The 140,116-nt window shown below is 53.4% G+C and overlaps 3 protein-coding genes and 3 long non-coding RNA genes across 14 annotated transcripts; 2 read left to right on the top strand and 4 right to left on the bottom strand.

Moving 5' to 3' along the window:
• Positions 1–16,735: 16,735 nt before the first annotated feature.
• LOC112663182 (uncharacterized) lies at positions 16,736–36,708 on the bottom strand. The gene is made up of 3 exons (XR_003139035.1): positions 36,567–36,708; positions 19,748–19,881; positions 16,736–17,471 (listed from the first exon to the last, which is right to left on the bottom strand). It is a non-coding gene; the product is annotated as an uncharacterized LOC112663182 (long non-coding RNA).
• Positions 36,709–58,171: 21,463 nt separating this feature from the next.
• LOC112663183 (uncharacterized) lies at positions 58,172–70,611 on the bottom strand. 6 transcript variants are annotated; one of them, XR_007403455.1, is made up of 4 exons: positions 69,472–70,611; positions 69,201–69,340; positions 68,489–69,045; positions 58,172–59,273 (listed from the first exon to the last, which is right to left on the bottom strand). It is a non-coding gene; the product is annotated as an uncharacterized LOC112663183 (long non-coding RNA). The 6 variants fall into 6 exon arrangements; XR_003139036.3 differs by lacking the exon at positions 58,172–59,273 and having other exon boundaries at positions 68,190–68,648; positions 68,875–69,045; XR_007403456.1 differs by lacking the exon at positions 58,172–59,273 and having other exon boundaries at positions 68,190–69,045; positions 69,472–69,576; positions 70,502–70,608.
• A 3,763-nt stretch (positions 70,612–74,374) lies between these two features.
• Positions 74,375–86,905, top strand: CCND1 (cyclin D1). Its single transcript, XM_025451759.3, has 5 exons — positions 74,375–74,750; positions 76,186–76,401; positions 76,913–77,072; positions 80,725–80,873; positions 83,609–86,905. Exons 1-5 carry the CDS (start codon positions 74,553–74,555, stop codon positions 83,771–83,773), a joined length of 888 nt encoding a protein of 295 aa, XP_025307544.1. The 5' UTR covers positions 74,375–74,552; the 3' UTR covers positions 83,774–86,905.
• Positions 86,906–95,195: 8,290 nt separating this feature from the next.
• On the bottom strand, positions 95,196–103,651 carry LTO1 (LTO1 maturation factor of ABCE1). Of its 2 annotated transcripts, XM_025451760.3 has the most exons (6): positions 103,494–103,651; positions 102,270–102,375; positions 100,179–100,249; positions 97,105–97,222; positions 96,725–96,837; positions 95,196–96,233 (listed from the first exon to the last, which is right to left on the bottom strand). In XM_025451760.3, exons 1-5 carry the CDS (start codon positions 103,541–103,543, stop codon positions 96,769–96,771), a joined length of 414 nt encoding a protein of 137 aa, XP_025307545.1. In that variant the 5' UTR covers positions 103,544–103,651; the 3' UTR covers positions 95,196–96,233; positions 96,725–96,768. The 2 variants fall into 2 exon arrangements, with proteins under 2 accessions (XP_025307545.1, XP_025307546.1); XM_025451761.3 differs by lacking the exons at positions 95,196–96,233; positions 96,725–96,837 and adding an exon at positions 98,368–98,487 and having other exon boundaries at positions 103,494–103,647.
• A 226-nt stretch (positions 103,652–103,877) lies between these two features.
• Positions 103,878–114,380, top strand: LOC112663186 (uncharacterized). 3 transcript variants are annotated; one of them, XR_007403451.1, is made up of 6 exons: positions 103,878–104,226; positions 107,786–107,834; positions 108,179–111,954; positions 112,252–112,379; positions 112,602–112,788; positions 113,119–114,370. It is a non-coding gene; the product is annotated as an uncharacterized LOC112663186 (long non-coding RNA). The 3 variants fall into 3 exon arrangements; XR_003139043.3 differs by lacking the exon at positions 108,179–111,954 and having other exon boundaries at positions 113,119–114,380; XR_003139042.3 differs by lacking the exons at positions 107,786–107,834; positions 108,179–111,954 and having other exon boundaries at positions 103,880–104,226; positions 113,119–114,380.
• Positions 114,381–115,946: 1,566 nt separating this feature from the next.
• FGF19 (fibroblast growth factor 19) lies at positions 115,947–123,335 on the bottom strand. The gene is made up of 5 exons (XM_025451677.2): positions 123,284–123,335; positions 121,305–121,370; positions 120,776–121,213; positions 120,303–120,406; positions 115,947–117,401 (listed from the first exon to the last, which is right to left on the bottom strand). The coding sequence occupies exons 1-5, from the start codon at positions 123,333–123,335 to the stop codon at positions 117,087–117,089; spliced, it is 975 nt and encodes a 324-aa protein (XP_025307462.1). The 3' UTR covers positions 115,947–117,086.
• Between the last annotated feature and the right edge of the window lie 16,781 nt (positions 123,336–140,116).

Raw genomic sequence — 140,116 nt, 5'->3', positions numbered from 1 at the left:
TTTTTGGGGAGGAGCAGCGGGGTAGAGGGCCAAGTGGGAAGGGGCCGTTCTCCCCAGCCCTGCCCAGTTCCCCCAGTCCCCCGTCTGTCCTCTGTTGTTCTGCGGCTGCCCGTCCGGAGACCCAGAGGGGCCCTCCCCCAGCACCGAGGCGGTGACCGGCTGACTTCGGTGGCAGAGTCCACATCGTCTCCTGTGTGACCATCCCCTGGCCCTGGCTCCTCCCTTTCCGGGGTCCCCGCTGGCTGGCTGGCTGGCCACGAACACTGCAGACGTCACCAGGACAAGCACGCCAGCTGCTGAGGGTGACCTTCATGTGCACGATGAAGCCTGATGACAGTGGCCATCCCGGAGAAAACCCTGGCACAGCTGCTGTGGGGGGGCCCTCGGGACTGTGGATGCTGCCGGCACTGCGTGTCCAGTTGGCCCCGGGTGCCGAGAATGAGGCTCCGGGGAGGCAGGCCCTCTCGGTGTGCTCCATAGACAGGCTAAGGGGACACCGTGTGTCCAGTTGTTTCCCGTTGTTGCTGCTCTGCTCTGCTCCTCTCTGCTTCCGAGGAGCCCTCACCACTTGCTCGGAAGCTTCGGTTTGGGGCACAGGATCTACTAGACAGGGTGTTGGAGCTATGAGGTCAAGGGGAAGGCCAGACCCCAGGAGGCAGCTGCAGCGTGGCATCTCTGGTCTGAGCACAGATGGTGCCACTGAGCTGGATGGGAGCCTGTGAGGGTACATCCATGTCCACGTTGTTGTGTCTGGTCACAGCCCAGCATCCATCCCATCCCACACTACACCTTGCACACAGCAGGTCCTCCATAAGTAAGCCACCAGGTGCCTTTGAGTGCACATCCATGGCCATAGGAACCTCTGGCCACAGAGGTGTGGACGGCTGTGAGTGCAAGCCCACTCCACTCCTGGGAGAGAGCGATCATGATGCATGAGTCCAAAATGCACCCCCAAAGGGAAGCCTTCTCCCCTGAAGGGTGGTTGAGGCCTCACCATGCTGTGAAACCCCTAGGTGTCTCCAAGTCTGGCTGGTGGGCAAACTGTCCATACTGGCCTCCACCATGTTTTTCCTGCAGTAGACCTGAAACACCAAACCTCCCTCATCAGCCAGGCTTACGAATGACCTATTTTAAGCAACTTTATTGAGATATAAATTCATATATCATAGAGTTCACTGTTTTAAAGTGTACATTTTGGGAATCCCTGGGTGGCTCGGCAGTTTAGCGCCTGCCTTCGGCCCAGGGCATGATCCTGGAGTCCTAGGATCGAGTCCCACATCAGGCTCCCTGCATGGAGCCTTCTTCTCCCTCTGCCTGTGTCTCTGCCTCTCTCTCTCTCCCCTATGTCTTTCATGAATAAATAAATAAAATCTAAAAAAAAGAAATAAAGTGTAAATTGCAACAGCTTCAGTACATCCACAGCATGGTGCACCCACCATGACAGTGAAGTTTAGGACATTTCCATTTTCCCCCCAAGAAACTTCTGCCTCTTCTTTTTTTTTTTTAATATTTTTTCTTTATTTATTTATGATAGTCATACACACACAGAGAGAGAGAGAGGCAGAGACACAGGCAGAGGGAGAAGCAGGCTCCATGCACCGGGAGCCCGACGTGGGATTCGATCCCGGGTCTCCAGGATCGCGCCCTGGGCCAAAGGCAGGAGCCAAACCGCTGCGCCACCCAGGGATCCCGAAACTTCTGCCTCTTAACCTCAGCCCTCCACCTACCCGAGCGACCCCTGCCCAGTCCCCGGCAATCACAAACCTGTCTCTACGGATTTACCTTTCTGGGCATTTTTTCTAAATGCAGTCATGTGCTATGCGGTCCTTTTATGTCTGGCTTCTACCCCTGAGCGGAATGCTTTCAAGGTTCGCCCATACAGTAGCGCGTGTCAGGACTTCATTCCTCCTACGGCCGAATACTGTTCCATTGCAGGATTATACCACATTTTGTGTATCTGCTCACCAGCTGATGGACACTCGGGGTGTTTCCTCTGACTATTGTGAATCAGGCTGCTATGGGCATTTGTGTGCAGACTTTCATAAGGACCTACTTTTTCATTTTTCTTGGGTCTGTATCTAGGAGTAGGGCAGGTGGGTCATGGAGGAACTCTGTGTTGAACTGTTTGAGGACCTGTCAGACCAATTTCTGAAGCAGCTACATCATTTTACGTTCCCACCTGCAGTGTACGAGGGCTCCGATCTCTCCACACCTCCGTCCTCCCCTCCACTTGATAGTTATCTGTCTTTGTGATCCTAGCCATCTTGGTGGGGGCAAAGTGGTGTCTTGGGCTTTTAATGCAACACACAAGTGCTCGGTCCTGGCCCTCCCTGTGTCTGAGCGAGCCGGTTACAGGTCTGAGAAATTTTGCTAAGGATGAGATGTGCGTGTTGTGAAGGAATCGAATATTCCTTGCTCTGCCAGAGTCAGGAAGGTGTTACGTGGTGCCTCGCTGCCCTTACAGGAGCACCCAAGAACCTGAGGGTAATACCAGCTGCACAACCATCTTCCCCTGCATTCTCCAGCCAGAGGTCCCTGGAGGCAGACCTCTGCACATCCATGGTTTGCCAGGTTCGGTGGTAGCGATGCAGCACCTGCTGGAACAGCCAGCTCGGCCGGTCCTGGGGAGAGATGGCCCCCACCACTGGCTCTCGGGCATCAAGTTGACCAAATGACCATTTGGTTGTGTAAATTCTGCCCTCATCAGTGGGCGCTCTGAAAGCTGGTCTCCCAACCCATTGGCCTCGGGGAGCCTAGAGGGAACCCCAGCCGAAAAGCAGAGATTTCAGGAAAGAGTACCTTGTCTCTCTCATCCTCTGCACCCACAGGGCTATCCTGGGGCAATCATTCCACAGTCGTTCAAGGGAAAAAATGAATGATTTTCCTGTTAATGAATTTTCTGGAAAACTCGGTGGAGGGTTTTGTTAGGCACTGTAATCCTGGTGTCCAGCCACTTCACCAGCTGCTCTGCCCGTTGCCACCCAGACCTTCAGGTTTTAAGCAAATCTTCTCAAGAATATTTTTTTAATTTTTTAAATTATTTTTTAATTTTTTAAATTTTTTAAATTTTTTATTTTATTTTTTATTTTTTATTTTATTTTATTTTATTATTATTATTTTTTAATTCTCAAGAATATTTTGACATGTGTGATTTAAAAGCTCCTCTTTACTTGGACTAATGTACACTCATTCTGATTATGTGTTATTGTAACAGGTACATTTAGGGGCACCTGGGTGGCTCAGTAGGTTAAGCGTCTGCCTTCTACTCAGGTCATGATCCTAGGGTCCTGGGATCGAGTCCTGCATCAGGCCCGCTGCTCAGCCAAGAGTCTGCTTCTCCCTCTCCCTCTGTACCCTCTCTTGTCTCTCTCTCTCAAAGGAATAAATAAAATCTTCTAAAAAGATACATTTAGAAGTTTGATATCTATTTTAATCAATTCTCTGAACTGTGAATAAGCTTGATGTTCTGAGCAATGAATTACTTTTCACATAAAAGATGCAAATGTATTTATTCTTGCCCTCCAACTCAAAATGCAGTTCGAACCTTTGTTTTGATGGGGGTTTTTTTCCCCAAAAACATTTAGCCTCATTTTACTCTCTTGTTTTATTTTAAAAACAACAATGCGTTTCATGAGTTTCCATTTTAAAGATTCTAGTTATTTATTTGAGAGCACGAGCAGTCAGGAGGGGCAGAGGGAGAAGGAAAAGCAGATTCCGGACACTGATCGAGGAGCTGGATGCAGGGCTCAATCCCAGGACCCTGAGATCATGACCGGACCTGAAACCAAGAGTCAGACGCTCAACCAACTGAGCCACCAGGGAGCCCTGACAGTTTCCATCTTACAGAACATGAAATGGCTCCTACACTGGGGCTTCAGCATGTCAGCAATCACACTCAGAAGAAACGCGTGTGGGTTCTGCTGACCTGACCCATAAAGAATCAGCAGCAATCAGGTGCTGCTCTGTGCAAACTCTGGCAGGAACACAGCAAGAGGCATGCATTTCTTGACTGCAAGTTCCAGAAACCTGGCTCTGGGACTTCAGGATGGCCAAGTTTGTCCTTGTCTCAAGAAGTCAGCAAGCTGGTAGAGAGATCACTAGGGAATAGGTAATTGCTGCTGGTGGTGTGACAGGTGTCACAGCCCCTTGCCCACATCTGTGCCTGGGCAGAGGAGAGGTTGGGAAAGGCTTTTCCCAAGACAGAAGCTCCAGCCTTCTGTGTCCTCACTGGAGGGGCCTTCCTGGGGGCTGAGCTCTCCTAGGTTTCTTTTGTTTTGTTTTTCTACCACTGTATTCCCAGGTACTAGAACTAGAACCAGCGTCTCTTAGATAACATGTAGATAGATGAATGAATGAATGAATGAATGAATGAATATCAGTTTGTTTCCAAAAAATGAAAAGAGGAGGAGGACCCGCTCTCCAGACAAAGGGACACAGAGGCAAAGCCCAGGCAAGATGGGAATGGGGGGCTCAGGGCCCAGGTTGGGAGCTCGGAGTGCAGGAGCAGGGCTGTGCACTCGGAGCTGGGCTCCAGGCTCAGGACACACATCCTCCCCCACGAAGCCAGGTGTTTGCAATCCTGTGTTCAGCCGAACAGTCCTCACTCAAAATCTTCCCGAGCACTATGAGCAACAAAAGAAAAAATAGATAAATCGGATTTCATCAAACTGAATGTGTCTGTGCTTTGAGAAAGTGCAAAACCAGCCCACAGAATGGGAGAAAATGTTTGCTAGTCATATACCTGGTAAGGGACGCATAGACGCACTAGGAGCTCTTACATCTCAACAATAAGAAGACAAAGGAGTTTGAAATCCCCAGAGAATCTGACAGACACTTATCAGAGATGGCCAGGGGCCGTCGAGCCTGAGGGACAATGCTCAGTGGCCCTCGGTGCATCTCCCAAACCTTGATCAAATCCAGAAAGTTCAGAGTCAGATTTGCAAGCTCAGGGCTGCAGCCTCAGCTCAGGAGAGGGCGGGGGGACAGATGTGTCTTAGCTCTGGGGCAGGTGAACACGTAAGAACCAGGGCCCTTGGGGCCTGAGCCATCCAAGACCCAGCAGATCCGGGGGATTATGTGTATCTGCCTCGATACCCCCCTTTGCCCAACATCTTGGAGATTCCAGGGGCATGGGCCCTAAGCAGTGGCCAGAAGCATGGCCGAGGGGTCTCCTGACACCCTGAAACAAGTGGGACAGCCCCCGAGCACTGGCCCCTAACAAAGGTGGAGTTGCTTTAGGTCTGGCATCAATGGGTGTCCCATCAGACGCCAGGGAGCCACAGAAGGGGGAGCAGAGGGCAATGCAGGCCACTTCCCAGTCTCCAGAACCTTCTTCAGGACTGCAGGCACCAACATCGTTGATCTGTGACTGCCTGACCTGCTCTGAGCTCCCCTGCATGACGTGAACCCTGCCAGGGAAGGGGACATGAAGGCAGCACACAGGAGGGAGGTGGGACTCCCACAGACTCGCCTTTTCCAGACATACCCTGCACTCATTCCACTTGTTTGAGGGTTCGGAGGGTCTAATATGTTTAGGAAGCACGAATACACTTTTACCCCCAAGACAGATGTTTTTGTTGCAAGGCTGCAGGTCACGCAGACACCTGACTGTGCAGAGCGGCCCCGTTTCACAGACATGCCGTAGAGAGGCCCCCGGATCTGGGTGCACCGTGAGGGGCCGTGTGCATGGAAGGCGCACTGGGAAATCTTGGCCTAGCTCCACCCCTTCTTCTTGCAGCTGGGGAGGCTGAGGCAAAGCTGTGCAGAGAGCCTGGCCTGGGACCCGGTCCCCAGGTGCCCGTCACTCCATTCCTTCCCCCCAAATTGTCACATCATTGGCAGGGCCAGGTGCAAAATGAAAACATGGGCTTCTTGTTCAAACACTTAAGAATTTCAAGATGGCAACAGCCAAGCCTCAAACCAAGGGCAGACCCTTCTGGGCACAGGGTCCTGTGTGATTCAAGCATCCCTTCCCCGTGAAGCCAGCCCCACTCTCTGCAGCCCGGAAGCGTCCCATGGACACATCCCTGAGCTTGAAGCCAGAGGACCTCACACCTGCTCTTCACTGGCCCAGGGCCTTTGGACACATCTTCCAGCCTCTTGGAGCCTCAATCTCCACTCCCTGAAAATGGGTTCATAATGACATTTTCATCAGTGCTCTGGAGCCTCGACTGCATGAGATCACAAAATGGAACTGGCTCCTGCCTGACTGACAAGAAAGGGTTGACCCTGCATGTGGAGGGGGCCAGGCCTGCCGACTTCTTGAATTCTAGAACCATGTGATCCCACCCGCTGTCGGGCTGAGAGTGGCTGCTACCAGGGGGTGCAGAGGGAGGTCACCATGACACCTCCCTGGGGATTTACTGAGCACCTGCAGGAGTCCCCCAACACCGGTTCCCAGGTGGCAGCCCACCAGTGTTGGATCCCAGTCCCCCTGCGCCAATGCCTCTGTCCCTTCCTCTGGATCAGGGTTTAATTTCCGGCCCGACTCAGTTCTCTTAGGCCCTGAATTAAATGGGGGAAATGCAGTTGTGTGCAGTGTCCGGGCACAGCTGGGCTGATCGCGGACCTGCTGTCCCTACTAGAGTCCTTTATGATTGGGTATTTATGGAGGGCACGACTCAGAAATTGCTACGTAACGTGGTATCTCTCGGTGATGTGCACATTTGCTCCGCTGCTTTCCTGTGGTAACCCTGAGCGAGTTCCAACAGCCTCGCTATGCCTCAGTTTCCCCATCTGTAAGATGTAGGTAATGCAACACCCAGCTCACAGGGTTGCCAAGCGGATTAAATTAGTTAATAGAGAAAATGCTCGGGTCTACAGCAAACACGTACTCAGTGTGAGCTGCCCTTACAGATAAAGCACCTTACTCAACTGTGCTTCCGTTCGCACACTCATTTGCTTGGCCCCCAAGGAACTCGTTGGTCCTTGGGAATTCTGGAGAGCAAGGTGGTGGCATGCTGATGTGTGGGCTCCTCTGTGGGGCCGTCACGGTGGCATGTGTGGTTTGATGTGGCCAAGAGGCACCCCGAACACCAGTTTGGCCATTTTCAGGTCGTCCTTTTGTTTCTCGGGCTCAGGACAAGCCCATGCTTTCCCCCGGACGTTCTCCCCGTCCGCTGTGTGTTCCAAGGAGTCACCTGTTCCCCAGCCCCGGGAAGCGAAGGCCACTGGGCCGCCTCCTGTCTGTCAGATGACGGGCCAACACCACAAGGCTCTTGATCTCTGCTCTCTCTTCCTGTGTCTTCTTCCCCCGTGGCCTCTCCCACTGGGACATCTGCTGTCTGCCTGTCTGTCGCATCATCTAAGCTTGGGAGGTTTTTGATGTACAGATCACATGAGGAGGAGAGAGTGTTCTAAAGCAAGGCCTGTGGGGCCGCGGAACTGAAAAACATGTCGTCTGTGCCCGCCTGCCTGCCCCGCCACATCCTGGGAGGGCCGCTGTCCCCACCGTGTCCCTCTCGGATCAGCCGAGGCCGTGGGAAGAGTCCTCCTCTCTGTGGGCGCGCCGCGTAGCGTGACAAATGGAGCAGGTGAACTTCCGCTCTCGCTCGCTGCAGTGAGGTGTCTAGATGCCAGCCCGTCAGCCCCGGGTCAGTGGGTGTTGTCGGCCAGTCTCAGGGTTCATTTTTAAGTCTGTTGATATATACGTCTGGGCAAAAACTATTAACCTGAGCAGGAAGCGGCCACGGGCAAGTGCAGAAGGCCAGATGGACACACAGCAGTGGGGTGAGGGGCCCCTTCACCCTCAGCACCGCTCACTAGAGAAAGCCCCGGGTGGGCCGGCTTAGGGCTCCCCTAAAACCAAATCCTGCTCAACAGACCTCACCCCACTTCGCATCCCTGCTCTTAGGGCTCTGCCCCCGTGCTCCCCAAAACTGCAGAAAAGAGGTTGTGTCCCCCTGCCCTGAAGAGCTTCCGTGTTTTCTTATTTCCTGTTCATACGTCCTGGCTGTTGGACTCTTCTTTTTATCATTTGGGTGAAATTCATCTAACATAAAACTAATCTCTTTTTTAAAAAAGGTTTTATTTAGTTATTTACTTGAGAGAGACAGACAGAGAGTGTGTGAGCATGAGCGGGGGCAGGGACAGGGGCAGTCGTGGGGCTCAATCCCACCACCCTGAGATCATGACCTGAGCCGAAATCAAGAGTCAGATGCTTAACTGACTGAGCCACCCAAGCGCCCCTAAAATGAACCATTTTAAAGTGAACAGCTCCCCACCTCTAAGTAGTTCCAAACACTTTCATCATCCTCGCCCCCAAACTTGGACCCCTCCCCCTCCCCTGTCACACCCCGCTCCCTCTCCCCCAGTCCCTGGTGGCCGTGAATCCACTTTCTGTGTCTACGGATTTGCCTGTTCGGGACGTTTCATACAAATGTGATCACACAATACATAGCCTTCTGCGTCCAGCCTCTTTCAAGGACCAGAATGTTTTCAAGGTCCGTCCATGTTAGCAGGTGTCAGGGCTTCGTGCTTTTCTGTGGCCGAGTAATATTCCCTTGTGTGGCAAGAGCACATTTTGTTTATCCATTCGTGTGACGACAGACAACTCGGTTATTTCCACCTTTGGCGATTGTGACTAGTGCTGCTATTGATACACATAAACAAGTTTGTATGTGATCACCTGTTTTAAATTCCTCGGGGTACACAGCTGGCTCATGGGGCAACTCTGTATTTAACTCTGTTTCCTTTTGATTTTTTTCTCTGCTTTGGCCCCAATTTCCCCAAACGTCCAGAATTTCTTTTAAGTAGGTCATCTTGATGGTGCATTCACTGGGGTCTAGCTGTGCCATTTGGACCTCTTTGGAAGGACCCTCCCCAAAGCCCAGGGATGCTGGAGACAGCATGTCTAAAAAGGAACCCCCAGGTCCTTCCTGCCTGCATGACGGGGCAGTGCGTGGGTGGGTCATCCTCCCCTTGCTCCCGTCATCTCAGGCGGTCAGGTCAGGCCCAAGGAGGGGCTCCCTCCTTACAGGACCTCTGCCAAGACAGTGGCCACTCCTGTCCACTCAGGGGCCCCCTCTGAGCCAGGAGGGGTCCAATTCACCAAGAATGTCCCCAGGGAAAGCAAGACTGCCAGTGTGTCTCTTCGGAGCGCAGTCTACTTGCTGACTTTGTTATCTGGGACACGAAGAGGACCCTGGACATCAAAAGGCCTGGAGTACGTGGGTCTGACCACATTATTCCTCCAAAGAATGGGACCTCCTCTGACAAATGAGCTCAGTTACAAAGGGAAAGAATGCAGGGCTGGCCGTGGCAGACAGGCCCTGCCCCGCACGGCGCTCAATAGCTCCCAGAGGGGCAGAGAAAGGGAAGCCGACCGAATGTCGTTCTTGGTGTCTACCTACGGACGCGCCGCTGCTGGGAAAGGGGGCTGGGCATCCCTCGTGGGCTCCGGGCTGGACATCTGGGCGATGAGCCACGCTGCACTGACGGGAGGACCGACAAGGGGGAGGCAGTGATCGGTGCTCAGAAAACAGTTCCAAAGGATAAATAAGTGGGAGAAGGCACAAAGCATGCCCTTCATCGGAAGCAAGTGTTTAAGGAGACTTTCCTCTGGGGTATGCTGTAACGTTTCCTCAAGTACCGCAGAGGCACAGGCACATGTATTATTATCCCTATTTTACAGATGAAGAAACAGGCTTGAGAGGGGTCAGTCAGCCTTTGCCCACAGCCACACAGGCCCTCATGCTCACCCAGCATGCCGCACGGCCAGCCCTTGGTCAGGGTGACCAACAGGACTCCATGACATTCAATGTGTAGTGACCGTGCTGGACAAACCCAATTCAGTCATTCACAGGGCTAGTTGGGATCGCAGATCATTGTAAAAATAGTAAAAAGAGTAAATTTCTCAGCATGTCACAAAGTCATGCTTGAAGATCAGAGGAGTCCTGGGGGATGGAGCTGCTGAAACCGGCTTGCTGAGCCCCCCAGGGTAGGTTGTGGTGAGGGTACATGTGGCTGGAAGGTACCCAGGACCTGGACCGTAGGATCTGGCCCCACGTCTTTGGGAAGGGAAACCTCCACTTCCTTCTCTGTACAAACACCTCCAAGTGTGCTGAATTGTGGCCTTCAAAAAAGAGATGTTTGTGTCCTAATCCCCGGTCCCTGTGAATGTGACCTTATTTGGAGAAAGGTCTTTGCAGATGTGATTAAGTGAAAGATCTCGAGATGAGATCATCCTGGCTTAATTAGGTGTCCTAAATCCAGTGACAAGTGTCATTACAAGAAGAGGAGAAGCACAGAGGACACGCCATGTGAAGACGGAGCAGAGATGGAGGGATGCATCTACAAGCCAAGGAACGCCAGGAATTGCTGGCGTCCACCCACAGCCCAGGGAGGAGTCCAGACCAGACTCCCTGGAGCCTCTCGAAGGGAACAGTCCTGCCAACACCTTGTTTGGGGACTTCTGGCCTCCAGACTGTTAGAGAATAAGTTTCTGTTGTGCTATGCCACCAAGTTTATGGTCATTCATCACAACAGCCAAAGGACACTAATATAGTACCCGGGGACCCAAAAACATGCACTTTGCGCCTCATACAGCACAGACACACATGGCAGCCAGTGCCTCTGAGGACAGATTGGCCCAATCACTCTATGAGACAACCTGTCAGCCTCCCCAAAAGCTTCCAAATATGCATGTCACCCCTTTGACCTAGAACCTCCTCTTCTGGGACTTCATCCTCATGAAATCAGCAGACAGATATGCACAGATGTATGTGCAAGATGACCCAACAAAGGATTGCTTCCAATATTAAAAACGAAGTGAAAACTCTTAAATGTATTGGTTAAATACGTTGGGAGGCATCCATTCAAGGAAAACTACGAAGCCTTTTAAATTGATCGGAGAGAGGAAAAAAACAAGAAAAATAAATTGATCGGAGAGATGAAAAAAAAATTGGTATGGAAGATGTTCACAGTATATTGTTCAGTGAATGTAAGATTTGAACTCTGGGACATTCTCCAAGAGGCAAAACCATGGAGACAGTAAAATGATGAGCAGTTTCCAGGGGCTCATGAGGAGGGAGGGATGAGTGGTGGAGCACGGAGGATTTTTAAGGCAGTTCAGCTACTCTGAGTGACACTGTAGTGGTGGACACAGGATCAATCTGTCAAAACCCACAGAACATACAGGGCAGAACCATGAACCTGGGGGAAGCTGTGGACCTAGTTAATAATCACGTATCAACGTTGGTTCATCATTTATAACAATGTACCACACTGATGCAAGATGTACCCAATAGAACTGGAGAGCTGCGAGGGATGTATATGCAAACTCTACTACGCCTCCAATTATTTTGTAAATTAAAAAATGTTCTAAAAATATCTATTAATTTTTTTAAAAAGAATGCAGCTTTTAAATCAGTACATATAAAATTATCCCATTTTTTAAATAGAAATAATGGTCCCCACAAGGTGAACCACCTCAGAGTGCTGGAGGTCCAGACGACTGGTCACTTTGCTCAATTTCATTTTCTGATTTTTTTTAAAGATTTTATTTATTTATTCATGAGAGACACAGAGAGAGGCAGACACATAGGCAGAGGGACAAGTAGGCTTCATGCAGGGAGCCTGAAGTGGGACTCGATCCCGGGATGCAGGATCACGCCCTGAGCTGAAGACAGATGCTAAACCACTGAGCCACCCAGGGATCCCTCATTTTCTGATTTTTTGAGACAAATAGGGATTATTTGTTATCAGTTGTGTTTTGATTGCTTTTGGAAAATATTTAAAAGTTTTCTAACTTTATCCAATTCATGCATGTGTATAATTTGATGAATCAGATGCTTTGACTACTGTCAGTTTTTTAAAAACAAAAAGTTCCGAGGCCACCCGTGTGGCCCACCAGGGGTAGTGCTCAGGCCCTTGAGTCCACAGCCCAGACCCAGTACTGTGGCCTGGGAGAGTCACTTCTAGCTGCCCTCATCCACCCCCTGTCCCCAGGCACCACAGGGCCAGTGCTACCTTTGGCAGTGCCAAGAATGTCCACCTGTCCCTGTCTGTTTAGGGGTTTCCTCCACCCTTTCCTCGAGGGCTGGTCAGTGTGCTTGGATTGCAGCCTGTTGCCCCAGCAGAGGCCCTGTGTCCTTGTGGCGGATCACATAACCACCTCTCCTCGGCCATCATGGGTCCCAGCTGGTCACCAAGTCACAAATACACCCCAGAAAGAGTGGCCCAGTGGGTGAACAGCCCTGTTGCTGACACACTTGACTTGGGACAGTGAGCTCAGGTCCCCTTGCTGAAATTTTCCCACATGGCCCCGGTGTCTGATGGTAGAGGGGTCTGCACACTGGCCAAGAGTGACCCAGAGACTCCGACAAGAGAAAACCAGGCTGCATTTGAACACCAGGGATTGATATATGTGTGAGCGTACATGATACACTGTGTATGTAAGTGTGCTCGGGTGCACCTGCGTGCATATGTGTGTGCGTGTGTGTGCGTGTGTGCGTGTGTGTGTGCGTGTGTGTGTGTGTGTGTGTTTGCATTTGGAAAAATCTTTCCAGGACGTCTGGAGCTGAATGGATGGCTGCACTCACTTCACTATGCCCAGGGTCCAACAGGGAGGGACAGGTGTGAAAACTCTCAGTAAATGACTGAGTAACACGAAATTTGGTTCATTCCTTCTGATCCTTCAGGGGGACTTCGCCCCACGGAGGAGATCTGGAAATACCTGGAGGCATTTTTGCCAGCATTGGAGAGGTGTCGCTTTGGCATCTAGCTGGTGGGGGCCAAGGATGCTGCCGCAGACTACATGCCCGGGACAGCCCAGCCACGAAGAATCTTCGTTCGGCCCAAATGTCTGCAGCACCCAGGCTGAAACCCCTGCTTCTGAGGGCTCATAATCCTAATTCCTGTGGCGGTCAAGGAGTTAGAGCACTTCTGTGCTTTAATTGTCCAACAAGACCCATACTGCCGCCCTCCAGGCTTCCTGCAAGCATCTCCTCTCAGGTTTTCCTGCATCCTTCCATCCTCATCCCAAAAAGGCAGACCTGTGAGCTGGCTGCCTTTCCAAGGCCTTGTCCTGGCCCCTTTCCCGATTTTTCCCCGTGGGAGCAACCACAAATGTGCACTTTCCTGACTCTCTTGCTTCCAGTGGCCATGGAGCTACTTCTGACCAAAGCAACAAGGCGGAAGCCATTAGTTGGGATTCCCAGAAAAGCTTTGGAAAAGGACGGAACCTTCTGGAGTGCCCCTCAGCCTTGGTCCTTACCTCTTCTTCCCTGGAGTAGGGACCCAACAGGGAGGGACAGTCACATCTTTAATCCTGAGGACACGTTGACTCCGAGATTGCTTTGCGCACTACCGAGTAGCCAAGGGCTCCCACTTTCCACCTGCATCCCAGCCCGCCTTCCCTCCTGCCTGGCCAGTGGCCCCCCTGCATGTCCCATGGATGTACCTCTCACATATAAAGCATCTGAGAAGCTTCTAGCCCCCTCAGATCTGTTCTTCCCACAGAGTCTCCTCCAACTCAGAGAGTAGCAGCATCTTTTCTCTGTTGGCTCAGGTGCAGACCCTGGAGTCACCTCGACTGCTCTCTGTCCCCCACACGCCGTGTGCGAGCTTGCCAAGCCTTAGCAAATGCCGTCTGTCCAGCACACAGCAGGAATGCAGGAAATACGTGTTGGGTGAACGAATGAATACCTGAGGAGGAAGTGCCTGGGTCCCTGATGATGCCGTGTGGCCCATGCCAGCCTCTCCTGGACGGAGAAGAAAGAGTGGGTTCACTGCAGCGGCACCATACAGGTGCTGCAGAGGTGAGGCGCAGTGTCCACGTGGAACTCAGAGTCTAGCAAGGACACGCGGACAAACAACCAGAGACTTGTGGACAGAGCGGAGCCTGTGTAAGAGGCAGGCGGAGGGTGTTACGGGCTCCTCTCCTGTCCACGCTCCACCAACATGAATCCCCACCGCCTCTCCATCCAGAACTTTCCTGGGATCCCTGTCCCTCCTCCTCTGCTTTCTCCACTCAGGCAGTCCTTTCCCTTGGGCCCACCTGTCTGCCAGGGCTTCCCTCCAGGACCCTTCCTCCGTGGCCCCAGCCTCCGGGCCTCTGCTGAACCCGGACAGCAGCTGTACCTACGGCATGACGCCTGGTGCTGGCTAACGTCCCTCAGTGTGTCTGTGGGTCTTGTCTTCAGGAGCTGTCACAAGCTACTCGAGGGGAGGGATGCCCCCACCCTAGACCCCTGCTCCAGGGCCTACAGTGCTTGGCACAGGGCTGGCACGTTCCCCCAGGACACCCCTCACTCCAAGGGACCTTCCGAGACAAACGCAGGGGACGAGAACCATGGGGCTTGGTCGCTAGACTGGCTAACAGCCCAACAGATAGACAATACGTGCTGCTCATTTCAGGTTCTGGAAGCCTGGAGAGAGAGAGCTGAAGCCTTCTGATACCAACATCTGTCAGCTCTGGGCCATGGGGTAAGGCTTTCCTGCCCCCACCGAGCACCTGCAGACAGATTCGTAGTCGGAGTGGGGAGCACACGCACAGGGCAGCCAGGGGCGCCAGCCCAGCCACCGGCCAACCCTAGGGACACGCGGCCCCACCTAGCCTTTCCGCACCTTGGCTCCTTGTCTGCAACCTGTAGATGACCTCCCCCACCCCCCCGGACTGCTGTGGTTGAACTGTGTTCCCCAAGATGTTCTGTGGAAATCCTAATCCCTGTGGCCTGCAAATGTGACCTTATCTGGGGCAGAGTCTCGGCAGATGCAATCAAGTTGAGAGGAGCTCATGCTGGATTAGGGTGGACCCTAACCCGAAGACTGGCGTCCCAATCAGCAGGGGGACGTTGGGGTGCAGACACGCAGACACACGCCATGTGCAGACAGAGAACGGAGGGACGCAGCTACAAGACAGGAATTCCAAGGACTGCCAGCAGCCCCCAGGAGCTCCCAAGAGCCAGAAGAGGCAAGGAAGGGTCCTTGTCTAGAAACTCCGGAGGGAGTACGGCCCCGCTGACAACTCGATGTGAGAATTTCTGGTCATTTGTCATTTGTTGCTACAGCCAGAGGATGATGCCCCAGCCAGCTGACACATCTTGCAGAAACTCACCCATGTGACAAGCTTTCCAGGCAGTGTGGACGCATGTTTGGCGCAGCTACGTGCTGGCCAGAGCTGGTGTGGAGGAGCCTCACCGATGGCCTGTCATGTCCCTTGGTGTATGGGACTGGCAGGAACCAAGTGTCCCCAGTTAGTGCTCTCGGCCCCACAGGAGGCAGGCTAGAAGGGCCACCCCAGGGAACCACACTTGCATGACCCGGGGTCCTGGGATTGAGTCCCGCATCGGGCTCCCCGCAGGGAGCCTCCTTCTCCCTCTGCCTGTGTCTCTGCCTCTCTTTCTGTGTCTCTCATGAATAAATAAATAAAATCTTTAAAAATAAAATAAAATAAAGGCTACCCTTTCACCTTGCAGTGTCTGCCCCTTACCAGGGGAAAAGAACAACCTCCCTGCCCCTCCTTGCCTCCAAAATAACCTGTCAGCCTTTTATCCAGGAAGGACACCCCACCCATCGCTCACTAAATCCCAGGATGACCAGGAGGCCTGTGTGCTTTCCCTTTCCTCATGAGACTCTCACTGCGGCTTCTGGAAAAACAGGAGCTCCTGTGACCATTCCTTCAAGACCAGACCTCAGGTAGCCTGTAAGCGTAAGTGTGGCACTGTTGGTGTCACAGACTTGTTTGCACAGACCCTATAGGAGTGCTCATTTTCAAGTCTACGGGCCAAAGAGCTGGTGGACGAGTCGTTTTCACCTTATAACCAGCTGAGCAGTGACTGTAGATGGTCTGCAGAAGCAGCGCTCCAGGCTCCCTGGTCCATACGTTCATGGTTCTGCAGGCGGCACAGCGGCTTTCCATCCCCCTGAGGACCCCCAAGCCTGGAATGTGGGAGCCCCACCCAGTGTGAGCACAGCCTCTACTCTGATCCAGGTCTCCTCCCCGGGGTTGTCAGCCTGGGTCTTCTGAAATAGCACCTGTCGGTCACTGTGAACTATCTGACCACTCACATGGGTGGGGAGCATGGAAAATATTTCTATTCAAGTGTGTTTCTGGGATAATGAAGTCGTTATTTCAGTGGAACCTGGCAAGCTGAGGGCTGTCCCTGCAGTCTGTCCCCAACAGCCACAGCCGGGCTGATTTTGCAAAGCTAGGCCAAAGTTCCTGTCCCTATAATCAGCTCTCAGACTTCGCTGGAGCCGAAAATTCCACAGGGAGCTCTGAAAATGCAGACTCCAGGGCCCATCCTTGAGGTTCTAATACAGAGTCTGTGCCGGGGGCCGGGAATCTGCATTTCTACCAAGTTTTTCATATGACTTTTCATATGACTCAAGTGGTCTGAGAAACACTGCTGCAGAGAAAGACGGTCTGGGAATTGCTCGCTTTGGTCATCTTTTAAAACAACAACAACAACAACATTCCGGGTCTCCTGAGTGATTTCAGTCTGCTAAGCATCTGCCTTTGGCTCAGGTCATGATCTCAGGGTCCTGGAATCAGTTCCTGCATCAGGGTCCCTGCTCAGCGGGGAACCTTCCTCTCCTTCTCCCTCTGCAGCTCATCCTGCTTGTGCGCTTGCTCTCTCTCTATCAAATAAATAAATAAATAAATAAATAAATAAATAAATAAAGTCTTTAAAAACAAAACAAGACCATATTCCCACAAGGATCTGTGCTCACGAGTGATGGAAACAGGTTCTTGATTGTATCCAGAGCATTGACCACAGGTCTGAGCCAAGGAAGCAACAAAAAACAAGCACCTTTTATTTTGCCTGATTAATCCCCCAAACCTCATAATGCTTTTGCAAACCAGATATTTGATGCTAAGGATTTTACCTGACTCTCACCGAGGAAAATTTTAAAAATGGGAATGTTGGTGGTCTCGTCCACAGACTCACGTCCAGAAAGTCCTGCCTCCATCGGAGAGGCTGTAAACAACTTCACTGGGGTAAATTTTCCATATTACATAATTCACCAGTTTCAAGGATACAATTTAATGATGCTTTAGTAAGTTTACCACGTTGTGCCACTCCCGCCGCTCCGTGAACATCTCACGCCCGCTTGCGGCTGGTTCCCCTCGAACCCCACCCCTGCCACCTCCCAAGCAGCGGTTAATCGCTGTGCTGTCTCTATGGGTTCACCTTTCCGGATGTTTTGCATGAAGGGAATCACACAGCACGAGGTCTCCTGGGAGGGGCTTCTTTCACTCAGCGGTGTTTCCAAGGGTCATCCGTGTTGTCCGTTCACCAGGTGATGGACGTGTACATTGTTTCCAACTTGTGAAGTCATTCTTTTCTAATGACACAGCCTGGCTGCTTCTCACATCAGACTCTGTATCCTGAGGGCCGGTCCACGTGGGAGGTTGGCAGTGGGCTGGTTAAAGCCCCGTGGGTTTTCCGTCATTTGGGCTCTCCTGTTCTCCAGATGCAGAGCTTGAAGAAGGGATTCTGGTGCAAGAGGTTTATTGAGGAGGAAGCCTGGGAGGGAGGGAGGGAGGGAGGGAGGGAGGGAGGGAGGGAGGGGAGTGAGGACGTGGTGCCGGGACACCTGGCACAGACCACACTGCCGAGTTGTCTCTGAGAATGGGGCAGCCTTTTGGACACCCTGTCAGTCAGTCGTTGGTGTGGGCTGCCCCCTGAGGTGGGGGAGACACAGTTTCCTGGGCGGGGTGGCATCAGCAGAAGGGGCAGCCCTGAACCACTGGCAACCGAGACTCAAGCAACTGGGGGGGGGGGGCAGGCGACCCCTCCATAAAAGGGACCTGGGCCAGCAGCATTGCCACAGCCTCACACACATCCCCACATCCTCCAAGTCAGGCCTGTCCACTGGGACCAACACCAGCTTGTCCCATCTGAGACCTGCTGGGCTCCAACCTCCTCCTGGCTGGCCAGGCCCAGCCCCACCTCAGGGCCCTTGCACACGCTGTCCTCCCTCCCCCAGAGCATGGCCTGGTGGCCCCTCCTCCCAAAGGTACATTGTGTATGTGCACACACTTGTGTGTACATGTGGCCCAGGGTGAGGGGCACAGGAAAAGTGGTGATCACTATGCCAGAAACCTCCAAGGGGCTCTGATGCCATGAGCCATCTCCAAAACTGCTCAGGTCAGCCATGCCCAGGGTGCCCGCCTCTCTGCTCCACTGCAGCCTGGCCAGGTGAGCAGGGCCAAGAAATGAGGACAACCAGAGGACTGCATGGAAAGTCCTACTGGGGATACACTGGGATGCCACATGTCACCACTGAGGGCAGTCTGGATAGTGCCTGAGGTGGATCCGGGAGGGCTTCCTGGAGGTGACAGCTCGGGGGATTCTCAGAAAGTAGAACTTGGTCCAGTTGTGAAGGGAAGCAGAGGCAAGGAGGCAAGGCGGTCTAGCTTATTTAGGGGCCCAGAATGTGCCAGAGCTGGAGCTCAGGGGTGGAGGTAAGGGTGGGCATCAGGCTCTAGGGTTTGAGTTTTACCTCAAAGTCAGTGAAAACCCTGGGGGCTGACCTGGGTACTTGGGTACTGGATATGCGGTCTGCTCTTGAACCTAATTGTTGTAACCGACTTGGCCATCACCACCCCTGCAGCTTTCACAGGTGGGGGGGCGGGGGGGCACTTATGGGGTCTATCCTTTTGTGTGATTAATTCGGAAGGAGGCAGAAAGGGCCTGGTGTTCAATGAGCTCCCCAGCCAGGGCCTCCAGCCAGGAGGGACCTTTGTGACAAACCCGAGGTTTTCCTTTGCGGTTCCACCAGCTACTCTGACATCAAACAAAGGTTCGAATCTCGTCTTTTGGCCTCTGAACACTGTGCCTTCACCAGGCCACGAGCCAGCTCTCTGTGAGCAGGGCCGGGCTGCAAGGCTCTGGGTCCCGACTGCTGGCATTTGCACTTGGAGGAAGGGAGAAAAACGATCCATATGTTTCCTACCGCCTTTGGCACGTGGTGTCACCTGCGCTGTCCGGGTCAGGGCTGCTCGCAGGCAGAGTGCATGGGATGCGCCCGCATTGCCCAGCGGCCCTGAGGGTCGTGGTTGGGGGGACGTCCTCCCCGGGCACCCTGGGGAGAACATGGGCGCTGGAAACAAGGCCTGTGGATTTAGCGGTGCTTGGAAAGAGGCAAAGGATCCTGGCAATTCGAAGGCTGGAGCGAGGAAATCATGTTGGGATGTTCCCACTGACCTCGACTCCAGAGAGAGGGTAAGAGCCCGGGGCCTCCTCTGCCAGCTCGGGGTCTTTCCTCTCCACCCAGGGGCCTTTGCTGTTGTCCCTGGGGGTGTCATCACGAGATGGGGTGCACCGTCTGTTCATTGCTCTGCATATCTTTATGTGACCTCAGGCAGAGGGAAAGCCAGGTAAGATCGGGGACAGGGCTTTGCGTGTGTCTGTAGCCCCTGGAGGGCTGGACATGGGGACAGTGGAGGTGCCACCTCCAAACCCACTGCCTGGTGGGGGCCAGGGTTCAGTGCTTTCTCATCCAAAGTCTGAAAACTTCGCTCTCCTTCCAACCTCTCCGTCTGCCCGTCTGTCCGTCCGCCTGTCTGTCCGTCCCTCCCCAGCCTGCCTCGGCTCCACACTCATCCCCTCGCCGCCGGAAGGTCCCCGAGGCATGTGGGCTGGACTCCAGCACCGCCCCGAGGGTTCTCAGGCCAGAGGGAGAGGGCAGGAATTCACGAGCGCGCCCCAGGTGCTAGTGGGCAGGAGCTACTGACTCACGCGGTGCTGGGTCTCAGGCCAGGCCTGTAGGCATCCAGGAGGCAGAAAAGGTCACTTACCTTTGCATACGGCGTGGCTTTGCCTCACCGGTGGCCCCAGGCCTGCATGGGAGGCACTGGGGGGCAGTGGCCAACCCCCGAGGACGGGCTGAACAGCTGCCTCTCCGGGGCTGGTCACCCACGAGGAACCTCATCTGCAAAGGAAGGCCTGGGCAGAAGGGCTCCAGGGACCCCTCCAGCTACAAACACCCTCCAGCTGGTCCTGAGGGCCCAGGATGGGGCCTCTGTCTGCTGCCCTTCCCCCCTGCGGGCCGGAATGCCCGGCAAGTGGCAGGTGCAGGCTGAGCAGGCCTCAGGCCCGGGCACTTGGGCCAGTGCGGTGGCCAGTCGCAGTGGCTCGACTCTGTCCCCCACCAGGCCTGGGCTGCCCCCAGTGCCCCGGGTCGGCTCGCTGGCATAGAGGCTGAGCCCCAGCGGCCCGATCAATCTCTGCCTGCTCCTCCCACTGGCTGTGACAATTGCAGTCTCAAGACACAGGTCACGGAGAATAAGGCTCAGAGCCACAGGAACGACACTGCCCAGGGTCAAATTCACTGAAACTCGCAGAGAAGTCCTTTCAAGGCCTCTCGATGCCAGGCGTGGCTCAGAACAGCCTGAGCCCCTCTTAGAATTGGTCGGCCACACTAGGAACCCCTGTGACTTTATGACCACACCTTGTTTTTGATCAGAGTGGGGTGCTCACCTGGCCTGGTAACCTGCAGCTGGCACGATAGTGACCCTACATAGACTCTACATCATCACCCGGGGTCCACCCTCAAGGTTGCACGTTCTATAGTTAGGATATATATATAATGCAGTATGTCCACCACCACAGAACCCTACAGAGCAGTTTCACCGCCCCCAAATCCTCCATGCTCCACCCGTTCATCTCTCCCTACCCCTAACTCTGGCAGCCTCTCCTCTTTCCACTATCTCCCTAGGTTTGCCTTTTCCAGAATGTCCTATGGTTGGAATCACACAGTCTGTAACCCTTCAGATTGGCTTCATTAGTAAGACACAGAGACACATTTAAGTTTCCCCCATGTCTTTTCGTAGCTTGAGAGTTTGTTTGTTGTTTGTTTGTTGTTTGTTTGTTTGTTTTGGCGCTGAGTCCTATCCCATTGTCTGGTTGGACCACCACTCGCTTATCCAAAGTGGCTGCACCACCTTGCCATCCTGCCCGCAGGGAGCGAGACTTCCCAGGGCTGCCCGTCCTTGCCAGCATCGTGGCGCATCTTTCCACACGTTTATTTGCCATCTTTATATCCTCTTTAGTGAGATTCAACTCTTGTCATGATTAACTCAGCCAAGCAGCAGAGTCTGAAGAAGCACCAGAGCAAGGCTCTCAGCTGCCCACCCAGGTTCCGTCATTTGCTAATCCTTCTGGAAGAATCTCCAAGAAGGGCTGGGTGGGATTCCAGGGACACTCCTTAAAGGGAGCTGGCTCAGCTGGGACGTGCGCCCTCCTCCCTTCCTCTCTCCGCAGCCCAGAACTTGCATGGGATGGCTGAGCTCCTGCAGCTGTTGCGGACCACGAGGTGTCTCTGAGGCGGGGAAACTGTGTGCTAGGCTGGTCGAGCAGATGGACCCAAGAAGGAACAGGGTTTCTGGCGAAGCCCCGTAGCAGCCACAGCCTGCTCACCTCCAGGCTTCTTTTAGGAGGAAAAGAAACAAACTTCTCTGCTGCATAAGATGCTTATTTTGGATTTTTATGACATGTCGTCAAACTATTTCTTTCCTATCTGAAAAACCTCACTAGCAAACATAAGCCGGGTCTCCAGTGACCCTCCAGGCCTATGAAAGTTGCCCTCAAGAGAAGCAAGGGCATTTAGCAAGTGTTTAGAACTTCCCCTGGGACCGGCCTCATGTTCCAGCCCCACAAAAGGGGTGATAAAGCGCCTGTCCCACATTGGTGGCAATGGCCCCTCCAGGGGCCAGTGGGAGCCGTCCATCTAGAGAGGGGAGGGGGACATGCTCTGGAAAACACAGAAGGAATTGCAACAGAACATGTCATCAGATGTGATCCCAAGAAAGAACCATGTATTTATGCTTCAAGACATATCAGGGCAACTGGGTAGCTCGGTGGTTAAGCATCTGCCTTTGGCTCAGGTCATGATCCCAGGGTCCTGGGATCGAGTCCCGCATCAGGCTCCCAGTGGGGAGCCTGCTTCTTCCTCTGCCTAGATCTCTGCCTCTCTCTGTGTGTCTCTCATGAATAAATAAAATCTTTTTTAAAAAAGACATCTTACGTCATGTGTAATTTTAAATATGTGTATGTGCGTGCTTGTGTGTCTGCAATGAGGCCAATAATAAAGGAGGTAGGTGTGTTAAATTCCACCTCTATCCCCAGAAGCTCATAGAGTCAAGCTCATCAAAAGGTAACCCTCCTTTAATCTTTTCCCCTTTGGGGAAAGGGAGGACCATCGCCATCCATTTGGGATCATCAGGCCCGTAAAAGAACTGTCTTGTGGGATAAGAAAAGGGACTTGCAAAGACTCGTTTGGTCAAATAAATTGTTATACTTTTATTTTTTTAATCATGTTATTCTATAGTTAGTAATATCTGAAACATTCTAATCGTGTGGATTCTAATGACATGCTAATGATACACTAATGATATGCTGGTGATGATTCTAATAGTGTTTTCTAATCAGGTGGATGTCCTGTGAAATTTGCTCCAGGTGTGAGAGGCCCTATGGAAGCATCATCGGTTGCCCTTCTCAGCCCTGGATCTTAACCTGCCCCCTGTCCCTCGTGGGTCATTCAAGGTCTTGGGTAGAGTGTCCACTCCCTGAGGCTGCTTTGACCCCATCTCAGACACTCAGACCCAGCTCCCAAGCCTTGTATTCATAACAGGTGCCCTCGGCACTGGCTGGAACCTCAGCATGATCTCTGGGCCCCTGGAGGTGGGTCACCTTTAACCAAGATAGGCCTGGCCCTGGGCAGCCTCTCCAGGGCTCCTACTCCCAGACATGAAGGAAAGGATGTCATCACACCTGGGAATCACTCTATCCTGGATCTACTGCTCCCTGACCATCAGATTCCCATTTTCATGCAGTTGTGAGATCTCGGGACTGCTGGACACCCTACAAAACCATTCCTTTTGTTAAGGCCTCCCCAGAGGAAGGCTGTGGCTTCAGTAACAACCTATGACCCATCACGCAACAATAACCAAACTTCCTAGGTGTGAAGAAAGCAAGCAAATAAGTTGTTTGTTGTTTAGATGGGGTTGTGAGTTAAACGGTGCCCCACAAAAAGATCAAGTTCTACCCACGGGTTCCTGTGAACGGGACCTTATTTGGAAACAGGCCCTTTGCAGATGTAATAAGTTCAGATGACATCATGCTGCAGTTGAGTGGACCCTGATCCGGTGACTGATGTCCTTACAAGAAGAGAAACTCACAAGGAAGAAGGCCATGGAGTCGGAGAAGGTGCTGGGGGTGGAGGGACGTGCAGGCCCAGGCTGGGAGCAGTGGAGCCCCAGAAGCTGGAAGAAGCAGGAAGGACCCTCCCCAGAGCCTCCAGAAAGAACACAGCCCTGCCCACACCTTGATTTCAGCCTTCTCCTCTCCATCAGCCTGAGAAAGCACATTTCTGCTGGTTCGTGTCCCAGGACGCCAAGACACATTGCTGAGAGGTTTCGAACAACTTGAGTGTGAATCTGGGGGGTACAGGTGATACAGAGATATAGTTAAATGTCCCTTCAGAATATTTCACTGCTTCACCTGATTACACAGAACTCACTTCGTTTGTTTTTCTTCCCATTAAAAACAGACTTTAGGTATACTTAAGTCACGGTGGTTTAACCACTTTGGAGAGCCGGGTTTCAGACTGGCACCAGAGATGAAACAACACAAAGCTTTTTTACAAAATGTCTTCCCTTCTCATTATTTTTAAATGTTTTTTGGGGTATAAGTAGAGAATTTAAGACAAGGAGCACTCCTAAAAATGGCAGATTGTAAAAGCCAGAGGTCGTCGCAAGCGGGACCGTAGACTTCACTGTACTGGAGTTGATTTAGACTTCGGAAAAGATTGTGAACAGTAACACCCTCCATCCATGGGAGACCAGTTGGCTGGCTGGAATCTGTTTGCTGGTGCTTGCAAAGCAGTGGACGAACAGTCGCGTCACCTGGTGGGCAGCTGGGAGGAGAAACTGTCTCCATCAGGAAGAGGGCCCAGCACCCACTGTGGCAGGACTAGTTCCCTGTCACCGGGCTCAGCACGACAGACGTGGTGTTAATGCTCTACTGATTGAAGTTCCCGAATCAGCACTAGTCTGGGGAGCACTGACCACCCAACCACCGTTCACGGTGAGCTGGAAAGGTGCCGTTGGCAGTGTGAGCACAAGACGTCAGCTGGCTTCAGCCATGCTTGGTGACGAGTAAGGAGAGATGGAAAAGAGGTCACAGTGTGGAAGTGACCCCACTGTGTGGAAAAAGGGTCACATGTATTGCCCTGGACATATGCGTTCCAGCTCCATTGCATACTGGCTTTTATTTTTAGCTAAAAAAGAAAAGAAAAGTTTCTTCCTACAAAACCAATGTATTTGGACTCTAGAACAGTTAGAGAATAGAGAAAAGAATGCACCACTCTCACCAACTCTTGCATGCGATTGCAGGCTTATTTCTGAGGATGCACCAACGTGTTTTCAATGTTTTAAAAGGTTATCATGTTGGGGGTGCCTGGGTAGCTCAATCGACTGAGCTCCTGACTCCTGATCTCAGCTCAGCTGTGAATCTCAAGGTTGTGAGTTTAAGCCCCACATTAGGCTCCATGCTGGGTGTGGAGCCTTCTTAAAAAGGTGGGGGGACATCATGTTGTATAAACTACTTTATTATTCGTGTCTGTATTGTGAATTATGATTAGTTGTAATCAATTGTGATTGAGCTTACATAGTGTTTTTTTTTTTAACTTAATCATTTAACTAAATTTTTGTTGAGTGCCTGCTGCCTCCCAGCCCCTGCGTTGGTGGGGAGGCCTGCACGGCCCCCTTTGGACGCCCCGCCTTCACGAGGCTGACAGCCTGCAGGGAGGCAGCAATTATTGTTCCATATTCCATAAACTGCCCGCTGCAACGAGATGAACGATACCTACGGAGTAGATCAGGAAAACGGATCCGGACCAGGGTACAGTGAACACCAGACTGAGGGGACAGGAAAGTAGCTACTCATCTTTCCATCGAGGAAAGGACCTCTGTACTGTCAATTAGGAAAAGTGGTCTCCCTCCAAGATTCCTTTATGTATTCACCTCCACTTTCCTATACTGTCTTCATGGTTGGGGTTTTTGTTTCTTTGCTTTTTCATTTAATCATTTTTTAGCCATCTGGAATTTATTTTGGTGTAAGGGATGAGTGTGGATCTATGTTTATATTTTTCCCATATACTCCCTATTGATTTGACACACAAACTATATTCAACCTATTGGGGGCGTGTTGATGAATTTTCTTTTTCATCCCATTAATTTGTAAGTCTGTTCCCATTACTGTACCATCCATACACTATCTCTACCTCCATACTGTAAAAGCTTTCATTAAGGCTTCCTTCACATTTCTCGAACATTTAGGTTTCTGGATAGCTTTTAAATTCTCTTTGTCAGCTTCTTCCAAAAATCCTAGTGGGGTTTTATTTGACTTGTGTTAAACACATAGATTATTTGGGCAGACACTTGACATCTTTGAAGTCATGGATATTCTGTCCATTAATAAAAAAGTGGTCTGTTACTCCAATCTTCTTTTATGTTCCTCAGTAAAGTTTTATAGTTCTCTTCTTTTATAGCGTTCTTTCTGCACAGTCCTTGTTTAATTTATTACTCGAGATTTTACAAACTGGGTTGCCATCGTGCGTAAGGTCTGTACTTGTTATGATAGTTCCTACTGAGCTATTACCGGCATATAAGAAAGCTGTTCATTTTTGTATAATTAGTTTTTAACTAGCTACCTTCTGAATTCTCCTACACTCATTTTTTTGTGAATGTTTCCTGATTTGTAGAAAATCATGTTTTATATATATATATAGTCTTACCAAAACTACCCTCTGTGGGGACTTTTGGAATAATATTGATGAGTAACAGCAATAACGAAGCATTCTCCCCTGTCCCATATTTAAATGGAAATGTGTCTAGTGCTCAGTCATTGAGTATAAAGGCAGCTGCTGGAAATTATCCAGATGATTATAGATTTTTCCTCCTTTTGACCTAGTAATGTGGAGAATTATGTTAGCAGATTTCCTAATATGGAGCCCCACCTTCTTTCAATAAACCTGCCCGATTATGTATGCTATCTGCTTTTAAAAATTTGGTTAGAGGGACACCTGGGTGGCTCAGTGGTTTAGCATCTGCCTTTGGCCTGGGGTCCCGGGATCGAGTCTCACATCGGGCTCCCTGCATGGAGCCTGCTTCTCCCTCTGCCTCTCTCTCTCTCTGTCTCTTGTGAATAAATAGATAAAATCTTTTTTAAAAAATTTGATTGGAACTGATTTGTCATTATTATATTTGAAATCTTACTTTACAAATAATCTATATTTATAATTTAGGTATATCTGTAGTTTTGCTTTGTGCAAATAGGAAGACTGTCCATCTTTATTTTCATTGGGAAGAGTAGTCTAAATTGTGCGGAGATGTGGGATTACTGGCGGGTTTGATGGAACTCAGTCTTTTTGGAGGACATTTCTCTGATAACTTTTCAACTTCTCCTCTAGGTATTTGTTTTCTCAGATTGTCAACCTTGTCTTCATTCAATCACTGGGTCATTCCCATTTTTCTAGGCAGCAACAGGCATCTCCCGAGCACCCATTGAGCACAAGTGACTTCTCAGCAGTGTGTCCTACATAGCCTTTTTGAGAACTATATATCATCTGCTCTGTGGCCACACCCAACACCCACTCTTCGTTGCTTCCCTCTTTGTACCTTAATAATGAAAGCATTTAATCTGTCTCAGAAAGCAGTCTTGACCTCATCCCGCAAACGTCAATATGTCTGCAATTTCAGTTTTTACTTCTGCTTTGCCCTAATTTTGACTGTTTCATTTTTATTTTTTAATTCTTTTTGTGAGTAAAATCAGAAGAGTGTTTTTTAAGACCACATGGTTGGGTTATAAATTTCTGGTTGTATTGCTTTGTAATCATAGCATGTGACTTATGTAAATATGACATAAGAGCCATAAAAATGTTCATTCCCTATTTGTAGGCTATAGAATCAGCTTGTGGATATGCCTGTACACTCACACACACCTAAAAAATGTTTAATTATAATTATATTGTATGCTCTATTTTTTGCCTATTTAATAGATTTCCTTATTATAGGCCCACAAACTTCATCCACTAGTAGACAATGATTCAGAATTCAGAATTTTTTAGTTTTGAGAAAGGTAGCATATGGTATTTTACCTAAAACTCCCACAGAAGATACCTCTTTTCAGTGAAATGCACAAACATTAGCACTAAGTGACACAGCACTGTAACAACCTCCCATCAATTCAGATCCAGTTTGGCTGCCTAACGGGCATAGGGCTGATGAAGTTCTGTCTTTCAGAGTCTTGGAGGTTCCAAATATGGAAAAGAGCTGGTGGGCCTTGGTGGGTTTCCATCCTTACATTTCTAACAATTTTACATTACATATTTTAAGGCAATAATTATCACCAAAAGGCTCGGTGACTTGTACTATTTATCAAAATAAAATTGCCTTCTTTGTTCTGCTTGTGCTTTGGCTGTCGAATTTTACTTGAGCCAATATTATTATTGTGACTCCTGTTTATTTTTACTTGCATTTTCTAGTAAAATCTGCATGAATAGGTGAATATATTCATTTATCATTTTTTTACCTTTTGAAAAGAAATGGTGCATATTTGAACTCTTTTGTTCAATTTTAGAGTCTTCCTAACAAAAGAATCTATTTTATTTATGTTTATTATTATAAGGGAGATATTCGGTCTTATTTGTTTCCTTGTTCGATTATTGTGTGCGTGTGCCTCTTGTCATCCATCGTGTTTCTGTCTTGGTGTGTAGAATCTATACGAAGTTGAATCTGATGAAATTGCCTATAGTCAGCAGTTTGGGAATTATAGATATGGACATTTTATAGAGCTCCATCTGGTAGTTGGCCATTATCTCCTGCCGATCAGTTCCCTGATTTTTCTCCCCTCTGAATTCTGCAGTAGATCATTTTCAGGAGTCTTCATATTTTAGATACTACCCCACTTGTCCTGTCTTGTCCCACATCAGTGAGTTTGTTCTTTGTTGCTTGTTTGTTAGCTTGCTTTTTTAAAAAAAAGATTTTATTTATTTATTTGAGAGAGAGAGAGAGAGAGAAGGAGAGAGAGAGAGAGAACACAAGTGGGGAGGAAAGAGAGAAGCAGACTCCCTGATGAGCAAGGAGCCTGATTCGGGGCTTGATCCCAAAATGCTGAGATCATGTCCCAGACCAAAGGCAGATGCTCAACCGACTGAGCCATCCAGTTGCCCCTGTTTGCTTGCTTTTAAAATCCCTGAACAAAGTGAGATTTGTCCAGTTGACATGTTTTTAAACAATTGGGCAAATCAGTCTTGCTGGTTGGGTTTCCTTTCTAAGATCCCAACAGGAAAGCAAGCTAAGTGCTCAATTCCAATCTGATCCCCAGTTTCCTTGGGCAGAACTTTACCTAGAATCCTAGAACTTTACCTAGAATCTGCTGGGTGCATTTTTGTTTGTTTTTCTTCAGTTTTGATATAGGCCATCACTCATTGCTCGCTGTGGGGTCATACATCTTCATCTTTTCAATGTCCCTGGAGGTGCTTTACTAGAGAATTAGCTTGGAAGAGAATTAGCTCTGGTTGTTACCTGAACCGGTTAGCTAACTCATCCCCCACCAACTCATGCTATCATGTCCCATGTAAAGTTTGGTTCTTCTGAGTCACGCATTAAGCACCTTGTAATTTTAACATAAACCCGCAGACATAAAATGATGGTGGCGAACGAGGCAAAAAGGAGCCATGAAGCAAACTTATGGCAGATGGTTTTACCTAGACACACAAGACATCATCTGTTCTCAGTCTAACAGTGATAAACCTTTCCTTGCAGCAAATACTCTGATAATCATGACAGCAGATTTTAGCCTTAAAAATCACATTCCCATACAAAAATCCAATGTCATTAGACAGATGAGACCCTCGGTAGCATTCCTTGTTGACAGAACTGGGCTACACAGGTGTCTAACAGCCAACTTTTGTTAGTACTGAACCCTGGAGCCTGCGTCAGTCAGCCCCACATCTGTAGCCAGCATGACAATTCGGCCTCTAAACCTATTCATTCAGCAAACATGTACTTCCTTGGGCTGGTCAGGGTGTCACTTTGCACCTATAACTCCACCTTTCCCAGACTTTTCCAAATGTGGTCCTAGATGGTGAGCTATGTGGAGAACACTGAGTGCCCCCCTGGTTTTTCCCTCCTGGCTACAATCGTCATGAGCTTTTTAAATCATGAATCTAATCAAGCTTCTCTCTGCTCAATTAACTGCAGTGTTTCTCACTGCTGAGACACGGAGGCCAAACTCCTTAAGGTAGCCCTGAGAGACCCCTCACAGAGCAGCCCCCAGCCTCTGCAGACTGTCCCCTGAGGTCAACTTCATTAGACCCACTGGCCCTCCTCACCAGCCCTGGATGTCATTTGTCCTTTCAATGGCTCTGCTCCTTCCTGCAGGCTGGCCCATCACCTGGAAGGCCCACCCTCTTTCTATGTCCTTCCTCCTCTTCCTGCCAAAATCCAGTTCATCCTTTAGGACCCAGTCTTCTCTGACAGCCTCAGGCAGGCTCCATCACTCTGCCTCCGAGAGCCTCACTGCCTGTCCCCATAGTAGCAGGTGCCCTAAGCCACTGATTCATGTTCTCCACAGCATCACTGTGCTCAGCCCTGGGAGGATTGCCCTAGGGCTGGATGATGTGGGAGGCAGTGTGGCATGGAACATGGGTGTGGGCTTGATCTCTCCATGCCTCCTTTACTCATCCACAAATTGGGGTGTCCATAGCACCTGCCTCCTTCTTGAGAGTGCTTGTAGCATGCTTCCCCACAGAGCCAGTACCAGGAAAGGAATGTTCGCTTTTGTCATCACTGTGACTGTGTGCTCATTACCCTCTACACCTCTGTCTCCCCAGGGCCTTGGACAGTGCCTGACACAGGGTCGATGCCTAAAGCATAAAGTGTTGTCTGTCACAGGGGCTGGGGGACAGAGCCATGCTCTCCCCACATAGTGTTACCTGACATTTTTCACCTGTCCTTTTGGCTCATCACTGCGTTTCCTCCTGCTGGGACACATGGGCTGGAACTGAAGTCTGAGGCAAAAGATGTAGCTTCCAAAGGGATGGGTCTGAAATAGTCACGGCTGGTTTGCTTCACTTTAAAAAGCTGTTTATGATAGATGCCTTATAGATAGTTCCCCCTCCACCCCTGCCCCCTGAGGTTATCAGCCAGGAGCTGGAACCCATCAGAATTCCTGGCCACACCCTGGGGTGAGAGCCAGCAGAGAATGCCATGAAACTTCTCTTGCATCTCAACCGTGTCTTTATGGTTTTCTCCAGAAATCTATAGCACATCAGTAAACATAATCTCATAGAAAACCTGGCTGAATTTTGACTTTTAAAATTTGCATATGGCTCCTTTCCCTTTTTAGAGCTGTGACCTAGGCACAGACTCATGCTTCTAACCCTCCTCAGGAAATGCATTTTGGTGACCAGAATTACACGTTATCTGTGGTATGTTTCCGATCAATGGGAGTTTTCCAGCTACTGGCATGTTTGTTTTTGGGGTTTTTTTCCCCAGTGCTCTAAGAGCTTATTGGAACTGGATACAGAATAGTTGAGTCAAGTTCCTCAAGTTAGTTCTGGATGTTCAATCTACTAGTTCAAGTTCTCCACATGACCCAAGACTGACTCACCCACACTTTGGCCACTGCCCAGTAGAGTAAACTTAGATACCACAGACTCACTACACAATTTTTATAACAAAAGCCATTCACCAGGAGGACTCAGGCAGACCTAGGATAACATATTCCATGGGATGGTTAAGGATCTCTAATACATAAAGAGCTCTTAAAAATCAATGAGAAAAGAAGGAATGCCATGAGAAAATGTAAAAAAGACAGGAGCAGACAATTCATCAAAAAACAAAAAGATGTAATTACCAGTAAATATATGAAACGGCACCCAACTTTATTATTAGTTAAAGCAACAAAAATTGAAATAATATAAGGGATTTGTTTTTGTTTTGTCTACCAAATTGGCAAAGACAAAAGAGGTTGGCAATACCTGGCATCACTGGTTATTGGTGGAAGCATCAACCTTTCTAGCCTTCACAGGAGAGTTAGGATCTGTGTGGCCCTATTAGTCAAACTTTAATCCTCTTTGACAGCAATTACACATTGAGAAATTAATCTAAGCTAAGAACTTTCATTAAGTGTATAAAGACAGACATAAAAGGATTTTCACTAGAGCATTATTTTTAAAAGCAAATTACATAAACTCCCCCACCCAAAGAAAAACACCAAACCCATATGCTTTTACAGGGAACACACCTCCTAAACCTTTCATCCCAGTGCTGTTTAAAACTCTGTGGAGCAAAGAACGAGAAAGAAAACTCTCAAATTGTTTTCATAAACCAAAATTTGCTGAAGGGTTAGATAAATATCTTTTATAAATATCATGGGGAAAATCCAAAATAAAATATAACAATTTAGAAGCATATTAAAGGACCAGGCCAGGTACAATACTAGGAAATACGTTAACATAATTGATCGTATTAATTGACCTAGTGGGAGAAATCAAAGGATTGTTTCCACAGTTGGAAAGGCATTTGACAATATCCTGATAACACCCTCAACAAAGTAAGAATAGATGGAAGTGTCTCTAATATGACAAAATATATCCATCCCGGCCAGCCCCGTGCTCAACAGGGAAACTCTTAAGAATATCCTCTGCATTGTTCCAGAATTACTAGCAAATTTAGTTTAAAAGATATTAGAAGTATGGTAGTCAAAAAGGAGACAAAGTCTTACTCTTTGCAGATGATATGCTTTTATTCCTAGAAAATCCATTGAGAAGCCATTCTAAACAATAAAACACATGAGCAAAGGACCAACTATATTTTTAAAAAATAGCTTCCCTACACACACACCCCAGAGCTATCTTGGAAGAGAACACTTGATTTTCAGCTAATTTTTTAAAAAGATAAAATATGAGGAAAAAGCATAACAAGAATTTTTTAGGCCTATATGGAAAAATCGTAAAAAACTATTGAAGGACAGAAGACAATGGGAAAGGTAGGCCAGATTCTAGAAGTCACTCTCCCTAAATAGATTTATGACAGTTTCTTAACTCCATTGCAAACACGAGCAGGTCTTTTTCTCTGACCAGACAAGGCAGTGCTAACCTCCGTGCAGAAAAATGCACAAGACGGCCAGGAGGACCTTGAAAATGAAGAGAGTCAAAGAGAGGCATTATCTTGGCAGGTAGTAAAACAGATCACAAAGCATCGGTCACTAAAACAGTGAGGGGTACACAGGCTGCCCAGAGACACAGCCCAGGAGGCCCAGGTAGACGCGGAGCATGGAAGGGTCCTCAGGTCAATGGGGAGAACATGACCAACAAACGGTGTTGGGAGAGCTCCCTGAACATGCTCCCATAAATCCCAGGTGGACCAAGGGACCAGATGAGAAAAGAAAAGAAACAAATCACGAAAGATTGGGGGAAAACAGGGAAGAGCTCTTTCAGAGCCACACGAAGGAAAAGGCCTTTGCATTTTGACAAAAATACAAAACGGATCAACAGAACCCCACCCCGTAGGTAACATGTACCACTTGAAGGTAAACATCTCACAAAACGATGCATGGGGAGACACACCGTGCCAACGTCCTGTCCCAATGTCACTTCTTGCTCTGGTGGGTGGGCTCGGAGTCACCGCCAGTGTCCCCCACCCCCTTATCACAGCAGTAACACCAAAATATCTTTTCCCCTCTGAGATATGTGTTCAATTAAGCCACTGATTGTCATAAGATTGTGACATGCTCTTGGGATTGGAAAAGCAGGAGAAATGCTGCTGGTCATCGGGCTGACCCCAGCAAACACCCTGATGGCAATCGTCATGGGCTGTACCATGTCCCCCCAAAATTCATACCTTGAGGTCCTGACCCCCAAAGCCCCCCAGCTGTAGTTGGGTCTGGAAAGAGGCAACTGAGGCAAAATGGGGTCACTAGGGTGGCCCTGCTCCGCGAGAGAAGGAAGACCCTCCCGCGAGCCACTGTCTCGTTAGCCTGACACTGGCAAACAAAAGGACCTGCTTCCGGGCGCTGTGACAAGCCACGTTTTCCCTGAAAAATTCTCCAAAAGCAGTCATGTTCTTCACCATCGTTTTCCTTCCTTGCACCATTTTAGATTCTCAAGTATTTTCGGAGAAATTTAATCCTTATGTTCCAGATTCATTTATACTGAAATCATCAAAATGCTTTTTTGTCTGTCTAAGAGGATTTGGGTGTTCTTTTTATAGACCCATTGAAGCCATTTTTGCTTTGAATCACGTTCTGGCAGCTCTAAATGAATTCAGACGATCCCCGCCTGCCCCCACCCCTCCCGCCGCGGCCTTCTCCATGCCACCGACAGAACGCCCAGAACCCAGGCAAGTGCTAAATCTGGCTAAATGATTTCCCCTCCCGGCACGTGCGGAGGCGAGGGTGCTTGGTGGGGGCGGTTTGCGGGGGCCCTGCCCGGGCACCACCCGCATGCTGGGGGGGCTCGACTGGCCTCCGTGGCCTCTTAACCACGCTGGGCGTCAACAGGCCGTCGGTTGCCTCAACTGGACTCTCAAGACGGGGGCCCTGCACCCTCGCCCCAAAGACCCACCCCTGCCGGGGTCCGCATGTGCTGTCCGGGGTCCTGGTTTAAGAACCGCTGCCTTTGGCGCCTGCCTTTGGCCCAGAGCGCGATCCTGGAGACCCGGGATCGAATCCCACGTCGGGCTCCCGGTGCATGGAGCCTGCTTCTCCCTCTGCCTGTGTCTCTGCCTCTCTCTCTCTCTCTCTGTGACTATCATAAATAAATAAAAATTTAAAAAAAAAATTTTTTAAAGAACCGCTGCCTGTGCCTGGCCTAGCGCGTCGCAAATGTGGCTCCACCTCAGAACCGTGAGGAAGCTTTAGACAAACCCAGACGAATGCAGCCTCACATCTTCCTTCAAACCTGCCCCGGGGTGGGGGTGAGGGGCCTCCTGGAGAGCCCAGGTGAGGGCCACCCAGGCTCCCAAGTGCGATGGAGACACAGACGGGCAGTGTGCAGATGCGCGGAAGGGGGGAGGGTGACCACGGGAAAGACCGTGGCCTCCAAAGCAGCCCCTTCCCCTGCTCTCCCCCGGCCCCGACCCCACAGGGGCTTCTACGCAGAGGAGCCTCCTGCTTGCTGCTGGGGTCCCTCCTGGGGCCTCTGCTCCTCTCCCAGCCTACATAGAAGGCACTGGACACCCTCTTTAAGCTTCTTCTCCAGACACTCGATGCAGCACAGCCTCTGGCTCCTGCATTAGGCTGGGGAACAAGGGGCGGGTTGGGAAGCTGCAGCCATCAGCCACGGCCTTGAGCCTGGGAAGCTCTGGAGGGGGTCATTCCCCAGAGGCCACCAGCAGCTGGTGAAGTGTTCACAGGGGACATTTGTCCCCCTGGTTTTGGCCCTGCCACAAGAAAGAAAGTAGAGGCCACACAGGTGGGGCTTAAGGAAGACACCTGCCCCCACCTGGTTAACACCCTCAGATGACCCCCTGCACCAAATCCAGGAAGGTGGAATGGTAGGGCATCGCCTCTCCACCCAGAGAGCTGTGACTGGCAGAGTCCTTCGGGACCAGCCATGCTCAGTGTGGCCTTGGTCTGAGGCTGTGTGGTCTCGCTAAGGAGGAAGGGGACCAAGGAGCTGGTCTCCTCTTGTCTGAGGAAAGAAGGCAGGCTCAGTGTGGTGGAGAGGCCGGGTGACAGCCAGCCCCCAATATGGCTCCCAACGCATCTCCTCCTTTTCACTTGTCCTTTGCAGACCCCTCTCGTGCTGATTAAGAGTGTGGTGACACCAGCGTGTGACTTAGGGGCTGGACTTCTCAGAATTGCGCTCTGGGGAAAGCTGGCCACCGTGTTGTGAGGACACTCAAGTGGCCCCGTGGAGAGGTCCACATGGTAAGGAGCTGAGGCCTTGTGAGGACACTATTTTGGAGGCCTACCCTCCGGGCCCTCTCGAGCCTTCAGACGGCATCGCCCAATACCTCAACCCCAAGCTCATGAGGGTCCTGAACTGGGGCCATTCACCCCGAGCTGCTCCCAAATGCCTCACTCAGTGTGATAATGGGTGCTTATTCTTGCCTGACGGCGCTAAGTCTGCAAGGTGATTTGTTATGTGGTGGTGGATAACTACCTACATGCTGCAAGCTTCCAAGCTCAGGATCAAGGGGTGAAGTATGGAGGTATAGGGGCCTCTGGCAAGGTCAAGTGCACAGCCCAGGGTCCCAGGCATGAGTGGGCAGGAATGTGCCACCAGCTTACATCAGGGGTGGGGAGCCAGAGCCCGACACCTGAACCAGGATGGCCAGAGCACCACGGGGAGCAGTACCTGGACTGTCTGTGCTCCTATCTGCTGCCTGCGGCATGGCGAGGCTGGCCAGCAAGAAACCCCCTTCACCTGGGCAGCAATGGAGGAAATGTGGGCTGCTGAGGGCTTGTCCTGACAGGTCATGATGCCCAGGAAGGATGAATGAGGCAGGAGACGCAGAGGAGGTGACACGGGAAGGGACCAAGGCAGCAGCTTCCCTTCTCACAGGGAGTCCTGCTTAAGCACCTCCTGTGGGCAGGTGGTAGGTGAAAGGCAGTCACCTGGGGGCAGGTGGTAGGTGAAGGGCGGTCACCTGGGGGCAGGTGGTAGGTGAAGGGCGGTCACCTGTGGGCAGGTGGTAGGTGAAGGGTGGTCACCCGGAGACTTCAGGTCGGTCCTCACTCCTGGAACCTATAAATGTTACCTTAGAAGGAAAAGGCACTTTGCAGATGTGATTATGTTGGGGAGCTGGATGTGGGAAGATCATCCTGGATTATGCAGACCCTAAATGTAACCACAGGGGTCCTCTTGAGAGGGGAGCAGGAGGAGAATTGATGCACAAGCTGAGGGATGATGGCTGCCACTGGGCCCAGAAGAAGCAGGAAAGGGTTCTGAGAACCTTCTGGAAGGCCAGTGGCCCTGCCGACCCCCTGAGTCCCAGTGATGGTGAAATCAGACCGCTGGCCTCCAGCACTGTGAGAGAATACATCTCTGCTGTTGTCAGGCCCTTATTTTGTGGCGATTTGTGACAGCGGCCCCAGGAAAGCGAGAGAAGGGGACATGCAGCATCAGAGCAGAAAAAGAGTTGGAGAAGAAACAGAGTCCGCGAGGTGTCCCTGGCCTCTCCGTGCAGGAGAAACAGGACAAACCAGAACTCGGGGGTGAGGGTGCCGCTCCCTCCCAGCCCTCCTCACAGTTTCCAAGCCTTGGGTTCACCGTCACAAGACGGGGCTGCCGCGGGTGGGCTGCAAGGACCCTGGGTGTCTGCTCTCATCCCCTGCCCTGTCTGCGCAGTTGGGAGCAGGTGCATTCCTACAGCGGCTCTGGGCCCAGGAAGAATGGGCCATGCAGGCCCCAGGGCCCAGGCAGGTAGCCTCACACCCCACCTGTGTGCACCTGTGCTGCCCTCCTCCCCAATAATGAAGAGAGAGGTTACAGGAAGCGCAAGGAGGTGGGTAAGAGGAGGAAGGAAAGGTGGTCTGCTGCGTAGACAGTCAGCTCCACATTGTTTTACCTTAAGGCCAAAGGGAGCCCGATCCCCTTTTTACCTCACAGAACACATGGCAAGTCCACGAGGCTTGGGTTGTGTCCTCCCAAAACTCATACACTGAAGTGCTAACCCATTGTGGCTGAATTTGGAGACGGGGCTTTAGGGAGGTGGTTAAGGTCAGATGAGGTCGTAAGGGTGGGGTCCTGATCACACAGGACTGCGGCCTTATAAGGAGAGGGACAGAGACCTCTCCCCCTCCCCTCCCCCTCTCCTCTGTGAGGACACAGTGAGGAAGTGTCCCCTGCAAGCCAGAAAGCAGGTCCTAACCAGAGAGCAAACTCCGCCAGCCTCCAGGCCATCAGAACATGTGCTGTTTGCGCCCGCGGCCCAAGCAGACCAAGGCAGGTGCCCTTGTTTTAAAAACGATCACCACTTGCAGGTGCACCAGGATTCGGGTATTCACAAAGCTTTCCTACCCATTCCTCTTGGTCCTGACCCGCTCTGGAAGGACGGTGCATACACTGAAGTTACATTTTATCCCCATTTATTAGCAACACGCAGGCTCACTCCACGTGGGCACCAGGGAATCCATCCCATTTTCCAGAGATGAAAACTGAGAACATGGGATCCCTGGGTGGCGCAGCGGTTTGGCGCCTGCCTTTGGCCCAGGGTGCGAACCTGGAGACCCGGGATCGAATCCCACGTCGGGCTCCCGGTGCATGGAGCCTGCTTCTCCCTCTCCCTCTGCCTATGTCTCTGCCTCTCTCTCTCTCTCTCTCTCTCTCTGTGGCTATCATAAATAAATAAAAATTAAAAAAAATAAAAAAAATAAAAAAAAAAAGAAAACTGAGAACAGAAGCATTTAAGCCCAAGGCCTAGCCTAGAAGTGGGAAGCAGAAGCCAGGCCTGCCCCAGGGGGCCTCCAGGTCTTCCTGGCCGTCTTGGCTTCGTAGAGGGGCAGCCAGGTGGGTGGAATCCCTGACACATGGCTCCCTAGCTCTATGGGGATATGGCGGGCTCCGCTTGGCCTCAGTTTCCCTCTGTGTAGGCTCCGTGACAGGGGAACCTGGTCAGTCGGAGGCGCCACACCCACAGCACCCTCCCCACAGCCTGGCCCCGCACGTCGGTGCAGGGCGCAAGGGCAGCTGACTGGCTGCCAAGAATCGGATTAAAGGCCAGAGCATTTTGGGTTCCAGCTCACCTTGCACCTCCCACTGGCTCCGGAGCGGCCCTCCCGGGCTGGGCTTGGGCGGCCTGGCCGCGGCCGCTGGGATGTCCCCCTCGGAGCTCCCAGCCCTCCGCACACGGCCGCCCCGTGAAACCGGATCCCACAGGAGGGCTAAGCCTTCGGATGCCTTCAATTCCTTGGCTAATGCTCGGCTTAATTAAGACATGGACTTTAATGGCATTCTCACCGATTACTTTAAGAAATGGCAGGTCTGTAAGGTGATATTTCCTGCCGTGCAGGGATATCACGATGAAATCTCCCAAGTCATCATTTCAACACGGGAAGTTATCGGCTACCTGGGGCAGCGCTGGCCCTGCGGCACAATCGGCCTGCTGTTCGGCGCGCTACTTAAGAGGCCGAGGCATCCACGGTCCCCAGCAGTCGGTCAGGGGGAAAAAAGGATCAATTGAGTCTGTTAGCTCTGCTTCTAGACCTTCTCAGTGTTTGGTTTGCTTTGATGCAAACGAAAAGTAAGCTCTATACATTTGAACTTGAGGCTTTATCTTTTCCAGACTTCTGTCCTGCCTTAAAGTCAGCTAAAAAAAAAAAAAAATAGCTCGGGTTATATTAGCATTTCTCCCTTACCTTCTTTGTCTGTCTTTTTGCCGTTCGGTTTTACAAATAAACATCATCGTTTTATAAAAATTAATAACCCGTATGTTTGCCGTTTGGCAGTTCCTCGTGGGACGCAGCCACCAAGCACCTGCTCACGCAGCCCAAGCAGGAAGCTGAGTTTTGCCTCAGGTCTAAGGTGCATCCATCTGGCTGTCAGGGCCATAAGGGGAAGGGGGGAGGAGAACCTATTTCCATAAGGAATTGAACACAAACTCTCTATAATAACTTTCTAAGGAAATGATCCCTTTTTATTTTTTTAAAGATTTTATTTAATCATGAGAGACACACAGAGAGGGACAGAGACACAGGCAGAGGGAGAAGCAGGCTCCCTGTGGGGAGCCTGATGTGGGACTCAATCCCAGGACCCCGGGATCACGCCCTGAGCCGAAGGCAGACGCTCAACCACTGAGCCACCCAGGTGCTCCGATCCCTTTGTATAACATGCGGCTCTGTTTCCCAAAGTCACTGATATGAGCAAAATGTGACTACCTCCCCAAGCTGACCTGTATGGCTCTTCCAGCATCCCCCATCACAGAAACAGACTCAAAACAGGGGCACCGCAGGAGCTGGGTCAGCACCCCCGGCCTGCTCTCCACCCTCAGGCCCTGGACAGATTCAACAGGATGATGAGCTGACGATTCTGGTTTCCTTCATTAACACCCTCATTAGGCCATTTGGCGTCCTGCAGAGTCTTTTAGGCCAGTGTCCACCACAGGGAGATGCACTGGGGGGCAGGCTTGCTGCCATGCACATGTGTCCTGCACTATGAAGTGTCCTGTGACGTCCACACTGGATTGGATATTTTATAACATGGCTCCCACCCCCACCCCCCACCCCCACTACCAGCAGCTGGTGCCAAATTCAGACCCGGCGAAACTCATGCGTTCTTGGGAAATTCAAGTGCATCATCGTTCTCCAGCAGTCTGTGATGATGGCATCGAATTCAGGAAGGCTTCGTTCCAACCAACAATGGATGGAGCTGACCCCTGTGCGGGTGTAGACAGGACCAGCTGGAGAAATGGAGAAAGGATCAACCCTGACTGGTATTAATCAGGGCTCCTCACTCTAAATACCTGCCCCCGGGCTATGCCCTCTGTCCCTCTTAGGAAGGGAGGATCTGTGTTGGCTTTTGGCTCAGAATCCGCTGTCCCCCAGGGCCGTGGCTGTCCTCTTGCTGCCTCTCTGCTGGGCAGCCGGCTCCTCTGCAGAGAAGCGCGGATCCATTTATTTATTCAATCCATTTTTGATTTATTCATCAGACTTAAATCACCTCTTTTTGATAAGAGGCCGAAGCGTGGGGGCAGAAACAGTTCTCTGGGTGCAAAGGCTGGTCTGTGGCTGGTCCCCACGTGTTTTCTCTTAACCCCTCTTGCAGGGTCCCTGCCATGTGTCAGCCACGGGGCGAGGGCAGCAGGGCAGAGAGGTCACAGGAGACAGTGCAGCTTCGTCCCTGGCTTCCCAGGCCAGCCTGGTCGTGGGGGGCAAAGGCTGAAGTGGGGCCCTGCTGCTTCCTATTCCTGACCCAGCGGTACAGGCAGATCCTGTGTTTGTGAAGAGGACACCAGATGCAGGTCACATGGGAACTCGCCTCCTACAGGTTGAGTCTGTACAGGTCCACTGCTTTCCAGCAGTTCTTCCCCAAGTGGGACTTTGCAGCTTCAGGTCCCTGTGGTCAACACAGCAGGGCAGTCACCTTCTCACCCCCAAGCTGACTGGGTGGAAGCTGTGGGTGCTTGCCCAGTTCTCCCTATGGGCTTGGCCACCTTCAGCACCCCAGCCTCTGACATCAGCCGCTGAGGACTCAGGACCACCCTTTTGTCCAGAGAGCTCTCTCGACTGCCTGGGGGCCTCAATATCACACAGCAGTCACAGAGCCACAGCCTAATACCTGACTTACCCCGGGGTACAAAAGACCCCACGGTGGCCCTCAAGGTGGAGACAAGTCTATGGTACAGTGGACTCTCCAGAGCCCTCTGAGGGATCAGGCCCAGGGCAGTCTCTGACTAGAACCATCATCTTGCAGAGCTCCCCCCACATACACTCTACCTTCTGTCCCTGCCCTGTCCTGCTTCCTTCACATCCATCATTTCTCTTGACAGCCTTCCCTCAATAAATCGTGTTGATCCCAACCCTTGCCTCAGGTTCTGTGTCCAGGAAACCTGACCCAACACCCTGCCCTTTCGTATCTCTGACTTTGCTCCCTGTATGTCCTCAGTGGAAAGGCCTCCTCCTCCCTTGTCATGGGCTAAATTGTATCCCCTAAATAGTCAAACGTTAAAGTCCTAACTCTCAGCCCCTCAGAGTGGGACCTTATTTGGAGCTGGGCCTTTACAGAGGTAATTAAGGTAAAATAAGGTCATTAAGGTGGGCCCTAATCCCATATAACTCCTAAGAAGAGATCAGGTCACAGACACGCTCAGAGGGTCGACCCCATGAGGACCCAAGGAGAGGAGAGCCACCACACACCAGGACAGAGACCTCAGGAGGACCCCACCTGCTGATTTCCAGCCTCCAGCCTGGGAGACAATAAATGTTGAACCCCTCTCTGTGACAGCAGCCAGACCAAAGGCATCCAGCCTTCCTCTCGATGATGTTGACTATTTCCTTCATAATCCAGGTAGCTTATCATTTCAGGTTCTCTGAGAAAGAATGAACCATTTATCTGGAATGTTCTTGTGCCTCTCTCTGTCTGTCTTTCCATCTCTGTCTCTGTGTCTCTGTGTCTCTCTCTCTCTATATATATATGTTTATAATGTTGCCTTACATTAGTCCCATACAGTCCTATCCTTCCCAGCAGAGATTTCTTTTTACAATTTGTTGACCATTGCATTCCCCACAGGACCCAGTAAACCCTCAGGCCCCGTTTGTCAAGCTAAAACCCTGCCTGGACCGAATTCCTCGATTCCCCAGGCAGGCCACCTTCCTCGGCGGCGGCACGTGGTGTGGGTGCTATCCCGCGCTGCCAGGGCCCCGTCTGGGTGGCCCTGGAGACAGAGACGGGGAAGAGACCGGAACCTACACTGCTTTCCACGCAGCTGAAGGCTTCCGAAGGAGTCGCCGACTGAACACACGTCACCAGAAAGATTACAGACAAGACTGAGCACCTGCATCCATCTGGGCTCCCCCTCCTGGGGTGGGGGGGTTCCTAATCTAAGGGCCGGCTCCCGCCCCCCGGGCCCCCCGAGGTCCCCCCCTCCAGGAGCAAGTCTGTGCGTCCGTCCGCGCGTCTGCTCACCCCCCGAGGTCGGTCGCCCGATCCGGAGGAGCCAGAGCTATCTGTTTAACAGACAACGTATCTACGTGTCAGAATCGGCAACCATCATCCAAGATGCTGGGGGTTTTCTTCCTCGTTGAAATGGATCTTTTGAGAGTCAGTCAAGAGGAAAGAATGTGAAGAGACAGAGTGCGGTGGGGTACCTCGGTGAAAGAGGCCCTTGATTATGGAAAACATTAAAAACACAGAATTCACTCTTTTGCCACACACTTCCTTCGGTTACCTATAAATCTCCCTGTCAGAGAAATTCCCCATTTGTTTTCCCGAAGACGTGGGGAGCAAACATCCAGAGCATGACATATTTACTGCAAATGTTCTCCATTGTCGGGAGCAGAGGTTTTTGAAGTAAACGTACAAGCCTCCATCCCTGCCCCCAGCCTCCGTAAGAATACCACGAGCTGCTTTGCATAAGCTGCCTGTTGGCCAGAAGGGGAAGCAAATGCAAATATCATAGGATGGATTATGATCGCACAGCCCTTGCCCGATGGACAATAGATTTCTCACCAGACCAAACATTAGCCACAGCCAGGTTGCATTTTTAAAAGGACTTTTGTGCCTTTTTCTCCTTCTTAGTACTTGGGAGTCCCTTAAAAGGCATCAAAAGTGTTGGGCGCAGATATTCAGAATAAAGGAAACCTCTTCTTCCCCCTGTGTGGCTGCCTTTGTAATAACAGTCTTCTTATGTGTTGGATACGTATGTAACTCAAGATGAAAAGACATTTTATAGCCTCGCGGCAGAATGATGGGAAATTAGCATACCTGCGGCTCCTGCTCGCCCGGGAGGGCATCCGTGTCAGGCCCTGGGAAAGGGGCCCTTTGCACCGCTCCTGCGGACCAGCCCCCCGCTTTCCAATATTTCCTTACAACCACTTCTCCAAAAGGCGTGTAAGAAATACCTCGGGCGATCCGCCGTGATGAAAGAGCATGATCGCACGGAGGCCACGGACGCCCACAGAGGGCTCGCCCGAGAATGTGGCTGGTAACTGGTTTCCAAGTAGAGTTGTTTAAATGTTCACGTCCCTCTCGGATTTAGAGACGTTCAGACAAACGAGGCAAGGAGGAGTTAAACACAGCCCCGAAGGCAGCCCCCGGGGCGCTCCACAAGTCAGCTCCTCTTAATGGGCCTCAGAGGACCCGGCTAAGAAATGGGTCTAATTATACCCACTGCCTCAGATCGTTGTGAAACTTAATTAATGCTTGAAAATGTTTTGAGCTCCTCAGATGAAAATAGACCACAAACGCAGAGTGTTATTATGGGATCCAATCGGATGCCGTCCTTTCTGCAATAAAATGCTGTGGGCGTTATCTGAACTTTGTCCCTTCCGGCAGTGGCGTTCCCTACCTTGTCCCTCTCTCCACCACACCTGCTTTTGAACCTCAGCAAAGCCCTTTGACCTCCATGGGCCACTTACCACGCTCCCAGACGATAGTCGTTAGGTCTGAACACACTCCTTCGCGACACGGTTTCCAGGGAGGAGAAGGAATCTTGGCTGTTTCCCGTGGATTCTTGCTCATTTCTCCATCCCCAACAGCATCATTCTGTGATGACTGGTACCCACCACACCTGGCCTAGTGGCTCCCAAAACACAATGGTCTTTTTTAATGAACAGCCAAGGAGAGGTCTTGGGTTCACCGTGTTTTATTTATTCTTCTGTACCATAATGAAGTAAAAAGACTTGACTGATTTTAACTAAATTTGGTCTCTTAATGAAGGGATTTGGGATGCACATAATTTTGTTTTGCCTTTTGATCTGCCATCTTTGAAACATGGTTTTCTTGCTCAGATTGTGTCCACTTGGCAAGAAAAAAACAGATGGAGGATCATGTGTGGTCTGAAGCTCCCAGGCTCACCGGGACTCGAAGTAGTTGTGTAATCCTGCTAAGCCACTTTCTCAGGAGTATTATGTGAAGTCGAATATTTTTTACTTCTAAACACCGAACAGGCTGGAATGAAAGTGACCCTCACCTCCCTGGTGAGGTTCCCCCCTGCCGTCCTCCCCACAGAGGACACGTTACTCCCAAAGGTCACTCTTGGCTCCTTCCTCTGCATGAATCAAAGCTCCACACAAATGCCCCCGGGCACTCCCCCAGCTTCTCCCTCACCCTCACACACTGTCACTCTCAATCTCTTACCTGATGTTCTTTCCTTGATGACCTGTTCTTATATATATTATTGTCCATCTCCCATCTTAGAGCACATGGTCCATGGGATGGGGGCAGGGGCTGTCTAAGTCATTGCCATATCCCTAGCCTTAAAATACTACCTTGCACACAGTAGGAACTCAAGAAATACTGTTAGAGGGTTGGCCTCAGCCACCATCAGTGGCATAGGATGGTAGGTACTGTCCAGCTTTTTTAGCTCTGGGTCCCCCAGAGACCAGAGACCTAAAAAAAAAACTTAAGTGTCAATCCCTATGGAGGAGCATGATCTAGAGGACAGTAAGCAAGGATGGGAAAGAGAGAGAGCCAATACAAAGATTACTGGAACTGCTATTGCTGTGGCCCTTCCTGACTGTGATGTGCAAGTTCCAAGTGCCCACATACCCACAAGGTCCTCGGAGAATCCAGGAGGTAGGAAGCAAAGAGCACGTGCAGTGTGTACCTCTAACAAGGCGCAGAGGTGGACGTGATGATGAGCAGTGTCCTACCCTACTCTTCTACTCTAGCTTTTGTTCTTGAATCCATGCATTCCAACTTTGGGGAACACAGCACCATATAATAGCCACTGGTCAGGTACATCCACCACACAGGGTAAATGGAAGGAAGACAGAGTCCCCATTGCCTCTGGGTGTTGCCTCCTTAGCTGAGTCTTTAACAGGACACTCCAGCATTCTCTCAGGCTGTCTGCTTCTGGCTGACAGAGGTCATCAGAGCAGTAGATCCCATGACCTTGTACTCAATGCTGTATGTCCCCAGCTACAAAACAAGTGATTGGTCCAAGACATGCCACAATACCTTGGTGAGAGATTCTATAAGCCCTTTTATTGACGCTGGCAGAGCACTGTGAGCAGAGAGGGCAAATCCGTATCTAGAGTAGTGTCAATTCCAGAGAAGACAAATAGCCATCACCTCCAGATTATAAGGGGTCTGATGTGACTCCCTTGCCACTAGGTGGTTAGCTGGTGCCCTCAAAGAATGGGGACTTGTCGAAGGTTTGCCATTTGTCTGTGCTGCTGAAAGGGTGGGCATCCAGCATGAGTATCAGAGTGGTTGGAGAAAGACTGGCTGTCATCCACAGAACAAGTCATCCTACTCACCTGGGTATTGAGAGCCTGCTTTGTGGGACAGCCCTCTGCTGGGCACTTAAGATCCACATGCATTTGCCCACTCCCATAGGTTTACCTACATGCCCTTTCTCCAGACTACCTTGTTCATAATCTGCTCCTTTTGTTCCTTCCAGGCTCCTGGCCAGTCAGCCAAGCCATTTCTCTGTGTTCAGGAGTCTACACGTGTTCAAACTTCAGGGCACTGCTCTCTCCATGCAGAATGGATGCCAAGTGTGCCGCCTAAAGATTTCTCAAACACCCCACTCTCTTCCACAACTACTCTTCAGTGCAGATGAAATATAAAAGAAGTCAGGCTGTGTAAATGGTGAATCACTATATCATACACCTGAAACTCCTATTACACCATAGGTTAACTAGCTGGAATTTAAATAAAAACTTGGAAAGAAAAAAAACCAGAAGTCAGTTTTCAGCCAGCACCATGATACTGGGTCAACCCTTCTGAAAACCAGGTCTGAGCTCTTCCCTCTTCCATAGTTTGTTGCAGAGTACATCTCCATAGGATCATAGGTGTGAGCTTGGAGAAATATAGGTTCATCAGTTGCAGGCAACATGGGAGTTTGCATACCAGTCCGTGTCACTTACTCATGCCTTCCAGACCTACTCACATCCATCCAGGCCCTGATGCGCCACGCCTATAACATAACGTATTGCTCACGATGGACAGCTCCAGCTACACACTTACTTGGGATGCCATGGCCAGCTGCTTGACCTCCTCTGTGGCCTAATGGCGTGCCCTTCAAACGCAAGTTATTTATATTGTAAAAAGCATGTCTGGTCCAGAGCTCTACAGGTCCACACTGAGACTCTCTTGGAGAGGCTTTCTGCATGTTCCACCTATGGATATAGTCGGCACCATCTGTATCATTAATCACAGTTCCCTAGTGGTATAGAGGCCCAAACTGTAGCCTCCACCTGCTGCAAAGCCCTCTCTTACCCCAGGTCCCACAGAATGCCTTTCAAGCCACTCAATAAACTGGTTAAAACAGAATTTTGAAGTGTGATATATGCTGCTCCCCTCAATCCAAAGTCATTAAGTGCTGTATTCCTTTCTCAGTAGTAGGAGATGCGAGATGGACAACAGACTGTTGTTTGCTTCGGTGGGGCTGTCCCAGCATGTCCCAGACACTGGATCCCTATACATTTCATTGATACACAGGCCTCTACATTTTCATGAGTTTGTCTCCCACTTCCTGGGCATGTGTGTATCTTGCTAGGGCTTCTAGGGTACTTGCTGCTCTTTGCTTACCAGCTCAAGGTAGCACATGTTATAAATTTAACAGAGTTAATTCTTGATATTACAGAATAGCAAGATGACTATGGTCCCAATGAGGTATCTTGTTCGCAGAACAGGAGAATTAATCTCCTGGATCTGGAGTAAGATAATGAATCTGTCCTGCTATCTTTCTCATATAGTGACAAGTTGCTTTTTATGCTCCTCACTGATGGAGATGCAAAAGAACACATTCATTATATCAATAGAAGCATTTCATCCAACTTCCATTCCTAGATTAAAGATAGAGAAGTAACTACCAGAGTAACCTTCCTGCTATAAACAACCATAAAGCTAGGGGGAGCAGAATATGAAACAGGTGTGTTTGGACTTTGGACAAAAGGGAGCAAAGACTGTGATCCCCAAGAGAGAGAAAACTCATGAGGTGACTCCCTGACTATGGTGGCTGGGGCAGAGCAGAGTATGGAAATCTTATTGAGCTGAAGAGGCAGTCAAAATAACTTGAATCTGTGGTTAGGACACCAGAGGAGGGAGCTGTGCCAAGCAGGGGCACCTCAGCCATTTGTGTGGTAACCTGCAAGTCCTTGCCAAGGGTGGGGTTGTGCATATGCAATGAAAGAAACCCAACAATTACATAAAAGCAGCTGCTGTGGGGTTGGGAGGCCAAACAGCATTGAGACATACTGGAGTTCCAGGCCAGCCAGAAAAGAGGGATTTCATTCATATTCTAGACATAAGAGACATCAGAAAAGTCATGGCTTAGGAGTGAAGACCATAATGTAGAGCGAGGTTTAGTCTAAGTTTCTAAACCACATCTCAACATGGGCCTTTCATGTGGCGAGAAAACAGAATCTGGGGGATGAGTCAAGTCAACTTAGAGGGGAAACACCAGATCCAAGTCTATGCAAGTTCTGTTATCAGCCAAGAATCCAACCACCCACTAGAATAAAAACCAGCACTACTCAGAGGCAAGTATAAGAATCTCAAAAATCTACAATGCGTCATAGGCAATGCCATATACAATATGCAGCTCTATATAATAGAAGAAAACTCTAGGCATGCCAAACAACAAGAAAATGTGACTCATAATCAAAGACAAAAACAGTCAATTGAAAGTGATCCTAAGATGGCCCAGATGCTAGGGTTAGCAGATAGACTTTAAAGGTATTATTACAAATATGTTCAAGGACTTAAAGGAAAGTATGGTTCTAATGAGTGAATGGATAGGAAATCTCAGCAGAGAATTCAGGACTTGAAAAAAAGAACAAAAGGAAATTCTTGAATTCAAAAGCACAATAATAAATTAAAAAGTAAATGGATTTACTTAAAAGATTAGAAATGATGGGGATCCCTGGGTGGCGCAGCGGTTTAGCGCCTGCCTTTGGCCCAGGGCGCGATCCTGGAGACCCGGGATCGAGTCCCACGTCAGGCTCCCGGGGCATGGAGCCTGCTTCTCCCTCTGCCTGTGTCTCTGACTCTCTCTCTCTCTGTGTGACTATCATAAATAAATAAAAATTAAAAAAAAAATTTAAAAAAAAAAAAAAGATTAGAAATGATGAAAGAAATGATCTGAAGACAGATCAATAGAAACCATCCAATCTAAAAAAAAAAATTAAAAGAAGATTAGTAGAGTCTCAAACACCTATGAAACAAAACCAAATGGCTTGATGTATGTGTAATTACAGTCCTAGAAAGAAAAGGCTGGACATGAAGCAGAGAAAGATGTTTGAAGAAATCAAATAAAACATGTCCTAAAATTGATGATTTCCATATAATGAAGGGAGGGGGAAAGCTACTTACAGATGCAAGAAACTCACTTTTATCCCAAACAAGATAATTACAAAACAAAACCAAAAAAATCCCATCCATGGAACCTACGTACATTATAGCAAAACCACTGAAAACCAAAGATAAAGGGAAATTCTTAAAAGCAGCCACAGAAAAAAAGTTACATTACACACAGGAAACAAATGATGGCTGATGTCTCATCAGAAATGTAGCGATCAGAGGCCAGTGGAAAGAGATCACAGATATTTCAAGTATTAAAAGAAAAGACTTATCAATTCAGAATGTTATATCCAGTGACAATGTCTTTTTTTAAAGAAGAGAATTGAAATAAGACATTTTCTGATCAAGAACATGTGAGGTAAGGAGGTCGCTCCTGCTGAGGTGGAGGGTTCAGAGGAGTCCGGGGGAGCCGTGTTCCCAGCTCCTCCTGTCCGTCCTGTATCTCAGAGGAACATCTATCCTGCCGGGACCTGAGGTGGACAAAGCACACCTGTCTGGCCAAGCAGTGATCTCCTTTGCACTCTGCCCCTCCTATCACCAGATCCTGGGTCTGATTGTCATTGCTGCCCATCCTACAAAAGATGGAAATCTCTGAATGTTGCCAGAGGTGCCCTGGCTTCCCCAGAGTGACTGGAATTATCAGCTGGCCACTCCAAACCTGTCATTTCCCATTCCAAGGTCCACAGGGGCCATTTAGCAGGAGGCAGTCCACTCCGCACTGTTCAAGTGCCACAGCCTGGCTGCCTGGCCCAGTGTCTCACCTTCCTCGAGCACCTTCTCCCCAGTAACTACAGGTGAGCACCTGGGCAGCTGTGCTCCAGGATCATCCCCACCTGGTCTGGCCCCAGGAACGTGATCCTCACTGCCATACTGACGGGGGTAGTCATCTTCACCATGAGGCAGTGCACGAAGGCAACTGCCTGGATTTTAAACTCAGGGACCAGCATTCAGGCAGAATGGAGTGAAAGAGTTTGGGCTTCTCGCCCTTGCATCAAGGCCCTGATTTTGAAGGGAAGAGTGGGAAGTGGGAGCCCAGGTGTGATTGTGACCATCTATTTCATGATGTGGGTCCACACTCAGCCCACCAAAACACTGCACATCTGGGTTTTTTTGTGTTAAGTAAGGACGAGGAATTAACATGGTCAGACGAAATGCTGCCCGTATTACAAATAAAAACGCTGAAGATCTAAAGATACACAAGAATCCATTGGAAGTTCTGAAATGCACCCTGGGGTCTACCTGATTCCAAACCGCTTGCTCTGCCCCATGAAGAGAGGGGCTTGTGTTATAAATACGATGTGTCTGCCCTAAGTCCAGCCTTTGAGGCTCACAGATTGTGGGGTCACCAGCCTTTGGCCACTTTCATCGGTGAAGAAGCAAGGCTCAGAGAGGTGGCACGGTGTAGAAGGGACAGGACTCAAGTTCAAAGCCAGCTCTTGGGACCCCAGATTTCCTGCCTCATTTCTGCTCCACCCTGGTCCAGAAAGAATGCTGACCACCAGAGGACATGGCTGAAGGCAGAGGGAAGCCCTGTTTGGCTGGAGAAGGCCCTGGCTGATGGCACATGGATGGAAAGGGGCCTCAGCCAGGCCATTCCTAACAACCCGCCCAGGCAAGGTCTGGGGGGCTTTGGGGGCCCAGTGGGTCTTTGAGAGGTCTGGGGGGTCATGGGCAGTTGGGGTCCTTGGGAAGTCCATGGGGTCCTCAGGGGTCTGGGTGGGCTGTGAGGGTCTGGGGGACCACAGAGATCCAGAGGCCTCAGGAGGGTCTGGGAGACCTCAGAAGGCTTGGGGGGCCCAGAGAGGTCTGGGGGTTCAGGGCTTATTCCCCAGATTTGGTTCACAGTTGGACATCCCATGCTCCCTCAGCCACATGGCACTTCACACTCAGATGAAAACCTTAATGTGACCGCCTGGGGGACGGTGAGGAAGCCGGGGGGCCGGGCAACACCCCAGAAAGGGGGCTGGTGGTGGTGCCACCTGGAAAGTGAGTGCCTTTATTCCTTAGTGCTTGCAGAGTGGCTGTTTCCTGTCTTTCCTGACTCTTCGGGTTCTTCTGACCATGGGCAAACTTTGCTGGAACCTATCACTCCTGGCAGCGGGGTGGGCACTGGGACCCCAAGCAGGATCCCTCTCTCAAGGGTTCACTGGCCAGGACAGCCCATGGGGAGGTCTCGCCAGCCTCAGTGAGGCCTCGAGGTTCCAGCAGAACCAGCAGCGAAGTCCACGGCCTGCTTAAGACATCACTTCACCATGGGAGCATGAGCCTGGGCCGCCGGGTGGGTTCCCATGGCCTCCATGGGTCCAGGCAGCCTTCCTGGAGGAGGTGAAGCCCAGCAGGGCTTTGAAGGATATGTAACATTGGGATCGACAGGCGAGGATGGGATAGGGCCGTGGACACCGCACACAGCCCATACTAGGAAGCCCAGGTGAACCTGTTGCATCAGGCATATCCTTGCACACATGGGCTGTCCACAATTTCTTTGTGAAGGTTTTAATGTTGTGCTTATTCTAGTGACCACGTCCTCCACGCACAACACCCACACAAAACCATCTGGAATGCTCCTGATTTCAAGGCTCAGGTTTGCACTTCTCACTCCTCAGGAGTGAAGAGATGCCCAGGGTGGGGGCTCTGAGCCTTTTCTGCATTGTGGGATCTTCGGTAGGGCGTAAAATTCTGTGGAAATCTTAGACTAACACTTGTGAATGCAAAACATGATATGTATAGGGTTACAGAAGAAACAAATTGCATCAAAATTGGTTAACCGAATATTCTTTTTTTTAAAGATTTTATTTATTTATTCATAAGAGACACAGAGAGGGAGAGAGGCAGAGACATAGGTGGAGGGAGAAGCAGGCTCCCTGCAGGGAGCCTGATGCGGGACTTGATCCCAGGACCCAGAGAACACGACCTGAGCCAAAGGCAGATGCTCAACCACTGAGCCACTCACATGCCCCGGCTTTAACCGAATATTCTTTTAAATTAATTTGTAATATAGAAATTTCTCTGCTTCACTGATAGATAAAATCAACTGAGCAGGAGATCTAGAAGCTTCCGTGGTTTTGAAGGGTGCTGAGTGAAAACAACATCTCAAGACATCTGCAAAGGCCGTGATGTGATTTGAAAACATCTATGATTTTTTTTTTTTTTGAGAGAGAGAGAGAGAGAGAGAGCTCAGAGGAGGAGGGGCAGGGGGAGAGGGAAAATCTCCAGCAGATGCCCCACTGAGCTCAGAGCCCCCCCTGAGATCATGACCTGAGCTGAAACCGAGAGTCAGACACTCCACCAACTGAGCCACCCGGGGAAATCACCCATCCGTGATTTCCATCAGCAGCAAGCCACTCACTCCACCACTTCCACTGTGGTTTGCTGCCCACCTTCAAAATGCCCAACTGCAGTCAGAGGTTGGTGAAAACAAACATACCATTTTCGTCCTCTCCAAGGTCACGGACCCCGGATGAGGGACCCCTGACCTAGAAGGGCTGTGTCGCTCTCCACGAGCTAGGAAATAAGCGTCTGGCTGCTACTGTGTTGGCAGGTGGTGGTGGTGCCAAAATAACCATCATATTGTGTCTTGGGACGCAGGATGAACTTCGTCAGCTGGAAAGACGCCCCGAAATGGAAAGGTGCCTAAACAGAACAGAGCTCCAATCTGGTTTAGCATCATGAGAATGGCACTTCACGTGTGGGAATGTGGGGTCTGTGTTCAACGGTGGCTAACAGAGGCCAGATGCATGGAGGACAAGTGCTCCTAGGGAGGACAAAATGAATGACACATTGCCCTTCTGAAGAAGATTCTCCTGTTATTGTTTAAGGAGTGTGATCCTCCCATGAGGATCCAGAGAGGCAGCCAACCCGGGCTGGGAGCCTGGCCTTCTACGGCAGGGTCAGAATCCCTCCCTTCCTATAAGACGTGTGGACGTGTGCCCTCTATGAGAACCCTGGCCATCCACTCCACATCCCTGAAATACCTCCCAAGGCTCCTGGCCTGGCGCCCCACCTTCTCTGCTCTGGCCCAGCCCAATGCTGGAAGTCCTGCCTCTTACCCCACCTACTGTCCCCCCGCCCCAAAGAACTCTTACCTCCCTATGGGTTCCAACTCACAGGACATGCCCATACCCCAAAACCAGCCTGCCCTCTCCACTGTGCACCCCCTCTACCTCTTGATCATTGCCTGTTGTTTTTGTGGGTTTTCTTTTTTAAGATTTTATTTATTTACTCACAAGAGACACACAGAGAGAGGCAAAGACATAGGCCAAGGGAGAAGCAGGCTCCCTGAGGGGAGCCCGATATGGGACTTGATCCCAGGACCTGGGATCACACCCTGAGCCAAAGGCAGATGCTCAACCACTGAGCCACCCAGGTGCCCCTGTTTTGTGATGTTTGTAGATGTTGGAAGCCCCGGGCAGGGAAAAGGCAGCAATACCCCACCCAGCCCAGCATAGGTCACGGGAAGATGCTTAGTAGCTACTAGGTGAGTGCCTGCCCCAGGTTGTTGGCAGATGGTGGCAGAAGGCAAGGAGAGTGGGAAGGGGGCCAACGGCATCAGAAGGGTCCCCTGAGCAAGGCGAGAGAGGACAGAGGACACACACATCCCCAGGTCTCAGACCCAGCAGTAGGAGGTCTCCGACGATGGACGCTCCGTTCTCAGGCAAGCCCTCCCTCCCTCCGAACCTTCAAAGCTATGAAAGCCATAAACTGGGACAAAAAAGAAGTTTGGTGCATCTGTACTCTGCTCCCCCACCACGCATACCCTCAATCAATTAAAAAAAAAAAAGTCCTATTTGAATTTGTGACCGCCCCTCTTGCAGAGGGCCTGGACCAGCTACAGATGGAAACTTTGCCGAGCAGGGAATGCTGCGGTCTATTGACCAAAACAGGCCCATTTGCAAATTGGCAGGTGGAATTTGCCCCGTGAAGATAAAAGGCTTGATTCGGGACCCTTTGAAAACGTTGTTTAGATATTTTTATTGAGTGCAAAAACAAGACCCGGGGAAAATAATTAAGTTAATAAAAATTTTTACTGAATTTAGTTAGAAACAATGGTAGTGTTTTAAAGCAATGACTTCCAGGGAAGTTTTTAAAACAGATTTTTACAAGCTGGTGTTGTTTTTTTTTTTTCTTTTTCAATTTTTCTCCTCCTTGTTTTAAATCTTGCTCAGTGAAAAGCCTTCTAAATTACTGTTAACCACATTATTTTCGGTTCCTGAACCATGATTTTGCCCTGCGCCCGGGGAGGCTCCACCTCCCAATTTACAGATGGGCAGGCCGGTTTCCCAGAGGGTGACCTGGTGATTCTAAAGACGCCTTGATGCCGGTCTGTAGAAGCCACTGGATGATAATCGAACCCCCAAGGGACCCAGGAGGAACTGGTGGAGGACCTAATGCTGCTGGCCCTCATGATTGCTTGGTGGTCCCTTTGCACATCTCTCCCCATCCATGACCCACTATGGAGGCAATAGGGTAGGGAGGAACCCATGGGTGCCACCGAGCCACATGAGCCCAAGTGGATTGCCATGGACTGCATGTGTCCCCCCAAAATCCCTGTGTTGAGACCTACCCCCCATGTGCGGTATCTGGAACTGGCTTTGGGGGAGGTGATCAGGGTCAGATGAAGTCATGAGGGTGGGTCCCATGATGAGATTTGCGCCCCTGTGGGAGGCAGACCAGACCTCACTCGCCCTTCTCCACCATGTGAGCACACAGCAAAGAGGCGGCTGTCCAGTGACCCTCGAACTTTAAAATCTCCTGATGACATGATGACCAGCAGGCTCCCTGAAGCCCAGCCCAGGGCTCTCCCTGGGCCCTGCCCGGCTTTCCCTCGTCTCCTGACTCCCGACCCTGGTCTCTGCCCAGCTGCTCCCCAGCAATCCTTCCCGAGCCACATGTTCTTTCCAAATCAAATTAGGTCTAACTTTGAACCTACAGAGGCAAGAAATTCAGTCTCATGAATAATATTTCAGGCAAGGGTCCTTCTTGAAGACATCTGCAAAATGTAACAGTAAAACACCTGATGCATCAGTGCTCCATGCATTTGTTGGCCCAACAAGCAGGCAGAGAGCAGCTCCCCTGAGCCAGGCCCTGCTCTGGGATGCAGCAATGGACGAGGTGGGTCCCAGACAAACCCAGGCCCTGCCCCACATTGCTCACATCCAAGCGATACCATACGTAAGTGAATTGCAGAGCAGGTCAAAAAGCCATACATACCAGAGAAGAAGCAAATGGCCAGGGGGTGGTGCATGTTGGGCAGAGAGGATGCATCGGGTGGGCAGGGCAGGCGGCGCCAAAAGCATCACAGCTGAAGAGTTCAAGCCCGTGAGAGAGCTAGCTGTGCTGATAGCTCGGGGGAGCAGCCAGTGCAAAGGCCCTGAGGCAGGAGCATGTCTGCTGCGTGGGGGGACCAGCGAGGAGGTCAGTGCTGCCACAGGAAATCGTAGTGCAGAAGGACAGAGACAGTGGGAAGGTGAAGTAGGGCAGGACCTGGGGCATTCTTAGAAGGACTTTGGTTTTCCTCTGAGTGACATGGAGACCTGTCTGAAGAAACTGTAGGGGGATTGGAACCAGCCGCAAATGTCCCAGCTGTCTCCTTCCAGGCATGCGGTAGGACCACACTGTCCCCCCCACTTGGAGGCCAGTGAAGTGCCAGCAAAAGCAGCGTCCAGGGACCAGCATCCAGAGTCAGCAGGGACGCTGAGTGGCCACTTTCAAAGCCAGAGCACACTTAGCCAGAGACATGCCCTTCGGGCGTGAGGACCCACCTTGCTGGGCCCTGGGACTGCCTGGACCCAGCCCCTTGCCGACCCGCTCAATGAACGCACAAGAAGCCTGTGCTGTCTCTGACACTGAGGCTGGTGATCCTGTTCCCACAGCAGGACGCAGCCTGACCCAGAGATGGAGGAGCTGTGCAGGAGGGCATGGCCATGATCCACACCGGAGACCACGGCAGCTCCGGCCTACATATATTTGGACGGTAAAGCTGAAAGGCCTTGCCCCACCAATGGACTGGCCACGGGTATGAGTAGAAACACGGGTCATAGTTGACAGCAAGGTTTCTGCTTGAACTGGAGAGATGGACTTAGGACCCGCACGACTGGGGAGGCTGCAGGTGAGGAGGCAGGGGCAGGGTCAGGAGCCTGGACACAGTGGAGATGTCTCGGAAATGTTCAGTCTGCAACAGGTGCTAGGTGACCTGGGCAGATCTCAACGGCAGGGCCATCCATGAATGTGGGGGTCCCGGGCCAAGTCCTAAAATGAACAGTTCAACCTACATGATTCTGGGGTGGGAGAGAGGCCGCTGGTCTTTGGGCCACCTGGGTCACCTGTGAGCTGCCCTCACTGGCCATTTGAGACGGAGCTCCACCCTGCCGTGCCAGGTGTGGACAACCTGAGTCCCACCCCACACTGCCTTGTCTGTCCCCAATCCTGGCCTTCAGCTGCCACTCTGCCAGAGGCCTGCCACTTTCCTGGGTGCTGGGGGGACATGGCAAGGGTCGTTTCCATTCTCAGAATGCCCCCCTTTAAATAAAGCCCCCCATCTTACCGACCAGGTCTGGCCACCTGATGCAAACCTGAGCCTTACCTGCTTTTTTAAGCCACTTCAACCCTAAAACCAGAGTTGAGGGACGCCTGGGTGGCTCAGTAGTTGAGCCTGTGGCTTCGGCTCAGGTCGTGATTCCAGGATCCTGGGATCAAGTCCCACATTGGGTTTCCCCCAGGGAACCTGCTTCTCCCTCTGCCTGTGTCTCTGCCTCTCTCTTTGTGTCTCTCATAAATAAATAAGTAAAATCTCTTAAAAAAAATAAATAAAAACAGAGTTGAATGAGCACTGGCCTGGGGGTGCAGAAGAGCCCCAGTCTTCCCGCCTCAAGGTCTTGCAAGCACTCTGGAAGGAGAGAGGGGGAAGGGAAAGACAGCTCTCTTTCCTAGACTCTTCCAAGAACAGCAAGAACACAGATGATTATCACAACCCCTTAACCTTCCACCTGTTTACCCACCTGCCTGAATCATGGACAATCATATCCTTCCAGGAATAAGCAATTCTTCCAGCAAGTAAACTACTGAAACCCCACGAAGCCTGGAGGTTAGTGAACAGCAGTGTACTGATGGCAGCTCTTAGCTTCGCTGAGCACACGGCGGGCACGTACGAAGTTAACCAGAGGAGGCCCTGCCTGAGGGATGACTGGGACCTCTGCACGAGCAAAAGTTATTCCTAAACAAAATGCTTATTTTATTTTATTTTTAAACTGGATCTGACATACAATAGTGTTTAGTTTCAGGTGCACAACATAATGATCCGACACTTATATGCATCACCAAACACTCGCCACGATCCGCGTGGTCACCATCTGGCACCACGCAGCGCTCCCTACGATGCCACGGACCGCCTTCCCTATGCTGTACCTTACAGCCCTGCTCCCTTTTAATTTTTTAACTGGAAGTTTGTACCTCTTCATCCCCCCTTCCCTGTTGCCCATCCCCCACCCCCCAAAATTTATTTTACAAAATTCCAAACAAGCAGAAACTTTCAGCGTTTTAAAAAAGGTGTCTGCAGCACACACGCAGAGTTTATCTCCAGACCGAGAGGTAATAGAGCAGGAAAATGATCTGTCATATTAACATGAGAAGCAGTAAAATGTCATTTAATTATCTCAATAGATGTCAAGGGGGCATTTGGGGGGAAAAATCACCATTTAAAAATCCCTGTGACAGGTTTTATTCTAAACATGATGACCACTGTGAATTTAAAAACCAAAAGCTAATGTTCCTGAATTAATAATTCATTAGCACTGAGCATCGAAATCATCCTACGGTGTGCCCCGTGCAGGGAGCAATCTTATTTGAATGGACAACCAGAAATGTTGGTGAGAGCTAATTAAGAAAAAGAAATAACATTTAAGTATAGAAATGGAAGGTATAAAAATATCAGTTTTGTTGGAGCCATGAGTATAAACCTAGGAAAGCAATCAGAAGTGCTAGTAAATTAATTCTGGAAGATATGGCACATAAAAAAAATGTGTATCAACTGGGTTTCACACAAATATCACACAACTAGAATATGCATGTAGCATAAAAGAGATTTCGGAAGCAATTAAAATTCAGATAATTGAGTATCCATTTACTCGGGGAACACAAAACACTTATTTAAAGGCCCCGAGAAGGGGCACCTGGGTGGCTCAGTGGTTGAGCATCTGCCTTCGACTCAGGGCATTAACCCTGGAGTCCTGGGATCGAGTCCCACATCAGGTTCCCTGCAGGGAGCCTACTCCTCCCTCTGCCTGTGTCTCTGCCTCTCTCTGTGTGTCTCTCATGAATAAATTAAAAAAAAATCTTTTTTTAAAAAAAGGCCCTGATAAGACTCTAATAAGAGGAAAACAAAAAGCAGAACTTCACGCTGCCCCTGTTGGGAAGCAGAAGCACGGTTAACGGTGACAAGGACATCCCTGCCCACACGTGGGAGCCAATGGCTAAAAATCCAGGGAATTCACAAGCCCTGTATGGTGACATCATACAGAGCTCGAACTCAGCCCCAGGGGGTTATTTACACCACAGAGATCAGCAAAAGCCACAAATCGGAGCATCTCTTCCCCTTTATTTATTTTTTTAATCTCTTCCCCTTTAAAAGCAGTTTTCCCTGCACACCATCAGACTGGGTGAAGGCCAGAGCTTTTTTACTGATACTTTTCGGCATATGATAAATTCATGATGAAATTCTAAAATTGCCCTTGAAATTCCAAAATCCCTCTTGAAACAGTCAGAAGAAAGTACCACACGGAGGAAGAAGGGTGTGCACACATGCGCGTGTATGCACGCACACGGGTGTGCTCGCGTGAAGAAATTCAAGTGAAAGATTTTTAAATGTGTGTATAAACACTGAGCGAAGCCTGAAAAGAGCTACAAAAAGTATTACCAGTGGGTCTGGGTGGTGAGATCACAGGTGGGTTTTTTGTTCCTTGTTGTTTCTTATTTTTATTTTCCACTTTTAAACATGTATTACTTGTACGTTGGGGAAACGCACGTTTATATTTTTTCAGGTTCACTTTAACAAGCTAGAGGAAAACAGAATAGCATTTTCCCATCCATGCAAAAGAGATGAATTCTGACAAAAGAAATGGAAGCGCCTCACTGGAGGCAAGATGGAGGGGGTTTGAATATGTAAAATAAATAAATAAATAAATAAATAAATAAATAAATAAATAAATAAATAAATAAATTTCTTACGTGATCACATGGGTGATAAAATGCAAAAAGAGCAACAGCGTGAGGAAAGTAAGTAATAAACCTACGTAAATACGGTTAACTCTCAGGGTGCCTGGGTGGCTCAGTCAGTTAAACATCTGCCTTTGCCTCAGGTCATGATCCCAGGGTCCTGGGATCGATCCCTGTGTCAGAACTTCTTCGACAGCAATTAAAGAAATAAAACAGGGGCACCTGGGTGGCTCCGTGGTTGAGCGTCTGCCTTCGGCTCAGGCTGTGATCCCAGGGTTTGGGGATCAAGTGCCACATTGGGCTCCCCGCAGGGATCCTGCTTCTCCCTCTGCCTATGTCTCTACCTCTCCCTGTGTCTCTCATGAATAAATAAATAAATCTTTAAAAAAAATAAACAGATAAAACACTAGACAATATGAAAGCGTCATTATTGGGCATGTTAATCCAGACAAAAAAGAAACAAACTGGTGGGACCCTGTGTGGGGGGAGCGGCAGGAAAACAATGCCCCCCCACTCGCTGGCGATGCCTGCCATAATCTGCTTCTGTCTGGCAAGTACTCTGACTGCCCTTTTCATCCTACTGAGGAGAAAAGACAAGCTATTTATACTCTTTTATATGACTTCAAAAATGCGTTCTGAGGCAGTGTTTCCCATGTAAACTTTTTGGAACCCTGCCCCAGGATGTCCGTAGATGCGACATAAAAAGAATGTTCTGGTCACAAGCGTGTCTCTGTACTGCAGGACTTCTCAGTGCCTTTACGTGCAACATGCACTGAGAATCTCCAAGAGCAAGTAGCCTTTACTCAATGGATTTGACCTCACCATCCTCTTATGATAACTACCGCCATCTCACAGGGCACGAGGCTGCTGGGAATCAGATAAGTGTTTCCTATAAGGATGCTATTTATAAGATTGAAAACTTTGAAACCACCTGAATTTACCCCAGTGTAGGAAAGCTTACCCAGGTTAGCCGTATTTAGTAAGAATCCTTGGAGGCTAAGTCCTCTCTCATTGGCCGGGTAGAGAAAGAGGTTTTTTTCAACTTCTTCATGAAGTCGTTGTGTGGAGGTGAACGGGAGGCGAGTACTGTGGTCATCTCTGGAGTCTCGTTTCCCCGTTGTCATGGCTCAGGGTCCCTGTTTAATTGGGAAAACCAGAGATGTTATCCAAAATCACATGCCCCGCTGAAGTCAAACCGGAAAGTATACTTTGCACTAGATGTTCGCGTATCTTCGCTAACCTTTAGGAAGAGGAAGAAGCAGAGCCTGGTTCCCCATCGATGGTGTCAGCTCAGCTAACCGACCGGCCCCTGATTAGATCTGACTATGAGTTGGGACCAGAAATTTGCACCGGATAAACTCATTCATGTCTTTTTCAGTCTCCTGTGCTGCTGGTTTGTTTGCCTTCTGTTTCCTCGGAGGTGTTCCTGCTTAAAAACGCTTGATCTTTTCCCAGCCAAACAAAGGGGGAGCAGGGAATTCACCCTGCTTGGGTCCCATCGAAGGCAGGGGGAGCTGACCGCAAGAAACACAGGTATAAAACCAGAGCATCGGAGATGCCAACGTATGATGTATGTCCTCGAGGGCCACAGTGGTGAATGCGGCCCAGGGGACCCTCCAGGGACAGAGAGAGGGTGGGGACCCACAGCTGGATATTGATTACTCCACCCACCCCACCCTCCTCCCTCTCCCTCCTGAACCACTTCCTCCCTCCTCCCAATTTTCCTGCAACATCTAACATACACACACACACACGCACACACGTATGCACACGCACATGCACGCATGCACACACACTCTCAGCAGCCTGACCTGGGTGACTTAGGAAGCAAGAGAAACATACTAAAGTGATCACTAGCCAGAAAGAGCCCATCCGTTCCCGGTGACCTGACTATCAAATGACCCTGACCATCAGTGAGATCTCCTGGGGGCAAACGCTCAACCTGGACTGGCCTGTAGCCACCAATCTTCAAGCCAAAACCACGTCTTTTTTCACCCTCAGCTCCATCAACTGATGCCCTCATTCCTTGGTCCAGCATACTTGCAAAGCCCCTATAACATGCCAGACCCCAGGATAGGGTAGGGAGGGTTCCCATCCTGCCCAGGACATGGATAATCTCAAAAACCAACATCTAACGAAAAGGAAAGGCAACAACAGTGTGGATTTAGAACTAGATGATAAACAAGACCAGTGACTTGTATTTCCAGATTTTCAAAGCCAGCCGTGGAAGGGCCCAGCCCCACTGGCGGTGAGCAGCCTCAGGAGCAGAGCACTGGCCACGCCGGCTGTGATAGCTGTCTGTGCGGGCTGTTCTCTCCGACTGGTCGCAGGCGGAGGTTTGCAAGTTTATCACATTAGTGGTGCCTGAGCCCTCGAATCCAAATTACAGGCCGAAGCCACAAAATTGTCTCCCCATCAGAGGCCTCTTGCTGAACGCCCCCACAAATACCAGTTCCCCTTAATCAGGGTCGAGGGGATGGGCCAACGCGCTCTGCTATGGGGAGCATGCTCATTTTCCCAATTTTGCAAAGTTCCTGGGCAGTCTCCCTTTAATTTTCCTCTCTGTATTCTTTTGAGGAGGTTTTGTGCATCGAAAGCCCGAGTCTACAACAACAAATACCCACGCTGAGAGCACTGGACATGCGCCGGCTACACCTCTACCCGAGAGGCCAGCCTGTGAGTGGGTTCTCCTGTGGCCCCCGTGCTCCAGTGTGGGGCACCTGGTCAAGAGGAGCCTCTGTGCTTTCCGGACTTCCAAGAGCTGCCTTTGCAGACAGAGCCACCCCCGACCCCATCCCCACCCCACAGCCTGCCTCTGTGCCAGAGCTCAGAGCTGGTTTTCCAAACTCCAAAGACTCCCCAGAGAGGTCTTCCCTGGGAGGCCAGCCACGTGGGGTCTCTCCCGTCCATGAGCTCCTGGGAAGGCCGGGATGGTGGTAGGAGGGGACAGAGGGGTCACTCTGTAGGAAATAACTCCTATGCAAAGCAACCAGCAGAGCGAGAGGAGCCCACCATGGGAGCCAATACGTGAGGCTGAGCACAGAGCAGACTTTTTAAAGAGTCTAGACTGCAGTTGCATCTTGCTTTGAAGGCCAAGTTACGAGGCACTTGGGGGCAGGGGACACCCTTGCACAGGGCTACGAAGGTCAAGGGCAGACATAGGGGAGTGGCGGGCGTGTAACGGCAGGAGTGGAGGTTTTACAGGGACGAGTGGGAGGTAAGGTTGAAGCTGATGAGGGCACACAGTCTTGGAACACCAGGCTGGTGATTACAGAACATCTTCAGGGGGGCCGTGGGGAGCACGGCATGGATGGATGAGCACGGCGTGGCCTCACGAGGTGGAGTCCTCAAGTGCATCAGGCAAGGCAGGCGGGGAAAGTGCACAGTCACACACAGAGCCTCGTGACAGAGTACCCAGGGGCTCTACTCTACAATGTGGCTTCATAGTCAGTCTTGACGTTGAGTGATGTCGTTCTTGCAAGAATGGTTCTCCTGCAGAATCGTGTGGGTTGTTCTGGGTGCCTTGCCTCCATACAAATTATAGAATCAGTTTGTCAACAGCCACAGAATAACTCGCTGGGACTTTGATGGTCACTGCCCTGGACCTGCAGACCAAGCTGGGGAGAGCCAACGTCTAGACAAGGGGACGCCTTCCCATGCACAGACGTGAATCTCTGTTCATGTATTTAGTCCTCTGATTTCAGGCATCCAAGTTTGAGACTTTTCGTCTTGTAGATCTTGTACGTGTTTTATTAGACGCAGCCTTAAGTATTTCACTTTTGGGGGGCGCTAATGGAAGTGGTGTTGTGTGTTTAATTTCAAATCCACTTGTTCACTGCTGGTATATAGAAAAGCAACTGACGTCTGTAGGCCAACCTCACAGTCCACAACCCTGCCACGTGCCCCTGCGTTTTAAGGCCACGACCCAGATGTTCCCCTCATCACTTCCACCCACAGCCCCCTGGCTGGGACTTGGTCCCGCGGCCACAACCAGCTGCAGGGGAGGCTGGGAAGTGTCGTTGAGATCTGAGTAGTAAGTGTTCCTTAAAAATTCTGTGTCTGTGGAAGGGAATGAGTATTGGAGGACCCCACGTGGTACCTGCCACATGACCTCCTCTCCGTGGGCCTCTCCCACTCGTTTCTGTCTAGACAATGCTGCTGCTGGTTTAGGGCTGGGCACTCTCTAGGCCTGGCCCCCGTCAAGGCATCCTTAGGTGTCCTGACAGCAGTAACGGAGCTGGATCAAGCAACACACGTGTCTCCCAAGGGCCACATGAATCCTCAGAGAAATCCACCTTACGGAAAGATAGCTGTTCTTTGGACACCAGCCCAGCCATCCACAGAGGGGAGAGTATTTCACATTTTAGGCCGCATCTCGTGGTTCCTGTGTGTACCTGTTCCTGCTTTCATCTCATGACCTGCATCTTAGAAGGCAAGTCAGGGCCTCTCCTGCTCCTGAGTGGTCATCACCCTGGCCTTGCATTTGCAAGCAGTGTCAACCCAGGGGCAGGGGGGATGAAACTCTACCTAAGACACCAGCACCCCCACTCCTTTGTCTGCTAGAAGAGGGGTCCTGTTAGAATTGCAGATCTTCCCAAGCTGATGACTGGGGCTGGGGCCAGTGGTTGAAAGAATCCCATGTGGCCATGGCCTGACGAACCCCAGGAACCTGGTTCAGGTGTTCCAAGGACATCCGCGAGGGCTGGGACATCTGAAAATAGCCGGGTACCTCTGGAGTCGTTCCTGGTTGGATTTTTATTTCTAGTTATAAAATATTTGTTCATAAGAAAATACAGCACATAGAATATAAAAAGAGTATAGAAGAAGAGGAAAAACTCATTATCACCCCAAAAGTCTCAGCTCCTTCCATCTTGTCCTATGTCCTTCAAACCAGCTGTGTCTGTCCTATAGTTGAGCTAATGATGTCCATATATGTTTGAATCTTGCTTTTTCCCCTTAATGTTCTTCCATCTTCTGAATACACCATAAGCTATAGTTCCCCAGTTGTCAGACATGAGCTTGTTTCAAGGGCTACTCTTACAGGAATATATTTGGCAGAGACGTGGTAGGTCTCGAGGCAGCTTGCGATTGTGCCCAGTCCCAGGGCCCTCCTCACCTGGTTTTGGCTGCAAGCAACACAAACCATCATTGGTGGATTTAGGTATAAAAGGAAAAGCAGGGACGCTTGGGTGGTTGAGCATCTGCCTTTAGCCCAGGTCATGATTCTGGGGTCCTGGGATCAAGTCCCACATCAGACTCCCCGCAGGAAGCCTGCTTCTCCCTCGCCTGTGTCTCTGCCTCTCTGTGTGTGTCTCTCATGAATAAATAAATAAAATATTTTTTAAAAAGGAAAAGCAGATGGAGAAAACAAGCAGATAAGACAGCTTGAATCACAACCAAACCACGCCCCGCGCCCTGCCTCACGCAGATCCTGAACTGCCCCCACCAGACTCTGGCATGACTGATGGCTCAGACTCCATCACCAGACTCTGTGACCTCATGATGAAAAGTGGATCAGTAGAACAGGACAGAAACAGACTCACACTCACATATGCACCTGACTTAGGGCAAAGTTACCACCATCAACAAGCTAGAGAGAAGGGATGGTGCTTTCCAGAACTGGTGCAGGATTAACTGGATATTCAGGTGGAAAAGTCAGGTAACCTGGTACCCTGGAAGCCAGGTAAGACTAGGGGCCCCACCTGCCTTGTCCACCGCACCCACCGCGCTGTCCCCACCTGTGCCTGGAAGCCCACCCGGTTGTACGAGCTTTTGTGACAGCCTCTTGCATCATTAGTGTCCTTGTGCAGTGTGTTCCCCTCCACACATACACACACACACACACACACACACACACTATTCTGGGATTGGTCTGTGTGACCAACAGCATGTGGCAGAGCGACAGCATGTCACTTTGATGTGGAGGCTGTGGAGGGGGCTGCCCCTGTTGTGAGCCACCTCTGTCTGCAGAGCCGCCACCCTGTGTGTGAGCAACAGGCCCTCAGGTGGACTCTCCCACCTGCCGGTGACCGTGGCTTCACTGACAACTCACTGTCCCCTCCTGAGACCCCCGGAGCCGGACCCCACAGACGCTGCATGAGCAACGCGTCACCTGCTTGATGCTGCTAGGTGTCACGGTCGTTCCTTATGCAGCAGGAGATAACTAATACAGCTGTTGACAGCCTTGCTCAAGTTCCCTGGCCGGGGGTGGGGTGGGGGTTCCTGGTTCCTTCCTTCCTGCTCCCCAGCCTGCGGCCACTGCCCCAGTACAGGACTCCGAGCCAGGGGCACGTCCACTTGCCCTGCTGGACGCATGCTCCCTGGGGGCAGGGAGGTGCAGGGATAGGGAAGACAGGGGCGCATGGCAGGTCTGCTCTGATCCTCGGTCGGCCTGGGGAGGCACCACCTTCTCCAGCTGCCCTCCCTGGCCAGAGGAGACTCAGGTCCCAGAGCAGGTATGGGACGCTGGCGGGGAGGGAGGAGATTGGGCTCCCATCCCCATGGAGGTGGAAGGATGTCCCTGGCCTCCTGATGCCCTGGTGGACCAACAGGCCCAGAGCACCTCAACTCCTTAACAGCGGAGGGTGTGCGGCCATCAGCACTCTGTACCGGGGTGAGTTGGCTGCCCTGGGGTGCCTGCAGGGACAGAGGAAGGGAAAGGAAGCACGTCTAAGATTATTTTCTCTTCTTACGGGCTGACCCCCCGGGTGATGTCTGGGATGCTAACCACGCAGGTTGAGTCGGTGGGAGTTGGAGCCGAGGCAACCGCAGATGCCCGTGCTGGGGCTCCTAGCGATGCTCACCCTCCCTCTGCTCCATGGAGCACCAAGCTAGGCATGGCGACTTAGGGCAACGTGCCACTCCTGTGCACGTGCTTATTTCGGGACATAAAGTCATCCCTTACACATGCCTGCAGTTCCAGACTTTATGAGCTCCCTGCTGAAGGAATAGAGGAAAGACAGAGGGACAGACCAGGGAGAGGGGGAGGGTGGAAACGGCTGAGAGATCCTCTCCAAAAGCATCCAGGTCGGTCCCGGGTCTCCCGGGTCCCAGAGAGGTAGAGCCCCGAGGTCTCCCCGCAGCTGGCAGTGCCTCCCGGGTGAGCCCTGCCATGCAGGAGACATGAGAAGGCAGCCACACAGACGTCACGCCCGAGCGCTCACGACAGCATGACTCTGACAGAGGAAGGCAAGAGGAAAACAAGCTGGCTGCTGGTGGGTGGGACCTGGGGGTGAGGAGAAGGTTCTACCATTGGATCTCAATGATGGTCGCACAACTCGGGGAATACGCTGAAAACCACTGGCTCTAAAGGGTAAACATCATGCTAAGTAAATTGTATCTCAATAAAGCTCTTTTTAAAAAGTGAACCTTGCAATATCTCTACAGGTGCTTTGCCGTCACCTGTTCCCCCACCTCGGATTTTAGAGTCACAGCCATCAGGCCTCCCAGCTCCGCCCTCGCTGCAGGACCCTGCCGGCCTTGACTTCCTCATCTGCAAAATGGGGACAAGGGGACTGTGCCCAGAGTGTCTGTGAAGGTGCAGGTGGGAGCGCCCAGTCACAGCTGACATGGCCCTGCCGCCACCAGTGCTGCCCCCCGGGTGCACCCAGGGCAGAACATAGGCCCCTTCACGCCTACTCATGAGTCCTCAGGGTGCAGGATTCTTGGTGGGTCTCACTCCCCTCACTTGTTGAATCTCTGTGGCGACCCTGGGAGGTCTACATTATCATGATGTGTGTTTGACAGGGGAGAGAGCTGAGGCTCAGAGAACAGGAGGTCACACACATAGGCTGTGGCAGAGCCGGGACTAGAAGGGGACACTTCGGATCCCACATGCCCACCCCTATGCTTTAGGACCTAGGGAAAACCCAGCAGAGTCAGACTCTTCCCTTTAAAAAAAAAAAAAAAAATTATTTATTCATGACGGGGAGGGAGGGCATGAATTCATGACGGGGAGGAGGGGCAGAGACACAGACAGAGGAAGAAGCAGGCTCCATGCAGGGAGCCCGATCCGGGACTCCAGGATCACGCCCTGGGCTGCAGGCGGTGCCAAACCGCTGGGCCATCCGGGCTGCCCAAACTCTTCCCTTTTAAGCGAAGTGTATATACCCTGCACTGTCTCCCTTCGGGGTTTTCTCTTGTGCTGTTCAAACATCTAGAACATCTCCCCTGTCCTCCGTCTTTGCCTGTTCATTCTCCACCCTTCCTCGTGCTTGGGTGAAGCCTTTCTCTCACCCAGGTCAGAATTCTAATGGCAATCAGACTGCTCGTGCGGTGCGTCTACCTGTCTACCTCCAGAGCGGAGTGAGCAAGACGAGGACGGTGGGAGCCCACAGAGGGCACCTGCCAATTTGGCCATAAACTCTCAAGTAAAAGCAGCTTTCCATGCATTATTTCTCAGGTGTCCATGGAAAGCCCCTGGAGGCCAGAGACTGTAACTCAGTCATGTTTAGGGCCTGTCTTCCTGCCCTGAAGCAGCTAATAAGGCCTGACTCAAACCAAACCCAAGAATCTGATTGCCTGTTCTAAGCTGCTACAAAGCACATCCCATGCTTCTCCCTCTCCCTAGCCCGAGTGTGTTGAACAGTGTCCCCCAAAAAGATGTGTCCACCTCCTAACCACCAGAGCCTGTGAATTTGACCTTATTTGGAAGAAAAGGTCCTCGCAGATGTAATCAAGGGAAGGCTCTTGAGATGAAATCATCTTGGGTTATCCATGAGGGCCCTAAACCCAATAGCAAGCGTCCTTATAAGAGACAGAAGACAAGAGAACACAGGGAGGAGCAGCCACATGGAGACCGAGGCAGAGACTCAAAGGGTGCATCCAGCAGCCCAGGGAAGCCTGACCCCCAGCAGCTGGAGGAGCCAGGGAGTGTCCTCTCCTCGTGCCTCAGTGGGGAGCATGGCCCTGCGTCTTGATTTCAGTCTCTGACCTCCAGACTGTGATAGAACAAATGTCTGTCATTTTAAGACCCCTCTCCCTGTGTGTGGTCCTTTGTCACAGGGGTCTTGCCAGGGCCGAGGAGGGGTTGAGGCTCCAGTTGGAGGGTGAGCACTCAGCTGGCCCACCCTGCCCCATCCCTCCTCTCTGGTATTGGTGAATCTGCTGTGGATGGTCTGCTAAGGAAATATCCTGGGGCTGGATGTAATGCCAAGTCCTTTACTTAAGGACTCAGCTCAGGGCCCTAATCCTGATGCTTACCACCCCCCCCGCCCCCCCACACACACACAAGGGCTTAGGAGCCCCTCACTGAACCTCTCAGCATCTCCAGGTCTCCCTGCAGTCTCCCAGGCCACAGGGCTGCCATACGTCTCCATGGGTCGGCCCCTAACTCCATCAGTGCCTCCACAGTAGGGACTGCCCCTCCACCCTGGCCAGTCCAGGAGCCCTCTCTCCCCACAAGGCCCTAACCATAGCTAAATGTTGAAGTCAGCCTCCCCCACCCTCTCCACCCTCTCTACCCTCCCCTCACTGCAGCAAGACTCTGAGGCCAAGCCGTGCCCCGGTCAGCCTGATGGTGTCTTGAGAGTTGTGCCTCTTTGCTTTCAGCCATGTCACTGACCTACATCTTTGGCCAGTTTCCCTTGTGACTGCCTCCTCTCTTCCCCTTGAATACAGAGTGGCTCCTTCTATGACATGTGATAGCAGGCACAAGCCCTGTTCATCCAGAGACCTGAGTAGTGCCTTAGGGTATCCACCCTCTCAGACCAAACAGAAACCTCTTCCTTTTTACATATGTCCCTCATCCTTGCATTGACACTGTGCCCTTAATCAATGTGCTTACATTTACTTAAATTTTTTTGGAGACATAGTGCACATGCAAGTGTTCATGAATGGAGCCAGGGCAGGGTAGAGGGAGATGGAGGGAGAGAATCTCCAATAGGCTCCATGCTCAGTGCAGAGCCCAGCTCGTGGGATCTCACATCCCATGAGATCATGACCTGAGCCAAAATCAAGACTCAAGACACTCCCAACAGAGCCACCCTGGCGCCCCAGGGTGCTTATTTTTAAAATACACTTATTTTATTCCTTTTCCAGGGTGAGAAGGGAGATGGGAAGCTTGATGTGGTTCAACTTTATATTTTTTTAATTAAAATAATATATCCTAGTATTTAAGTCTCACGTCCACAGACAGCTCAGGAGAAGCCAGCAAATGAAAGCAAGTTTACAGACCAGAAAGCCATTTTTTTAAAATCCTCTTTCTGAATATAAACTGAAATGTTTAATCAATTCCACATACACTATGCATCACATGGCCTTCATTCTGCACAAGAACAAATACATGAATGAATACAGTTAACGGACCTTGACATACACCAGGCCTTACTGCTAACTGCTTCACACATATTACCTTAATGACTCTGCTCCATGGCCTTGGTTGGAGTGAAATCATACCCCACTTTACAGACGAAGACAAAGATTTACCCAAGACCGGACAGCTCCCAGCAGATGCAGGTCTGTAGGTGACACTCTTGGCACTCTCACAAATATGGGAGCAAACCTCCTGACGTCTGGAAAAAAATGGCTTGGTTTTGCATGAATTCTTGAAGATGTAGATTATTATCCTTATCAGTGTCAAAGGCCCCTGAAATTGTTCTGACAGTGCTCATGACCCTGAGGGAGGGGCAGCCTAAGGGCTTGGACAGTGCAGAGCCCAACTCATCACGGTTGGGGACATCACGGTTGCTGCATTGTGAGCCCTGGACAAGGCTCAGCTTCCTCAGTTTCCCCACTCACCAAGTGTGTTTCTGGGGTTTGCTTTGAAGATTAAATGCATGGCATCAATGAGCTTGGGGGCAAGGTAAACTGCAGGAGAAGTGAGGCACGAGGATTGGTCCATGAGGGGAGGATGCTTGCTCTCCAAAACCCTGCAGTAGTTTGAATTCTGAGCAAATAGGCATGTCTCACCTGGAAGGGGAAGGGGGGAGCTGGTACTGATTTGTTTCTCCTCCCTTCCCCCCCTCCCATTCATCCCTGCTTGGGTGTTTGTAGGGAGAGCCCTCTGTCTATGTGGGGACTGGGAGAGGTGGCAGTATGTGGACAGCTTTTGGAACTCCTCTCACCCTTTCCAGCCGGGGGGACCTCCATCCATGCAGGGTCCTATGGGCTCCAGTGGGCCCCAGAGGCAGAGCCGGGCATCCTGTTGGTTAAGGTCAGCTGCTCAGGTTCCAGGGATGAACCAGACTCTTTATCTTGAACTAATCTTCAGAAAAAAAGACCTTTCAGAGCTTTACCAAAAAAAAAAAAAAAAAAAAAGAAAAGAAAGAAAAGAAAAGAAAAAATAGTTCTAGCAAGTTTATTTGATGGGGGAAGAACCTCCCAGATTGGGCTTACCAGTTGTGCAGAGCACTGGGCTGTGCCGCCCACTGCTTTTGAATAATAAGGAAAAGGAGAAGAAAACGATCAGAAGCTGCAGTTCCTCTTCCGGCTCTGTCACCGCTGGGAAGACACAGTGGTCACTCCTGTTCCTCAGACGGACAGTCACCCGATTACAAATACCCACGGGGCCTGAGACTCTCCTTGCCCGCCTTTACAAATGAATACGTCATCACTCCAGCAGCACAACTCTCCTTATTACGTGAAAAACAAAACCAAACAAAACAAGAGCCCCAATCCACGCACGCGGGCAGGGCGGCTGGACCACGCCTCGGGCCCCGCACCCTGGGAGGTCCGCACGCGCTGGCGAGCCGGGCGTGCGCGCCTTCTCCAAGCCTTACGGTAAGCGCGGCGCGCAGAGCAACCACGTGGCGGCGGAACCGAGGCCGGGCGGGAATGTGCGGAATGCGCGGCGCAGTCCCGCGCGCCTCCCGAGCCAAGGCCCGGCTTCCCGCGGCGCGCGCCCTCGCCTCCCACCTCTCCGCGATCGCGCGGCTCCCCAGCCCCTGCCCGGTCCCCCGGGACGCGCAGGAGTGGGTGGAGCCCCGTGCAGCGCCCTGGCGGGGTGTGGGGACGGAGCGCGGCCCTTCGGGCGCCTGGGACTCCGCACGCCCGGAACTCCCCAGAGGGTCCACGCCCCGCCACCCGTCCTCCCGACGGCACGAGGCCAAGGGACCTAAGCGCAGGAGTGGAGGGCGTTGGGTATGCGACCCCTCTCCCCGCACCTGGAAAGCAATGTCCTTTCCTTTCCCCCCCTGCAAGTGTCTGGAGCCCCAGAACTCGGAGGCGCCGCATAATAAAGAGCCCACCATGCCTCCACCCACCCCCAAGGCCGAAGGGAAGGATGGAGACGCTCTGGGGCATTCCAAGGGCACCAGGAAGCAGGCACGAGGATGCGGTCACATCCCAACACGGTCTCCGGGAAAGCGCGGGGATGGGGAGCGAGTGGCCAGGCGTCCGGGCGAAAGGGGGGACGTCGAGTCCTTACCCTGGAGGAGGGAGGGGCATTGGGGGAGCCACAGGGTCTCGGCGCGGGTCCTCCTCCGGGAAGGTGCGGCTCCGGCGAGACGCCCCGCGGGCTACCCACCTCCCCTCCGCCCCCCCCCCCACGCGCCCGCCCCCGCCCCGCGAGAGTCCGCAGGGGCGCTCCGCGCGCTCAGCAGGGGCGGGGGGCAGCTCCGCCTCAGGTAGGCCGCGGCCCCCTTGGCCCAGGGAGACGCGGATGGGACTTGGCCACCTAGGTCATCACCCCCGCCCCCCAACCGGTTTCTTTGCTTGGGTTGGAGGTGGTGATCTCAGTCTGGGCGCCCCACTCCGCGGCACTTGGCTAGAGACGGGCCAAGGGCCCTGAGCCAGGAGGCCAGGGAATTCCTAGTGAACTTTGGGGTTTCATACCGCTCAGGGCACCAGGCGGTGCGCTTTGAGGGACGAAGGTCAAGGAGTTAGATCTCCTTTCCCGCCTAAGGGGGCACCTTCTCCCCAGGGCAACCAGAGGCTTTGTAAGCCGCCCCCCCCCACACACACACACCTGTTGGGGTTGGCTTTATAACCTCGGGCACACCTTGCTCAAGGCCTGCAGAGCTGGGGGAGGAGTGTCCCGTCCCCGCTCCCAGCCAGGCCCCCGGCTGGGGGGCGCGGAGGGGGCGGGTCTGTGTGTGGCAGAAATTAATTGATCGGGGGCGGAAACGCAGGTCCGCGGGCAGGGGCGGCGGGAGGTGCGGCTGCCCCAGGTGAGCCCCGCAGCTCGGGAGCGGGGGGAGTCCGCACCGCGTAGCGCCGGCGGGGACAGGGCGGCGCGTGGGCCTCCAGGCTCGCCCGAGGCGAGGGGGGTGGCGGAAGGGGAGCCCCAGCGCCCCGGGACCCCGCGGCTCACATTCGAAAGCCTTTTCCGGGGCGACTTAAGAGCTTAGTGCTTTCAAGTCGCCGCCAGGTATGCGGCTGCAGGTGATCCCACCTGGGCGCGCCCGCTCGGGCCCCTGGTGTGGCGGGGGGTGGGGGGTGCGGCTGCGCGAGGTCGGGGCCCCGGGAGCCCTCGGCTGGGCCCAGCGCCCCCTCCCCACGGCCCCCCGCGGGGCGACGCGCAGCCGCAGAGCGCGCAGGGGTCGGCGCCGCGGCGGGCCGGTTCCTGAATGAACGCGCTCCCTTCCCCCGCCTCAATGAAGGTTCCCACAGCCAGGGACGGTGGCAAACGCGCCTGCCGCCGCGGAATTCGCCCTCTCGGGGCCGGAGATCCGCCCCGGCCGGCCGCGGTCTCCCCCGGGGGCGGGGGGGAGGCGAGGAGAGCGGGAAGGTGGTTTAAGTTCCTTTTGGGCTTTCTTTCCTACCAACGCGGTGCCTTCCCTGTTGGGCCGCTGGCCCCTTTGTCTCCAAATAGTCCCCGGGAAATAAACGCAGAGCGCTCTAAACGAGCCCAGAAGGCGCAGTGCCCGCCTCGTGCTGCGTCTTTTTTTTTTTTTTTTTTAAGGCAGTGCAAAATTAAAACTGCAACAATAAAGTTTTTAAGAAGTTGCTTTCCTCTTTGGAAAAAAAAAAATTAAAAACGCGTCCTCGGCTGTCCTAGAAGCAGCCGCCCTCAAGGGCCCGGGGCCGGCGGCCCCCTCTGCAGCTCGGAGGACGCGAATCTGGGCTCCCCGGGGTGGGGGCTGGGCAGCCGGCGCTCCCCGCCAGGCCCCGAATTCCTGCGCCTCCCCCGCGGGTTCCTGGACGGCTGTGCACGCTCGCCGGCCGGGCTTGCACTTTTGCGCTCGTCCCTGAGCGGGGAACTCAACGAAGTTCCTCGTCGAGATCTGCCCGGCCCGCCTAGTAACAGCGCCGCGCCCCCATTGGCTCATGCTAATTCCAGTTTCCTCCGTCCTGCTCGCGGGTTAGGGGGAAGCTCCCTCCCGGACCCGGAGCCCGTCTTGCAGGAGTGGGCGAGCCTCTTGATGACCCGCTGCCCCTCGGCGTCGCCGGCCGCCTCGGGCCGGGCCGGGGCGCCCGCGGGGCTCGGACCCCCGCCCCCCGGGGCAGCGGCCGCCCGGCTATAGCGCGCAGCCCCATAAATCATCGGGGCAGCCGCCCGGTCGGGATTTTATGAATGAAAAAGCAGCCGGGCCGCCCTCGTGCGCGGGCTGCTGCGGCGGCGGCTGCTGCGAGGCACCCGCGTGCCCGCGGCCGGCGCGAGCGTGGGTGCCCCGGGCGGGCCCCGGCGGTGGGCGCTCCCTGCCCCCTGCTCCCTGCGCGGGCCACCCACCGCTTCCGAGGCGCGAGCCGGGGGTAATTACCCTCCCGGACCCGGAATCTCCGTGACCCTAATTCCCGGCGGGGGAGGGGAGCGGGAAGCAGCGGCCTCGGGAGGGGGGTCTGGTCCGGCTGCGAGCGCCCTTGCGCAGGGGAGGGGGCTTTTCATCCGTTTCCTTTGAGCCTTTACTGTTCGGGGATGCGGCGGCTGGATGACACTAAACTACATTCAGAGGGAAGTCCATGAACAGTTTTCTTCATTGGGGGCAGGTAGTGTAAAAACTCACCCAGAAAAAGTTGAAATTGAGCAAAATGTCCTAATTAAAAAAAAAAAAAAAGCACTAAAAGAGACCTTATCTTAACAAAAATTTTGAAAAACCCACATTTTCTCTATTATTTTATATGGCTCTTAAGTTAGCGATAACATTGGATCCCCTCTCGGGTAGACACTAATATATGTAGATTTTGTTTAAAACCAGATCAATACACCCATTTCTTTAACTTAACAATTGTTCTGATTTTTGCCAGTCCCCCCCCCCCCCGCCGTGGTCCCCCCCCCTCCCCAGGCGCGAATGCAAACCTGAGCTCATTGTAAAGGTGCGATGGTGTCCACACCCCCAACAAAACCAATTAAAAAGCTTCCGGTGGTCTTGTCACAGGCAAGGGAAGCGACTGATATTTCCAGCGATTTAATTAATTTATTTTTTTTAATTAAAAAATAAAGCAGGACAGAGACCACTGTGAATGAAGCATTCCATTCAGGGCGTTTTTCTGTTCTGAAATTGCCGGGATGGGGGGGGGGCGGGGGGGGGCACTGGGGATCCCTGAAAGGATGGACTGGCCAAGGTAGGAAGACAACCCGCAGATCCCCCAGGCGAGGAGGACAGGATGAAGGAAATGCTGGCCACCATCTTGGGCTGCCGCTGGAATTTTCGGACATTTATTTTATTTATTTTATTTTCTGGGCGAGCGCATGCTAGGCTGAAATCCCTTTAAGACTTGGGGATACCCCCGCGGGCATTTGCAACGACCCCCCCTGGCGCGGGAGCGCAGCCTCCAGCAGGGTCGCGGGCTCCGCTCCGCGTCCCCGAGCGCTAAGTGGTTCCTGAAATTTACACGTGTTAATGAAAATGAAAGATGTGGACGCGGAGGTCCCCTGGCCGCCCGGCCGCCCGTGGGTGCCCTCGTGGCGCTTTCGGGAACGCGCCCATTCTCCCGGCTCGGATCTAGGGTGTCGCCGGGCCCTGGGGTCCCTCCCCCCTCCATGCGCTCTCTCCCCGCTGCGTGTAGCCTGCCCGCCCCCACCCCGCCCCCGCGGTCCCCCCTGCAGAGCCACCTCCACCCCCCCCCCAAATCCGGGGGGACCCACTCGGAGAGGGCAGACCCCCCTGCACCCCCTCTTCCCCGGCGGGGAGAAAGGCGGCCTCGAGCGATTTGCATTTCTATGAAAACCAGGCTTCGGGGGCGACTCAGCCGCGGGGCAGGCGCGGCGCCTCCGGGATGGCTTTTGGGCTCTGCCCCTCTCCGCTCCCCGGCGCTCGGAGCCCGCGCCCCCTCCCCCTGCGCCCGCCCCCCCCCCCCCCCCCGCCCGCTCCCATTCTCTGCCCCGCTTTGATCTCTGCTTAACAACAGTAACGTCACAGGGACTACAGGGGAGTTTTGTTGGAAGTTGCAAAGTCCTGCAGCCTCCAGAGGGCTGTCGGCGCAGTAGCAGCGAGCAGCAGCGTCCGCGCGCTCCGGCGAGGGGCAGACGAGCTCGAGGGAGCGCGGACCGAGCCGGGACCCAGCGCCGTCCGCAGGCCGCCAGGACAGCCCCCGCCATGGCACACCAGCTCCTGTGCTGCGAGGTGGAGACCATCCGCCGGGCGTACCCCGATGCCAACCTGCTCAACGACCGGGTGCTGCGGGCCATGCTTAAGGCGGAGGAGACTTGCGCGCCGTCCGTGTCCTACTTCAAGTGTGTGCAGAAGGAGATCCTGCCGTCCATGCGGAAGATCGTGGCCACCTGGATGCTAGAGGTGCGGGCTCTCGCCGGACGCTCCTGCCACTTGTTGCCCGAACCCACGGTTCTTTGCCTTCCCTCCCGCCCCAACTCTGAAGTGTGCCAGGGTGTTGCTAGGAACCGCATTTTCAAAATACATAGATATCGTGGGTATTTTTTGAACGAGGAGGGGGTGGGGGTGGGGTCGGTTGAAATTCCCTCTCCCGGCGGGGATGGTGGGGGTGGGGGTGGGGGTGGGGGGGCGGCCGGGGAGGGGACCCTTCGCGGGACGCCGGCTCGCCAGGGGCACCCCAGGTGGCTGGAGGGTGCGGGCCGGCGGCCCCCGCCTGCGCCCGAGCCCGGCGGCGCCTCCTCTCCGGCCGCACGGCCGCGGGCCGCCGGCTCCAGGGGGAGGGGGCATCGATTCGATTTTTAAATTAATATCCATGGACACGTATGCAAGGGCCGCTCGTGCCAGTATTATGCGCCATCTTTGTTCTTTTATTGCAAAGCAAAAGTGTTTATTAATAATTGGGGGTAGGGTGGGGGCGGGGAGCGGCCGGCGAGGCGCTGGGGCCGCCGCGAGGGGCCGCGCGGCCGCCGGGAGCGGGAGGGAGGGGCGCGGGGCCGGAGCGCGCGCGGCCGGGGGGGACCCCGCGAGGGGAGAGGGGCCCCTTTGTTCCAGCTGCGAGTCCCGGGGCGCCCCGCACGGCCAGCCTGGGCCGGAGAGTACGCCGAGCTGCAAGGTCGCGTGGCCCCCGGGACCCTGGGGGTTGACCCTGGTCCGCAGGGGTCTCGGCGTGGGGGACGCGTCTGCGGAGAGCTGGCGGCCCGGGGCGCACCCGCAGCCCCTCGGCGGGCGCCCGGGACACCCGCAGATATTTTAAAATAATTTTTGAAAGTGCGGCGTGGTGCCCTTGCGAGAGGGAAGCGGCGCCCGCGCCCAGCGGGGGGGGGGGGGCCCGAGTTTGAATTCCTGGGGCTCTCCCCGGAGCCTGCAACGAGCTCACGACCCCTGGCCTGGGTAGAGGGCCGCCCGAGGGTCATTTTCAGGGGTTTTTTATGCGCCCAGTTATTTTTTTAATATTTTTAAATATTTTTTGAAAAGATGACGTCTGGGGAAATGCGGCGCGGCGGCCTGGGACGCCACCTTTGTGTCTCGCAGGCGCTGTGAGCGCGGCGCCCGGCCCCGCGGCCCGCCCCGCAGCCCCGCGCCCCGCGCCCCGCGCCCCGGGCTGGCGAGCCCCGGCCTGCAGCCCCCGCGCCCCCACGCGGGCCGGGGTCCCCGGCGCACGCCGCCCGCCCTGCCCACTGCCGCCCCCGCCGTGCCAGCCGCCCGGGGACTTTCCCTTTCAGTTTCGGGGTGGGTGGGCATCGGGGGCACGCGGGGGAGGGGGCCGCCCCCCACGCGAGCCCGGCTGGGGGGCGCGGGGTCCCCGGCGGCGGCGGTCACGGCCCCCGTGCCCCGGCAGGTCTGCGAGGAGCAGAAGTGCGAGGAGGAGGTCTTCCCGCTGGCCATGAACTACCTGGACCGCTTCCTGTCGCTGGAGCCCGTGAAAAAGAGCCGCCTGCAGCTGCTGGGGGCCACCTGCATGTTCGTGGCCTCGAAGATGAAGGAGACCATCCCGCTGACGGCCGAGAAGCTGTGCATCTACACTGACAACTCCATCCGGCCCGACGAACTGCTGGTAACCGGGGACCCCTGCCGCCCACCGACCCACGCACGCCCCTGGAGCCCGGGGGTGGGGGAGGTGCGGGGGTGCCCGCGGGCCGCCGACGCGCCCTGCACCCCAGGGCCGGCGCCCGCACCGGTGGAGCCCTCCCGAGCAGCGGGCCGGACCCCGCCGCCCCCCACCCCCAGCGCCCCGCCACCCGGGGCCGGCGGCCGCTCCGACTCCCACCCCGTGAGCGCCCTGGCGCGGCCAAAAAGTGGGCGGCGCGCGCCCCCTAGCGACGGCGGCGCGGGCGGCACGCGCTCTTGCAAGGGCTTGCGTTCCAGGTGCGGATCTCGACCGCTGGCCAGCTGGCCTCCTCGATGGCGCCCACCCTCTCCTCTTGGGGTGGCATGCCGTCCTCCACTTCCCGGCCCTCCAGCATGCCCCGTCCCTTCGCTCGCGGGCCCTTATGCATGGAGCGGACGGCAGGCGACGGGAGCTGCCCCTGCACCTCTCCTGACGCCGGTACACCCCACTTTCACAGCAAATGGAGTTGCTCCTGGTGAACAAACTGAAGTGGAACCTGGCAGCCATGACCCCACACGACTTCATCGAGCACTTCCTCTCCAAGATGCCAGTGGCAGAGGAGAACAAACAGATCATCCGCAAGCACGCGCAGACCTTCGTAGCGCTCTGTGCCACAGGTAGGGCGGCTGGGTCCTGCAGCAGCCCCCGCCAGCCCCTGCCTCCCTGGGTGCCCCTTGCCCCTGGTAGAGGAGCATCTTGCCCCTCGCCTCGGTTTCCTCATCTGAGGAGGTGGTCCCCAGGCCCCTCCTGCTCTCTGAGGTGCTCCTCTTTCCTTGGACTGTGTGCTGAGGTTAGGTGCAGGGTTGGGGGGCAGTCCCTTCCTGGGTCAGGCGATTGAGGCCGCCCAGGACCACCACACAGTGCCCTGGGGATGGGGATGGGTGGTCTGCCAGGGTGTGGCCACTCCGAGCTGAAAGGGGTTTACCTTGGCTGCCCAGCCTGCCTCCCTACTCCTGTCCTCCCCCCTCCATCCCCAGTCCTTCCCCGTGTCCTCAAGGGGCCCCCTTCTGGCCTCTCCCGGGCTGGGCCACCTGCCAGGGGCGCCTACAGGGGTGGGGAGCGGCGGCCCGCAGTGCCTGCACCACGTGCTCTGGGCTGCCAGCAGCAGCCCTTGTGCGGGGGCGGCCAGCAGAGGAGCTTGGCTGCCTGAGGCCCCGCCAGGGGTGCCTCAGGCCGGCAGAGCTCAACTGAGCCCTGGGAGGGGCTTCAGAGAGGCCCCAGGCTCGGGCTGCTGTGGTTGGCAGCGGGGGTCCAGCCCTCCCTGCCCCTGGCTGGGCTCTGGATGGTCCCTGGGGGCCTCTCCCTGGCACTGCCCCGGCCCCAGCCCCTGGGCAGCCGGCGTTTGAGAACTCCGCACAGACCATGCATACGTACACTCCGTGTTGCCTCTCACTTCCCCCGGCCCTGGCCCTGACACCCTGTGACCTCTTTCTTTCTCCTTCTGATCACATGGGCTGGGCCCAGGAGATCTGGAGAACCCTGCCTGGGGACCTATGCCCCCATCCCAGCTAGCTCTGCAGTGGGCCACCCTCGCCCCTGATCAGGCCTCAGCTGTCACACGTGTTTGGGGCTCACTGTGGGTGACCAAAGGGCCACACGGCATCCAAGGGGCCAGTTGGCATCTGTCACTCCCCAGTAGCAGCAGAGCCCTTAGTCCGGCATCTCCCAGCACCCTCCTGATATCTGGGTCAAGCGAGAGTGGGAAGGTTCTGTTGGCCTCCCCATCCTCCACCTCCTGTTCAAGGTGTGAACCCCCCTCCACGGAGCCCTTCCCAGTGAGAAGAGTAGGGGTACACGGTCATCGGCCTGGATGGATCTGAAGGGTGGCATCTCTGGCCCTGGGGCAGGGGCCGGGAGCCTCCCACTGGCCATCCCCTCAGCCTCCAGGGGCCAGCCCCGCAAGCAGGCAGGGGAGGCATTCTCTGGCTGGGGCGCCTCGGAAGAGAGAGGCCTCTGGAGACTTCCAGGCAGCCTTTTATGGAGCTGAAAGTGGTTCAGAGAAACTGCAGAGTTTCCTGGAGATAATGCAAGGAATAGTTCTTGCACACCCATCCCCCCCAGGATGGCTGGGGCAGCCTGGAGCTCCCCCTCTCCCAGAACCCCAGGGAAGTGGGGTGTGTAGCCTGCATGCAGTGCTGGCAGTTGAGGGAGGCCAGCCTGGTGCAGAGGCTATAAACGGGCTTTGGTGCTGGCTCCCCAGCCGCCGTGGGTCAGTGTTCATGAGCACACCCAGCCTGTCTAACGCTGCGCCCAGCAAGCACCTCCAGCCTGCTGGGGGAAGGTGAAGGGATGGCCGGTGGTCACCCAGCGCCTCACATGCATTAACTCCAGGGTGGGGCCCCGAGGGGGACAATCAGGCCAGAGGAGGAGAGGGCCACCTGCCTATCCAGGTCCCCCAGAAATATTCTCCAGGCCCAGATCCTCACCTGCACGGTTCAAAATGCAGCTGTGCCCTCCATCACAAGGGGACCTCTCTCTGAATGATTGCAGCTCAAAAACAGAAACTGAGTTGGAAGCATGAGCAAAAGGCCCAAAAGATATTTTTGTCCTCCACAGAGCAAGGGTCCTGCTTAATGGTACCATTGTGGGAGGACGGACTCTGTTCTTCCTGCTCTGTGTGCTTGCAAACTGGGGCTCCTACATATCTGCACACGTACACACGTCCCCCATACCAGAGTTCAGTTTTGTTCTTCTGTTAACGTGTGCATACATGTGTACACCAGAGCTTTGTAGGGTGCTGCAGTGGGTTAGGTAAGCAAGCTACTGGTGCTTGGGAAGCTGACAGTTGAGTCTAGTGAGGGGGTCTTAGCAAGGGTCGCAATGCCACCCAGCTCCAGTGGTTGCTCTGGCAGTGGCCGCAGGCTCTCTGCACTTGACAGAGTGGAAGCAAGTGTCAGCTTTGGGGGTGCAATTGCATTGCTCCTTATCTACACCCTATAATCGTGCACATGCGTACACACATGTGCACACCCACACTCCTTATCTAAGCCCATAAACCCTGCACCACACGTGCACACACTCTTCATGGGGAGCTGGCCCCACATCCCCCCTCCCTCTCAGACGGCCGTCTCAAGGTCCAGCCAAATTGTTCGGATGGCAGCAGCCTCTGCCTGCAGCCCCAATGTGCCTCAATGAAGCGCTTTTCATTCGTGGCTCCCGGTTCACAGACTGGGTGGGGACTGCTCCCATTTAAAGAGGGGGTAAGAGGTGTTATGCTGTGTTAGGGATTTCTTTTCCAAGTGGCCACAGGCCCCTGGCAGCGGGTTCTGTTGCCCCTCCAGGGTGGCTCCCTTTCTCTGGAGGCCCCTGCTCAGTGGGCCCTGCTGTCTGCTCCTGGGATGGAGCCTTGGGGGGAAGCACGGAGATGCATCCCTAGGCCCACAACACTCCACTCCCTCTGCTCAGTGCCCCCAGCTCAGCTCACTCAGCCCAGTTCTGGTGCTCTGTGTGCACAAGATGAGGCCAAGGGGCTCATGGCACATGGGCCCCCTTCCCAAGATGTGGAGGTCAGTGGCCTCTCCCACCAAGAATGCCTCACTGGGCACCACAGGATGACAGCCCACAGGCACTGCATGGCCACTTCTACATCCTTCCTGCTTTCCCACCTTTTTATGACCAGTGTGGGAGGTGCTGGGCTCAGCCTAGGAGGAAAGGCAGGGATTCCCACCATCCATCACTGAGCTGAGCCTCGGGGCAGAGGGGACCGTGTGCTGGCTGATTGGCAGGTGAAGTAGTGAGGTGATGCTACACCTGCTGTGTCCCAGGAGGAAAAGAGGGTGGGAAGAAGCATCTGATGCCCCCACGAGGAGCAGTGCCCATGCCACCCCCCCCCCCCACACACACACACACACACTCTTCGAGGGCGGGGAGACCCATGTGGCCCAGCACACTTACCCTTGTAGGTCGTTATAAATTTTTTGCAAATACACGACATGTTCCCAAGGCTCGAGTACAGCAATGTCCCCTCCCCAGAGGCCTCTGCAGTTTGTTTTTGCCCATGGCTATTTCCTTAGTTGGCTTTTTTTGTTGTTTTCAAGTGAACATCTCCAGCCTGTGTTGGGTGGATCCCATGCCTGGTTTCTGCTCTCCGGCACTGGGAGGTGCAGGGAGCCAGAGCCCCTCTGACCAGCCCTCAGAATCCACAGCCCAGGCTGGCCACGGGCTGGGACGCACCCTGATGCAGAGCCAGTGCTCAGCCTGCTGGGATCATGGGGTCCCGTGGAGGGTGCCCCGCTCATGGCTCTCTTCCTCTCTCCATTTCTGCTGCAGATGTGAAGTTCATTTCCAACCCACCCTCCATGGTGGCAGCTGGCAGTGTGGTGGCCGCCGTGCAAGGTCTACACCTGGGAAGTTCCAACAGCTTCCTGTCCTACCACCGCCTCACTCGGTTCCTCTCCAAAGTGATTAAGTGTGATGCGGTAAGTGATCGAGTACATGCTGCTCCCATGCTAGCTTGGCAGGGCCTGCCCAGCACCAGGTACTAGAAACTTTTAGCACCTAGGGCTCCAAACCAGTTCACTGATGACATGCAATGACTTGTGCCAAGACCCCCAGAGGTGATGGGGGCATGGGGGACCGTGTTGGGGGACAGGACTGGTGCCCGGGTTCAGAGGCATGGGACCTGGTGCCAGGCTGACAGGGTGCCAGCCTCACCCCACTCTCCTGGGGCTCCTTTGGAAGGAGAAGCACCTCCCAGAACTGCGGGCAGGCCAGGGGGGTCCTCCGGCTTCTGGTGCACCTCCCCCCCAGCCTGGGGCTCCCAGAGCAGGCAGGAGCCATAAAGCCCTCCCGGTGAGCTGTCCAGGAAGAGGGGCCACAAGGCAGGCCCGTCAATGATCCGTGCCCTAATGGCATGTGGAGTTGGGGCCCAGTTGAGCTTTGTCTGGGCCACAATGCGGATGGCTCATAAATGGGAGCTTGAAAAGGCTTCTGTGAGGTCTCCAGACGCAACAATGGCCCGTGGAGACAACCCCGTGTTTTACGGCCCCTTTGAGTGGCTGCTGCCCTTGGAGCCCAGAGCCGGAGCCGATTGTGTCTTCCTTCTTAAAAATGCCATTGTTTTATTCCCAATTCCTTTCTTGTCTTAGAGAAAGAATGGAAGTCACAGTTACAGGGGTTTGTGGCCTTTACCAGATTAGACCCGCGAGGTTGGTGGGTCACCCTCGGCCCCGCTGGTGTGCCGAGTGGGAGCGAGTGACCGCCCTGACCCCGGTACAGGTCTGCCTTGGGCTCTGTCTGCCTTCTGGTGGTCCGCCCTCCAGTGCCCTGGAGGCCCTGTGGGCCCTAGTGGCTGCTGCCTCACCACACCGTTCCGGAAACGCCAGGCTGTGAGCAGCAGCCAGTGCGACCCCCGCCAGGCACTGCTGGCTGCCTGGAGGGGGTGGCATTCTTGCATCTCTCCCTCCCCTCTCAGTCTCGTGCTTACTGAGCGCCTAAAGGAATGGGGTGTTCTGGCTGCTGGGGACCCTCAGCAAGGGAGACACAGCACAGAGAGAGTTGTGGGAAATCACTACACGATCCCTTATGTGGAGAGAGATTGTAGAAGTGAGATTGGAACCAAGATTGCAGCTGATGGATGGGGGAGAAATTGGTTGAGGCTGGAATTCATTATTCTGGTCACCTGGGGACAAATGCAGCAGAGCCCAGATGCAGAAAACCCTGGGCCGCAGAGCCCTGTTCTCAGGCTGCCCATCCCCAGAGCTGGCCCCCGGGGTCTCCAGCTGGCTCTTCCTGGGCTGACACTGGGGATCTCAGTGGCTGCAGGGAGGAAGTTAGGGCCACACAAAGGGAGTCCCTTCCTGCACCCCTCTGCCCTCCCCTCCACCACGTGGCCTCCCAAGTCACCAGGTGCAAGTAAACCCGTTGCCCCTGCGAGCTGCCTGCCAAGAGCCACTGTGGGTGGGTGGGTGCCGTCGGGCCTCAGGGGTGGGACTGGGGGACTGTGCTGGGTGCTTGGATCAGAGCCTGGGGAAGCTATCAGGAGTCCTGGGTCCCACGCCAGGCCTTCTGGGCCTCTGTTTCCTCATCTGTAAAACTGGCTGTTTGCACCCACTCTGCCATCCTCACTTGCCGTGACAAATACCCAAGAGGTGGGGTAAGAAAGCCCTCCGTGTAAAAACATAGAGCTCTGTGAACAGGGCAGGTCCTCAGGGGTCCACTCAGAAGCGTTGCTGGCCTCGATCCACTTCTTTTGGGCAGTGAACACCCACCCCATTTCTAGCCCCACCTGGTTGGAAGCTCAGCGGCACCTTCCCCTCGGTGCGCCCGTGGTTCACCTGTCCTATGGGAAAGGCACAGGTCTGTTTTCCAGGCCTGACTGGCAGGTCTACCTGGTTCTAGAATAGAAGCCCCAGTGTGGCATCCCAGGGGTTGGGACAGGCAGCCTGACACCTGCACCTCTGAGCTCCTGGGAGATTTGCCCCCATGAAACCAGGAGAGGCCCCTGGACTTATAAGATTCCTCTAGGGGTGTTGAGACCTCAGGGGGGCTGCTAGCAGAAGAGATCTGGCAGGAGGGGGGCGGGGGGCAGCGCTGGGTACAGGCCAAGCGGCGAGGATGGAGGGGGATAAAGGGTCTGGGTCCCCCCAGGCCACCCAACGTTCATCCTCAGTCATGCACGGACTAACGCTTTTGATGGCCATTCATCACAGAAGGCTGGGTTCACTGCGAGGGCTGACACCGCAGAGGTTAAGTCCGAAAAGCAGGGCTCGGGGGGCCTTCTCTGACCTGGATCAAATGGCACTGAATCCGCTGAGGGCAGCAGCAGGGCTGGTGGGAACAGCGAGCCGGGCTCAGAGCCTGGTAGAGGAATCCAGCGGGGGGCTAGGGCCCTGGGGCGGCTCAGGCCAGGCCAGGGAGGCACCCGGCCCGTGGCTGAGGGCCTCTGTGTGCACAGAAGACGGCCAGCAGCCCCCTTTGGTCCAAGTAGGTGTGTATGCTCCTCAGGCAGGGACAGTAGGTGGCCAAGCGGGGAGCCCACGCTGGTCAGCCCTGGGGTTTGGGCCGTGGCTCCACGTTGGCCTTCACCAGATCTGGGGGAGGGCAGTGCTGTAGATGAGCCTCACTTTCACAAAAATAGTCCAAGTCCTGGCGTTTGGGAGAGGGCCCTCCCTGCAGGCCTCAGCCTGAGGACCCCTTTCTCCTGTCTGGCCAGGACTGTCTCCGGGCGTGCCAGGAGCAGATCGAAGCCCTGCTGGAGTCCAGCCTGCGCCAGGCCCAGCAGCAGAGCCTGGACCCCAAGGCGGCGGAGGAGGAGGAGGAGGAGGAGGAGGCCGACCTGGCCTGCACGCCCACCGATGTGCGAGACGTGAACATTTGAGGGTGCGCGCGACGCGGGAGGGGCCGGCCCCGGGTGCTCCCCGGACAGGACCGCTCCTCGCCAGGACCGGTCACGACCAGAAGGGAAAGTTTCCTTCTCCTTTACTGTTGGTTTTTTTTTTTCCTTTGCTCTTTCTCCCTTCCGTCTCTGACTTAAGCAAAAGAAAAAAAAAAGTACCCGAAAAAAAGATCTTTAAAAAAAAAAAAAAAAAGGAGAGAAAAAAATAGTATTTGCATAACCCTGAGCTGGGGGGTGGGGGGAGGTTTGCTACAAAAATAGAGGATCTTATACCCCATAATCAACTAGATTTTCTTTTATATGGATGTGTTTGTGTCTCTGTGTCGTAAAGGATAGGCATTAACAGGAAGAATGAGTCTGCAGGGGAGGATTAGATTTGATTCTTTACGTGTTTAAAACAAAACCATACAAAAAAGCATAAAAACATCTTAAAAACTAGAAAAAAAAAAAGCCAACCAACCATTTTTGAAGTAGAAGAGGATTTTAGGTAGCCAACGTGCTCTTGTGCTTTAAGGCGGCTCTAGGTATCCTGCATCTCGCTTGCTCGTGCATGTAGTCACTTTATAAGTCATTTGCGCGTGTTTATTTTATTCTGTAGGTAGGCGTGTCACCTCTTCACCTGTCCGTGGCTGATGTAACCTCGGTTAGCGTAGCGTAGAGCTCAGCGTGGTTGCCTGCTGACCCTCGCTCGGCCGCCCCAGAACTGGTGGCCAGGGCCCCGGCCAGCGCAGCGGTCACAGAAAACCGGCTCCGCCTCCTGGCCTGCGCTGCCCGAAACAGAACCCGCCATAGCGACATAATATATTCTATTTTTATAATCTTCCTATTTTTGTAGTTGCCTGTTGATGAGATGCTGGTTTTTCACCCCCACAGACCTGCAGCCTGCTCACATCCAGGTGAAATCCACAGCTCCTTTTTTTTTTTTTTTTTTTTTTCCTTCTCAATATTCTAGAACCATTCCATTTCAAAGCACTTTCAATCCAGCGGTTATAGGGAATCTCTCTTGTTTATGTTGTGTGTGGAGCGGGGTGGGGGTGGGGGGACAATTTCTTAATGGAATGGTTTGGGAATATTCACGTCCTTGTGTGCAGACAGGATTGCGAGGCAAGTGCACGTCACTATGGAGTTAGTGAGAGGGGATGTTCTTGAAGATGAGCTTCCGGTCAAGAAGTGCATTCTTACATTGCCAGGATGATGCGTTCCTTTCTCTGTAGAGCAGTGGAAGTTCGGGAGTCCTTGGTGCCAACTGGTGTTTGGAAGTAGGGGCCTTTAAAGGCTTACCTAGAGAACGCGTAGTGTAAGGGTTAGGAAGGTTTTTAAACACTAAAATATATAATTTATAGTTAAGGCTAAAAAGAATATTTATTGCAGAGGATGTTCGTAAGGCCAGTATGATTTATAAAGTAATGCAATTTCCCCTTGATTTACACCCACACACACACACACACACACACACATACACATACACTTTTCTGCCTTTGACGTTGCAGGTTTCATACAGTTTATAAAAGTTCGGTCCTTTTTCGTAGGAGAGAGAAAAAGATCCTGAGGAAAAACACGGCATGGATTCGGGCTGATTCAGCCTGTCTGGCATTGCCCCAAGCGGGAACCCCACCTGAGAGGCCTCAGAGTTCCACAGAAAATTAGGGTACTCGAAACAAGTTCAGCCCCGACATATTCTTGTCCCCTTTTGAAAAAAAGTTTAGCGACGAATAGACAATTTGCACATCTTGGCTATGTACCTTTTTGTAATGACTACGTAGGATGAGTCGAAGGCAGGGAGAGCACAGGGCTGGTGCTTGGTGAGGGTGCGGGGGGCGTGCAGAGGGCCGACGGCGGGACCACGCGGCAGGCGGGCTGCGGCTCGGTTTCCTGATTCGCTGCTACCGATGACTTCCCAGCACAGTTTGGAAACAGATTCACATCGCTTTTCTGTATCTCTTTCACATTGTTTTGCTGCTATTGGAAGATCAGTTGTTTTGTTTTGTTTTGTTTTGTTTTACAATGTCATATACTGCCATGTTCTAGTTTTAATTTTCTCATAGAAAAATGTATTAAGGGCGCCTTTTTTTTTTGTAGATTTTTTTTTTTATGTGATCAATTTTGACTTAATGTGATTACTGCTCTATTCCAAAAAGGTTCCTGTTTCACGATACCTCATGCTTCTCTTAGCCATGTGTAGACCAGGCGGTCAGGCTCCATCTGACCCGCAGGCCCCCTGCTTCGGCAGACATGAGGACGGGATCCCGGAAACGGGCCTGGCGGGGTGGGCTCCAGGCCGCGATTGTGCGCCCAGCCCGGCGTCCCCGGGGCCGCGACCGCTTCCTTCTCCCTGCGCTTGTAACGCTGGGCTGTCCACCTGACCCGGGACGTGCTACCATCATAGTTTTTTACAGCCGTATTGTTCTTTACGTGTAGCTATGAAAGTTGCATTATTATATTATTATTATTGTAACAAGTGTGTTGTCACGTGCCACCGTGGTGCTGTGCTGCAGGACCCAGAAACTCGGGATGATCAGAATAGCTTCTGGACTTGGTTAAAGTTCCGGGTGTTGCATCTGTTATTATGTACCAGCGTTGTTTGTTCTCTTCATTACAGCGTCATGCTAATTTAAAAAAAAGACTCCAGATCTCAGCGAAGCCAGCTAACAGTGCTGTGTGCCCGAGTCGCCTAGCACGCTGCCGAACCAAAAGGATTTGCACCGCTGGCAGCCCCTGCCCCAGCAGGGTCAGCCTGGGTGCTCCCGGGCCATTGGCAGGCCCGGGCCCCGCCCCACCCCGCCCCGCCCCTGCAGGAACACTGCTTCCGCTTACCTCAACCGTTCTGGCTGCGGCATCTCTGTGTCTGAACCAAACGGGGTCCTTGAGGGACGGTCTGTCCTCATGGGGGGTGAACGTTGTGTGTGCTCAAAGGCCAAAGGCCGGTGGCAGGTCTGGGGAGCACAGCGGAGTCTGTCCTGTGACCAGCAAGTCTGTGAGGGTCTCTGGTGGGGGGGCACTTTTGGTCTGTGTGTGTTTTGGTGGCACACTGTGGCACAGACATGTAACCGGCACGTTTCCAGCAGAAAAAAAGACAAACGTGAAAAGCCTAGAAATAAAATTGGTAAAACCCCAGTGCGGTGCCTGTTTGTTTCCTGGGGTGGGCAGGGAGCCAGGGGCACGGGGCCCAAGGCCAAGGAACAGGGTCCGACCGCCCGTGCCTGGGCACTGCCGACGCTCAGGGCCACGTCCTCTATCGTGGGGCGCTGTCCTGTGCCCTGTAGGGTGTTGAGCTGCATCCCTGGCCTCTACCCGCTAGATGACAGGACTGCCTCTGGTTGTCACAGCCCAAAATGACTCCTGATGTTGCTAGAGGTCCCTGATGGTCCAGCGGGAGTATGCAATGCTCTGGGCTGGGAGAAAATTGGTAGGGGGCAGGCATGGGTGGGAGGGGCCGCTTGGACCCCCCAGGCGGGTGAGGAAACTCTGGAAAGAGGTGGGGAAACCTCTGCAGGCGCTCCTGCCACCTGAGGGGAGCTTGTGGCCCTAGGGGTGAGGCCCAGCTTCCTGGCCAGGACTAGCTCCCAAGCGCACCTCCCACCAGCAACCCCCCAACGCTATTTGCAGATAGGAAAATAAACAAGCCAGCATTCACTCACCCTCCTGTGGTGCAAACTGCTATTTGCTCTTGGTGAATCACGGTCCCGAGGCCCCCCCAGCTCAGGGAGGAGAGCAAAGCGCGTGTTCGGGCTTCAGTCCGGTGGCCTTTCACACGGACCCGGTGCCCTGGGAGGCCTAGTGGACACTTGTGACGTCCGACTTGGCTTCAGATGCACGTGGCCGGCCTCGTTTCCAGCCCCAGGTGGAGGCAGGGATTGGACTAGGACACCCCACGGGGGCCTGGGCCTCGTCCCAGAGTCTGGGGCCCCAGCATGTCCTCACCTCCCAGGTGGTCGGGTTCAATGAATGCTTAGGAGGGAAGCTGGGTCTCATGCCAAGGGTATCACTCCTTGTCAGGGCATTTTGCCGTGGCCTTTATGAGGCTCCCGCTGTATATCAGCCCACCCCGGAGGGTGCCCCTCTCGGCGGGAAGCCTCCAGATGGGCAATGTTGGCTCCCCACATGCATCAGACCGTCTGGGAGCCAGTGGGGTGCGGCGGGATGGGGACTGCTGCTTTCCCCATGGTGGCCCCACACAGCAGGTGCACGGCTCAGAGCTCCAGCAGACTGAGGGACAGTGAGAGCCAGGGAGGCACCCACCCAACCCCAGGGACAGGCCAGGGGTGTCCTGAGGAGCAGTTTCAGGGAAGCAGGGGTAACAATCTCACTGCATCAGGTTTCAGCAGAAATTGGGCCCAGCAAGTGGGGCAGCCAGGCCTGCAGAGCCATTCTGTGGGTTCAGTAGAAAGGCCATGAGGCATGGACAGCAGGTGCAGGGGGCATCAGGGAGGCCTCTGGAGTTCCCCCTGCCCTAACTGGTCTCAGAACCCCGGGAAAGGACTCTAGGCCTTACCTGGCAAGCCACCATGGCTCCTCAGGGGACAGCAGGGCAGGCCCTGCCCCTTGCCCCCTGCCCCTTGCCCCCTGCCCCTTGCTGGGAGGTCTGGCTGCCCCAAGCATCTGTCCCAGGTCACAACTGGCCTTTGAGGGACTTCTGAGACTGCTGCCCCTCTCCCAAGCCCAAAGCCTGTTCTGCCGGCCCCACCACCTCACCTGGGGCTTGCCCTGTCTCACAGCCACCTGTGCCCGAACCCTCTGGGGCTTCTAGCTCCTTCCAGCTCCATCCAAGGTCCTAGGACTTGAGCCAGCTCTCCCCCCTCACCCCTGTCTACCCCTCACCCACTTCTCTCACACCCACCTCTCCCCCTCACCTCACCTCTCTTCACCCCACCTCTCCCCCTCACCTCACCTCTCCCCCTTCACCCCGTCTCTCACCTCTCTCCCTCACCTCACCTCTCCCCCCATCACCCCCATCTCTCTCCCTCACTTATGTTCCCCCAGCCTCAGGTGCTCCAGCCCCGAGCCTCCACCCGTGGGACTACAGACACACAAGTACTTCCTGCCTCCGGTTCTGTGCCTGAAGTGCCCCCCGACCTCCCCTCCAGGTCCCCTGCAGGCGGTTGCACCCCCGGCCCTGGCAGGTGGCTCTGGGAGGCCCAGAAATGATGTTACCTAGGCGTCACCCATTCTGGGCCCTGAGCGCTTGAGGACAGGTGCCTCGCTGACCCCTCTGTCACCCTGTCCCCAGCCTGGCAAACAGCAGGTGCTCAGAATGGAAAGGGCAGAAGCCACAGCCCATGGGCCAGGCCCAGCTGGCTTTGAGTCGCAGAGGGGTGACCCTGCCCACCCTGGGGTGTGGAGGGCAGACCCCCAAGTCCTGAAAAGTGGCCCCGGGGACCCAGGATGTGGCGCTGAGCTGGAAGGCCAGCAGGTCTGCAGGGGTGGGTGCTGCGGGGCCCCAAGGGGCCACGGCCACAGCCCCCACGTCAGGCTCCAGGAACTCCTCGGAGCCCGTGCCCCTCAGGTCCCCCGGGAGCCTGCAGCCCGCACACCTGGGCTGTGTTTGGTGGGGGACGACTGTCCCGCCGCAGGCCACTCCCGGCAGCGGGCGCCGCAGCGGGGGCTCGAGAGGGCGCTTGGTGCCGGGCCCGGCCGCGGGAAGCGTGTCCCTCGCACGCTGGACGGGCCCCTGCAACACACGGGGCTTGTCAGCCCAGGAATGCCTTTGATCAGGAGTTCATGCAGAGGGGGCCGCGGCCGGCCGCTAATCCGTTCCCACAGCCCCCCGGCCGGCCGCCCCCAGCCCTGAGCCGCACAGAGCCCCGGCAGACAATAGCCGGCGGACAGTGGGCGGGCAGCGCCAGCCAGGGCCTTGGGGCCCACATCCGGGGCATTGTCACCGCCACTCTGGGGGGCGCACGGGGGGGCGCACAGAGCCCTCCTGGAGGGGCTGCAGTTGGCCTCCGGCCTCTCCGAGGAGGCTGGGGCCGCCACTCCTTTCCATTTGTGGCTGCGGGCAGTGGAGACGGTGGCTGTCTCCACCCGCCTCCCTAGGGACGTCCGGCCTGGAGGGTCACCGCACGTCCCGGCCCCTGGAGCGCGGCCCGCCTGGCGCTCCTCGCCCCCGTCTGGCACGGCAGAGTCACAGCTCCCTGTCCCCGAGCACAAACGGAGAACCAGGCATTGTCCTCAGGGCGGACACACGGTCTCTCCAGAGATCTTGAAACAACCCAGTGAGCGGGCCCGATGTCCTCGCGGCCACCATCTCCACCTTCCAGGCCAAGGGCGAGTGGCTGAGGCTCTGCTGGCCACAAGGCCTCCGCCTGCTCGACTGTGCCCCGGGCAAACCGGCCCCAGCGATGGTGGATGAATGAGCGCCCCTGCGGCCCAGTGGGGTTTGTGTCCCCACACGGCCAGTGGGTGTCCGGGGGCTGAGAGTGAGTTTTCAGCCTCCAGTTGTAGAGGAGGAAACCAGGGCCCCGAGAGGGCAGTAGCCGGGCCAGGGTCACACAGCCAGGAGCTGAGCAAGCCAGGCCAGAGGCCAGATTTGTGTCTCTGGAGCCTCTCCTATCTGTCGGCTTGGCTGCCTGGCGCACAAGGGCACAGTCTTCAAAACAGGACTTGAATAAAATGCATGATGCTGGGGCGTCTGGGGGGCTCAGTCGGTGAAGAGTCTGCCTTCAGCTCAGGTCATGATTTCAGGGTCCTGGGGTTGAGTCCTGCCATCAGGCGTCCACTAAGAGGGGAATTTGCTTCTCCCTCTCCCTCTGCCCCTCACCCCCCACCCTGGCTCATGCTCTTTTTCTCAAATAAATACAATCTTTAAACAAAATTTTTAAATAAATAAATAAATATGCGCAAAACCTTCATGTGGCTACTTTCACTCAAAGGTCAGGGCATGCACATGGGGCCCAGCTTTGTTCGGAGGTCCACCAACGTCCAAGTCTTCCAGTCAGCAGTCCCTGAGGTCAGGGCAGTGTCTGGGTTGGTGGGCATGGGGAGGGACAGCCAGACCTACGGGCGGAGGGGTGTGAGGTAACCAATGGTTGTTGAGAGAGGAAGCTCACACACACATACATACACACAGTTCACATACGTGTTTAGGAGTAAAAGACTCCGGGGTTGGACCTCAGCTCTGTAACCTTCCAGCTGTGGGGCTTTACCTCTCTGAGCCTTGATGTTCTCATCTGAAAAGTGGGGATAATTGTGTCTACAAGAATGGAGGCTCAGAGGTGCCTTGTCTGCACCTCGCTCGGACTCTCTGGTGTGCCCCAGCCCAGAAGAGAGGCTCAGGAACCTCAGTTCAATGAGTGCTGTGCGGGGTGAGGGCTGCACGGCCCAAGCGTGTACAGCACTTAGCAAAGCACCTGACGCACAGTCACTACTCAACAAAGGCCATCATCACCCCATGTGTCATCCAGGTGTGACAGGAGAGGTCCCAACACCCAACAGTGGCTCATGAAGTGGACAGTTCTCTTTCTTTGTGCCAGCACCAATCCCCCTGCCTGGTGTTGACCATTCAGCTCTGAGGCTTGGGTGAGCATGACCCCATCCCCAGTTCCAGGACAGGTGCTGATGGGCTCAAACCCAATAAGAGCACATCGACCCCCCAGGGGCAGCAATGTTGGAGGGTGGCAGGCTCAAGGGTGAATGTGAAATCTAACAGAGGCAAAGAGACGTGGAGAGACATTTTCTGGGGCTCCTGAAAAAGAGAGCCCTCCCCTCTCCTCCTCAGGACTCTGGGGACTGGTGTGGCTCTTCCACCACCCCAAGGGGGCTGCTGTGTGCCATGGGATGGACTGTAAGCTTGAGGCCAGTCCTGTGGGAGAGCAAAAAGAAGGTAATGGCTCTCTGGACAAGCTGCTGGATCAAGCCTCTCCTGAAGCTCATGAGATTCCTTTTATTCCAGGAGACAAATACTATACAGCCTTCTGTATAAGTCCATTGGTATGGGCTTCCTGTCATTTGGTTTTCAAAAATTCTTAACTAGGGGCAGCCCAGGTGGCTCAGCGGTTTAGCACTGCCTTCGGCCCAGGGGCTGGTCCTAGAGACCCAAGATCGAGTCCCATGTCGGGCTCCCTGCGTGGAGCCTGCTTCTCCCTCCGCCTGTGTCTCCCATGATTAAATAAAATCTTTAAAAAAAAAATTCTTAACTATCACAGTGTACATACGTTTTCTACATTTTCCAGATTTAATGATATAATCCCCAGTACAAATGATGGGGCTCAGTTCTGGAGGCTGGAAGTCTGAAATCAAGAGGTGGGCAGGGCTGCACTCTCCCAGGCTCCAGTGGCTGCATGGCTCCGATCCTGCCCCTGCCTGCACTTCTGCTGTGCATGGCATCCCCTCCCTGCATGTGTCTCCTCTCCTTGTGAGGACAGTCATGCTGCAGGAAGGGCCTCCCCGACTCAAGTGTGACCCATCTTAACTTACACCTGAGTCACATCCGCAAGGACTCTACTTCTGAACAAGGCTGCATTCACAGGTACCAGGGGCTAGCACTGCAGCACAACTCTTTTCAGGGGCCGGGGGGTGGGGAGTACAATTCAACCTGAAACAGGTAAATCTTAGCTCTCAAGCTGGGGGGCGGGTTCAGTGCACACCTCGCCATTTCAGGGGCACTCCCCCACTGCAAACAGTAGCTGCTCAGTGAATCCTTGCAGAAAGGATGGAGCCAAGCAGTCACTAAGACTTTGGGAGCATTTCCAGGGCGCCTGCTGTTTACAGCACATCACTCTTGAGCAGCAGAAACAGGGTAATACTTGGGTATCGCCCGAGACAGAACCTCTAGCCCCGCCACCCAAAGCCCAGCTGATCTGCTTCAGGCCCCAGAGAGATGTGGCCAAAGCGCTGTCACCACAGGGGCCCCCGAGGGACAGACCAGCAAGGGCTGTGATGCCAGGGGAGGTTTAAATCAACCATGAAGAAGAGAAGTCCCTGAAGTTAGGAGTGACTTTCTTCTCACACTATGAATCTGCAAAGCCCCTGCTGAGCCACTTAGTCACTTGGACCAGCCACCAAACCCTCTATGGCAGGGCCCTCAACTGTAGGACTCGTGTCCTGTAGGAACTGGACACCGCACCCACCTGTCTCTGGTCAACCATCCCTGCTTGGTGAATTTGGCTTCCTGAGTCAAAGACCAGCTCCCCAGTTCATTCATTCAGGACTGGGATCACTGAAGGAATTAGGATGACCTCACGGGGTAATTACAGTTTTCGATCTCTCCAAATTACATGCTATTCTCAGGTAGGGTGGGAAACTGTGGTGTTGAGGTCAAATGAAAGCTCACAAAGCAGGAGGGTGAAAGGCACCTCCTCCAGGAAGCTTTCCACTTTCCCATTCCCTTACTCTGAACACCCCCACCCCACTTACAGGCTCCCCAGTGCCTCCAAATTCTTTTCTCAGTCTGCATGGAAAAAAAGCGAGGTGAATACGAAATATAAAGTAAAATGCCCTGTCTCGGGACAGTCTGGCCTGTACACAGGCATTGCCCTTAGTTCCAATGACTCACATTCCAGAATTCAATGAAGCAGCTCCAGGTGGAAGGTCTTCTCCTCTCCCAAGTCCTAAGTCAACATTCTTCCCAGTTCTGGGTGGCGGCTACAGGCTGAATTGTGTCCCCAAATTCCAATGTTGAAACCCTGATGCCAGCACCTCAGAGTGTGGCTGAACCTGGAAATACGGTCTTTTTTTTTTTTTTTTTTTTAGATTTTATTTATTTGAGAGAGAATGAGCAGGGGAGAGGCAGAGGGAAAGGGGGAAAGGGAGCAGTAGGCTCCCCACTGAGCAGGAAGGATCCCGGGATCATGATCTGAGTTCCGTGACTGAGCCACCCTGGCACCCCCGGAGATGCGGTCTTTAGAGATGGAGGTAACATCAGGTCACTGGGGTGGCCCTGATCCTATACAACCAGGGTCCCTACAGGAGGAGGACACCAGGACACAGACACACATGGGACAACCTAGGAAGACCCAGGGAGAGCACGGCCATCCACATACACAGAGGCCTCAGGAGGACCCCCCCCCCCACCCGGCCTGTGCCTGGACCTCGGGCTTTGTCCTCCAGGATGGGGGACAGTAGTTGTCTGTGGTGAGCCTCAGTCTGTGGTGTGTAACGGTGAGCCAGGTGCATCAGCAGTGGCACAAAATATGCTGGGAGTTTCCAACAGGAAGGAGGGAGCAGGCCAAAGCCTTGGGAAATGTTTCTGTTCCATCAGAAAGGAACAACACCCAAGCCGGAGAGCTCCCAAACTCAAGGCCAATCCGGACAAAGGTCAACATCCAGGAGAACGAGATGCACAGGACAGGACCGGAGAGGATGGGGGAGAGCAAGGATACCCCACCTGGGAACAATGGACACCCACCCCAAACAGCCATGAACAGTAGGACCTTCATCAGCTCATTTAACATGAAGCCCAAAGCAAAGCAGCACAGGGGCTGGCTGTGAGCTGCTCGATGTCCCAGGGCCAGGTTCTGTCCTGCCCTCTGCTCTATGTGACCAGGTGTGGCTTCACCCAAAGGCGGTACAGTTGCCTGTAGTAATCCAGGTGTCACTTCCGTGGAACAAGGAATTCCAAAATAGATATGGTCTCTCATTAGAGTTGTAAAACCTTTCCCAGAGGCCCCCAGAACCTTCCACTACCATGTCTCCAGCCAGGAGGAGCCATGCGCATGCCTGAGCCCATCACCGCAGATGGTGTCACCTGGGACAGAGCAAAGTAAGGGTTAAGGTGGCCTGTTTGTGCCGCAATCAGGGTCTGTCAGAGGGGACTAAGTGTTCCTGGAAACTGAAACTAGGTAGGCACAGGTCAAGCCCAGCGTCCAGGGCCCCTGACAGAGATCAGTGAGGTAGCTCCACCTCATATGATGGAGAGTAAAGCGGCGGTGGCCGCCTGTGGCTCACACGAACATGTGGAACAGGAAAGGCTGAGACCATGGGGGACAGGGAAGGAGGGGGCTCTGGGCAAGAGGGGTTAGTAACAACTGCCAACAGGTGGCCAGGCAGGGTCTGCAGGAACTGACCCTCCCTGAACATCTCAGGGCACCACTCTCCGCAGGAATTATGTCCACAACACATTTTAACAAGATGCATGGACAGAAATGCAACAGGAAGCAGCACCCTGGCCCACTCAACGCAGGACTGCCCTTGGACCTATATCCCATGTACCTTGGAGTAAGGAATGAATGTGCTAGATGTCACGTTAGAAGTGGTCCCAAACAGCCTTCTGCTTTAAAATGTGCCATTTAGGGCAGCCCGGGTGACTCAGCAGTTTAGCGCTGCCTTCAATCCAGGGCCTGATCCTGGAGACCCCGGATTCAAGTCCCACGTTGGGCTCTCTGCATGGAGCCTGCTTCTCCCTCTGCCTGCCTCTCTCTGTGTGTGTCTCTCATGAATAAATAAAATCTTTAAAAAATAAAAAGATAAATAAAATAAAACGTGCCATTTATTTTTCTCCCCACTTGTAAAAGCAATACATTACCAGAACAGAGAACTTAAAAAACATAACAATCCACCAAGGAAAACAGCATTGGGAGCCCCACCCCCACCCCCACCCCATCTGTCCCACCAGGCACTGCCTGCTGGTCTCCGCGGCCACAAGATCCACCTGGGAGGCAGGTGCACAAGCTCCCGGGGAGCGTGGGGCCAGGACGAGGACCGTGCGCAGGGATGAAGCCCACATCTCGTCCTACACCAGCTGAAGCCACATCATTCCTCAGTGCACCAGCCAGGGCAACCAGATGAGAGGGAAGCAAACACCCCGCCCGGCTCCGGCGGGGCCCCCAGCCGCCTCTCAGGACCACAGGATGGCTCAGCACAGCAGCAATCGCTAAGACGTTCCACAATGATTTTCAAAACTGGAACAGTTTTGAACAGTTACCCCTTGAGTCGTCTCATGTGTGACTCTCAGAGACATGGCCTCGGACCTGCCGGCCGTGCGGGGGGGGGTGGGCAGAGGGATGCCGGACAACCAGGAGAAGCCCCTGCCCCACCAATCCGCACCTCCCCATGGAGACAGGGGCCTGCTCAGTGCGGCCAGAACACAAGAGAACTCATGTTATAGGAAGAATGCGGTGTCCTCAACACAAGGCTCTGAAACTCTCTGCATGTAGAACAGCAGCCCAACATTTAGCCTTTAGCCTAAAATATTTGCTCCCTTAACCATTTTTAACGCTGCAAAGCCCCCACGCCCATCTGGAGACAGTGTGAGGAGCATGTCCTGGCTCCCTCTGAACCCCCTCTCAGCCAGATACCCACGTCCACTGGCCGCAGTGGGCTCCCCACGGCTCCGAGAGCACAGCGGGGGCCCGTGCGCTCTGAGCTGAGAGCAGTGGCAACTCCATGGCGGTGACTGCACATTTCAGAGGAGGCAGCACGAGACAGCGGTGACAGGCGGGCGCAGGAGACGAGTCCTTGCTCTGCTGCCGGTGCCCCTGGACCAGGCGGTCCCCGTGGGTTTCCTCATCTGTAAAGTGGGAACACTAGAGGGATTAAACAGAACAGGGGAAGCCCACCACCCAGCGCTGGCACGTCCTAAGGGTGAGTGAGTATCAGTCCCGGCACATCTGCCTGTCAAGTCACATCAAGTCAACCGTGGTACTCTCAGTTTTCAAAAAACCATTCCTCAAAGTGCTGAGTCCAGGCTCGGGGGCAGGGTGATCCTATCCAGAGCCACCCCCAGTCAGGAACGAGCCAGGCGGGCCCAGCTGGAGAGGGCCACCAGACCAGCGACTCTGGACCGGGAGTGAGCGGCCTCACGAGGGCTCCAGCAGGACGCACTCAGACTGCAGAGCAGAGGGCCCAACAAAGGCCAGGCCTGTGTGGAGGGACCGTTGTACAGGCAGCCCCCAGGGAGATGCAAGCCCTTTCACCGGCCACACTGGAACCCTCCCCACAGAACAATGAATACCCCATCATTGTTTTGCCTTGAATCACATTTTTAAACACTTAACATACAGACATCTGTTCCTTGATGTTTCGTCTTTGTTCATCTGTCATCCTCAAAATGAAAGTCCAGAACCTTCTGCGCTAATTTTAAAGTCCGGCTGAACATTTAGTAATGAACAAAGCTGCAAACACAAAAGAAAAAAGATGTATTTTTTTTTAACTCTTGTGTATTTCTACTCATAACGTACAACAAACCTTCTTTCTACCTGCCGCCAACCCCTGAAGAAGTTCTAACAAGTGTTCATTCTCTATACCGTCTTCCGTTTTCTCACACAGAGACACAATGATGTGCTTCTGTGGACCACAAGCGACGTGAGCCCTCGGGGCTGCACGCGCTTACCTCTGAAAAAACGGCACTCCTATCAAAGAGAAACGTACAATGAACAAACCTGTTTAAATTTCCCTCTAATTTTGTCTAAGTCCTCGTGAAGTTTATCATAAGTAGGGTCATCGTAAGGGAACTTCTGAATCATTTCAATCAACGATTCTAAGGCCTTCATCTTTTTGCTGTAAAGCACAGAAATAAACACTTTTAGTCCTCAGTCGCAGTGGGCTCCTCTTACGTACAACTACGCTGATCAATAACTTGGAAGCAGTGGGCATGCTAAGCAGTCTGCGTTCAGAAGCTGGATGAGTAACTTTCTCATTTCACTCAATAATATTTATCTACCTAGCAACACGCTCTCGCCCACACCCCATGCTCAACATTCGGGTGCTATCAGGCTTACGGATATACCTGTATTCCAGCCAGAGAGCAAGCAACTGAAGCAACCCACAAGTCTGCCTAAGTCTCAGACGTGGGAACAGACCAAACCAGACAGGAGGAGAGTGCTGGGGCATGATCCAGCCTGCGCTGGGCCTGGAGTTTGCCAGAACCCAGAAACGTCACGCTCACAGCCTTGGGGAGTTCAGCGGCAGGTACACTAGCAAGCCTGTCCCTCCAAAGGGCAGGAACTGGTGTCTGGCATCTGCATCCAGTTCCCTCTCCTAGGAAGGCAAAGCTTTGCTGGGAGGCGAGGTGATTCCCAGGCACTCAGTTGTTTAACTTGTCTATAACATGCAGACTCAACAGCCACCTCGTGGCTTTTAGAAGAAGTAACCTCTGTAAAGCCCAAAACCTAGCACAGAGTAGGTGCTCAGCAAGTCTTCTGTCTCCTTGCTTCCAATGGACCCTGGAGGCTGAGGCTCATACCAGGGGGGTGGGCGAGACAGTGCAGATGTGCACATCTGGGAAATTCGTAGTGATCCCGACGCACACCCTTCCCCAGACCACACAGGATCACTGGAGTGTCAGAAGTATACTACAATTTGATTAGTGGGACTTCTACAGAACTTATCCTCAGGATGAATCAAAAGCAACCGACCTCTCCTAAGTACCTGGGCATAATTGTTTTTAGGTACACGAGCAAGTCTGCCGACGACAAGTCACTTTACAAGAACTATGACGGCTACTGCTCTGAGACAATACAAAACTATAAAAGGTCAAAAGCAAGTAAATTACAGCCACCAAGCACTCGGTTTCCAGGGCGATGGAAGGTAGATGCCAACACGTGGGAACCGGCTGTATTCCAGCAGGGTGAGAATACACTCAAGTAGCAACTTATTCTTCTCTGGTCCGTGAAGCTACTCAGAACACACCCGGCCCCACACACCGTCAAAGTCAGTGCCCGTCAGGAGGGTGTGACCTGCCCACAGCCGATCCGACAACATGGATGGCGCCAGAGCTCCAGATGCTGGCCAGACGCTGGTCCGCACGAGGCTCCACCAGGTTGCTGGGGGCAGAGGGAAGGGTGGGGGGCCACCTCAGAGTCCATCAGAAAGACACAGTCGTCAACGTAAAGCACCACCCTTTAGTCTGAGATAGTGCCTTCCGTGGTTTCTCTGGCAGTAAAAGCCCCTTATTTTACGGAATGATGGCACAGATACCAGGGCTTTTCTCTTTTAACACTTTACTTGGGAACATAAAGAAGCAGAAGATCCTCTATCAGCCTTCTACCATTATTTAAAAATTGGACTGACATAAATATTATAATGCAAAAAACTGTGCCACACAGCTCTAGGAGAAGGGCTTTCAGGCTGTGTTTCCAGGAGCCCCTCAGAGGGTGCTGAGTGGGGGCGGCAGCGAGGCGTGCTAGCAGGCTTCCACCAGCCCGGGCCAACCCGCACGGGTCCTCCTCTGGGACAGACTGGGTAACAGCTTTAGGAAATCAGGGAGCCCCTACTCAGGGCTGGTGTGAGACCCTCCATGCACAGTACGGCTCTCCTGCAGGAGCCGGCATGTGTCGGAGTAGTGGAGAAGGGGGAGGCTGAGGGGGAGCGCCAAGAATAGCCTCTGCTCGTCCTCTGCTCATCTTCTGATCATCCTCTCCTGGGAGGGGACCGGAGGGGAGAGCCAAGCTCAGCGTTGACTGCCACCCAGTGGCACCCCAAGTTGCCAAAAGCTATTCCCAAGGGTTCTCACAGTCCTCAGAGGACCATCCCCACCCCGGGCGCCCCTTGGCTCATGGACACATCTGGTCCACTGCCAGCTACTTGTGCCAATGGAGCGTCCCAGGGACTCGACGGAGGCAGGGTAGGTAATCTCAGCATCACCCACCATCAGTGATAAGCACCCTTGTGCTCACATTCAGATATGAGGTACCCAAATTCTAGAAAGTCAAAATATTTCAAATAAGACGATGAGTCACTAGAACAGGGCAGGGACACCTTCCCTGCTGTCATCCACTCTCCCCAAGCCCCTCTCAGGCCAGGCAAAGCCAAAAGACATCAAGACAAAGCACAGCACCAACCAAAGCGGATTCTGGGCTCCCAGGAGCGGCAGGACGGCCAGGCCACATGTGCCTTTGCTTCTGGGTTCATTTCCAGGTTAAGAATGAAGACAGATGTGCAACAGGGTCACAGGGGTTTCAGCAGGTAGCACATACTGAGAACAGCTTAAAAACTACAAACGATCCAAAAATAGCTAGCCTTTACCCGGCATGTGCAAGTACCAGACACGTGTTAAACACGCTCACTGCCTCATATCACTAGCAGATCTAGTCGGCTGCTGCAGTAAAAAACCAGTGACAACAGAATCACCATTTCTGACCTTAGCCATAGCAAGACTACAATGCTGCGTTTATTAGAAGCCGTGGGGAAAGATGAATGGGAAGATATAATCCACGTCAACATTATTTTACTGGCAGGGGGTCTAAAATCCACCTGGTGCTGTGACGCCTGCAGGGAAAAGGCAGAGAGCTCCAAGATTCTCGACAAGTAGTAACAACCATGTTCACCAAACACCAAAAATGAGCTCTGCGCTCCCTTTTCACGACTTCCTATAAACATAAAAACATTCCAGTTTGGTCTATTTTCTCCATGTAGCAGATGAGGAAACTGAGGCACAACTGCCCAAAGTCAGAATAAGCTATGGAGCCACACTTGTGCTCCACACACTAAAAAGGAAAGAAGTCTTCAACCTTACCTGTCTTTCTCAGTGGTACATGTGTGCAGGAGGCACCTCCAAGCGGAAGCAAAGCCCTGATAGCACCCAATCTGTGGATTTACAGAACAGTGAAGAGTGAAATTAAGCGAGGAGCTACTCTAATTGTCAAGCTCTCAAAACTAAAGGTGGGTACGAAGGTCAGCAGTGCTTCTCATGCTGCAGTTCTGGAAGCACTTGATGGGCATCAGACCACGGACATTAGGTGGCCGAACCACAGGTGGGGTGGCGGCCTCCCAGAAGGTCCCACTGGCCCCCACCCCTGGGTGTACACGTCCTGTGTGGTCTCCTCTAACTGTAGCAGAGTGGCCTGTGTGGCCAGTAGAACACGGAGGAAAAGGCAGCGAATGGCTTCTGAATGTAGGCCTAGCGGATGTCACTCCCACCTTGCTGTCTTAAAGCTGCTCGAGCAGCCCCAGCAGTGCCCTCATATAGTTGCGGGCCTGACTCCAGCCCAGAGCCACAAGCACGCAATCCAGCTGCTCCTGGACTCTTGCTCCTCAGGATGTGTGTGAGATAATAAGCTTGTTGTCTGAGACCCCCACAGTTTGCCGTGACTCGCTCTGCTGCAGCAGACATCTACCACAGTCATGTCTGCCACAAGCTCTGCCAGGTAAACCCAGTATCCACAGCTAGGGCCAATTGAGGGAGAAGGACAGGAGAGAAGACAACTGTGGATTTCAGAGGATTTCAACGGGAACGGAAATGCAACATTTTCATGTGACACAGGGTCAGGATTCAGGTGGCTGAAGACCCAGGGCAGCACCACGATATCCAGGGTAAGGGGAGGTGGCCGAGGATGGCTTCTGTCATTCCCTAGACTATACTTCATTCGCTTTACACAGGCACACCTCAGAGATGCGGGTTCGGTTCCAGACCACCGCACCAGATGAACTATTTGATTTCCCAGCACATGTGAAAGTTTTGTTTATACCACAGTGTACTCTATCACAGGTGCAGTATGTCTACAAAACAACGTACAGGGGCGCCTGGGTGGCTCAGTCAGTGAAGCATCTGCCTTCGGCTCAGGCTACAATCCCAGGGTCCTGGGATTGAGTCCCACATTGGGCTCCCTGCTCAGCAGGGAGTCTGCTTCTCCCTCTCCTTCCCTCTCCCTCTGCTGGTGCACACAGGTGTGCACTTTCTCTCTCATAAAGTCTTTTAAAAAATGAACAAAATAAAAAAATAACAAGTCTAAACAAAATAATCTACATAACTTTAGATAAAAAATGCTTTATTGCTGGGATGCCTGGTGGCTCAGCGGTTGAGTGTCTCCCTTCAGTTCAGGGTGTGATCCCAGGGTCCTGGGATCGAGTCCTGCGTCGGGCTCCCTGCAGGGAGCCTGCTTCTCCCTCTGCCTGTGTCTCTACCTCTCTCTCTCTCTCCCTCATGAATAAATCAAATCCTAAAAAAATAAAAAAACTTTATTGCTAAAAAACGCTAGCCATCATCTGAGCTCTCAGCGAGTCTTAGTCACTAACTACAGATCACCGAAATGAATATAATAATGGAAAGGTTTGAAACAATGCAAAAATTACCAAAGTGTGACACAGAGACAAGAAATGACCAATGCTGCTAGAAAAATGATGCTGACAGGCCTGCCTGACACGGGGGTGCCACAGACCTTCTATCTGGAAAAATCACGGTATCTGTGGTGCACACTTGGCCAGGTGTGCTTGCACAGCAACATGCTCTGTTGGCCTGGACGAGGAACTCTGCTCCATCAGCATTCTTTAGTCCACTGCTGTTTACTTTTTTTATTTTTTAAATTTTATTTATCCATTCATGATAGACATAGAGAGAGAGAGACAGGCAAAAATACAGGCAGAGGGAGAAGCAGGCTCCACGGAGGGAGCCCGATGTGGGACTCAATCCCGGGACTCCAGGATCACGCCCTGGGCCAAAGGCAGGTGCTAAAATGCTGAGCCACCCAGGGATCCCCTCCACTGCTTTTTAAAGAGGCCTGCAGTTCTGGCTCTACCATACTGATCAGCACAGCAAATCATAAACTATAAGTGAAAAGGATTCACTTTTAAAAATCGGGGTGGGGCATCTCCCCGCCCCCCCCCTTACCTCCGATCCAATTTTGGCTCCATGTAACGTGCCATACTGTCTTCCTTCAATTATACCCAAACTGTTGCCTTCTTCATACCCTTCCTGATATCCTTCCCCATGAAACCTGTGACGGAGAAGCAAACTTGATCAAAGGAACAGGACAAAGAGTGTCTATCCCGGAAAATAAAATTTTCTCTCCCCCATCACCCAGACTCAGCAAGACGAGACACAGTGCAGTAGAAGGTATTGAATTTCAGTCCGAAAAACGCAGGTCACAATTCCAGCTCTACCGCGCCTCCGCGGGCAGGTCACCCCACCTGCTGAAGCCGAATCTGCCTCTCCTACAACCTACAGCGAAGTGTGTGTGTGTGTGTGTGTGGGGGGGGGGGGTGATGGATCCCAAACCTGGTAAGAGACCAGAAACACAGAGGAAAGTTTTGGAGACCCAAATTCAAGGGCCTCGCCCCCTACTACTCAGTAAGTCTGGAGGAGGAAGGCCGCGGAGTCTGCTTTTTGAAACCTCCTGGGTGCGTCTAGTCCGCAGCGAGGAGGCTAGCGAGCCACGGTTCTATGTCAACCGCTTCACGACACTCTGCCATACACCCGGGCTTTCCACTGCTAGGGCACACTGGAAGGGAGCAGCGCCGCCGGCTGACAACGCACCGCAAGGCGGTGCTGCCTGGAATCCGGGAGGGCGCCACGGTGGAGGGGGCGCAAGTAGACCAGTTTGCTGGGGCCCCGTGGGGCGGCATACGCTTCCACCTACCGGCTGCACCACCCCGGGGGGCGACCTTGCCCCTCGTCTGTAAAACGGGGTGAACGAGAAGGTGTGAGTCGCAAAGAGGGGCTGAGACAGTCAGTTCACCGGGATCCGACACAGCGCAGCGAGGGCTTCACACCAAGCTCTACACCAGCGTCAGCGGCTGAGGGTTACGCGCTCGCTCGGTCCCGACCGACGTCGGCCGATGCCTCCGGGGGCCGGGCCCTGAGGATGGCCACGACGCAGCTGGCGGGTCCGCACCGTCACCGCCCAGGGCGCCCGGCGGCGGCGGGGGCGGGGGCTGCGGGGGCAGGCGGAGGCCCGGCCGTCCCACCGCGAGGGGCGAGGCCCGTCCCACCCAAGCCCGCGGCGTCCCCGGGGCAGGGCAGGCATCAGGCCGCGCAGAGGCCCCCACCCCACTCACCGGGCCGCGCTGCCCCCGCAGCCGAGGGGCCGGACGCCCGCCGGGCCCCGCCACCCACCTCTCGTCCGCCATCACGATGGCGTCGAACATGTCCTGACTCCCGGCCATGGCGGCTCCCGGCCCACGGGCTCCGCCGCCGCCGCCGCCCTCCCGAGCTCCGCGCTCACGCACCGCTCCTGCGGCGGCGAGGCCACTTCCGGGGGCGGCGGCGCGGGGCAGGCCGGGTAAGGACGGCTCGCGGGAGGGTCCAGCCGGCGCCGCGCCAGCCGGGACGCATGCGCGCCGGGAGGCGGGGGGCGTAGGGGGCGGGGCCGGCGACGTCCCGGCCAACCTCTGCTCACCGCCCCCGAAGAGAGGCTCGGAGTTCCAGGTGGGGCGTGCAGGTGGGCGTCCAGGTGCAGCCTCCGCACGAGGGCCATGGAGGAAATCACGAAGGCAAGACCAATGTATTTTACTACGTGAAAATGCAAACTCGTGCATATGCCCAAAGTGGTGATGATATTAAAAGCCGGGAACAGTCGGTCACAAATATTATAATTAAGGGAGTTATGTGTCCGGCTTATAAAGAACTTACTGAAATGGATAAGCAATGCGTGCATCCTAACAGAGGCGAAGAGATGGGCCAAAGGCTTGAGTGCAGAGTTCACCTATGGAGCGGGCAGTGTGCAGAACGGGGTGTCGGCCCGTGACCTTGAGCCTCACCTCCAGGACTTGCTGGTGTTGGCTGAGCATCGTCCTCACGTGCACCCCGAGCACTCCAGCAGCCGCCAAAAATCATGCTTGAGGCCAAAGTAAGGTCATGAAAAATGCTCCTGATGTTCTGGGAGGGGCGGGGGGGAGCCTACCTATTCTCGAATTCCAATTACATTAAATAATTATGCTTTTAAAAAGCATGTAAAGCACACCAAGATCTCCACAGGGACTAGATCTAGATTTTGGAATTACATTAATTTTTAAATGTCCTCTTTTATATTTCTTTCTGAGTAGTCCATGTTTGGTAGTGAACTTAAGTAACTCATAGGAGCACAGGAAAAGACTCTAAAACATTTTTTTTTTCAGAAGGTGAAGTTAAATAGACTTTGTATATTTTGTTGGTTAAAGATCTTTTCGTTTTTAGGTGGTTTTTTTTTTCCCATCAGCAAATAAAATCACAAAATATTTGAGATGTAGGAAAATGGGCAAAGCAAGCAAGCAAGGAAGCAAGCAAATAAATCCACTTTCCCACTACTCCGGCCACCAATTAATTTTTGTTTAAAGATTAGGTATATTTATTTTTAAAAATATGTTTTAATGTTTTTTAAAGATTTTATTTATTTATTCACGAGAGACACAGAGAGAGGCAGAGGTATAGGCAGAGGGAGAAGCAGGCGCTCCACAGGGAGCCTGACATGGGACTCAATCCCAGGACCCTGGGATCACACCCTGAGCCAAAGGCAGCTCCTCAACTGCTGAGTCACCCAGGTATCCCTATTTTATTTTATTTTTTAAAAGATTTTATTTATTTATTCATGAGAAACACACAGAGAGAGGTAGAGACATAGGCAGAGGGAGAAGCAGACTCCCTGCGGGAAACTTGATGCAGGACTCAATCCCAGGACCCCAGGATCACAACCTGAGCCAAAGGCAGACACTCAACCACTGAGCCACCCAGGCACCCCAAAAGATTATTTATTTTCGAGAGAGAGCACAAACCCATATTTGGGGGGGGGGGGCAGAGGGAGAGAAAGAGAGAGTCCCAAGTAGATTTTGTGCTCAGCATGGAGCTGCATGATGGGCTCCATCCCAGGGCCCCCGACCCACAACGTGAGCTGAAACCAAGAGTTGGATGCTTAACTAATTGCATCACCCAAGCTTCCCCACCCCACCACCACAAGTTAATTTTTGCTAATTCTGTTACATTTTTCCCCTTTGAATTTTCACATTAAAATAATCATATATGTACAATTTTTTATCCTTACCCCCGCCTATTAATGAGTTAAAAAAGAACACTTCATATTATATTACAAAAATGTCCCAAATAAGGGAATGGTTTTCGCATTATTACATATATAAAATAGATTTTTTGAACATAAACCTCAGTTGAAAGAAAATGCAACAAGCTATATCTTTTGGTATGGGAAAACAGTATGTGGTGGAGAAAGGCTGATACAGGATGAAACCCATGGATAGAAAGATGTATGCAGAAAAATATGAGTCTTAATTTCAAACCTTAAATAACTGTGCAAAGCTTTGAAAGATTACATGTGCTACAGAAATCAACAGTATTGATTCAAACTATTGTTTTGAAAATAAAGCCTTGGAGAGGGCAGCCTGGGTGGCTCAGCAGTTTAGCTCCATCTCCAGCCCAGGGCGTGATCCTGGAGTCCTGGGATCGAGTCACACATCAGGTTCCCTGCATGGAGCCTGCTTCTCCCTCTGCCTGTGTCTCTGCCTCTCTCTCTCTCTCTGTCTCTCTCATGAGTAAATAAAATCTTTAAATAAAATAAATAAAATTAAAAAATAAAAAATAAAAGCTTTGGAGAGATCCTCCCCTCCATGTGTTCCATGGTTGTGTTCCTAAAATACTGCCTTGAACCCGGATTGTTTTAACAGAGTAAGAGATTGGTTGTATTATCTTGGATTATCAATACTTGTTCACAACTTGCTTCATTTTCAAATAAGAACCAGACTTTAAAAGCAGGAACTCGAAGGTAGAAAAAGGCAATTTCAACATACAAATAAAATTTATCGGGCAGCCCAAGTGGCTCAGCGGTTTAGCGCTGCCTTGGGCCCAGGGCGCGATCCTGGAGTCCCGGGATCAAGTCCCACATCAGGCTCCCTGCATGGAGCCTGCTTCTCCTTCTGCCTGTGTCTCTGCCTCTCTCTCCCCCTATGTCTATCATGAATAAATAAAATATTTTAAAAAAAAATCATAGAGCAGGGATCCCTGGGTGACGCAGCGGTTTGGCGCCTGCCTTTGGCCCAGGGCGCGATCCTGGAGACCCGGGATTGAATCCCACATCGGGCTCCCGGTGCATGGAGCCTGCTTCTCCCTCTGCCTGTGTCTCTGCCTCTCTCTCTCTCTCTCTCTCTCTGTGTGACTATCATAAATAAATAAATAAATAAATAAATAAATAAATAAATAAATTTTAAAAAATCGTAGAGCAAAAATGCCCTTCATAATCAGAAGGAAAAAAGAAGCAATTTCAAATTCTTAAAGTTGTTAGATGACAACTTACTTCCAAGAAATAAGTCTTCCTCTCATTCTATATTCATCAAAAATAAATGAAAACACAACTAGAAAAATGATATTTAGGGGGCTTTAACATTCCAGTGTGACCCTCCCCCTGGGGCAGGTGGCAGAGAACCCAAGGACTGGGTCCCCTAAGGGCTCTAGAGGTAATTCTCTGTTCCTTCCCCAAAGGGGAGCTCTGGGAACCTGTGCAGAAGGACCACTTTCTTTTTCCTCTTTTTAACCCACTGGGGTTTTTTTAAATTAAGTTTTTAATTCCCATATAGTTAACATACAGTATAATATTAGTTTTAGGTGTACCATAAAGAGATACAACACCTCCATACATCATCACACATCGTACCCGGTGCTTATCACAACAGGTGCCCTCCATCCCCATCACCTATTTCCCCATTCCCTCCACCTCCCCTTTACCATCAATGTGTTCTCTGTAGTTGAGTCTATTTCTTTGTCTCTCTTTTTCCCTTTCCTCATATGTTTTGTTTAAGTTCCACCTATGAGTGAGATCCTATGGTATTTGTCTTTCTCTGACTTATTTCACTTTGCATAATACTCTCTAGCTCTATCCATATTGTTGCAAATGGCAAGATTTCATTCTTTTTGATGGCTGAGTAACATTCCACCGCATGTCTATACCACCTCTTCTTTATCCATTCATCAATCAGTGGACACTCGGGCTGCTTCCATAACTTGGCTAGTGTAGATAAAGCTTCTATAAGCACGAGGTGCACGTATCTGTCTCTGAATTCGTGTTTTTGTATTTTGGGGAGTAGATACCCAGTAGTGTGATTACTGGATCACAGGGTAACTTTCAGAGGAACCTCCATGCTGTTGTCCACAATGGCTGCACCAGTGTGCCTTCCCAGGAGGACCATTTTTGACCTGCCTGCTCAGGAATCTCTTGCAGCAAAAAGGCAGGAGACTTGTGGTGGGACTGGAGGTCTGGTGCTGTGACCAGTGACCAAGAGGCTTGTCCAAGCACTCACACCCAACGGAAGGGCTCTGGCCAGCAGGGGTCAGCCTCCACCCCTGGGACAAGTTCTGAGATTTGGGCCAGAGCTTGTGACCCCAGCACCCTTCTCTAGCTCCTAATCACTCCATCTCCCTGCCTGTCCCAGGATCTACAGGGGACACAGCCAATGCTTCCAAATGCAAGAAGGAAGAAAGGTGAGTCTGGGCAGGTAGGCCCCACGGGAATTCCTTAAAGCTCGGCTGGTTTCAGGGGAGTCATGTGCCTGTGGCGAAGCAGAGACTATTTGGGGAAAGTAGTGAAAGATCTGGCAGTGGTACTTTCACTGAGAAGGAGCCAACTTCTGTGCACTGTGTTAGCTTAGGCTGGACTGTCCTGCAGCGACAAACACACCCCGACATCTCAGGGGTTTCTGCTGGGAAGGGCTAATTCCTCTCACACAGGGTCCAGCATGGGCCATGCAGGCATGTTTCCAAAACTGTGATTTTCTTTTTTTTTTTTTTCCTTTTCTCAAGATTTTATTTATTTTTTTATTTGAAAGAAAGAGAGCTTATGAGCAGAGGGGAAGGGCAGAAGGAGCAGCAGACTCCCCGCTGAGAGGAAGCCTGATGAGGGGCTCAATCCCAGGACCCTGGGATCATGACCTGAGCTGAAGGCAGACGTTGAACAGACTGAGCCACCCAGGTGCCCCCTGAGACTGTGATTTCAAAGTAAATGAAGGTTTATTTTTTTTTTATTTTTTTATTTTTTTAAGAAGGCAGGCAGCCAGATTTATTATTTTTTTTATTTATTTATGATAGGCACACAGTGAGAGCAAGAGGCAGAGACACAGGCAGAGGGAGAAGCAGGCTCCATGCAGGGAGCCCGACGTGGGACTCGATCCCAGGCCTCCAGGATCACGCCCTGGGCCAAAGGCAGGCGCCAAACCGCTGTGCCACCCAGGGATCCCTAAATGAAGGTTTAAAAGAAAATATGAATGTTGGAATATTAGCAGATGCCAACCTTGCAAAGCTTACTCTGCAAAGGGCCCGTGAGAGAGTGGGTGCTCTGTAGATGATATCAAGTGCATAAGGGAAAAAACTCAGCCGGCAGGTGGCTGGGAAGCACCACCCCCCACCATCACCACCAGGCCAGGGGAGGGAGTAGGGATCAGAGGCCACCAGGACTGTGTATCCCTGGCATGTTTGACCACAGCCTGTGGGGGTCAGCCCCCTAGAGGGTAGCCAGGTAAAGGGTTTCCTTTCCTAAGCTCAAAGCCCTCTTACCAAAACAGAGCCCAGCCCTTCAGAGCTGGGTGCACGTCCCTGTGTCTCTAGTTGAGGAAATGGAACCACAGAGCAAGCAGTGACTGGTACAGGCTCTGCGCGGCCTCCCACCATGGCCACTCAGGAGTGGTCTTGTTGAGGCCACATGGGGCAGTGAAGGTGGGACCCAGCTCTGCTGCCCTGGCCTGGTGGGATATTCAAATTCCCCTCCCAACAGGATGGTGACATTGGAAGGCAAGGCTGGGGCCCCCTGTAAGGACTTTGGCTGGGGGGGGGGGGGGAAGACACCCTGTATGGGGTCTGCAGCAATAAAGACTGAACCCCCTTTATCTGCTTCCTCTTCCTCTAAGTGTGTGGTGCTGCTCCAGGAAACCAGCTTTTCTGAGCATCTGAAATGCAGTGTCACCCACTGGGCATTAGTGGAATCACCTCCCTGGTGCTTTGCTCATCTGTAGAATGGGAGGCATACTGGTACCCACTTGCGGGGTTGATAAGAGGATGAGTGCCTGGGTGCAGGAGATGCAATAACTACCTTAGTAACTATTACAGGGACGCCTGGGTGGCTCAGCGGTTGGGCGTCTGCCTTTGGCTCAGAGCGTGATCCCAGTCCCCAGGATCGAACCCCACGTCCGGCTTCCTGCGGGGAGCCTGCTTCTCCCTCTGCTTATGTCTCTGCCTCTCTCTGTGTCTCTTAGGAATAAATAAATAAATAAAATCTTAAAGAAGATAACTATTACAAACACAATAACTTCCGGGTGCATCTGTCGGGTCGCAGAAGGGAAGGAGCCTTCCCGTCCGTCGTGCTCTCCTGGGGTCTAGGATTCCCGCTGCTTTTCCACCGACACAGCGGGCCGGAGGGCGGAGACCGGTCCGGGCACCGGCCACTGGGGGGCGCCGTTGCGCCGCAGGCCGCTCCTCCCCGCGACGCTCAGGGCCACCACCTGCCGCCTGGACCGGGAAATCCCTCCCAGTGGCCCTTCTATGGGGCTGGAGCTTTCTTCTCCGCAACTTCCATTTCCCTAGCCAGGCTGCAGGGACCTTGATAAGGACCCACTTATCTGTGTGTCAGACCCTCTCCTTAGGGTCCACTTAGGGTACCACGTGTAATACTTTAAAACGTGCTTTGGAGAGGGACTTTATCAGCATTACTCAGGGTGGACACTGAGGGTCCCAGCGTGTGGGGGGGGGGTCGGTTGGTGGGGGCTACTTGGCTTCTAAGGGATAGATGTCAAAGCCATCCCTGGGTTGGCCACCTCAGACCACATGGCTTCCCTCCGTTACCACCTGCCCCGGCCTCTATCTACTCAGCCCCCATTAGAGCAGGACCCGGCCGGCTACCAGTGTCCAGCTCTCAGCCCTCAGATCACATACGGAGGATATGCGCTCAGGCCAACTGACACTATCCAGCTCTGATGGATGAACAAGATCCTGGAGCCCTACATCCCACGTCCCCCCACTCAGCACCCGCATCAGCTTGCCTTGGTCTGGGCCCAGCTGCCCGCAGCTCTCAGACTCCTCATCCAGGGCTGGTGTTGGATCCAGGGCCTGGGCTCCCCACCTATGTGCTCCCCACTGCTACCTAGGTGGCAGGCACTCCACCTGGAGCCTGGGAGCCACAGGGCAGGGCAGCTGACAAGGAAGGAGATGACTCCCAGTCTGCCTCGGAGCTCTCCTGCGCCCACCTGCCAGGGATCTGGCAGTCCTGGACCAGTGTCAGTAGGGGGCGAATGAAATCCCAGGCCTGGGGGGCCTCACCATCCTCTCTGTCTTCCCTACGGCAACCTGGCAATCCGTTGCGGTGGTTGTGAGGACGGACTGTGCCCTAGTGTGCAGTAAAATTGCCCCTGGATAAATCAGGAGTGTAATCCACAGCCTCTGTAAACATCTGTAATGTGCATATCCTTTCCAACAAAGCAACTCCTCTTGCTTCTTTCCACCTGTCATGGGTTGTTGAATGATGTCCTCCGAAAGATATGTCCAAGCCTTAACCCCCTCCCAAGAACCAGAGAATGTGACCTTAGTTGGGAAATGTATCTTTGCAGAAGTAAGGATCTTGAGACGAGATGATTCGGGATTACCTACCTGAGCCCTAAATCCCATGGCAGGTGTCACGTGTCATGTTGTAACACAAAAAAGGAGACACAGAGAGGGGCCACATGAAGACAGAGATGGACGCTGGAGGGGCGGTGGCCACAGCCAGGGATGCCTGGGCCCCCCAGCAGGTAGAGGAAGCAGGAGGGACCCTCCCTTAGCGCCTCCGGGGGAGCGAGGCCCTGGCTACACCTTGATTTTGGACTTCTGGCCTCCAGACTGAGAGAGCAAACTTCTCTTGCTTTAAGTTTCCTAGTTCTTTGTAATGTGTGATGGCAGGTCCAGGAAAGCAACACAGGAACACTGCTGGTAGGAGGGAACAGAGCAGCATCCCAGGGCCTCCAACAAGACAGGCCGAGGGGCTGATCCCTGTCCCCTGCAGGAGGGATCCCAGGCAGGATGAGGCAGGTGAGCTTAGCTGTTGGGGCTGGGGAAGACTGGATCCAAGAGATGGGCAGGATGGATCCAGACCCCACGGTGAGCGATCGGCATGGAGAAGCCGTGATGAGGCCAGAGAGTGGAGTGGAGGCTGGAAGGTGGACGGGGAGGCGGGAGGTGAGGGCAGCGAGCAGAGGGCTGCAGAGGGGAGTGTGTGGTGCCTGGAACCACGGAGGCACCTACACATTGTGCCAACGTGCACGCAGCCCTGACAGGGGCCGGGGTGGGCTGGGGGGGCTTCATCCCTGCCCATAGCTGGCTTTTTCACAAGGAGAATAACTCATGCCTTGGCATTAGTGAGATTAAATAGGCATCTCTTTAAAAGGAACCTCGCGTGGAATCCAAGGATCACCCCATTCAACAGGCTGGAAGGTGGAGGCCCCCAGAGGGCCACGGGGTTCTGCCGCTGGTGTCAACTGGGGCCAGTAAGGACTCCTCCCGGGCTCCCGCCTGGCCCGCAGTTGTCCAGGAGCCCCGACTGCTGCAGAGGCTGCACCCCACCCACGTGGCCTGGCAGACACTGGTGACGTGTCCCCTATTCTGTTCGGCACCCCATGGCACGTGTGGCTCCCCCAGGACCTGCATCCCAGTGCTGGGTGACCCCCCATGGCCCTTGGAATGAAGTGCACCTTCTCCACCTGGCCAAAGGAGCCCTCCTTGCCCAGGGGGGCCCTCCTGGGGACAGGATTCTAGCGAGCTCCCTGGGTCACCCCCAGCGAGGGCACTTGGGACTCCCCTTGCCAACAACCCAGGCAGGTTTCACCGTGAGCCTGGCATGGCAGCACGGGTACAAACTCTCTTATGTTGTCTTCACTAACAGACCACACGGAGACAGACGAGAGGTTGCTGAGAGCACCGTGCCCAAGCCGTGCCAGAGCCAGAATACCAGACAGGGTGGCTGCGCCAGCACTCGCTTGTCATCTCAGTCCTGGAGGCTGGCAGTGTGAGGTATGGCTGCTCCGGAGGGAGCCCTCTCTCCTTGGCTTGCAGATGGGCCTTCCCCGTGTGTCCTGCTCACCCCTCATGGTGACCTCGTGTTACCTCAATCACCTCTTGAAAGGCTCCATCTCCAAATACAGTGACATTCTGGGGCGCTGGGGGAGGGGGGAGGGAGGGAGGGAAGGAAGGGGAAGAAACTGAGGTTTCTTCGTGGTCTGTCTTCCTCTGCAGACGGGCTGGAAGGAAGGAGACATACAGCCATTCTCAGACGGAGGGATGACGAGGAGATCGTGCTGCCAACCACACTTGTCTCTAAAGAGTGGCCAAAGGAAGTTCCCTAAGAGTAAGAAATTATGATGGAAAAGGTCTCCTGGAACCTTAGGAAGGAGCCAAGAGCATTGGCCTGGTAAAACCAGGGGTAAGTCCATCAGACGATCCTTCTCATGAGGTTTCCAAATCATACTTGATGGTTGAGGCCAAAACTGTTAACAGTATGGGATGTGGTGCTTCTAGAGTTGTCTGCCTGTCTCTCTGTCTTTCTCTCTCTGCTCCCAGTTGCAAAAGACACCCCTTCTTTTGTTTCCCCATGCCCTAATGAGACTCCCTTCTCAAGACCTTGAAAGTGTCCTGAGCCCGAGGCAGGGGCCACTCTTCTGTCCCCCTATAACTCCATGACCCATTTCTGGGTCCAGGGTGGTCTTATGCCCACAGTCCCCTTATACTTCTCTGTCTTATGGATCATTTCTAGGTGGCATTTCCTAACCCGGAGGAGAAAAGCTCGCCAATTCAGCACGGCAGCTGGTGAATCAACAAATGCAGGCATTTACTGAGACTTCTGTCCCCTCTGGGGAAGCACCCTGCTCCCAATCCCTGAGCTTCCTGGGCTGATTCCTCCCAGTGTGGTGGGGGTGACTCAGGGCTGACCAGTCATTGTGTCCTGGCCCCTGGCTGCAGAGATCTGGAGATCTGGTGGGGAATCACCAGGGGACAGGAGGGTGGGGAGAGGGTCCCAGATGCTTGTGGGAGCTGTGGGGGGTGGGGGTAAGAGAAGCTGCCGCTGCTGGGGACCATCTGTCCTTACCTTAGGAGGGGAGAAGATGCAAAAGCTGAAGGACAGAGACACTGATGTGTTGAGCCGCCCCCACCCCCAAGCACACCTGGCCTTTCAACAAGGTGAACCCCAAGGACAACAATCTAGAGGCAGCACGAGGATTCTCACTTGGCAGGTGCAGAAACAGTCCAAAGAAAGAGTTCTTTTGAGTTCTGCTTCTGGGATCTCACCACTGGACAGGCTTATTCAATCAAGCCCCTTCCTGCCCCTGGTACTTTCTCGGTAGTTGACCCCCACGTCTGTGGCATAGATCTAAAGCTAGTGCTGCCAGACAAAATACAGGATGCCCCCTTAAATTTGAATTTTGGATGAACAATGAATAATTTCTTAGCATAAGTAGGTCTCATATTGCATGGACATATGTATACTAAAAAGTATGTTGCTTATCTGAAATTCAAATTTCACTGGGCAGGTCAGGCTTTTGTTTGCTTAAACTTAATAGCACTGTCTAAGGCGCAAAGGGAGATGCAGCAAAAAGGGGAAGGCCACCTTCCTAGGAGGAGCAGAGTTAGGTCAGGGGGTTGGACGCAAGAAGCAGTCTTGAAGAATCATCCTCCTGTCTCCTGCCAGAGTGCCCACATCAGCCATAAAGGTGGTCATCACAACGTTTTGCCCGTCAGGTCAAGTGAAAACGTGACCTGGAGTGAAAATGTATTAACCATCAACAGTCTAGTGTGAATTAGTTTACAAAAATGTGCATTTAGGGCAGCCCCAGTGGCCCAGTGGTTTAGCGCCGCCTTCAGCCTGGGGTGTGATCCTGGAGACCCGGGATCGAGTCCCACATCGGGCTCCCTGCATGGAGCCTGCTTCTCCCTCTGCCTGTGTCTCTGCCTCTCTTTCTCTGTGTCTGTCATGAATAAATAAATAAAATCTTTAAAAAAAAAACAAAAACAAAGATGTGCATTTACTCATTATTGTCAGCTATGCTGTGGGGAGGACACTCCATTCCTTTTTCCCTGAAGTGTTTGTCTCCAGAGCACAAAAGATCAAATATAAAATGGTTTTCCTGTGGCCAGTCAACCTGGGCTGCGCATGTGAATCTTCGGGGAGCTTTACAAAATCGTAATATGCAGGCCACACAAATTCCAATTAAACCCAATCTCTGGGGATGTGCTCTAACCACTCTCTTTCCCAAGGTGATTCCACTGTGCAACCGAATTTAAGAATCAGTAGAAATAATTGTTCTGGGCCAGTTCGAGTCCTGGTGAGGGCTGCTGCTGTCTGGCGGCCCACTCTGTACCAGGCATCTCGCAGACAGATTCCATTTGGTTCTCCCAATAGTCCTGCAATGCACACCTTGTTCATCTCACGGTTCACATGAAGTTGCAGGCTCACAGGGGTGACTTGACGTACTCCAAGTGACACAGGTTAATAGGCCGGAGGATTTCTTGCCTGAACCCACAGTCCTTCCACCATGCTGCTTCCGGGCTCTGCAGCTTTGGATGGGTGCCTTCCCTGGGTGGTCCTGTACTCCATCACCTGTAGAACAAGGGGTAGAGGATGCTGGTCAGCAGGGGTCACCCATTCTGCAGTGTCATGGGGCAGAGGGGAGAGGCAGTCAAGAGTGAGGCGGCATCATGACAAACAAGCGGTGGAGGGTCAACTCTGGAGGTCCTGGGCACGTCCTCAGTGTGCATGACAGCTTAGAGTGGGGTGTCCTTGCAGGGGACATGGGAGACGCCTCATGAAATAGCCTCGGTAGACGTTCACAATGATCTTCAGCAGAGTAACTGACATAACTGCACAGTACCTCCCAGGTGATGGGGTGAACTGGACCATTGTCCACACCAGGCACTGCGTGGCTGCTCCCGTCATTACTGCTCTCTCCATCCTCATCCCATATTACAGATGAGGAAATCAAGGCTCAGAAAAGCCCATGATTTTCTCTAGAATGAACAGCCAGTTGGGGAATTTTGCCTAAAGACATGCAGCAACTTCTTCCGCAATTTGTGGTTGTCATAATGAGGGGATGCTACTGGCATCTAGTGGATGGAGAGGCCAGGGTCACTGTTGATCATCCTAGCTCACTCAGGAACACCTGACCCCAGCAAAGAGCTACGTGGCCCCAAGTGTCAACATGCAGAGGGTGACACTACTAGCTGGGGTTTGGTTCCTACACCTGACACACCCCTATGCTGTGGCTGAGGTAACCATGCAGAGTCCTAGCAGAGGTAGTAGAAGGAAGCCTGCACCCAGGTCCACGCAGCTTCCACCACTGGGTAAACCGAATCTACTATTCGACCCACCAGAGCCTCAGCTTAGAGGGTGGTTGCAATGACTGTGAGCTTTGGCAGAAAGTGTAGTTTTAAATGCAGCAAACACCCAAAGCCTCTCCTCTGAGCTCAGCGCCAAGGTCTGTTTCCCTTCCCTCCCCTTCCCGCTCTCCCTCGAGGGCATCCAATTGGATAATGAAATGCAACTTTTGGTACAAATTGTGCTTTAATGTAGAAAACAAAAAACTCACGTACATCATAAATACAACTTAGGAGTATAAATAAAGTAAGAAAATAGAGAGATGTACATATCAAACAAAATAAATTACTCATAAATACCACGTTGTTGAACTAAGTGCTGGGGGAAGGGGCTCTCTCCCCGCTGCTTCCGCAAGTTACTGGCAAGATTCCGGGCTTGCGAATCCAAACTTTCCTGGCTTTTGAACGAGATGTGCAGGTCTACCCAAGGTGGGAGGCTGCCAAGTTCTGCTGCATAGGAAGACGTGGTGCCCAGCGAAGGGCTAGGAAAGGGGAAGGAGCCCCAGAAGCCACATCTGCTCCACTCTTCTTGGAATCCTTGGTGCTTAAGAAAGGAGGGAACACGCCAGAGCCGCAGCGTCGCCGAGACCAGGAAGGTTCTGTCCTGAGGGGCAATCATGTGAAACCCACACGTCCAGAGATGGGATCCTGTGGAAACCTGCATTGTGATGGCAAGGGCTGCTGGGGCTGTCCTCGTGTCCTGTCCCTCTCAGTAGGTGCCCATTCATTTAGGGGAATCAGCCTGAGCCTTAGCAAATGTTGGCTATGTGCAGGGCACTGGTGGTCAAGGTGGGGGGGGCAGGCAGACTGCCAAGTAGTCCGATGAAGGTGATCTATCCCAGAACCAGCCGTAGTGGGGAGTTCTTAAAAGTTTTCCCGGGCTCTGGGTTCTCCCAGTTCCTGAAGCCTGGTGAGGTATGCCCATGCCCGGTCAGTTCTGTCCTGGTAAGTTTTCACAAAGCTGATCACCTATACGTGAGTTTAAAATGACCGCTTTTTTCCTGGCTGCCCCTGCTAGAAATGATGGGAGAGAACGTTCCCAAAGGTAGTGAGTTCCCGGCCAGTGGAGGTATTCAAGCAGAATCAGGGCACCACAGCAAACTGTCCAGCAATGGCAAAGGTGCAGGGTGGAGGGCTTATGATTTTATGATCATACAAGTCTATCTGCTAGGAACTGGCATAGCCGATGGAAAACTCTGTACATGTACAAGCTCTAGATGTCTCTTCCTAAAGCTAACTGGAACACGAGCCCAGGATCGTATTTGTAGAAGCACAGCCAGAACCCACCACACGTCTGGGGTCCTGGCCTCTAAGGGCTGGGGGCAGGGGTGGGAGGTCAGGCCACAGCCCCACTTATTTTTGGAAACTGGGACTCTTCACTAGTCCAATTTTGGTGGCGATCCCAAAAGGGTCCATGCTGTCTGTTTCCAGGGATGCAGAAAACCCGTCAGACTCCACATGGTCTTCCAGGTCCCTGGGCTCTGTTGGGCTCCCGGGCAAGATAGGTAAGAAGTGGGACAGGGGCAAAAAGCCCCTGCCCTTGTAGAGCTGCCTCTGTTTGGCACTACTCAGAGAGATGGGGAGATGGTGCTTCTTGGACCAGTACACATTGTAGCCATCGGGACGGATCTCCTCCTCGAAAGTACAGTCTCCGGCGGAGTACTGAGGCTGTGGAGAAAACAGGCAACCATGAGCACCAGTGGGAGCCCCCTGGTGCTCCAGAAGCAGCAGAGAAAACGGGCACTGGTGAGCATTTGTGCTACATGTTGCCACTTGGGTCCACATGATGAGCCGTGTTTATCTGTGTGTGTAGTTATACATAGCATAACGTACGTGTTTATATATGTAAATGTGTACTTCTATAAAGTAGGCATTACATTATATTAATAAACACATTGTGCATATGCTAATATAAAAATGTAATAAATTGGGCAGCCGGGGTGGCTCAGCGGTTTAGCGCCGCCTGCAGCCCAAGGTGTGATCCTGAAGACCAGGGATGGAGTCCCATGTCTGGCTCCCTGCATGGAGCCTTCTTCTCCCTCTGCCTGTGTCTCTGTCTCTCTCTCTCTCTCTCTCTCTCTGTCTCTCATGAATAAATAAATAAAATCTTTTTTAAAAAAAGAAATGTAATAAATTATAACATTAAAGTTACATACCGCATTATATATACTTTGTAAGTATAAATTTATACATATTAATAGGTGTTTTATATGCCTTCATATACACACATACTTCAGGTGCGTATTTCATGTGTGTACTCAGTATCTGTATATACTTTTCATGGATCTTTTATGTCTCTCACTAAATCATGTCACTTCTTAAACTTAGCCTTGTTCTGAGCAATATGCATCAAATCAGAGGTGCAACATGGGTGCCTCTGTCCCTCACCCTTTACAGCAAACATAGAACTATTGACATGAAAATGTCCCTGGGGTCCACTGACACTTTGGGAGACACCGCTACACTGGGTATGCTCTCCTAATCTGATCTAGGGCCCAGACTAGCGCATTGATTCCCCATCTAGACCTAAGTAACAGTGGGCCATTCTGAGGCCTTTCTGTCTGATGTCCTTGCAGGAAACCTCAGCCCCCTTGTGAGGGGTGAGGGCTCCTTCATTCCAAGGCCCAGAGCCTTCCAGGCAGCCGGCCAGGATTATCAAGATAAAGGCAGCCCCCTCCCCCCAGACCCAGAACAGAGTCTGCACCCAGCGGGGTGGCGGGAAATGCAAGCCTACGGGATGAAAGCAGCTCCTGGGGTCCCAGAATACTGGTAGCAAAGAAGTACCAGTGGGCCAAGTCCTGTACCAAACTGGAGAAGGTCATTACCCTGGGGAAGGTGGGGACACAGAGGGCAGCCTAAGGCAGAGAGCCAGGAGGGCTGGGCGGTAAACAACCCCGTGAGGCACCCAGTCCCGTTTGTGCCCGAGCCTACAAAGGTCGCTGAACTGCAGGTGGGTGAGCGCTGTGCTGATAAGGCACTGATAAGGCTCAAGTCTAATGAAGCAACAACATACCCAACTCCCGCACTGCGATAGAGCCACCAGACAGCGACGGGAAATGCAAATTGATAAATAAACAAGAGAATTAAAAGCAAATGGTGGTACTCTTTTACTCTGCTGGTCCTTTGGGAGAAACTAGCACCCATGCTCTTCTCTAAACAGAAAAGGAAAGGATTTCGAATTGCTTGGAGAAAGTGGAATTTGTTTAAAAACAACAACAACAACAACAACAACAAAACAACCTCCGTTTTGGTTAAGCCATGCCCACGGGATCAAGGGACAGAACAGGATTTCGGGGGAAGCAACCTTCCCCCCCTCCAAGTTTGGACTAGATTGGTGGGTTAGACCCCTCTGCGCCAGCACGACCTCCAGCATTTCCCCTGCCCATCCTCACCCCGCCCCCCCCCCCCCCCATCCCAAGTAAATGTCCCGATAACAAAAGTTGCCACTGCGGGTTTGGAGAGTGGCTTTGGGTGTCAGCTTTCAGCGAGCTGACCACCTCCTTTCTTTCCCTCCGTTCTGGTCCTTTCACGCAGGACTCTGCCATAAAACCTCAAACAGTCACTCTGGATAAATGGAATAAACCGGCCCCAGAGCCACAGAACAACTGGGACACACACACACAAAAAGACTGGCGCTGCCGGGAGGCCCGGCGTCTGCATCTTTCCTGGGGGCGGGGCCACCCCCGGAGGCGCGGTCTCCCGCCCCCTCGCCCCGCTCCGGCAGCCGCGCCCTCCGCCCAGCGGGGCTGCATTGAGGCCCTGCGCCCGGCCGGGACCTCACACAGGCTCCTCTGTGCGCCCGGGGGCGCGGGAGGGGCGCGGGCTCCCTTTGAACTCCCAGCCTTTGTTCCCGGAGACCGAGACCCAGCTTCCGCACACTTCCTGCCCCGAGACCTCGAGGGTCACCTGGGCCTTCCCGTCCCGTTTCCCCGCAGCACCCTCCCCCAAAAGCATCTGCGGCACAGGTGAGCGCTCCACGAGGGCAAACAAGCCCCTGGAATATTCTTGCAACGCGTCAGCAAGCACCACACTGCTTTTCTAGTAGGTAAAAATTAATGGAGAGGAAAAAAAAAAAATCACACACACACCCCCTCCCCCCGCCCCAAATGTAATTTTTTCTGACTTATTGGAAGGTTGGTTTAAAAAAAAAAAAAAAAAAAGTCCAAGTGACTATACTTTCTCATGCTTTCCTTTTCTACCGCGGGGAGGGAACCGGCGGCGAGGACCACACACGCGCAGGCCCAGATTGAAATGGCCCGAGGTGGGTTTCACTGTTTCTTGTCAAAGAAAGCCGAGGACAGCGTCTCCTCTGTCCCCCTGGGCCGGCCCTCGGCTGAATAGGAAATGCAAAGGCAGCTCTCACCCCTTCTCTGGCCACCAGCCGTAAACTTGCGTAGAAACCCCCCCACACTTCAGCTTCATCTGTCCCCTCGCGGTCTTCCCTCCCGAGCTCCCCCGCCGGACCCCACGCAGAAAGCGAGGAAAGCCTGGGCTCGATCCAGCGCGCCCCCCTCCCCTGCGGGGCCCCGCCCGGGGGCAGGCGGAGGTCCCCCCGGCGGAGACACCTACCAGCCCTTGCATCCTGCCGTCGGCGCCCATGCAGAGGTACCGGCCGCTGTGCACGCCCTTGATGGCCACGGTCCGCAGAGCGACCGCCCTCATCTCCATCAGACCTGGGGTCGAGGGAAGCAGAAAGAAGGCTGCAGCCGGGACCCGCGGGGCCCACAGCACGTGGATGCGGTGCGTGCACAGGCCCGTGCCCTCCCCCACCCCACCCCACCCCTCATGCATTCTGGGACCCTGGGGAGGGAATGGGACGCCCAGGTGCCAAGATCTGGGGTTCCCGGGAAGCGGGGGTCCGCGGGAACCGAAGGGGACAAGCGAACACTAACGCGTGGGTGCGGTGGGTCCACGTGCGGGCGCCCCCCCCCCCAGCTCCCCGCGCTGTCAGGGGCCCGGGGCAGGGAGCAGACGCGGAGGTGCCAACGTGGGGTTCCCGAAGGAGGTGAAGGGAAGGGGCACCGGGGCGAGTGGGCACTCACTGTGCGCGCTCTGGCCCCGCGCGCAGTCCACCCCGCCGTCGGCGCGGATGCGCAGGAAGCAGCTGGAGAGGCCGTGGGGGCCGGCGGTGTACAGGTGCCGCAGGCGGATGGGCTCCCCCCAGCCGTAGTGCACGTGCGGCCCCGCGTCGGAGAAGGCTAGGGGGCGCCCGGCTGCGGCCAGCCAGAGGCCGGCTAGGACCAGGGCGCGGGCCACCGCGCACCGGCTCTGCGCGCGCCGCATGGCACCTCCGGGCTCGGGGCTCGGGACGCGGTTCTGGCGGCGAGGGCGAGGGCGCGGGCGGCTGGGCGGCAGCAGGGCCGTGCGTGCCGGGGCGGGGTGCGTCCCTCGGGCCGGCGGTGCGCTCCGGGCGCCCGGGCGCTCAGCGCTCCTGCTCCGACGGCGCGGAGGCTCGAAGCCAGCGGCCTTATATAGCGCGTCTTACCCGCCCGGCGGGTGGGTGCCCGCGACACCCGAGCATTTCTTATCAGGATTGCATCAGCCCTCCGCCCCCCGCACACACCCACTCACACCCCGCCTCCTGCCCCAGCCCCTCCCCGGACCCCGCCCGGGTGACCCCGCCCAGGCCTCCCGGATCTGGGGGAGGAGGAGGCCCCGTTTCACCGGAGGGTTCGGGGGAGCCCCTCCCCGCCGCGCAGTGGTGGGGCCGGGGGCCAGGTCGCTCTCAGCTGGGAGAGTTTGATTTTATAAAGCAATAAAGGAGACAACGCGTCCCCGCCCCCTCGCCTCCGGCTCCCCCAGGGAATGCGCTCCCCGCGGGGCGCTAGCAGGAGCGGGGAGCAGGCACCCCGTGACCAGAGACTGAGGCACCGACCTTTGCATCCCTCGCCCCCTGTCCGGAGAAGCGTCGCCTCGGCTTCGGGGCGCTCTCCCCTTAAAAGCCCGCATCCACTCCCTCCCACGACGGTCCCAACCGTCATATCTCCAGATGTAAAGCCGTCCATTAGAATTTCCCCCTGCCGCTCGGACTAGCTCACGTCGTCCTGGTCTTATGGTCTCGCGATCCCGGCCCCCCTCCCGCCCCTTTACCCCAGTAAATTGCCCCCCGACGGGGGGCCGGGCTCCAGTCCCGGGACGAACAATGGGGAAGTGGCGCGCGGCGAGCGCTAGATGGCGCTTCGGCCCCGGCTTCGGCCTCTGCCCGCAGGGCCCGCGGCCCCGGAGCTGCAGCCTGGCGGGGCGGGGGTCCTAAGGCGCCGCTCGCGGGCGCAGGGACGGCTCGGCCGCGGCGGACGGGGACTCTCGGACTTCCCAGCTCGGGCCAGGCACGGCGCGGCGCGGGGAGGCTTATGTTTGGGGTGCCTTTTGTCGTTGGTCTGGTCCTCGGGTCTCTGAGTCCTCCCGGGGCCAGGACGCCCCCTCCCCCGCCCCGCCCCGTGTCTTGGGGGGATTGGGGGAGGAGAGGTCGGGGAGGGACAGAGCAGCAGTGAGAGGCGATGCTGAGCTGGGGGTAGGCACCAGGCCGGAGATTGGGGCTGCTTGGTCTAGTGGCACCTGCAAACCAGACTTTCTCCAAGGATGCTCAGAAAAGGGAAAAAGCATCCAGAGAATGCCCTGGCTGGCCGGAGAGGGTCCTCCTGGGGACCTTGGGCTCCACACTGATTCTTTCTCATTTCTTCTCCAGACCTCACCCCCACCCCCAAATCCTGGGTGTGGAGCCCCAGCAGGCCAGTTTTGGGGGAAAGCCATGCTGTCTCAGCGCAAAGGCAATGGGCGGGCAAGCAGTGGAGAGCGGGGAGAGAAATCAGGGCCAGACCTAATGAATTTCAATGAGTAAAGGCCATGTTCATACCCAGTCAGTGACTGGCGTTAATGACGGAGCGTGCAGAAAATGTCACCAGGAAAGGCTTTACAAAAAGACATCATCTCAAAGGCTTTATAGACCAGGACCCCCACGCTGCGTGTCTTGGTTCAGAAAGCCACGGCTTCTGTTAAATCTAATTACTTCCCCCCTGTGGCTTTAAATCGACAGCGGCTCCTATTAAACTTAATTACCCTCCCCTGCAGCTTTCGTTTTAAAGATCCTGGATAAATGTGGGGCACTGAGGAGGATGGCAGAGGCTGCAATGGGGGCCGCACCCAGGATCGGTCTGGGGGCAGGGAACACCAGCCTCTGGCCCCACCCGTGCTCTTTTGCTGCCCTTCCCATGGACACAGTGGAAGGACAGTGGCCACTGTGATCTCAGAGCTCAGGAAGGTGGTAAAGGCAGCAGCTTCCTATGCCCAGGCCCTGTTCTAAACATATTATGGGTGTCCTCGGCTTTAACCCCTATAAGAACCTCCATAGTATTCTATCCCCACTTCTTTGAATAGCTAGGAGAGGAGGGCCCCAGAAAAGTGGCACCCAGCCTTCAAGTAGTGGACCTGGAATTGGAACCCAGGCCATCAAGCTTGTAAATCCAGGCCATGCCTCCTCTCTGAGAGGTGCTGTGGCCTCCAAGCAGGGGCTCGGGCTTTAGGATCGGATTCTCTCCACCACAAATCCTCGCCTGGGCTCTCCGTGGGCAGGTCATGGACCTGCTGGGCCTGTTGTCTCCTCATGCTTGCTTTGAGCCTTGTCCTGGGGTCACATGGGAGAGTGGACCTAAGGTACCAGATATGGTTCATGAAGAGTGACGGCCATCCACTAAGAGTTGATGGGGTACTAGCATTACATAATCACAGGGTGCTCTGAAAGTTTGGGTGATTAATTCATACTATCAGGAAACGAAGGTGTGCAGAGTTGTCCAGACAGGCAGCAAGTGTTTGCTCCCAGCCGGGCTGAGCTAGGGGCCCTGGGCAGGTCTGCTGGTCCCCCTGGTGTGCTCCTTGGAGGAAGACAGGAGGAGCAGGGGAAAGGCGGTCCTGGCCAGCAGGGGGCGCTGCGGTTAGCACTCTAGGTGAGAGCTGCTCAGGAGGGCGAGGAACCCAATAAGGGCTCCCAGCCCTGCAGCCACCAGTATGCTGGGATGGGATGATCTGGATTTTTCTGGTGGTGACTGAACCCGGTGACCCGCCCCGGTGAGATTTCATTCACTGAGTGGAGGGCAATTGGAGCAAGAGTCCAGGTCACCCTCGCTGCCCCACTCAGCCCACCCAGGGCCCAAGGGCTCTCAGGCAATGGTGACCAGAAGTGCCTTGCTTGGCAGCTTCCTTCTGGGTTCGATGTTAGCTGGGATCTTTTGTGTTTTGTATTGTTTTTTTTTAAGATTTTATTTTTTCATTTGAGGGAGAGAGTACAAGGAGGGGAAGAAGCAGACTCCTCGCTGAGCAGGGAGCCAGACATGGGGCTCAATCCCAGGACCCCAGGATCATGACCTGAGGCAGACGCATAACCGCATAAGCATAACCGACTGAGCCACCCAGGTGCCCCCAGCTGGGATCTTTTGAACTGCCCTAAACCCTTATCCTGGGGCCACCCTCTCTCAACCCAAGCTTGTCTGAATTGTTCTTGATGGTGGCAAATGAAAGATTTTCATTGTTTCTAAACGCACATCCCAACAGCTAAGAAAATCTTGTTCCGGTTCGCTTCCAGTCTTTGCATTATGAAAATAGTTGTTTTTCTTTTCACTTTATGGCTAGAAATTTACGTTACAATGTCAAACATGCCTTCTTAAGTACATAAGCACCTCCTCAAGCCCATCCCAAATCCCCTGCCCCCGCCCCACAGTTGAGCAGTTCCTTGTAATTACAGAAACTTCTCGGTGGTGGTAAAAATCTTCATCAAAAAGTAAGAAGTGGCAAAACAGGCCTGTGACAGAAAGGACTATGAATACTTGGGTTAAGGGAAGCCACTGGTTCCTGGCAGAACCAAGAATGGAACTCAGGGACACTGAATCAGTCCAATATGTTTGCTAGAATCTGCTAGAACATGCATCATTTCCCCCAAAGCATTCGGTGTCATCAAAACCCATTTTTCCCCTACTAGGATCATTATTCTAAAAATAAAAGACACGGCACCCCACTAGCCCAGAAATGGGCAGAAGCCATATCAGAGGGGAAAAAGGAAGACTTCTCTGAGCCTCTTTATTTGTAAAATAGCAAAAGGATTGCTTTTAACCTCCAAATGAGTTAATGTGAGAATTAGCAAAGATACCTCCATCAATGGAGAGATAAATACTCATATAGAGACCGCCTGGCATACGTGGGTGCATAACAGAAGGGGTAGCTATTGTTATTTATTTAAAGGCTACTCTCGCTATCTTTGCATTTTAAAATAACGGCAACCCTAGAAAAAGACAAATCTGGTCTATAGTGACAAAAAGCTCATCAGTAGTTGCCTGAGGCAGGAGATAGGCGTGGGGATTACCAGAAAGGAGCCAGAGGAAGCTTTCTGGGATGATGGGGATGTCCTTTTTCTCAATTGAGGTGATGAGTAATAGGCAATGACATTTGTCAAAACTCATTGAATGGTGCCCTTAAAATTAGGGTGCATTTTAAGTTGTGACTCAATGAAGTGGAGTTTGAACATTTTCTTTCTTTCTTTCTTTCTTTCTTTCTTTCTTTCTTTCTTTCTTTCTTTCTTTCTTTCTAAAGATTTTATTTATTTATTCACAAGACACACAGAGAGAGAGGCAGAGACATAGGCAGAGGGAGAAGCAGGCTCCCTATGGGGAACCCTATGTGGGACTCCATCCCAGGGTCCCGGGATCATGAGCCTAAGGCAGACACTCAATCACTGAGCTACCCAGGCACCTTGAGTTTGAACGTTTTCATTGCAAAAGTGGTACTTGTTTGTGGTTGAAAATTTGGAAACTACAGAAAATCGCAATGGAGGCAAGTTTAAAACCTGGAATATTATGACTGCATTATGAGCTACTGTTTCTATTTGGGTAAATTTCTTCCTCAGACTTTTAAAAAATACATATGTATCTTTAAAAAAAAACAAAACACCCACAGCATTTGAATTATATTTTCCTTTCTCTCACTTACCGTCTCCCAGGACATTAAACCCCTTTTACAGCCCTCTTGGATCCCAGCAGATCTGAGTGGGCTACTGTGAGGGTCTGGTCTGTTCCCCAGGGCTGGACATTTAGGTTGTTTCCCGTCTCCTCTCCCACATCACGTAGGGGAGGAAATCCTGGAGACACATCTCACACCTATCCACTTTCAGAAGGGGGATTACCAGGCTCTGTGGTCTCTCTTCCCAGGTAGGTCCCAGTCCAGGTACAAACGCTGGATTAAGGTGAGATGTAGCCGTTTGCTACTGGAATTTGGGAAACGACCCTTCTCTATCCACACTAAGGGAGGTACAACTTCCTCCAGGCTTCTTCAGGTGAGTCCGACACTATGTTTAAGTCACAGCCAACCAAGGGGCACAGGAGCTGGGATTGGAAGCTTCTTTGGCTGCCAGTTCAGACTCCCACCCCACCCCAGGACCTGAGGCCCACTCACTGGCCCAGCCCCTCACCCCTGTCCACCTCCCCACCCCACCCCCATTGGGCAGGGTGTAGGTGAGGTTGTGCCTTACTTTATCATATGTGATACAGGAGCTGGCAGTCATTCCTGGGACAGAGGAACTCCTCACAACATGGCTGTAAAGCTGATTTCTGCCCATGAATTCTGCTCATCAAAGCAGCCACGTGTTTCAATGGAAAATAGTTGGACCTGTCAGTGTATCAATATCTAAGAATGCAAGAACATGGCAAATGTCACCCCGTTAAAGAAAAAAAAGGTAGCTTAATGAGAAAACATGAACTGTGCTAACAGTGATGTCTCTAAAAGCCATCACATTAAAATATTGATCCTGGAAGGTCCTGGAGTCACTGAGCGGAAGCACTCCTGACGTGGTGGCCCCTGGCCAGCAGGACAGCCAGATAGCAACCCGTTGGGGTGCTGCTGGGGCTCCGTGGGCTCTGCTCCTCACACAGCTGGCAGGTGTTTCTCCATACGGTTATTGCCCTGCCATCTGCCTCCTCCCCAAACGTGTTTCCGTGGAGGTGGCGAATGTGTCTGCTCAGTTTGCAGCCGTGTCCTCAGTGCCTTGAGCAGAACCTGACACGTAGCTGATGGTCAAGAAAAAGTGCACCAATCATTTAAAGGAAACCAGGAGGCGTTGACGTGGCTGTGAATGTGCTGGATTCTTCCGTTTGTCTATCCTTCCCTTGCACGTTCTGTCCATCCTTCCTTCCACCCTGCCCTGGCTTCCCTGGCCGTATTCATCATTCACCGATCTGCCAACACTTTCTGAGCACTTCTGATGGGTCAGGTCTCATGCATCAGACCTTCTCTTGGCCTGTGATAGCCCAGAGGCAGGGCTCCCAACCCAACCGGAAGGGTGTACTTGGGGCACCCGGTGGTGCACGCAGGGAAGGTTAAGGTTGGCATTGCTGTTGCAGGATCTGCAGGATCGCCGGGGCCAACGGGAGTGGCACAAACAAGAACTCTCTCTAGAAGTCCTTCTCCCCGAGGACTGGCCCCAGGCACCATAAGCATATTTCAGGAACACTTCCGGACGAAGCCATATCCACTCGCGTTTTCCTCTTGGAGAGGAGTCCGTGGGAGAGAGCACCCCGCCAGTGCTGGCAGAGGGAGGGCAGCGACTTTCACCCTGGACCAGGGCCAGTCCTCCTGCGTCACTCACATCTAAGACCTCACCTCTGGAGAAGGGTCTGCCCAGCAAAGTCATGTCCCATAGACTTCTTGCAGCAGCACCAGGCGCCAGCCGTTGACCCATTTGGCAGACGAGACACCAAGGCACACGAAGCCAGGCTGGCAGTAAGGAGCTGACAGGTAAGGAGCTGAGTGAGACTCCCCACCCCACGCCGGGGACAGCACACCTCCCACTTGCCCTGCTGCCCTCCAGGCCTAGGCGGAGACGGGCAGGCAGGACCGATACTCCCGGAGGCAAATCACAGGGCAGTGAACTAGGGACTCCAGGTCATTTTACTGATTCTGGGGTTGCGCAGGACCTGGAAGGTGATTTCTTAGAAACCCCAAATTAGCAAATGAACAAAAATAAGAATCAGAGAGGGGGAACGACATTCAGCCTTGTGGGCAGCAGAAAGGGGACCAGAACACATTCTATTACAGCAATATCCCCTTCCCGCCCAGAACATCACAGAGTCCAGCACAACGTTTGATTTGTTATAAAGTCTTTAAAAAAAAAAAAAAAAAAAAAAAGAGAAAAACCCTACATGCTGATGGTTCCTTATTTAAAACACCTGCTGGGACACCTGGGTGGCTCTGTGGTTGAGCATCTGCCTGACTCAGGGTGTGATCCTGGAGTCCCGGGGTTGAGTCCCACATCGGGCTCCCTGCATGGAGCTTGCTTCTCCCTCTGCCTGTGTCTCTGCCTCTCTCTGTGTCTCTCATGAATAAATAAATAAAATATTTAAAAATAAATAAAAATAAAAACACTGGCTTGAGCAGACTGGCCATTCCAGGGGGCTGGGGAGGGATGCCTGGGGACTGACCAATGGGTTCACAGGTAAGAACTGTCTTTTTAGGGTGGCAATGAAGGTATTAAATGCCACGTTGAATTTTATGCTTTACAATGGCTAACACTGGGGGCACATGACTGGTTCAATGCGTGGAGTGCGATTTTTGATCTCAGGGTTGGGTTGTGAGTTCAAACCCCACACTGGGTGTAGAGATTATTTAAAAACAAAAAAAGGGGGTGTCCCTGGGTGGCTTTTGATTTTGGCTCAGATCATGAGATCAAGCCTGTGTTGGACTCCACACTCAGTGCAGAGTCTGCTTGAGATTCTTTCTCTCCCTCTTCCTCTGCCCCTCACTGCCCCCATGTGCTCGCACGCTCTCTCTCTCTCTCTCAGATAAATAAATCCTTTTTAAAAATAAAAAATAAAATTTAAAAAATCTTTAATAGATTAAAAATAGTTAACACTAGGTTATGTGAATTTCATCTCAATTTTTAAAACAATAACAAGAAAGTAAATTGCTACAAAGGCCATCACTGAGACCCTTGGGGATATTGAATATGAGCTGTTATTGGCCAGTTAACACCTGTGTGGTTAATTTTCCTGGGCTGGATGCCCAAATCATGGTTACATAGGTGTCCTTGCGTTGTGGAGTCACACGTCTGAGTATTGACAACTGCCTGGTACCGGTTTGTGGCTTATGGCTAGTGGCAGGCATTGTGGTTTGCAGTCCACAGTCGGGGTCCCCAGCCTCCGTCCTGGGGAAGCTCCACAAGAGTGCCGTGAATGCATGTGGTCACTGTCATCCATCCCATTTTCCAGAGCAGGAAACCAAGGCTTGGGAGGCTGCGCGGCCCACCCACAGCGGCAGCACCAAGTAGGGTGTGGAGAAGAAGTCTGGCTATTTTGGGTCTTTTGGGGCGTGTCTCTTAGATAAATGGGAGTCATGTTGCATCCTTGATGTCACAGGCAGAGGACATATTTTCCAAGGCAGTTATTCCCCTGGAGAATGACCCCAAAGTCTTGTCATTCCCTCGGGAACACTCCCCGCCCCCCCCATCCTACTCTGTGTGAGTAGATAGTGACTCAGTCTTTTGTCAGTTGGTAGTTTCCTTTGGGTTATAAGTAATGCCTGCTTTTTCTTAATGGGAAATGATCTGTATAAAGTCAGTAGTTGGTCTCATTCTGCGTTGGGAACTCAGCACCGTATTTGAAGTGGCTGCCCTTGTATAGGACCTAACGGAACAGCCCTGCGCCTGGTTCACAGGGAACAGCCCTTTTGGAAACAAAGAGAGTAGTCCAGCTCCAGCCCAATGTGCTAGAACATTCTGCAGTTTTGTTACCGATGATGGTCACCACTTGGCTGAATGTGCCTGCTCTAGGCCAGACCTTGTGTGTGTGCATGTGTGTGCACCCATGAGTGTGCATGCGTGCATGTGCATGCCAGTGGACCCTCATAAGCATGTGCGCATGTGCGTGAGTTTGAGCACGTGCCCAAGTGTGTGTGTGGATGAGTGTGTGTGTGCCTATGATGTGTGTGCGTGTGTGACCTGTGGGTCTCCCAGAGGCCTTTCTGAGGGTCCTGTCCCCATTGCACAGACGAGTAAATGAAAGCTCAGAAAGGACCCTGTCCCCTGGCAGCACTTACTATGATTGTCATAGAGCGACGTTCACAGGCCGTTCAGGGTTTCCCTCTGCCCGGGGTCGGTAAGCTCCGCGGTGGGGGGTGTGGAGGTCCTGGTCATTGCCCTTGCCCCTCGGGCCCCGCACAGGCTGGGCAGGTAACTAATTGCACGATTCACATGGGTTAAGGAAGGAGGACAGGAAAGTGTTGGCTTCAGCCTTTGGCGCTTCCAGCCCTGCCTTTCCAGCAGGTCAGCAGAGACCAGAGGTATTTCTGTTTTGAGGCGTTTAGACAGATGCTCGGGGCTCAGTTCCGGCTAGGGTTTCTGGCCGCACATACCACAGACTGAGGGGGTTGGAGATTCCTTCTAAAGGCTCCTGCTGTGTGCCTTGGGACCAGCACCCGACCCGGCTTCCCAATCTAGGAAATGGGACGAGACTCTGCGGAGGGCCGCCTGCCTGAGAAGGGAGAGGCTGGGAAAGTGCCCAAGGCCCCCCAAGGCCCAAGGTGGGCCTGGCCAGCAGGGGCTGGACACAGCGCAGGGCACCTCTGTAGGGCGGGGTCCTTAGCCCCAGCCCAGACCTCTCATGCTTAAGCTGTGATGAGGGACCTTTTCCCAAAGCCCTGTTCAGGACTGGTCAGGACAGCAGCTCACAGGGTGGCCTCCATTCTCTTTCTCTCACCTTACCTCTAGGTCTCCACTGGGTTGTTACAGCCCTGCCTTCCATCCCGGGGTGACCCATCAGCTCTCAGGTGATACTCCTCCCCCCGACCCCCTGTGTTTCCCCACTGTCTATAGGAGGGAGCACGTGTACAGAGGCCTGACCTAGGCTGTATGCTGCATCTCCCCAGCCCCATCCTATAGACACGGACACTGAGGTCTGGGGACAGGCAGCCAGCTGGTCCTCACCAGTAGAGCTCCAGGAATCAGACCTGGGCTCCTCTGAAGCCAAACCTGGCCTGGAAGGTGGTCAGGCATCGTGTCCACCATGCACAGGCCTCTCTTCACTGCATGCAGCTCAGTGCCAGCCTCACCATGTGCTCAGTGGCCCTTTGACAGGAATTCTAGCAACTGACCCTAGCAGTAGCCACTCCATGGCTCAGGAAGGTAGCTTCAGCTTGATCTGCAGGCAAAGCCGTGGGCTCACTCTCAGAGGTCAATGGCTAGGGCAGAAACGAACTCGATTTCTGTTCTACCCTCAGATGATTGCAGTCAGCTAGCCAGGCCGGCCTGCTTCCCTGAGGATGTTGGTAACGGGAGGTCGGGGGGGAGGTGTGCCCTTCAGACATGCTGGCCCGGCAATGATGGGGACATGTCACCAGTGTGGAAAACCTGGCCTCTTGTGGGTGGAGATTCCTCTCCCATTATCAGTCTCTGATTCCCATAATTTTGTTTGCTTTAAGGGTTTCTTCTAGAAGCTTCCACACAAGACAGTCGGAGTCACGGTATCCATCTTTCTTATACTCAGGACCAATGACCTGGAATGTGTTTATGTGACGTCCTTGGTGAAATGTGGCCAGCTCCGGCTTCCTTGCCCCTCTCTGGTGTGGAGGGCCACAGCTGGGGCACCTCAGGCAGTCCCTGAACAGCCCAGAGACCACCTGTGCCCCTTGCCTCCCACCAGGTGACACAGGACTTGTTCAAGGGGTGGGGACCGGGCATTGTGTGCTCTGTGGCTTGAAATGACCCCAGCCCACCAACTGTCAGCATCTGCGAGGACAGCAGTGGCCATTTCCCAGGCACCTACTATGTGCCAGGCTTTATGTGACCCCGAGTCTTCACACCTACCGTGAGAGGGCATGGCTATTCCTGCCCAAAACCACACAGCCTGCAAGCATCGAGGCTGGGATTCGAAGTCAGGACCCTTGGACACTGGTTAGTGTCCTGGGGCTGCCCTAACAGAGGGCTGCTCACTGGCAGCTCAAACAGAAGCCAGTTCTGTCTTAGCTCTGGAGGCCAGATGTCACACGAGGATGTGCACAGGGCTGGTTCCCTCCAGATACTCTCAGGGGCGATCCTTCCTGCCTCTCCAGCTGCTGGGGGCTCCCGGCCTTGCCCCTGCAGCCTCTGCTCGGCCTCCACGCCGTCTCTCCTCTTGCCGTCTCTGTGTCAGGTCTCCCTCTCCTGGCTCTTACAAGGACACTCACCCCTGGATTTAGGGGCCCCCTGGATAATCCAGGATGATCTCATCTTGAGACCTTTCACTTAACTACACGTGCAAAGACCCCTTTTCCAAATAAAGTCACAGCCACGGGATCCAGGTGGACACACCTACCAGGGGGGACACATCGCGGCCTCCATCACTCAACACCCAACAGAGACAGCTCTTTCTTTGCCCAGAGATGGGGTGGTGGCGGCTGGCCCTAGGGAGTCCTCCCACAGAGACAGGGGAACACACTTTTGCGTAGTGGGTGCTGGTGGGAGTCCTCCGGGCAGAAGCAGCCTGGGGAGAACCAGCTGACCCAGATGCCCTTGACCTGGCCTCAGATGGTCATCCCAGCAGAGCAGCCCAGGATGCTTCCCAACTGTTGGTTCTCCAAGGCACCCCCTCCAGGCACCATAGGGCCTGGTTTCCCAGCAGCCTGGCAGGGTTGCAGAGTGCCCTCCCCAAACCCCTCCAACCTCGACCTTGGAACGCGTCATTAGCACATTCCCATCAAGAAAAACCCCGTGTTTGGATTCTGGGCCTTGGCTTCCCATTACAGGAAAAGCCTAGGGAGAGAATCCATGAGTCTAAAACCGACTGAAAAAGGCAAATGTTCAATGACAAGGAACGGGTCAAATGAGGGAGGGTCACCCGAGCACTTGTGCCGCCACCTCAAATTGTCACTGCATAAGGCTAAGTGAAAAAAACAGGGCACCAAACAAATATACAGTAAAATTTGATTGTGTAAAAACAAGAAAAGAAAAAAGAAAAGAAAGAAAATGCAAAAACATGCCCCAGAAGTACTTTATTAAAAAGTGAGAGAGGTTGAGCCTGGGTGGTTCAGTGGTTGAGCATCTGACTTCAGCTCAGGGTGTGATCCTGGGGTCCTGGGATCGAGTCCTGCACCAGGCTCCCCACAGGGAGCCTGCTTCTCCCTCTGTCTCTGCCTCTCTGTGTATCTCTTATGAACAAATAAATAAAATCTTAAAAAAAAAAGAAAAGTGAGAGAATTCACCTATTTTATTTCTTATTTTTGCGTTTCCCTGCTTTTCCATACATTTTTTACACTGGAAATGAATCCCTCTTGTCCTCACAACACAGAAGTTATTAAATCAGTCAACGATATTGTTTAGACCTCCACCCGGGGCCAGCAGACAAAGGATGCCTGAGGCATGGTTGGGTGACTCCAATCTGTCACTGAAATGCCACATCAACGATGAGTGACCACATACGGGGACGTCCGTGCGGCTCCAGTGGTCAAAGGTACGAAGACAGCACTGCCTTACAGGTCCCCAAGTGTCACCTTCCTCCCAAACAAATCCCCGGAGTCCTGCACAATGACCTTCCACTCCGGCTTCTCCACCCAGAACCTTCGCCGAGTTCCCGGAGCGGGACAGAGGAGCTGCCCTTTGGTGCGGAGTCGGCGCCCACCCACCCGCCCGGCCGCCCAAGGCTCTGACCCCCTCACAGAGCCGGGCTCGCCGGGCCACTTTGTGCTAGCCCAGAAGGCTTTTAACTTTTTCAAATGCTTTCACAGCTCACAATGGTGCCTTCTCCAAAGGACTCCATGAAATTCTCAGAGACCCGTCAAACCCAGCGAGTCTGTGAGCGCTTTGATTTACAGGACAGATGTTTGCCAGCTGACACTTGGAGGGACAGAGGGAGGCAGGGTGGAATTAAATAAGACTAGGGGTGTCAGCTCCCAAAAGGTGGCATATCTCTGCTCTAATTCCTTGACGCCCAGTATGGTTCAGAGGTCGGGGTTGTTAATGGGCAGGGAACAAATTGGGGGCTGCCACCTGTGGTCCTTGCAAGAGGAGGAGGGGGAGCCCTTTGCGGTTCAGGGGCAGGCTGACTCTGTGTGCTCCTGGGTCTGACATTGACCTGCTTTGTGATGCTCTCTGGACTCCGAGCCTCGGTTTCCTCTACTGCAAAACAGGGCTGCTCCAAAGAGCAATTGAAGTGGTTGCCAGGAACACCCCGGACTGTGCTTGGCACACAGTAGGTGCACATTCTTTCCCAACCTGGAGCACTGGAAGTGAGTCATTTCCCTCCCTAAGAGCTTCGTGACATCCTTGGTGACACAGACGATTCCAGGAAGGGTGGGCTGGAAAGACATAGAGGCCCTAGGAGGTTTTGTTCATCACCTTTGGGTCTCTGAGGGTCAGAGACCCCGGCACGAGGCTGCTGTGCGCAGGAAGGTGGTGCAACATAATCCTGCCTCCATTACTCGGGGTTCAAGCAGCGGGGTGGGGTAGGGGAGAGAACCGACACCAGAATACCTCATTTCTGGCCCCAACACAAGGCGACTTATTTGTGTGTTTATTTGTTTAGCGTGCTACCCCTCTGCATGTGACCCAGGGGACAGGGACTTGGCCCACCCCGAATACCACTGTATTCTCCAGTACCTAACACCACGCTCGGCTCATCATAGCTTCTCAGTAAATATTTTCTGCATAAATCAAGTCAGGGGCGGGGTGGGGAATGAAGCCAAGAAAGAGAAACTTTGCTAAGGTCCAGGTGGTTCCTGAGGATGAGCGGTGGGGAGACCACCTTTGCTGTGTGTGCCCCCGCCCCAGCTCTCCCACCTGTGGTGGAGAAGGGCAAGCAGGTGCGGGGGAGAAGCAAGGGGTCATCAGCACGGCTCGGGCATGCCGTTGGAGATGATGCACCCCTGGCCTGTCTAATGGGGAGGAAGGTGGTAAGATGATCGCCCTGTTTTCCAGAACCCCTCTGTGCCTAGATTCTGAAAAGTCAAGGGAAGACCATGAGACCCAAAATGTGGAGCCTCAATGCAGAAGTGGGGAGGGGGAGCGGGGGGGTTTCCAGTTCAGTGCAAGCATGGACCCGGCATGCAGGGGAAGGCACTGGGGGGCTGGAGGGTGGTCCCCAAGCTGCAGAGACGGGGCTCGCTTGCCTTTTTTTCCTCCTTCCCAAACTCCAAGGACCTTGCACTAGCTTTATAACTTTTTTTTTTTAAACCTGGCTGGAAGTGAGGGAATGATCACATAAGCATGAAAATATGTACACACGACCGACTTTGTCATTCTCCTGCTTATCATAGTGAAAAATTGAAACCCACCTTGGGATTCCCAGGTGGCTCAGTGGTTGAGCATATGCCTTCGGCTCAGGTCCCAATCCTGGGGTCCTGGGATCGAGTCCTGCATCGGGTTGCCTGCAGGGAGACTTGCTTCTCCCTCTGCCTGTATCTCTGCCTCTGTCTGTGTGTATCTCATGAATGAATAAATTAAGTCTTAAAAAAAATTGAAACCCAACTCAACGTTCAAACTGTCCCTCAGGATAGTTTGGCTCCCAAACCATGGGCAGCTGTGCCAGGGAGCAGCAAGGCTGTTTGCAGACATTCACTCAGTAAAACCAGGCTTCAGAACAACACCTGGGCATGAGCCTATTCTGATTGCATGACAAACACCCCTGGTGCCGTGACCAAATGAGAGAGGGGTGGGGGGACGGTATGAGATGCAAAAGTGTCCCTCATTCTCAAGGGGTGGGGGTCCCCTTGCTGGCAGATCGAGGAGTATCCTCTTGTCTCCTTTCTGCAATGTCCTCTGTGCACGTAAGCATTTACAGGGAGGCCTTTTGGTTTTACTCTGTGGGCACAGACTGACCCTACTCTTCTTGCTTTTCAGAGAGCTACGTCAGAAAAGTCAAGGACGAGGGAGCCCAGGCTGGAGTCGGAGGGCAGGAGGGGGGACTCTGGGCACCAAGCGGTCTGCCTCTTGCCTGGCTGTTGGTTCTGTGTGTCTTGGCTTTGAAACCGCCCATGAAGCTGAGCTGTGTCTCTCACCCACTCTTCAGCATGTATGGAGTTTTCCAGGATGGAAGGAGGCAAAGACCAGCGTCAGGGACTCCAGAGAGCCCAGCGCTCACCTCTGCAAGGTGACACGGCGGGTAATTCCCGCTTTCGTGCTGATGCTCTCATGACCACTCATCCAGTGCTTGACATTTGTCAACTAATTTAATCCTCACAACGATTTCGAGGGGTGGCTTTTATTACCACCTCTCCACACCTAAGAAGCCTGAAGCACAGAGAAGTCAAGTGCGCTACCTGGAGGGTGTGGGCTTCACGCTCCTGTCCTTCTGGAGAGCTGTAAGCGTGGGTGGTTTTCCTCCAAGAATGGCTATAGGTGACTTCTGTCAATGCTACCAGAAAAGCAATGTGGACAGCCTGGGGGTCCTGGTGACGGGACCTGGCCTTCCCTGCCTGTCCTCGAACCCGGGAGCCAAATGGCAGGAATACTGGGGCTTTGGGCTGTCCTGGGGGGCTGCTCCCTTCCTCGGCACTCCAAGCGGGTTGTAAAGCACTTTGGGAGCCCGTTTACACCAGGGCAGTGAAATTGCACCCTCGAGGTGGTCCATGACCCCATAAATTGCCCCGAGGTGGGAGGCAGCTGGGAGGCCCAGGGACAATGCAGGCAGGCTGCTGGGGGGTGGGGGGTGGAGAGGCGGGGGGCTGTTACCCTTCAGAGGTGCAGCATTCCACAGGGCTCTGGCCCTGGAGCTTCCCTGAGGGAGGACTGGACCCAGGGGATCCAGCAGGTGGGCGGGTGGGGGTGCCCCCAGGGCTGTGGGACACTGCAGGGTGCAGGCACTGGGAGCTGGGTGTGGGATAGGGCCCCTTCCTGGGCGCTCGAGCTGACACCCCTCGGGCCCCGCAGTGGAGGGGATTTGGCTTTCAGAGCACACACATCAGACAGGCCACATCAAGCGCCTACACCTTCCAGGTGTCCATAAGCCAACAAGGAGCGCTGGCGCTGGGCGCGGGGCTGGCGAATGTTTGAGAGGCTGAGGTAAGCAGGCAGGTACCGGTTAACACCTGCTCGGCCTGCCTCTAGAGTGAACGGATTATCCAGCAGCGTCCTGATGCTGCGGCGGCCACAGCACCCAAGCTCGTGCTACGGGGCACCTACTGTGTGCCGCGTCCTGGCTGTCCTGCCATTTAAGACATGGAGGAAACTTCGAGATGCAAGCCTGGTTCCCCGGTGGCCGAGCTGGGACCCAAGGCCCCTCCTCTCAGCACTGCTAGCTGGCCCCCCAGCCTAGAAGGCATCTTTGTGCAACTGAGAAGTCCCCATTGCCCTGGGCAGATGCAGCCCTGCCCCCTGGCACACAGCTTGGCGGCCAGGCTAGACTTCAGCCAGAACCAGCCCTTGTGCAGGACACAACCTACACAGCTGTACAAAGCAGACCTGTCTGGACCCATGCACAAGATGAGCCTTCACACATGTGTGCACACACGGATGCACTTCTCCGGGCAGCCTGTTATCACTGTCATCAGATTCTCAAAGGGGTCTGTGACTTCCTCAAGGGAGAAGGAAGCCCAGGGCAGGGTCCCCGGCAGCTTCCAGTTAAGGCTTCTCCAGCTCCGTGTGTGGGCCGGCCTGGGGGCTGAGGAGACACCGCAGTGCAGACTCCCGGAGCAGGATTCTCTCTTTCCCACCTGTAGAAACAACAGCACAGTACTGTGTCCCATAACCCTCAGGGCGGCACGTCAGAATCACACATACTGGGGTCTCCCCCAGTTTGGGGACCAAGACACAGGCTTGCAGGGTTTGCACACTTGCCAGGGCCAACAGCCAGTGAGAGACAGGTGGAGTCCAGCAAGGGTACCTTGAGGCTGCTGTGACCCTGGCTGGAGAGGGTCTACACGGGCTTCTGTACCCCAGGAGCCAACAAGGAACCGTGCCCAGCAGAACGTGGCCCGCCGCAGGAAGTTCTGGAAGCTCCAGACACATGAGGGCCCACTCTCTGCATGCTGCTGGGGGGCCACTGAGGGCCTCGGCTCCGAATCGCCAGGGTCAGGTTTAAGAGCCGAAGGTCAGAGGCTGCCCAGGCACCCATGCCAGGACAGAGGGCTGACCTTTATGTGACCAAGTCAAAGGATCCAGGGACCCCAAGGAGGGGCTTCAGACCTCTGGCCGCCATCTGAAATGCTGCTTGGGGGCTGATCCTAATCGCCCCTAATTTAGGGGCCAAATGGCCAATTAAGAGGCCGTTTGAGAGTCAGAGAAGCAGAAGATGAACAGAGGAGACAGTTGAGACCGTGGGGCCGGTCACGGGGCTCAGTGAGGGAGGGCGGGACCTCCTCTCCTGGCATTGGGGAGCCCCGAGGCCTGTTTCACCCCTACCTGTGGCTGTAGAGGGCCCCCGGGGCTCCCAGGGCAGCATTCTCTGGGGCTCACCGCACCTCGAGCGCCTGCAGGGGCTTTCCTCCATCCCTGCCCGTTAGCGCCATCTGAAGGGTCCCAAGGGCTCTCGGCGAGCTCCAGGCGGCCTGGGGCTCCGCTTGTGGGGAACAAGGTAGCATCTGGCCTCGTGTGGCTTCACCTCTAGCATGTGCCCGTGTGCGACCGCGCGTGGGAGTGGGTGCATGGCTGTGAGTGCACGTCTGCGCCCGCGTGCCAGCGTGAGTGTGCATGTGTAAGAGACAGAGTGTAATGTGTATGAGTGTGAGGATGGCTGTGGGCAAGTGTGTCTGAGTGTGAACTGCACACACACAGACGTGTGTGGTGGATCCAGCAGGAACAGTTCACAAATAAGGGAAACACATGGATGGTGCCACCCTCCCCCAAACTTAGTGGCTTCAAACAACCGTATTGCTGCTGGAAATCCTGGGCACGGGACTCTGTAGCATCGCCCCTGGGGCCCTCGGCAGCCGTGGTCTCCCACCTGGGCTGGAGGTCCTCACCTCCCAAGGGTACCATGTGGGCATCTGGGACATAATCCGCCCCAGGGAAGTGTTCTATCTATAGCGGGATCCTCAGGCGCCCCCAGCAAGGAAAGGTTGGGCAGAGCTGGATAAAAGGAGAGGTGTGCCCTGGGGCCCTCACAGGGTGGGTTCTGGGGAAGTCTGGGGTGGGAAGAGCCAGTAGGAGAGGAGGTGGGGGAGGAAGGCTGGTGGTGGGCAGGGGGCAGATCTCATGGGGCCTTGGAGGCCTGAGAGAGAGAGTAGAAAATGTTGGCTTCTGCTCTGAGGTAGGGGGTCCCCAGGGGGTTATGACCAGGAGGCAGCCTGGGGGAGAGGGGTCCTCAGGGGGGAGGCACAGGTCCATGGACAAAGGGGCACCGGGGCTCTGTTGCTGCTCGGACAGGGAGGGTCTATCAGGCCAAAGGCTGGGCTGAGGTCCTGGGGAGGCACTGGCCTGGGCTGGGCAGGCCCACAGAGATGGGGGAGGAGGGGTGCAGACCCCACAAAAGTGCTGCTGGGGAGCCAGGTCAGGGGCTGGTGGGTTAGACCACGTCTGCTGCTCCCTGGATAGAGCAGGAGAAGGAGCAGGACCCGAGCACGTCCTGCGGCCCAAGGCAATGGAGGACGCGCTAGAGAGGTGGGGCTGTCACCACAGAGCACACAGACAGGTTCAGGGCCAAGGGCCTGGGGCACATGGTGGGTGAGCACGAGGTGCCTCCTTATCGGATGAACGGGAGAGGGAGGTAGGCCAGGGACAGAGGAGGAAGGATGAGTCCCAGCTGAGGAGTCCCCGGGGACAAGGGACTTCCATGCTGAGACCAGGATGAGCCAGTCAGCCTATCAGCGCCCTAACCAGTGAGCCGGAGCTCTCCTGCTGTATAGTGGGGATCGAGGCACCTGCTGTGCAGGGCTGTGTGTGTGAACCTCCCCAAAAACACTGTGCCTGCAGAGAGAGGCCCCCAGTCCATCTCCACACACAGGAGGATGCCCCAGGCAATGCCTACAAGACGGCCAGCCTGTGGACACCACCTGTACCCCCTACTCACGCACATGCACATGCACACACCCCTGAGCCCCAGAGGAAGGCTTCATTGGAGTATGACAGGGTCCCCCCAACCCACCTTGCTGAGGGGGAGGGGATCTCAAGGCAAATGCAGCCTGGCCCCTGGGTGGGGGATGGGGGCCACCCGGCCTCTGCCTGGGATCAGCCCATACCCCAAAGACATGGGGACCAGCCAGGGTCCCCCCATCCCAGCCCCTTCCCAGAGCCTTTACTGGTTTCTAGCCTTGGAGTCTTATCAGGTGCTCCGTGATTGAAAGTGATTTGTTTGCCTGGTTAATTTGATTATATCCTGGGGGGTGGGGGGCTTCCTACCTGCCCCTTCTCCCCTCCCCACTCTGGGACACTTACCCATTATCACAATTACCATAAAGACTCTTCAAAGGGCAGGACCCTCCCCCCAGACTGGCCATTAGGGCAGAGCCGA

This window comes from Canis lupus, chromosome 18 (assembly GCF_003254725.2).
Source record: "Canis lupus dingo isolate Sandy chromosome 18, ASM325472v2, whole genome shotgun sequence".
NCBI classification, from domain to species: Eukaryota; Metazoa; Chordata; class Mammalia; order Carnivora; family Canidae; genus Canis; species Canis lupus.
Note: the sequence above shows the minus strand (reverse complement) of the source record. Positions and strands in the feature narration are given on the sequence as shown.

Excerpts from the sequence above, each read along its gene's own strand:
- CCND1 (XM_025451759.3), top strand. The coding sequence starts at position 74,553 with ATGGCACACCAGCTCCTGTGCTGCGAGGTGGAGACCATCCGCCGGGCG. Across the intron at positions 74,751-76,185 it reads TGGCCACCTGGATGCTAGAG|GTCTGCGAGGAGCAGAAGTG; the intron begins GTGCGGGCTCTC and ends GTGCCCCGGCAG. Across the intron at positions 77,073-80,724 it reads CGTAGCGCTCTGTGCCACAG|ATGTGAAGTTCATTTCCAAC; the intron begins GTAGGGCGGCTG and ends TTTCTGCTGCAG.
- LTO1 (XM_025451760.3), bottom strand. The coding sequence starts at position 103,543 with ATGGCCGGGAGTCAGGACATGTTCGACGCCATCGTGATGGCGGACGAG. Across the intron at positions 100,250-102,269 it reads GAGCCAAAATTGGATCGGAG|ATTGGGTGCTATCAGGGCTT; the intron begins GTAAGGGGGGGG and ends GTAAATCCACAG. Across the intron at positions 96,838-97,104 it reads TTAGAGGGAAATTTAAACAG|CTTTGTTCATTACTAAATGT; the intron begins GTTTGTTCATTG and ends TTGTGTTTGCAG.
- FGF19 (XM_025451677.2), bottom strand. The coding sequence starts at position 123,335 with ATGAGGAGACAACAGGCCCAGCAGGTCCATGACCTGCCCACGGAGAGC. Across the intron at positions 121,371-123,283 it reads CCTGCCCACGGAGAGCCCAG|ATCCGGGAGGCCTGGGCGGG; the intron begins GCGAGGATTTGT and ends CTCCTCCCCCAG. Across the intron at positions 117,402-120,302 it reads ACGGCAGGATGCAAGGGCTG|CCTCAGTACTCCGCCGGAGA; the intron begins GTAGGTGTCTCC and ends TTTTCTCCACAG.